Genomic DNA, 135,475 nt, shown 5'->3' on the forward strand with positions numbered 1-135,475 from the left:
TTAACTATCGTTCCCAAAACAGTGTTTATTGAGCCGATGTGGTGTGGTCAGGTATAGACATGATGATTGCCAACCGGGCAAATTTGAGTAACACCCATGTAATGCAGCGGCTCCCTTGAACAATTTTAACTGGGTGTAAAATGGTGTAGATAGATGACACCCAGCAAGCGAAAGGATGTCCGTACAGTCCGGTGAACCGTTGGGTGGCGCTAGACTGGGTAATGTCGTAGCCCGAGATTCGTACGGACATAATTGTGAGAAACACACAGGATTTTTTTCTCACATCACACACACAAAAATAATGTAGTACCATGCAGTCCGCGAGTCGTTAAGCCTCGACATTGTTTTATGCATGTTTATTAAAACACTTCAAAAACGTTTCATAAAAATGAATGCCCTAAGAGAGTTAGTTTAAAGTGTTACATATATGAGTCTAGATAGACCCAATTAATGCAACAACAAAAAAGAGCAGAAAATGACAGAGTTCTCACTAATCTGTCGAGGGGGGGGGGGGGGGGGGGTTCGGGGCCATGCATAAATTTAATCTAGCCATTTTTTGAAAAACAACTCTGTGATGCGCATGTATAAATAATCCTAAATCAAAGTTCATGAGCCGATAATTGTTTTCTTTATCTCTCTCGTAAAGATCTTTCTTACGATTTGAGAATGAAAGAAACGTACAATGGAACACACAGAACCATTATCCCTGTTTAATTTTGGGGTATACCGGTAGAAATAGTTGTTTCAGATGGAGCTTACGTTTTAAGTTTTATAAAAATTCAAGGAGGATCTAAAGTAACAGATCAGGGAAAGGAGAGAAAACAACATCTCTGTTTATTGGACTGAAGGAGCTTTTCAAGATGTATAGCGGCGCGGCGGCATTCCTCGCCCCGTGCTCAACCAGGATTCCCCGGCCAAGTACCCTGCCAAAGATCCGGTCCCTTGTCAGATAAGTGCTACTCCACTTTATACCTCCTGCTGCTAACTTAATTGATAGACAAACAAGGAACCTCTTCCGAACTGTTGTTTTTCTATTATTAACTTCCACTGTTCAAAACCAATTTCTCAATTGCGGCGTTTTGGGTATTGTTTGGAAATGGCATAGCGGAAACATCAGGGGGTGCTTCGATTCGACGGGTTATACTGGATTGGTCAGATGTCTCGCAAGATTGTGTTATGCTTCGACCATGGAGTTACACTTTAGGCGGTGTATTGCGTCCTACCTATGATAATTGAAGCCTGCTGGTATTTCAAGGGCGCCCTCGTTTAGAAAATAGAGAAACCCCTCCCACACAAACTTAAAGGAGTGCTTAATAAGAACAAAATCTCCCGGTTGAGGTTGAGAGATTATGTCAGTAGGACACACTCTTCTCCACCCCCGTCCAGCCTCAGCAATGATCGTCATCCCCCAACCCCTACCTTCCGCGCGCACACATCCTCATATAATAATGATACCTCCCTGTCAATCGTTATGGGGGAAAATATGACAAGGTGAAAATGAAGACAATCCGATGAGGTGCTACAAAAACAACAGATGAACCGAGCGGACGCGAGAGGCATAGCCGATGGGGAAATGTGTTCGATTTGACGGATACCCAACACTCGTGGAGACGCGGTCATTGTCAAGTCTTGACGTAACAATTGTGTAGGCGAGAGAGTGCGCTGGAAACAGAGAATGCGAGCGGGCTTCTGAGAAGTTGGCGACCGGTCAGGGAGAGGAAGGGACGGGGGAACTATAATCCGGCCATCGTGGTCTCGTAGGAATGTCGTTGAAAACGTGGTTAATTTGGTGTATAATTGAAAAGGGGAAGGGGAAGGAGAAAGTGTCTTGACATTCAATACGTACCAGACAGACTTCACCACACTGTGGTTGAAAAAGGTAACTTAATCGCTTTCCTTTCCCTTTTCAGTATTTTCCCGAATTTCTTTATTCCATTGGGCGGGGGACGCCCCTTCGGCCCCCTCCTTCGTTTTATGGCCACACCTCTGATTCTTCTACCAACCCGCGATAATCATGATACACTTTCTCAACATGCGCGATGAGATGAGACTAAGATAAATAGTTTTTATACATCATTAATTAATTATTTTCTATAATAACAAATGATCTGGCTGATCATTCTGTGGTGGCCAGTCTTAACTAGTTTTTAATTCATGGATTCGGGAGTTTCTTTTTCTGCTTCCTTTCTGTCTTTGGTTTCATAATTACACCGGATTTTAAAGTTATCATACCTGAGCTGCCCACGTGGTGGCGCGCGATCAATTTACGACCGAGGTACAAAATGTGCCACGCAAAACCCCAATATACGAAAAACTTCATAAATATTATTTCATTTGCAGGACAATGATGCTTAACTTTCCTGTTTATATTATAATAACATTTTGGTCTCATGTGGAATTCCCAAGTTCTAGATTATTTATGTCTTATACAGTCATATTCAATTAATTCGAAGTATCGAACATTTTGGACAGTCCCTAACAAGGCATGACATATTGGCAACGGAACACGACGACTGCTCCATGACACGAGGATTAACAGAAATGAAATAGTTACTGACTGCGATTCAAGCTGTCGGTCAAAGTTAAGGGCTAAATGATCAAAATGATACAATAATATCGCTAGGTTCTCTGTGCCACGAGAGAGATGTAGGGGGGGGGGGGGCCTTCAAGATGTTATTAAGCTTGTTCTTTAGGGATTACAATTTAAAGGGGGATATATGAGAAATTGATATAAACAGACTATTTAATTTGATTTACTTCCAGACATCACAATTACATTAATGAACAATTAAAATTACAGAATACAGATATCAGGTGATGAATGCTATAGGCTGGCAGAAAGCCAAACTTGTGCCGTACGTGGCCAGCCACCCGTGAATAAACAATGAAGTTTAAATCTAACAAAAGTGAAACTTAAATAAATAGTTACAAAACTTAAATAGTTGGGAATGATTAATACAGACCAGTAGTAACAATATAAGGCGTCTGCAATGCACTGTTAATGTTGTTCAGGCAACGGTTTTTTTTTTAGGAATAAGGGTAGGGTCATCTTTAAAACTAATGCCTCCCGACAGAAGACATATATTAAAAAATGATACCCCTTTATTATTTTATGTATCAATTACAAAACCAATTAATTTTCGTTGCTTTTTTTCTTCACAAATGGACAGCTCCGTTTCTTTTTGTGAGGGGAAGAGATACGGAGGTACACTTGGACTGATTATGAGGTACGTACACTTTATACGCAGGTACACTTTGATTGACTATGAGGTACGGAGGTACACTTGGACTGATTATGAGGTACGTAGGTACACTTTGACTGACTATGGGGTACGGAGGTACACTTTGACTGACTATTTACAATACAATTTTGTCCACAGGCACCAGGAAAAGACAAACTTTCCTCCCACAGAATAGTCACCGATCGCACCCTTCAGAAAAAAAGTGCAGCCGACACAAGGGCAGACCACACAGCGAGTGGTAGGGAAGCGATGAAGGGTACGATATTGTACCTGCTGTAATCTTGACAAATGGAGGGATGGACCTCAGTCGCTAACCCCCAGGCATATGGTTGTCTGCACCACACGGGCAACATGGAGTTGGGGGGGGGGGGGGGGGGGGGGGGCTAGGCTAACACCAGACGCGGGGAAGACGGGAATTTATGGAGCAAAGGGGTTGAATTTATTGGCCAGTTGTTTAGAAGGGGGAATGTCACACCTGAGGTGATGACGGTCGAGGGGGCCAACAGTCTACCCCCGGGCAGGTGTGAGTGAGGAAGTGGACATTTAAAGCAGTGTTCTCACTGCTTTAAAAAAAAAAGCACAACTTATGCTTTATTGTACAACTTTATTGCTTTAAATATATTTTAACAACCAGATTCATTTCTGAGAATTCTTGAATAAAAACGGAACAGGGGAAAAAATATGTCAACCAACCCGTTAAAATTGGAAAAGCCATGAGAAAATGCATAAGCCATTCAGGAACTCCAACTTGCAACTTGAAGTGAAGTGGTTTTTCTGAAATGCTCACTAGGAACTACAGGGGGCGCACTTCAAGAATTTGGGCTGGGTGCACTGTGGATGCATGAGCAAAGCTTGCGGTTTTAAACCTGAAAGACCCACAAGGAAAGAATGGAGCGGTTTGGAATGGATTGGGGGGGGGGGGGGGGAGTATTGAAAGTAAAGGAGCGCTTGTGCAAAAACAAAATGGGTGGATGATAATCATAAAAATCTGTATTCGCAGGCCAAAGTTTATTTGAATGTAAGTATGGTGAGCTCAGTCAGAGATAAGAGTAGTGAATCCGTCTGCATCGTCACTCATTTCAGTACCTACTGTATTCACAAGCGTGAATCCTTTGCAGTGGCAGAACCAGGTTTGGATCAAGAGGGGAGCTGAGACACCAAGAGGGGGTTCAGCTATATTATGCGGTCATGGGGGGGGGGGGGGGAAATCAGATTCCCGGTGGATCCGCCCCTGCTAACGTAAATCCATCTCACCGTATTCTCGATTTCGTTCTTTTCTAATGACTTTTTCATATAGGGGAGGGGGGGGGAGCTGACAGCTCTCTTCCATCTTACCAATGTTAATAAACTATTACAACTTTCTATCCAAAACAAACAGTATAGTACGGCAGGAGCAGGGCTTGAGGCCTTTGGTCTCTGTAGCTGTCGACCCCCCCCCCCCCGACATCAAAACTCTTGGATTTATACTTGACAAACCCCTATGAAAATTCCTGGATCCGCTGCTGAGTTTCCCTCTAAAATCGGACAGGTAATTGATTAAAGAAAACAAAATGAAAGTGTAGAACGAAATCCAAACAGACCGAGTCAAGTGTATGCTACAAAAGAAAAAACGGAAGAAAAACTAAATAATTTATTCACTTCGATTGCACTGATATCTATCTTTTACACTAGTTACGAATCAGGAATCATGTTTCTGTTTTCAACGAACAATTCATGTCTATCAAAACAAAAGATCTTCAACATCCTGAAATATGAGGAAACTGCTTTTAGTTCAAAATGTTTTCTGTCCCTCATTTTTCTCCCGAAATGACTACCAGCTTCAAATGAAATTTAAAAAAATCGTTGAAAACTAAAACTGATGCTCATAAAGTGAAAAACAGCTATGATTGCCCCAAATACTTGACAAATAGGCTGTATTAATATAACGAAAAACCTCAACCATTTAATTACAACCTATAGAATAATGTTTAATTTATTTACTCAGTATTTTTAATTTTTTTATTTAGGAAGGTACTGTGCACAAGAAGTAGCATATGCTCCCCAATCAATGCAGCCATACATGTAGTTATTCCAATTTGTTTAATTAATAAATCATATTCCACTGACAAAAGCTGATTTTAATCATTCCACTGGATAGAATTGAACCAAAACTATAAAAGGCCTAATATACATACTATTTTCAGTAAAAAAATATACATTCACTGACACTGTTAACATGAACACAAGAAAAATAGGTTTTCATCTACATACATTATGTATCAGTTACTAACAACAGAAAGTATTTGTGACCCTAACCTACAAATACTGGTATTTTCAAAACTTTTCAAAATAGAAAAAAAGGAGTAAATAATAGAAATGGAAAATATATGTATCTATGGTAAATTTGTATTAAGCACTAAACGAATGGTTGATAATAATAATAAAAATTATAATAATAAGAATACAACAGAAAATATAGTCACTTTTGGCTAAATTTGAATACAAACAATTCTACAGCCACACTGTCCGTAGTACACATTCGCTTACTCTCTAAATCGTTTTAAATAGGACACTCAAACAGCATCTCAGTTTAAGTCTTGAGTTGTTCATTATGAAGAGGTGTTGAACCAAATCGCTGCCATTGAGACAAAAACAAAGTGCTGACCATTACAACCACTATTAAAATACTCCTGCTGTATTTAAATAGAGTTCTTTTTCTTCATTTGCAAGCAAACAAATTGTACGATACAAATGTTATAATTATTTTCATTAAAAATAATGTAATGATAGGTTAAAAACAAATTCTATAAGATTTTTTTTAGTATGAAATGGGAATTCAAAAGAAATAAAAGAGACACAAATTGCATTTTCTTTTATTTCACAATGAAAGTGAAACAATAGCACCTATTTTTTCACATACAAATTTTGTTGTCAATTGAGTCGGCACAATCACAAAGAATGATTTCTTGCTTGTCTCTTGAAACCGGATAAGTTTGGTGTACAAATACAACTGGGTGGAATTTTAACCAGGTACTGCAGGCTGAAGTACATGTATGAATTATGTCAGTTGGTTTATTATGCGTTGAAAACTTCTACCTGATTGCCAGAAAAAAAAAAAACTGAAGGAATGCACAAAATGGAAGACTTGCATTAGTACATTTATGTTTTGCTCAAATACCCTGCAACCAAGTGATAAAAGGATTATTTTTCCAAAAATCATGAATGAATTGGGTAAAATACCCATATGAAACGTCATGCAACAAAATGAAACAAACTGAAAAGAAAATCAAAACGTATCTTGGGCCAAGGGCTCATTGGAATGTTTGATTTGAACTTAAGAATAGAACTTAATTACGATTAAAAAAAAATCAATCAATAAAACTATTCATTGGTGGAACCGATACAAAATAGATACAAAACCGAAACGTCAAATTGAAGAACATCTTCAGGTTTGAAATTTGTGTGTGTGCGTGCTTAAGCAATGTAGATAAATGCCAGTAATTTACCGGTAATATCATGAATAAATTAAGGCCACAGTTTTCTACACCAAACCCCCCCCCAATAAAACACATACGAAGATGAAAGCATGTCCGACTTCCAGAGTCTGTTTCTGTCGCAGTCAACATGGCTCATGGGACCATTTGATGGGACACAAGGTATAAGGTGTGTTTTCCATCTCTCAACTTTCAACTAATCAAACTTTGTTGGGTTACTTTATTTGCAAGGCACTCCTGGTTGTTCAGAACACTCACTCACACACTGTTTGGTTTGGTCTGTTTGATGGTTTGATACATCCTAAGGACTAGGCTGTGGGGTTCTTCTTCATCAATTCAATGTCTGATGTTACCATCTCAACCACTAGATCCTGCAGATTGAAGGGGGGGGGGTGGTTTCAGAGAAAGAACGGGAAACAGAATGAACAAAACTTTTCCTTTCAAACTTTATTCTCCCAATGTACATGTATAGATGAAATTTTGGTAACGTATTTTCTAAATCACTGGAGAAAGGTTTGAAAAGTGATTTACTGCGCTGGTTGTTTGAATTGATGTTGTAAATGTGAACGAGTCAAAATCCCCCCTCAGAAGTGAGGTTGGGGTCTACGAACGAATACTTACCTGTAGAGCATTGGTAAATGGCTCTACAGGTAAGTCAAGTGACATACCGGTAAGACTATACAGTTTTAAAAAAAATCAGAAAATCAGAAATTATAAAAACTTTGACAACATTGAAGATGCATTCAATGTCCCTATATATGCTCAATTCAAAATTTTCGCTATTTCAAATTTGGCTGCCAGTTTCTTTACATCCATTTGTCCATCTTCAACCAATATTAATGAGCAATGTTACAATGTATGCCAGCAATAACACCAGAGATACGTGTATAATGACATCTGTTTGTCTACAATGGTGCTTTCTTATGGGAGCCATATGTACATTTTGGTGGGGAAGTGTCATCCACACATTGTTCCAATTCAAAAAACACACACGTGATTAAAGGCAGAGTACATCATTTGCAGCTATCCAAAAAAAAAATCTGACTAAATTTGTGTTTAAAAGCATACCCGGTACTTGGTTTAAAGATACATTGTAGTAATGGGACTAAATTCCCTGTGCCATGAAATTATTCTTTCTGGCATGCTTCCATTTTAACGAAAACAATAAACTAAGGTTATTTCCAAAGATACGTCTCAAGACATACTTTTGGAAATTTCCGTTAGTAGTTCATTTTTAATTCGGTGAAGCAGTGAATGAGTGGGCGCAAGCGTTGACACGACGCTAAATAATTTGTCAGTTCAAAGCGTGACATCGCATAGCTGCAATCAACTGAATGAGAACGTGTCCCGGACACTGATTTCGGGCGCAATTCAAATCATGACTTGGCAACGTTTGAATTGAAATCGAGATCCTAGAATATTGTTTTCTCTGAATTTACAGCATTCACTGAGCTGAAACTTCATCAGGTTAGTTGTTACGTACCCTTCTTGATTTTGAGCGTGTTTGTTCCTTTAAACGAAAACATTGACAAATGATGTATTCTACCTTTAAACACATCCCTGTTTGCCTTACTAGTGTGGACATTCCTTTGTATTCGTGTAGTTATAAAGAAAAACTGGGGAAAAATATTTTTACCCGCACTGTGAGCACTCATTCAACCCAAATTTTGTAGCATGATTTCCTTGAGTGTTCCATTCATTTTGCAACTGATAACCATAAACCAAAACTGCCTCTTAAAAGTTTTTTTTTTCACAGAGGGGAAAACCCTGTGTGGACGTGGGCAAGTTCACACAACGTCTTCACTACCTGCACTATGTTGATATATTTTGTTCACAGTTCCACACAGTGACTGCACTGCCTGTCCAGCATAATGCCATTACGTCAGGTTGCATCACTCACATGTCTTGTGAATAATTCATTTTTCCAAAGCTGAACATTTCCCTTTGAATGAAAAATTGTTCAACACCATGCCCTCACAGTGTCTTCATGCACTTCTCCTGAGTTAGTCAAAAAATGCCCTCAGAATATAAAGTTCTCACTGATAATCCCACCTTGAAAAGGATCTTGGGTTCCCATCCCATCATCGTCTTGGCCTTACTCGGATCACCTTGTAGATAATCCTACCAAAACAAATTAAACATAAAAACATAAAAATAGGAAATTAACAGATTTGATTGAATTGATATTTGGGACTGACAGCTTGCATATAAAGATGAAATGCACAAAATGAATCCATACAGGTACTGAACACGATGTATGCTTTGTTTGCAATAATGACACGAGGGAGAGAGGAAAAAACAAAAACAGTTTGTCATTTTTTAAAGTTACGGGCCAGCTGCAAGTTTTCAACCTGCGCCCAGGGCTTTATGCTCCCCTGATGTTCTACACTAATTTCACTTTGTTCCCAGCCTCCAGCTAAACAAAAACCCTCCTTGCTGTCCAAAAAACTTGGGGCTTTGACCTCCGAAGAACGGGGTCCCGGACGGTATCCCGCTAGGCAGAATACCAGCCCCTAGCTTGGACCCTACGTCAGAGTCTCCCCGATTATCCATCTTCAATTCCGTCCGGCCCGCGAAAAAATCACTCTCGTTTAAGTTCTCGGGGTCACTGACGCGGCAAACAAGTGCTCCAATCTGTCTTCTTCAGCTTCTGTCAATTTTATTTTTCTGTTTTACTTCTTCCCTTTGTGTTTTCTCCTCTTATCTGCTATGTCTCAAATCGGTCTCTCACGGCAGGGTAGCGGGACCAACCGTGGATCCAATACCTGCCCTGATTTCTCTTCCTCTTGAAGGTAGTTTCAGTGTCTCTCGTCAGGACAGCGGCACCGACACCGAGTAGGGGGAGGGAAGGAGGAAGGCTGATGACGACAGCTCCAAGCACGCCAAGTGTATCAAGGAATTGAGGTAATTGGTGGCTTATATGACCAATCACTTAGGCAATTTGGAGGGAGTGGGCACCCTGTTGCCATAGGGGAAACTCAAGCTGGGGGGTGGCTTGCTAGAGCTTGCTGGGCTGGGAATTGCAAAGCGTGACATTATGCATTAACAGAGGAATTTGCAACTCAACTGGAAAGGACTGTGACACACGGAGCACCATACAGTCACACCGTATCGTTTTTACATGTAACCTCCTTTCACTTTGAAGACAATTTACTACCGGTAGTTAAATTTCTTTGATCAGGCAAAATGGGCTTAACTCTGACATGAATATCAGTAGACTTCAAAACATACGAGTGATGCGACAAATGAATCGCCCACAAGATAGTTCAACAAAAAAGTCATTCGTCATGAGTAAACGTAATGTCATGCACAACATGCAGGTTAAAAAGACAAATTAAAGTATGACACCTAAGAATATCTAATAGAAAAAAAGATGAAACATTTTATTTTCCTGAACTAACAAATCTATAACAAATTAACAGAATAATCGGATGTTGGCTGCCAAACACGTACATAGACATGGGCATTATTTATTAGCCGTACATGTAATGCAAGACAATCTGCTGAAATGGCAGAATCGAACGTATTCAACATATAAAATAATTATTCCAAAACCATAATTTGGAAATGTCTAAATTGGCAGAAACCTCTGCAACTCCGCTCTGTTGCAAGTCCCCCTGTACTGCTCGAGAAGTACCGGTCACACACTGCACGGAAAAAAATTCACTGATCTAACTTTAACCAACCAAATCTTATTACATGTACATGTATTAAGTCTATCTCAAAACATCAGATCTGATTTTTTGTGTGTGTTCCGTCAGTTTCAGCAACCGTAACAGATAAACCCAATCTGACATGCAGAATGGACTGCTATTAGTGCGAAATGGCCAGGCCCAGCATGGGAGAAATAGGTAGTGTAGGGAAAGCTGATTGGTTCTGACAATTCTTGATGGGTGGCCCCCGCATCCCATGGAATGGTGCTCTCCGATAGCGAGTCTGGCACCCCGCCACTCCGGGCCTTATGATCATGGGAGATGTTCATGGGCAAATGTGAATGGCAGAACAGAGAGTGTACATGTACATGTGGAAATCAGAAATAAGCTGTTTTAAGGACATTATTTATATTGAAAGGTGAAGCCATTTTTGGAAGTTGAACATGATTTTCTAGACGTAAATTGATTAACAAGGCCATAACAGGTTTTTAGTTCTGATTGTTTCTGATCAAAAAAAAAGAAAAAAGAGAAAAAAAAAAGACTTGCAATAATTTTTTGTTACAAAAATCTGGGTTCCTGTGGCTGATATAAGTATTTCGATCACACAAACACTGTACATGTATTTAAACCTGCAATGAGCGAATGGAGAAAATAAATGGCAAGAACACAACAGTTCTGACAAAACACGGCATTATAACATCAATGCAAAACACTTGGCCAATGACCTGGGCCAATCATATCACGATACAAAACGAGATACCCATATCTACTCTAAGGTCAACGTACTCTTGACCCTCAGGGGGCCAAAAAATCCCACAAAAACCGTGGTCCCTCCTGGCTAAATTAGTCACCTTATATCGGCCTCCCAAATGAAGGAAGACTGACAAGTGAGCGGCGCCGTGTTTTACATGTGGACGCTACGCTAATTAGTCCCTGACACAGCTGAAAAAGAAATATAAATGTCAAATGGCCCACTCCTTGCTACCATTCAATCTAAACTGACACTAATACAAAAACGACAACACAAAAACCAAAAAAGGAAAAAAAGTACCCCCCCCCCTTTTCTTTACTCTTTTTGAGAAACCATTGAGCTGGAAAATGGCAATTTTCATTTCCGTTCAGCCCTGGAGGTTTGAAGGCGGGCTGAACAGAACAGAACTCACGACAGGGGATGCAACAAAAGATGCTGGAATCAATGCGGGTAGAGGCAGGCAAACAAGGCGTAATTAAAAATCAGGCGCTACACAAGTCCAATTAGGCTTGACGTGTGATTGGTCGATTTGTGAAGTCATGTATATGTTCCATATTGTTCCACAGCATGGTGTCTTTTAAATAAAGACAGGTTGGCAAGGAGATATGAAAAGGGGCTTATTTTTGCAGGGAGAACGATAACTTTTGTAAAGCTTAAAAAAAAATGTGAGCACTTTGCTACATGTACAATATTAGTCTCAGAGATGCCACAAATCTATCAATAAAAAGCCTGAAACACTACTAAAAAAACCTGAAACTACCCTTACCCCCTTTCAAAAATGTGTTTTTTGGATGTTTCAGACCAAATCTAGCTCTTTTAATTTGTCACATTTTTGAAAGAAAAACCTGAATTCAGGTTAAAACCTGAAAAGTGGCATCTCTGTAGTCTAGAACGTTCTCGACTAATACCAGTACTAAGTAAAAAAACTACATGAACATATGACATATTGCTGTACATTGTGTATTAAAAGAAGTACATGTACCGTATATATGCTGTGAGCAACCAAGTAAATATGTAGAAGTACATGTACATGTTTTAACTGCAACTGGGCAATTTCAGAAGAATTGAAAAGTGCTATTGCAGAAGAACAAAAACATTTGACCAAGCTTTTGGCACACAAACGTACATGTTAAATTGCACACTTCTAGTATCCACAGACACTATGTACAGGCACATGTACTATCTGTAATAAATTGCAATAGACAAGTACATTGTACAAGTATGTAATCATAAAAGGTACATGTAGACGACAAATTAGCATTGGGCCAGCATCAACCATAGCGCTAGCCACACACAAAAGGAAAGGGGGGGGGGGGGGCCCTCAAAATACCAGCAATATCACAATGAAGTGATTTCCTAATGACACAGGCCAACACAATCAACCAATAAATTCAGCCATCATTTGCCTTTTGTCCGTGTTTCTCCCGTCATAATTTGAAGTAATTTGATTGCTGGGATGGGTAAAGAGAGAGAGAGAGAGAAAAAATAAAGGAAAAAGTGTGTGCCATGCTATAAACTAAACCCCACGGTTATACACGATCACCCAGGTTGGCTCAATTAAGTTGTTTCTGCTTGTCTGCTAAATTGCAAGACATGGTCTTGAGTCGACTGGAATCAATAGCTTTGCATGAAAGGCATCAAAATCACAAAAATAAGTCTTTGATTGGTCTAATAATCACATGACCAGTCAGTTACCATGATGACAATGATGGGACTGCCCCCCCCCCCAACCTCCTCATTCAATCTTGGACCGGTTTAGTCAAAACTACAATCTTTTAAGATGTGTGGCAATGTTTGGTTTTATCAAGTCTATCAATAACCGACAACTTGCTGTCAATATCCACTCAAATAATGCCAAACCTTTTCACCTCCCCCCTTCCTGCCTCCAAAGCACAGCTTTTCAATACCACAATATTTAGATACAATTACCAACAAAAACCAACTGTGTTGTAGGACCATTTCTGATACCCAATACAATCTTGCCTGGCAGGACTGGGGGGGGGGGGGGGGGGGGGGGGGGGGTTGGACTCCAAAAATCTCAAAGTCAATGTCAATTAAGTTGTACATCCTGGGTTATAACCAACTCAATACTGTTATTGTTTACGTTAAAAATTAATGGGTAAAAAAATGGAAAAGAGGGGAAATTAGATTTATATAATAAAAATAAAAGATGTGTGTATTAATGACACAGATTGCTCCCCTAAGTATGGTTATTGACATAACAATCACAAGATCAGTGGAGGGTTTGTTGTTTTACGGCCTGGTAGCCACTTATGGATGGTCTGGTCACCAACGCTAATCGCACTGTGATTTGTTCAGGCGTTCAGGCCCCCCCACAGGTGAAAGGTGACACAAAAGAAGTGGAACTGGTAACCCGTCTAAAATCAACAGCCGCAACAGCAGGGCTTTGATAGCTCTGTGTTTTGTTTAAAAACAAAACCAAATACCTGAAAAAAGAAGAAGTGGTGGCATCATGGGAAGAGGGGGCAGGTAGGTTGGTTGGTGAAAACATCATCAGTCACACATGCAGGCTTGGAAACCTGACCATGATTCTTTGATACATCACAATGGACCAATCATGAGTTGGGCTGATTAATTTGTGGGCAGGAATGTTGGGAACCAGACCTGGTATGCATCTGATACAACAAAGCCAAACGCAATCTCTTTTGGGATGTTCAACTTCAATTCCTCAACACAAAAAAGCTTCTCTGAATACAAAAGATTTATAAAGACATGGCCCCTTTTAATTAATATGTACAATATGTAATTTCCTCAAGTGAAAAATATTACACTACTTTCCCTTCAGGTACTGTACATGTACATGTACTCTAAATGGCACATAATACATAGCTTGTTTTAAACACAACGAGTAATTGCAGTGCACCTTTATCAAAAACTGATATCAAATTTTTCAAAACCTCTAAACATCCATGACTTGTTAGTACCATAAAATAGAGGCTGCTTGTTAGTTTTTTTCTTCAGACTACTGTTTCCATCAAGGACAAACAGCAACCCAATGTCAACATTTTCATCAAGTGATTACTCACAGAAAAGGTGTCAGCAGCCATGTAGGCTACATGTAGACTTAACTGAATTACATGTTAAAAATTCAAGAAGTTGGAAAACAAGAAAAGGAAAAGATGTGATTACAATCCTGTCTCGAAGATAATGGCTTTTCCGAACAAGTTGAACCTCACAAAAATGTTCAATCCATGTACGTCTCTCAAAAAGCCAATTTCTAAAAAGACCTGTTAATTAACCCCATTGTTAACGCAGACGTCATTCACATCACCAGAGCAGGAAGTGGTTAGACCGTCTAAAGGCATCCTACACCCCACTTGAGAATCGGGGTAATTCATTGTTCTTCAGAATCTTCCCTCCCTCCCCTTGAAAACAAACTCTTTTTCTTCACAGAAAGTATTGAATTAACTCAATAAAGTCAATTCTGCTCCGACATCCACTTCGTTTTATTTCCCCTTTTTTTTGGTGGCAAAGTGAAATCCTCACTCCAGGATCAAAATACCCTCGTGCATTCAGTCCGAGATGAGGGGGTTATAAACTGATATCCTCCTTCATCCACAATGGGTTAGGAGAGCTATATCCACCCAAAGAGAAAGCCCTCAGCCCACGGCAGGAATAATATTATATTAAGATCCTTTTGCCTCTTTTTTTGGCTCATCAATAGGAATGTAAAAGTCAGTCACAAAGTTTACTTAACCAGCAGAGAGAAGCCTTGATTGCAAGTGTAGATCTATAAAAGACATAAAATGAAAGCAAAAAATTCAGAAAGAATCAAGAATAGCGATTGGGATGTAAGCCACATCTATCTAGTGTGCGGATCAATCAATTACGGCAGGCTAGGTCATCGCACCCTCAAGAGTTTGTATCTCTATTCGCCTTCTGGAGAGCCTCACAGGACAGGTATATCCACTAACAACCCCCAAGGCAGTAATGGAGAAAGCTGAGACAGTCATCGCTAGAGTGGCCGGCATTCCTTTCACCAGGACTATAAGACTGTCTTCTTCCTTTCATTTTCTCTTCTTTTTTCAATTTTCTACCCGATGGGAAAGCATGTTACTACTGCTAAGGCACACTTTGAGGGCAAAATGAAATTGTTTTGCTTTTGCTTACATTTTTTTTTGGGGGGGGGGGTATGCACAGGAAGAATCTAGGAAATTTGAAATACATTGATGAATTAAAGGGACACTGCTTCCTAGAATGCGCCCAATTGGGCTACAAAACGCGCTTTGGACGAAATGCTGTTAAAGAACATTTAAAAGTAGGAGATAAACATCCACACAACTATCCTTTAAAAACTGGGCGTTTTTGTGTTATTCTTGTGTTATGCGTGTGAGAACGACTTTCAGGGTCCACTTTTGCGACCTCAAAAAGTCGGGCTTTTCGTGCTAGTTGTGATTCCAGCCATAAAGCGTTCACCCTATGCAGACGTGTAAGAAACCACATTTGTGCATTGGTACTGTGTGTAATTTATGTGACATACACAACGTGTATCCTACATTGACTGAAAACGACACAAAAAAACGTATGCGTACTCCATCGTGTCCGATGTAAACAACCGTTTTTTTTTGCTTTTCTCGGGAACAGTAAGACATTAGGTTGGTTTCCTTTCAACCAGATGTTTGAAATAGGATTTAAGTAAACAATCCAAAACATGAACATTCAGGGATTTTAGGACGCAGTTGCCCTTTAATGAACTGATAGCAAAAGGCAAACTGAGACTGACATTTGATGGCCCAATACAATTTCCGAAACTTTTTTTTTCATGATTTCACATGTACTGTTACAATGTACATTAATGTTCAGTCGAAAAAAAATATATGCCTATTGGGCAGATGCAAATGTTTTAAAAATAAGAGGTGTTTCCTTCTGATTCTTTGGAGTCAGCTTTTCTTGCTGTGAACCATCCTTCAACCTTGGGACATGACAACTAAAATTCCCCGAAAACTCAGATCAACATTTACAATTACACTGACGGGGCCAGTCAATAAGCACTTGCCAAGAACACCAATGTCATCAACATCATTAAACCGCAATTTCAAGATTAAATGTCTAATCTTATCAATACAATTTTCATTAGACTAGGATTAGTGTCAATTAAGGGGAACGCACAAGTGGTTCATTAATCAAAAATACGTTAAGCCACTCCTTGCCCCCGCTTTGAACTCTCTCACTATTTTGTAACCGCTGCCAAACCTTGTACATGTACTGCAGCCCTTTAAAATGTCAGGCTTCACCGGCTGGGCCTCTGTCTTGTGTCTGTTCCTCTTGTTTTTGAAATCTCTGATCATTTCCGCCTCACCCAGGGGCAGTTTGAAAGTCTTTTCTACTGCTCACAAAACTGCCAAGGATAGATAAACACCCCAGCCATATTTCCTAAACCACCCCATTAAATTAAAAAGAGGAGAAACACTTTTAGAAATGCATTCTGTACGTGTAACATTCACTTGTTTACTTGGTCATTCCTCAGAGATTAATTGTGTGCCCACCTTTGCAAGTTTATTTTTGGTCTATATACGCATTCTTTACAGTATAGTGCTTTCTTATTATTTTTTTAAAATCAAGGTGTATGACATCACTGAACTTTTCCTTGGGGAAACAAAAAGAAATCTTAAAAATGGACCAAAAACAGAAAAAAAGTTCCTGCTTTGTTTGGTCAGGAAGAATAAAGTGCTACATGTAACTACATGCATGTTTACATGTACATGTAATTTAACATTAATAAAGTGGATGATAAAGTGGAAACCATGATGATAGTGTGATACTGATTATAATAGGCAATGCTTCCATTTTGAGATTGTCAAAAAAAAGGAAAAAAAAAGACCAATATTGAAGGCAATTGTAAACATTATGGAAACCAGAAGTTTGGTAGTTCATTACCGGTATTTCAACACAGAGAAATGACAAATATTCCTCTGCAGAGTAAAATCTTCATTAAATATTGATTGTACATGCACATGGAATATATTTGAACAAGTAAATTGTAGAGATTTTTTTAAAAATAAGTATTGCACTCTTTTCTCCACTTTGGATACAGCACCAGAACACCCTAAAACTCAACACTTCTGTTTAATTTTGTATAACACGCCAACAACAGAAGAAAACAACAAACAAACACAGCATGGACAATTATCAATGTGCCACAAAAAACAACTCCGCTATAAAGCTTCCTTTTGTCATCAAATTCCTTTTGTCGCCAGGGATAAAAACAGTCTTCCAAACTGACCCGGGCATGAACTGACAGTGCCCATGACTAAACCCCTGCCAGTTGACCCCCTATAATCCCCTCAAAATATACCCACCCCAAATTGACATGGATACAGTCATTTGGAGCTTACTTGTTAAGCCCCAGCCCTTTGTAGGGTGAATATCAAGCAGCAATCTGGGCAAAACTGTGAACAACAACAGATTAAGCCAAACAATTGAAAATTGTCACTGCTGGGCTTGTACATGGAGAATAAGCTTGCGGTCTCCAACTGAATGATTGAATCAACCTCCAACAACCCCTTCAATCCCCGTTTACAACCTCACAAAGAGGACGGCAGACAAGAGCAACTCAAAACTTGTCATCTTGTTGCTCCTTAACTTTTATTCCAATGAAGACCGCACAATGTGTCTATACAGTCGAAGGACCTTTCATTATGTGGCCGTATGTGGCAGTGTACCGCCGTGAGGTCCAACACAGCCGGAACAAATCCCTTAAGTTCCAGAAACAAAAAGGCGGCGTCCAATTTGAGATTCTTTGGGATTGGGGGCCAGTGTAGTCTGTAATTGGCCCCTTTGTCCCCAGGCAATAGCGCGACAGATAATTACCCTGCGTCACTTGTCTCTTTCTGTCCTATTCGCTGTTGTCCTGACAAATCTCTCCAAGGATATCCAATTTTTTTTTATTCCCTCCTTTTCTCAGAAGATTTCTTGTAACATCCCCCCCCTTTTTTCCTTCAATTCAATGACAAGTTTTACTGTAAGTATTTGAACAAGAAATGGGGGGTGTGACTAAAATCTTAAGTAGGAGCTCAGTGACTTGTATTGGCTTGAGGTCAGAAGCTGACTGGGACACAGGGCTCACATCCCACAATTATTTGACCATGAATACGGTTACAAAACTAACAATATCACTTGTATGTTAAAACTGTCACAGCTTTCCTCCACATGTAGGTCCCAACCTTTAACATTTTACATGATTGAAAACAAACAAAAACAAATGCAGGTAGGCCTACAGAAATAGAAAAGACTGCATAAACATGAATGACTTAATAGAAATTTCACTTGATATTAATTTGTTTGTCGATTTAAAAATTGAGTAAATTCGATTTGATTGGACTTGAATATATTTCGTATTACCTCTTTTAATAATATTAAGAGACAAGAAATTCAGACAAATAACAAATACAGACATACATGTACACGTGTATATATACATGTATATTAAAAATGGGATAGCAAATGATAGTTCTTCAACTTAAGTTGCAGTTTATTTACTTTACATGTACATGTATATGTATATGTACATGTTTGTACATGTACTTCTTCAATAAAGCCACACTCAACTCTCGACTTTTTGATATCAGAACAAAAAAGAAAATAATATGAAAGTTGATGGGGAAAAAAGAAACAAAACCACTTATTGAACGTGAGTAAAGGATGTGACAAAATATAGCACATGCTGCCTACATGTACATGTACACGTGTACATGAAATCTACATGCAATTGTAATGTAAGCTTGTAGCCATATTATTTTTTTTACATAAAAGAGTTTTTAGAAGAGATATAAAAAAACCCAATACTTCACGTAAATTCCAACAAAATGCACATGGTAAAGTTTTGCACAACAATACATTTCTAAAGGTCAGTAAAAGGAATGGCTAGCTGTGAACTGAGTGAAACTGTATGGCCACTAGAGGGCGCCAGCTTTGTTCAATGGATGGCACTTCCTCAGTTAAGTGGCAAGGTTTTCCATGACATCTGTAGCAAACTACACACAACCGTCTAGATCGTATTATGAACTCGATTCCCAAACCCCATTCTGCTGTGCCAGTCACGCTGAGCAACAGCAAAAGCAGCAGCAGAGACGGCGCCCACGAGAGAGAAAGAAAAACCCAGCCCAATTGAAAATGAATCACAACACAATGGCCGCTCCGTCCAGGGATATTATCCCAGTGAGCTGACCTCCTGCGGGACTTTGATTGACAGGGGCTAATTTTGCAACTCAGCCTTTTCCCATTGTGCCCTTTTTTTGGGGGGGGGGGGGGGGAGCTATGTTCACGACGATGGGGGAAATTCTCCCAAGATTGAAACCTGCACTATATATATCGGGAGAACATGACTGCTGAACGAGGGCCCGAATTTCCTTCAGTCGATTGGGCAGAATACTATACAGACACCTGGCCATAACAGGCCCCCATATTCACCCGCTTAGATATCAAAACACATCACTGCAAGTACATGTACTCCTTCATTCCCCCCCCCCCCAACGTTCCCCTTGTGCATGTGCGTGTTATGATAGACAGCCCTCTTCCGGCCACGTATGCTAACCATCAGGGCCAAAACCGACTTTGCTCTGATTATAACCCAAAGCTGAGCTGTCTTCCTCTCAATTTGTTCCAACGTCAATGTCATGGCAATTTTTTTTTTTTTTGTGCAATTTCCTCCCCATTGTGTTGGGTTGGCAGTTGCACCCCGTTGCGGAGTGAGGCTATCAGAACCGAAAGTGACCCAAGGTCGCCAGGGAGACAGGATTCTGACATTTTCCCTCCTTTTTCTCCCCACACACAAAACCCGCAATAATTACAACTAGAATGTGTATAGGTACATGCATACATTGGAGTATTAGTCTTTTTTGTACAGCGAAATTGTCACATGACTTTTCTAATGTTACGTTGACTGCCTGACTGATTGATGCACAATATAGCGTCTGTGACAGATTCCAATTACGACCACAATTTCTTAATTGAAACTGCTGTCATTTGAAACGACTGAGGAACATCTGACAATCAAAAGAGATGAACAACAAGTCTGCATGAGACAAGATGAATTTATCAGAAAATGATAGTTCGCTCCCTTTTGATTATCGAAAACAAAATATTCCACTTTTGATTTTTGCAGGCAGTTCTTTTGCTTTGGGGAAATGAAAAAATAATGGATTCCCACACTTATAGCTTTTATAACAAACAACATACATTTGTACACTGTACATGTTGATAAAATGAAGCCTGCAGAGCCACATTTGTAAACTTGATTCCAGTGTGATCTCCATTTATCATTGTAAGACAATCCACCCTAAACCCCTCCCCAGGATTTTTTCCAACCTGTGGGGGATGTTTTTTTGTCGTGATTCAACAACTTGCGAAGCCACGGCCCTCTTAAGGGCCCCGAAAAAGGTTTTAACTTTAGAAGTTCTCTGGTGTATTTTATAGCAAATCTGAGGGTCTTTAAGGAAGATTTTTTTCATAAAATTCAAAGGAGATTTATAATATTTTTAAATAAAAATAGAATCAACATTTTACAAACATTACAACTTCCTCAACTGGAAAAGTATGGATTAAAAGTAACTTTCAAATTAAGAAATAGGGCGAAGAAAAAAAAAAACTCTTGCTTCCGATCACATTCCTTGCAAAAATAGGTTTGGTAGGTCAGAATAGTTTTTTATTGTTCAAAATTTTTTTTTTTTCGCTGACTGAATGGAACTTGGAGCAAGGAATCATGCGCATCAGGGCCTGGATTATTTCATTCTCGCCACGAAAGTTTTCGAGACTGGTCATCAAAAGTGATAGAAACTTGCCAAGTTTAATACCTAATATAAAAATACATGTATATGGGGAAAAATAATGTAGAATTTAAGTCGTCCACACCACTTTGCTCAATGTTACTCACGAAGGCTGCTGGCCAGGACTGGCCGTATATCACATCACGCACACGGTGCACTGTGTATTGTAGCGGGGAACCACCCACATGCTGTGGCCTAAAATCTTGCAGTAAACATGCTACGCTCTGTCCCTTCAAGTATGAGTGGTACAACATCATTATAAATATTTCAAACGGAAAATACCGTACATGGGCCTTCCCAGAAGACAGAGATTAGGTTCTGGGACTTAATTCGCAGAAATTCTCTTTCTTCATCGATGGTTGTTTGGTATTTTTACGATCCAAATTCCACCTGTTTATAGACACGGACACGTGCACAAATTTACAGGGAGCCAGACACCCCTTCTATTCATCGGTCAGCAATCGTATAGATCGGCACAATAAACAACACTTTTCCTGGATACACTTTTCTGCTGTAAACGATGAGTTTATCAAGTGACAACAGTTTAATTTTCACTCACTTTTTCTAAAAAAAATTCTCAACTTACCACCTGCCTCCCCCCTTTAATCCAAATTACACTGAACTCGGAGACCACATATTTTGAATCGAAAAATCTGGAATTCCGGAACAATCCGGAAAATTCTCATGCCTGACTTAAGACATTTCATGGCACAGCAGAGTCTGTGTATGTGTTACCAAATGCAGCAGGACAAGATTATGACACCAGGCCAGGATCCAGAATCAACTAAAGCAGAGGCCGATTGGAAAAGTGAGACTGATCAGATAGGTTCGCACAGACTATCCATGAGTTCAACTTGATTGGAGATTCTACACTTAATACGGTACTTAAGTCAGCTTAAAAAGAAAGGAAAATTTAAACCCAAAATCTGACAACACTCAAATCTTAATTCATTAGGCATCACATGGACAAGCATATTTGTGCCCCTCTCTCGGCCAAAATGGATAAGTGGCAGGTAAATATACAGCATTCCAATTGCAGACCTTAATTCTTTAATGTCTTCAGTGATGTTTTGTGGAAACAGTTCTTCAGTGATTGACAACTGCAGAGTGGTTCCGATTCAAACATTGGCGGAGAGAAACAAAGTTGTTCCCTAAAAACAAACAAGTTTGGCAATTTTAGAGGGAGAGGGACCAGATGTCATATGCTGTTAAACGAAAAAGGAATATTAATTGGGAATACAGTAATCATATATACTCGGAAAGTGATTTGTGAAGTTAGACTAGGACACATAATATCCTACATACAGTACATGGAAAATTGAATGCTATGAAGTTTTTGTGAAAGCTATGTACAGTACTTCAGAATGTGCACTGAAGAGGAAACATAGAGGTTGTTTAATACTCTTTTAGCCTCTGGGTGCCATGTCTGGGCGGGATGCAGCACTGGATGACTCTTTCAATTAAGACAAATCCAAGACAATCCTCAGCCTGAAACCATCCCCTAACCAGGACCAGAGAAAACACAACCTAACTCCTTTCCTTTCTCCCCAGCTTTGGACTAGAGTCAGTTTTTCTCTCTTTTTCGAGGCCAAAGACCTCGGACAGGGTCATCTGCACTGTGCTGCCAGACAAACTGGGTCATGTGACCTCTGTTCTCTCCTGTGATATCATCCATGCCTCTTCTTTTGCGTATCATCTCTGTGTTTAACCTCCCTCTACCTCTCCCCCCCCCCCCCAACTAAAAAACTCCATCGATGAGTACTGGCCGATTGGGTACCCAAGGGCCGACAGATGTTGACAGTCAAAATAAAAAGCGCTTTACTCCTGCCTGTGACACTACTTGGGAGGCACTGGGCACCTGACATGTGTTGAGCTGAGGGAAGGCTCCGATGGAGGCACGAAAAAAACCCAGGGATGGGAATAGAGACGATAGACTGACGAACAGGGGAGGGGAGGAGGACAAGAACAAGGGGCTAGAGAAACGGGGAAATGATGGACAACAAATACCGCCCCGAAATGGGTCTTGGATTGAGATGGTGGAAAAATATTTGAGCTGCGCGGTGTAAACAGAGGGGTGGCTTTGCTGATGGGGCGAGTGGCAGAAACAGATTGAAAGATGGAGAGAGGAAGGCGGAATAGTAAAAGGGGCAACATTAAGCTCCAGTATATAAGTTACAAAATTGTTACCAGATGAGGTGTTTTGTGGGAGTTGAAATTGGCTAATTTTTCCAACACAAAACATAATTTACACAATTCCAAGTCCTGGAAAAGAAAAGAATATTGTTGTAAAGTGGTGCTTGGTGGAAAATGTGTACACACATACAGTTTTGAAACAATTTTGCATTAATTTCAAGGATTTAAAGACCATCAGATCATTTGCAATGGGAACATTTGTTTGTGCTGAGGTCTAATGCATATCAACGAAACCCTTTCCAGAAACACAAAGACGATTGGGGACCACAATTCCAGAGATAGTTTTCCTTCTCATTCTACGCATTTGTTGCACAGAGTGAGTCCCAAAGTACAAACTATATAATGTTTGTGTATTTTATACAAATCTGGTACGGTTCAGGGAAGGCAAGAATTGGGCTGCATACGTTTGTTAACACTTGACTGCTCCTTAAATTAATCAAACCCGACAAATTCCCCTTCTTTGTCCGTGAAATACCTCCGAGCACACTGCAGGGTCAGGGACAAGACCTATGCACACCTTTTTGTGAAGCGTTGGTCGCCAATATAGAAGCTGGATAGAAAAAAAATAATAAAAAACTTGGTATGTTTGCAATGCTGGATATGAAGAGCCAGTCAGCCAGATAACATGCCATTGTGTGGTATCATTGGCCGTGCCAATTTGCGGAACCATATTGTCGCCCCAAGTCCTATCGTCAAAGTCAGCAGGAGGCATGGCATTGTTGGCATGACGTGATCCTTTGGTGACAGTTTGGTGCACTTTTTGGAACCACAAAACATCAAAGTTATCAGGAAATAAACAAACAATGAACAAATAAATACAAAATATTGAATATAATTTCGAAATGGAGTGTCACGGTTCATGTGTGCATGTCTATTATTTACAAAATAAATGGCTGGATTTTAATCAAAAGTAAAACTGCTTTATGTCCCATGTCTGAAACATTTTCAAGGAGTATCATCAGTAATTTTTTTTTTTTAAACGCCGACTGTAAAAAAACCCCAGGCACCAACAAAAACAAATTCCTCTGGAAAAGAATGGGAAAACAAACCCAGCTTCTGAAAGCAAACATCAGAATGAAAACAACGCAGGAAAAACAAAAACATATTTGTTTTAACCCATTTTCAAGTTGACCAAAATTTGATGCCAAGTGAAAATACACTTTTCATGGAGAATTGACATACCGTATGTTTTCCAGGGTAACAGTATGTACAAATGTATGCATAACACCTTCTCCCAGGAAAGTAAATCCATCAACAGAATTAATCAAGCGCCTAGAGGGTATCTTTCCTGTACAAATGTTTATTTCAAACAGACACCCTGATGGACAGCATCGGTGAAGATTTCCTCCAGTTTACAAGCTGGATTGAGGCATGTACACAGACAATTAAATTAATGGGCAGCAGCATTCACAAGTGTCGCAATAAAACATGATACCCTACTTGAACGAAAATTAAGACACATCTGCCAAAATACTGCAATTACATTAATACATTGCACACTCCAAAGCAGGCTGGCAGCACAGCTGTCTGTTACCAAGTCTCCCGCCCAAACACCCCTGAACGTGTAGCCATGAACATTTTGCCATAATGTGCATGTACATGTATGCATCCCATAAAACTAAAGGACTCAGACCTAAGATTGCATAAACAGTGTTGGGCGCAATGCATTTTGTGGAATGGGGGGGGGGGGGGTTCACAAGTCTCAACACTCCATGACAAACAGAACTGCAAAGAGAAAGAGAGAAAAAAGATGGAAACAAATCCTGAACATGAAGTGTCACATGAGGGCGCCACACTATCCTCATGGTCTCACTGCCAATGCACAGTACACACAGTCTACAAATTTCCCCCACTGACTTTGTGTAGTTTTAGCTGCAATACAGTGTACATTATGCAATGGAGTCGAGTGATCACATAGACATTTCCTCTTTAAGCAGCATATATATATGTGTGTGTACTGAGTGGAATAAAAACGTGACTGAAAAAAGGAAACTCTAGATATATGTTAAGAAGGATATTGTCATGATTATGCATGAGGGCCAGTTTTTCCATCCGACTGACATGTAATCTGACATTTCCGCTCCATTGGAAACATTGTCCTTGCCCCTATTATCAGAACATTGGGTTGCAAGATCAAGAGAATGAAGGGGGAAAAGAGAGAAGAAATATTAAAATATAACGTAAAGCAATCCTGCGTGCATAATGCGTGAGGCTCGCCTAATGGCTGCCTAGCTGGTCACGTCTGAAAGAGAAAAGGCGTGGTGCCAGTGCAGACTTCCGCCGTACATGGATTTAATGGACAGGATTTTCTGCACAAATGGGCACCAACAAAAAATGGGTGCAGACGTTCCGCTGGGAGAGAGAGAGAGAAAAAAAAAATGAAAGAAAGGCATGGGAACAATTCTGAGCATGCACCGCACTGTAATACCCGAAGAAACATCACTCTGGAAATGAATACATATCTATGTTCGTGTATGTCATGCATGAATTTAACTATAGAAAGTTTGCTCAGTAACTGTCCAGCAACTTTTTCAGAGCTTTCTGAGAGCTAGTTAGAGAAGAACGTTATAAAAATACTTTGGTGGAACTCAAAGCCACTGCTTTACAACTTTACATTGAGTTTGTCTGAGTCGGCTGGCCAGTTACAATGTATGAATGATGCTGTTGCACATGCTGTAGTACATGCAGGTCACATACCGGTACATGTGACATGGAATTGAATTTGGGGGAAGGAGGGGGGTGGAGGTGGGAGGGGGGTTTGGTGCCCAGGGCTCCAACCATTTCCACCTGCCCGTTCTCAGGGCAAATGGCCAGGGGCGCTGCCCTACCGGTAGATTGGACAATCGGGGAGCAAGGCAAGCCAGCCACCGGTAGTTGTAGCTAGAGAATGAGTACAAAGGATGAAAGTCAGCATCTTGGAGTTCAATGGCCTCTCCTCTTTGTCTTTACAAAGCAGGTCCTGTTCTGAAGATTCTTTTCATGTTGGTAATTAATTAAAAACAAAAAAGATCACATGGGGAATTGAACAAAAACAGCATCGAATATAATGTTGACAAGATCAAATAAGAGAAACAAAGCAAAGTAAATTAACGGAGGAACCGGTAGCTAATGGGCACAACATATATCTGAAATTGTTAACTGCTTCATGTTAAATCATCTACATAATTTATATCACTCACTAATGTACATGCACACTAACTACATGTACATGTATTCCGATTCCGAGCAATGTACATGTACATGTACATGAACATGTACGTACATGTACGGTAAGTATACCAAGTTTTTACATGGATTTGGTGTTGTTGCATGTTTTACAATGTACATTGTACATCACAAACAAAATAATGTACATGTACAGCAATTGCTGGACAAAGAATAGGCCTAATAGTGCCAAATGATGACTCAATGATTACAGAGCTGTTATCTTAGTATCCTTACAATGTACGTACTTTTACCTCAAAACCCCTCGGTAAACCCTCTCACAGGGTATCCTGAAGGCTTTTAATTAAAGACTCAAGAGTTGCTCAATCCAAACTTCCATTAAACCCCATCCCCATGTCTGGGTCAGGAAATCGACATACTGGTATATAGAACTACAGGCTAGTCCCTAGTGAGTGAAGGATTACCGTACGGGGCTTGGTTCCCAATTAACATTCATTAACGTTGTCTGTAATATTACAAAAGGGGCGGAGGAAAGTAGAGGTTGCAACATAACCCCAATTTACATGGCTCAAGTCAGGGCATCAGACGGCATGATGCGATAGGGGAAAATCTGGGCCATGAAATTAATTGTAGCACTGGGGTTAATCCCCGCTAGCTCTCTCAGGGAGAAAAATAGCCTGGAGGCCTGGCATTGCCATTCCCTCCTGCTGGAGCATCAAGCCAACAAATCTCCCGCATCAAGCGGTCTGCTTACTGTCTTCTCTTAAGACTCCAAAAAGCCACACATCTGCTCCCTTGTGTTGCAACCACCGCTGTGCTCTCCCCTACCGTCCTCCAATGTCCCAGGGAGGCAGAGAGAAGGTTGGCCAGATACTTGGCCCTCTAAAGATCTGGTTACATGATTATTGGCCAGATCGGGTGTAATGGAGAGGCCGTAATTTTTTTCATTTTTTTTTTACAGGACAGTGGACATTCCGATGGGCAAGATCACTCCCCTTTGTTTCTTCTGGCCACCATCTGTTGTCCAAAAGAGCTTTTGTCAACCTTGTTCCATCAATCAAAATTTGATGTCATTTTTAAGGGAGACCTAAAGTAATTTTGGACAAATTGGAGGCCGATCTGTCTTTATAAAAAAAATATTGGCAAGACATACATTCTTTGGTGCTATCGATTGCGGGGCCCCTGCTGGTTCAATTGTGGTATTCATTGAACTTCTCAATGTCACAGCTGATGATCATTGAATCAGCTGAAATTTAAACCAAAACTCCTGAATTCCATTAAAGGGCTTTGCTGTGATGCAACTCTTAAATGAGGTACATGTACATGTATCATCCCTTTTGAACACAAAGAACAATCTAAGACTTTCACTATCAAATTTCTAATTGCATTCCTTTAATTTCTAGTACACTGTATACCAAAAGATAGGAATCTACATACATGATCAGCCTTCCAAATCTGAAACAAAAGTTGTGCTATTGGGGAACAGAAATGACAGATACTCGGAAGCCTACATGTAAATCAATATCCATTGGTCTTTGCAAACAATAAGAGGAAGCAATGATATAAATGTAGACAGGTGGCTAACCAACTCATGCCTCCCTCCTATCCAGGTGAAAAAAGGTTGAAGATTGCACACTAGTTGTGTGCTGTATTGTTAATTCAAATCACAACATGTTAGCGTGCCCAATGGTAGCTACCGGTACATGTACATGACATGTACACTGTACATGATTGTATACGTCATTATGCAAGGCAGGCAAATGTATCCAGTTCTTTTCATCAGAGCCACTGAGGGCCAGCCCTGAATAATTATACCATCTAGAGAATGGCAGTCATTACAAAAACACTGAAAACAATGCCAGAATCAATACTGGGCTTATGAGATGATGGGGGGGGGGGGGGGGGGAACAATTGAAGGTCTTTATTGAATGGACAGGAAAACAGCTGGTTAAGCAGATGAGGGTGGTAGGTTGCGACCATGGCTTTGGAAGACAAAAGAGAAGAGATAGTAGTGGAAAAAATCATCCCAACTTTAAATTTTCCTCTTAAAATGGTGTCTATATGGTAATGTGCCTAGATGTGGTTGCCATGACGATTTGGCCCTGAACATGGGCAGGAAATTAAAAGCAAGAGAGGGTGGGTGTGGATTTTTTTTTTGAGTGACATCTGATTTGGTGACAAGCCAAGCGAGAGAATTGTTTGAAGATTTACAAAATGTACAGGGGCCTTATGGAGATGAGAGCCCTTCAAACACTGGGATTTAAGGATTGCTAGCAGGGTGGCCCTTTCCTACTCTTGTTGCCTTCCAAATCCAAAAATGTCATTCCAACCCAAGTTAGGCCCAGTAAAATAAAAATCCAGTTTCTCGTCCCCGCCCGCTTCCTTTCTTATGCCTGCCTCCTTTTTTTTTAATACATACATGTACATTCGTAAAATATTTTGCAAACATACTGTCAACACATGTTCCATGTACCAGTTTAATTGTCTTATTTTTTTCCAACAAAACTGCTTTATGTAAAATGGCCTACCGCTTCTGCGAACAGAATTTTGTATCAGCAAAAGAATCGAAAAAAATGGAAGAATCTGCCTTACACATCAACTGAAAATGCGGTTTTGACATTTTTTTAACTGCTGCTAGAGGGCGCTCTAACATTTTATGACGTCACCTGTAATATTTTTGTAAAGTTCAACATAGGCAGAGACGAACATCGTTGAAAGCAAGTTCACAACTTTTTCCAATTTCAAATTATTAGGCACTTCCGGTTTTGAACGGAAGGAAGGGTCATGTGATTTGACGCACACAAGATAAAATGAACATCATGTATTATCATATCAATTCCCGTAAAATTCAAGTTCCAGTCTCTCACGGTGATTTATGATTTTCGAAGATTAAATTCAGTGATCTTTCAAGTGACGTCACGTGACCCATGATGACGTCATCATGACGTAATACATGTAACAACAAAGAACATCTTCAGTGTGTTGTGCGTTCATGCATTGACAACTGAAGTTCATATATGTTTTCATTTTGACAAACTGTTCTGGAAACGAGTTTTATGTGTAATTTTTTTTTCATTTCTTTCTTTCCTCAAACCCGCTTTACTCCACTCATTTTTTTCTCCCAGCCCTACTCTCCAGGAACTGTCAATCATTACAAAGAAAACATGTCGGGCTGAATAGAGTAAGTGGTGTGCACTGAGACACGATGGGGACTCAGAGCGAGAGAGAAAAGGACAGGGGGGAAGAAATGAAATTGCAGAACAGAGGCAAAACTAATCCCATTCCATAGGTTACGTACAATAACCACAGTCAGTTAGAAACCTTCCAAAACCTGCCAACAAGGCTTGATAGAGAAAAAAATAAAATACACAAACAAGTAACAAGCAGCTAGACAAAAGTCTACTACTCGTTTCTGATCAAGCATGATATCCCCAAACACAAGAAAAATATAGTATCAATGGATTTTGTTTTTATCACAAGTTTTGCTGATAATTTTTTTTAACATTGCAACTGAAAAGGCTGGACTGATCGGAGGCATTATGTTGTTTAATTTTCCCTCTGGTAATAAAAACAGAATTTTTTCCAGCTGACTTTTCACTCTTTTATGCTTTTTGTTTGCATCCTGGCAAACTTGGTGCAAGTTTTAAGACCCTTGTTTCCATGTTTTTCTTGTGTCAAAATCGGTTCAGAATTTTGATGTTTGGCAGCGACCTGTTGCCCCTGCTGATGTTTACTTCAAAGCATGTTTCTCAGGATTTGTAGAGTTTAGCACGAAAACAGGGAGCCAGAGGGGCAGAATGAACCCTTGAAAACAAACAAATAAACAAAGAGCTAAGTGTCGACAAATCTGGCATAATATTTGAAATTCAACAGCCAAATATACCAAAGGGATCATAAAGGCAACCATGCCTGTGTGACTCAGTGTGTTCAGAAAGAAATGTCAGAGATTAAGAGTTAACAGTTGTATAATGATTTGGAGGGAAAAAAGTCATCAGAGTCATAAAAAGGAAAGGGAAAAAATATGTGACAAACAAAGTGGGTCCGGGGTAGTCTCTGAGGAATTTGAATTGGCAGGGTATAAGCTGAACACTAGAACAACTGTGCATTGCAACAAGTCCCCCCTCAGAATACCAAATGACTCAGCACTGGGCTTCAACGGAACAAACTGGGCATGAAAGCCCAGTTATTAACAGCGCCAAGCGACAAGATCTCTGCAAACAAAATTTGGCCGTCATTTTTAACGCCGGGCCCTTCTCCCTATGACATTGGAGTCCTCGGCCCAAACCAATCGGGAATAACCCGGAGTAGATTTTCGGATGAGACGCTGAAGTTTGGCCCAAAATGCACTTTACGAACGAAAAAAAAAAAAGCCAATTATAAAAGGAAGACAGGGGTGAGAAATGAACGGGTACAGGGGCGCGGAAGGGTAATCGAAATGGACAGTCATATACCAATAAGTAATCTTATGCTAGACAAACACTTGAATGTTTGCTCTGTTTGCTTTGGCAATTCTGTGAATGGTTCCTGTGAAGTGATTGTTGCCGTTAAAAAACGGCAAACTCCGGGTCTCATGAAATCACTGTTATTTCCGTGCAAACGAATAAAGGGTAGCTATATCTTACACATCCAAACCAATGATTTGCCCGTGAACTTCGCTTAAAAAAAATGTCTCTGAGATGAGTGAATGCACGCAGTCAAAATGTTGACAATAGGAGTTTTTTATTAGAAACGTGCAGGGAATTTCAGCCGCAGCAAACAAATTGAATTAATAAAACTGTTTTATCCTCCAAAAAAATTAAAGCTTAAACATGCATGTGTTAATGTTGTAAGCTTGAATCTCTGCACACAGTGGCTGAAATTATGTGAAAGATATAGCCAATAAATATGATGCAGTTACTAATGCAACATTCTAACATTCTTGTGAAATTTATTTCCCAACACATACAATGTAAAAAAAAATGAAAAGAAAACAATGTAAACACAAAATGTGTATTTGCAATCTCATATTACATTCTCTAAATGCAAAGCAGGCTTGCTGTGAAATTGTAGGAGAATATTTAAACAAAGACCATTACATGTAAATACACCTCAAAGAAACACTTGTCTGTTGCAATCTTTATAACACCACAGAAAACCCATTACCGACGAACAGATCAACTCTACTCATGCTGGCCCCCCAAAAAATCCCTTTATGCTACTGGCTACCCTGGGGAGAAAGGCTTAATTGTCTATTACTTCCCCTCTCACTTTGCGCATCTTCCAATTAATCCCCACCTCTAACCAAAAAAGAGCGTAACGCTAACTGAACGAGCACCCAGAATATGTGTCAGGTTGCCCTGGGGCGAGTCTAAGATGATTTTCAGTACTACCCCAAGGCAGATGAGATCTGCCACAGGACCTCAACAACTTGTCCTACTGATTATTTTTGGTTGTCTTTTTGGTTTCTCTTACAGTGTCCTGTAGTAAGTTATGAAGTGTCGTCAAATATGGTGTATAAAGGGCGAGTAAAAAAATAGGAAACCCAAATGGCAGGACCATTTCTTAATGACGTTCTGCAAGTAGCACACTATAAAAGGATATGAAAGCCCAATTAATAAGCTTTCTTTTTGTACAAGAATCATTCAAATCAATCATGTACTTTTCAAGTTACGGGATTTTAAATACAACCACCGTTTAAAGTTCTGTCCACGGATCATAAAAAAAGTAAGTGTTCTTTCAGCAAAACGAAACAATTCACATAGGGATGTGATTGAATTGTTTTCGTTTTGCTGAAAGAACGCTTACTTTTTTTATGATATGTGGACATAACTTTAAAACAGTGTTTGTGTTTTAAATCAACAATTCACATAGGGATGTGCATGAATGTTTTCGTTTTGCTGAAAGAACAATTGCTTTTTTTATGATCCGTGGACATCCCATAACTTGAAAAGTACATAAGTGATTTGAATTCTTACACTAAAAGAAAGCTTATTAATTGGGCTTTCATATCCTCGATTTTGGAAGTGCTAGATGCAGAACTTCAGTACAAAAATGGTCCTGCTATGTGGGTTTCCTTTTTTTGACTCACCCTGTAAATGTACAAGCCAATTCTTTTCTTACAGTTGACAGGTAATTTTGAAAAAAAAAAATTGACATACATTTAATGTAAAGGAAGGGACAGTGATCAAACGTGGATTCGAAGATACAACCACTATTTTTCTGGAACAACTTCGGTGGAGAAGGCATCCCCATCTGGTCACATGATCTTAACTTGTAACAGTAAATAGGGGGTTCTTTGGGCCACTTATTCAAGTCTGCCAAGGAACTCTACAAATTGCCTACTGGACCAACTGAATTGCCTTTGGCCATGTCTCAGACCAAACGTCCGAATTGTAAACATAACTATCAAATTGTTATTTCAAAAGAAACTGGTACTCACCACTTCTGTTGGACGGTAGAACTTTTCATCCACCTTTACGCGTACAATCCCTGAGGCTTTGTCTTTACCCACCTCCTTGGTTCCTTTGCCTTCCCAACTGTCAAAATGAAAGAAATCAAAGAAAAACAAGCTTGGCTTAATTATTACATTTACTTCATTTGAAAAATAAAACCTATGAGTAACTTCAGTTTTCAGGGATTCAAAAAACAAACAAACAAAAAACAAAAAAAACAAAACAACATAAGGGGAAAAGTCAGTGTGGGTTGGACAGATCCAGGTTGTGGACTTGCAATGCATCATGGGAAAACGTTTGTGTAACTTAGTAAAGTTTGAAAACGGCTAAAAATCTGTCACACTGCACTATGAAACAAGAGTATGTATGTTGTGTGGCATTGGAAGAAAAACGTTGTTTTAAAAACATTATTCTTGCTTCCAAATGCATGGTTTCCCATACTAAATACTTCATTGAAACATTCACAGAATAACCCAAGCCACGTTTCGTATGAGTTGAGAAACAAACCAACAATACTATGGAAAAGAATGAAGATGAAAAGCTTTAACTGAAAAAAATTCCACCGCTTGACAGTGGTTGTCACTTGGGACTTAATCTCAGCTTGGTCAGGTTCTGTGTTCCCTTCAATACTCAGAGGACAACCTGCTTCATGTTTACATTTCAATGTACGTCAGCTCACAGGGAACAACTGTCACAGTATGCATATTTCCCCCTCCCCCTAAAAAAAAAAATATGGCTTCACTGACTCAGAAAAGAGAGTTTAATTAAAAGAAACCAACCTCTCCAACAGCCAACCGTTTCCCAAAAGGCCCTTGTGTTAATTTTGGGTCCAGACTTTCTCTTCCCCCCCCCCCACTTTTCTTTTTGAAGAGGGGTAAAAATGGTAAAATCAATTTGTGGTCCCAGTAGTTTGGGTTCAGCCTCGCTAATGGACAGGAAGCAAATAAAGGCATGACAGGGGGGTAAACACTGCCTGGCAAAATGTTGTCGGATAGACTGTGCGAGCGGGGCGCGTTAGTTAAACAAGGGGGTAAGTAATGCGGGAAGGGTGAGGGGGGGCATATGGGACTGCCTGTCCAACCACACGTGCACCGCAGACAGGATGAGGTCACAGGAACTATTTCCCCACCATGACGGCACTTGATATTGCAGGCGCAAGGGATCATGTACCTTTCTGGACTGCAGATCTTCAACAATTTGTTGGGCAGTATTTTATTTTATCTCTTGAAAGTGTTCAACACAGCCAGTGAACACTATAGAATATTAATGATAAAGGTAGAAGCATGGGGAGGTAAAAATGAATGATTATAAAATGCATTTGCTTTGGAGTTTTAATTGCATGATTAAAATTAAAATCAAACATTGCATGTTAATACATTTTATTAAAGGTTGAAAAAGATAATGTACTGGAGCTGGATTTGAATCTATGACTGAGCCACACTATGCTGACAGTCTTTCAATTTGTCAATTTCTTGAAATAAACAAAAGTAAATAAGGGGGGGGGGAAGAATTGACAAAATACAATGTAGAAAAATCATTTAGTGACAAATCGATATATTTATTTTTGGGAAATGGAAAAAAAAAAAAAAAATCTGAAGACAGGCTGATAAGACCATTTGCATTGTCACTTTTTTCCCCCTAAAAATTCTTATCTTTAAAAACAAGTGATCCGAGGATCGCATGTGTCGTCTTTTTTAAAATTCATGAAAGCATGTACATTGTAAAGTTTCCCCAAAAACCATGAATTGCATCATTATTAAACTCAGTTGACGTCTGACCTACATGTATAACCTTTCACCTAAAAAATATCCCACATTATCTTTGCTACTCAATGACCATTGTGTCCAAGTTTTATGGAATTCGGGCGAATAGTTACATATAGGAAATGAGAGCAATTCCAAAAACTTAAACACATATGGTTCCGGGGTAGCAGCATTGTTGTCCCTTTATCCCTATTTCTAAAGATTTCACTTGACGGGTACCCTCTCTTCTTAAGATTTCAATTGTGGGGTACCTTTCCCTTTGTTTGAGTACCCCACATGTACCTCTGATGTGTACGGGCATACAGAATGTAGGACTGGTTAGTGTCTCCCAAAACTTTGTTTAAAAGGCGACACAAAAATTACTTGTTAAGATTTCTAAAATACTTCTGAGATACCACATAAAAATGGTCGATTATTCCATGGGCAGACTTTTATGCCTCATGACTTAGTCCCATGACAAATGACAAATGACTCGGACTCGACCCTGCGGACTTGAACTCGACCTGCGTGACTCGGGACTCGACCAAAATGCACTTACTTTCTTTAATCAATATCATTAGAAATTATTTTGAAGATGATCCTCTCCTGAGCAAGGGATACAGTCAAAGCTGTGCAGAAGAAATGCATATATAAACATGTGCAGCTGGTTTGTTTCCCATAATTATATTGATTTGGGAAATTAATGTATCGAAACATGTACCCCTGCGTCCTTACTTGATATTGCGTAAATGCAACCTTGATAGTGTTCGGTACCAGATTATCCTTTCCAGACACTAGTGCCTTGTCAAATTTGACATATTGTGTAGTTCCAGTTATTAGAGAAAAGCTTGTGACTCGGACTTGGTCTCAATCTGCATGACTCAGGACTTGGACTCAGACTAGGGAGAGGTGACTCAGACTCGGACTTGATGTTTGGTGACTTGATAACATGTCTGCCAATGAGGCACTAGAAAGATGGCAAACTTACACAATGTCCACCCCGATGCATTTGAAAGACTCAACGACAAATTCCCGTACACTGTGGACCTGGTTAGTGGCTATGACAAAGTCTTCTGGCTTGTCTTGTTGTAGCATCATCCACATAGCCTTAAGTATGCAAAAGAGAGAGAAATACAGAGAAACAATTTAAACCATTTCAGAGTTGGGTTCCAGAGTTGTGCTGAACTGAGTCATTTCAAAGATTTGATTAGTACATGAAAACTTTGACGTTTGAGACAATTGGGAGCCAGTGCATGAAAGATTGCCTGTTTTAGTCATTCAGGATGACTTTAAGGTCTAGTTAATGAAGAATTAATACCCCAAAAATGCCAGTTTGAAACCAAAACCTATCAAATATGTTTTGGCTCAAAGTCATTCCAGAAAGTAAGTCTTGCCCTTCTGTACCCACCAAAATACTTCAATATTCACTTGAAGAAAATACACCATGTTTCCCATATAGACATTACTACACAGGTGTTCAGCCACACACTTCAAGGAATCACAGTACATGTACATTGGATTGTTCGACATCATGGACACAGAAGTTTGGGGAAAACTCGTCTATGAAGGAGACTTATATACGGCTGGAGATACGTATAACTATGCCGCAAAATCTCTGCTGCGTAATAAGTAACCATTAGGTGTTTTTTTCATCTTTTCTCATGAACAGTGGCACATCAGGTTAATAGTTTCCTTTCAACCAGACCTTTGAAATACAGGGCGAGTCAAAAACTGCAATGATGCAAAGGAGACATTTTATTTTCAAATTGTTGAAAAATGAACTTTTGAAATGTTGTGAGAATGACATATTCATTAGTAACCTTGTGTGATAAACACATTTATTCGCATTTACTGTTTGTCCTTTTAATATGATCATTTTTACTGCGGATTACGTTTCTGTACACATTGTAAAGACATTATAGACAACACAGATTTAAAAATGACTTAACTTTAGCTCACGGTTTATTTTTCTGTTTCACTTCTTTATGTTTATGCAAGCTTCTCCCGGAACTTGTCTGAGACAAAGCGAATGATTCTACCTCCAACTTTTAAGTCAATTCCCATCACACAACTATAGCTAGAGATTCTGAATAATAAGTTTATCGGCAGACTAGTCTAGTCTTCTGTATTCACCTCCACGTAATCCTTGGCATGCCCCCAGTCTCTCTCAGAGTCCAGGTTACCCAAGCTGATATTCTCCTGTTGACCCAGGTGGATCTTGGCAACTGCCCGAGTAATTTTCCTTGTCACAAAGGTTTCACCTAAAAAAAAAAGGAAGAAAATTATCAAAATTACACATCAACATTTGTCATACGTAAGGTAACCCAATTATGCCAAATGGTACATATTCAGAGCATTTCCTCAGTTGGAATGTCATACAAAACAAAATAACCTAAGTGTTTAATTTCATAAAAAATCTATACCAAAACAATGTGAAATTCATTGTGGGTAGCACAAACATTAGGCAAAATTAACCTTAGGTCACCAGTTGAATAATATCTATCCAATAAATGCTCTACCTGTGCTCTCAAATACATATTTAATCATTTTTTCTTCTCTGCTAACGATTTCTCAATTTGTATGTTTAACTTAACCAGAAAAAAACCCCAAAAGATATGCCTATTAAAAAATGAAAATGTATTGTCAGGCCGCAAATATTTCAAAATTTGTAAAGTAATTATTCCATGACTAAAACGTGGGTGGATTGTTTCTGTTTGATGTCTCATTCAAAAGTGAATAAGTTTTGAATTGCTAGAAAAGTAATAATTTAAAAACAACATTTATTTTCGGGGTGAAAATCGAAAAAATAGCACAGAGGGAGCAACTTTAAAGAGAGTCGCTGCCATAAACGCCTTTGGAAACATGATTGATACAAACAGAACAATCATTTTGTCAAGCGCATGCCGTCAGTGAAAATGCTTGGTGCTGAGCCACAAAGCGCCCTCTATAATTTGCATTCAGGCCAATTACCTCTCCTTGGGCTCTCGTGGTTGAAGAGTATGCCATTACAAGCAAACATGTTGTAGGCCTCTCGGAAGTTGACTGTGATCCAGTAAGCATACAGCTTGGCAGCACCTGAGTTAAGATCAAATGTTTCACATGATTCCAACAAATAATTCATATGCTTGTCTTCCGAGAAAACAATCTATACAAGAGATTCATGTGCAACAAAGATAATAGAGACCATACGGGATACATGTACACAAGATGGTTATATCACCATTTTGTGAAGTTATTTCACCAAGGCACATGTACAAATGTATACATCTCAACATTTTGATGTGAAATGCACGTTGCCCGTAGTGTGCCAGATGAAATAACCACGCAAATTTTTAACAAGCAACTTTTATTGAGACACATACCCTAAGTATCCCATATGTGCACCATTTCTAATGGCCTGTAATGCATCTTAACCATGCACAGTACCGGTACTATAGCCAAGCCAGAGGTACCGGTACATGTACATGCGCATTCTATCAGCATTCTCAAAATTACATATTCACATTTTTTCTTTGATATGGTATTTTTCTGTACACTCCCAAATCTACAAATGTTACATGCAGAGATAAAATGCCTACAACATGCATATATCTTCTACTAACAATATGTTGTACTTATTTACAGTGCGCTTGTTAACACTCATGTACATAAATATACATTTTCAAGGACTGCAATAAATTGCCTAACTCTTCAAGGCAATGATTATGGAGGGCAACATATATTGCCTAACTTTTAAGTCAGAGGCAATGCTCTGTTGAAGGGATCACTTTTTTGCCTAACTTCGTAGCCGTTTTCAGTGCAGCATTTTGTAATCCTTTCATTGAGTTAAAATTAAACAGAATGGCCCTATAGCCTCAAAAGCGGAAATGTAAATTAGCTCAATTATATTTTTAATAGAAATATGCAGAAATTAATGACAAAAAAAAGTACATGTAAGGCCAAAAAAAAAAATATTCGGTCTCTGGTCAGACCAAAGTTCCGGAATTGACGCGGCGACGCGGCTTTTTTTTTTTTTTTTGCTTTTTTTTCTTCTTCAAGCTTGGATTGTACAGACAAGGTGGGGTACTATTTTGCTTTTTTGGTGTCCTCATGTACATTGGTGTCCTCCATAATTTGCCTTGGTGCTTTCGATCATTTTCCTTGGTGCAATTTCCCTTTCCTTGGTGCTCTTTGGTAAAACAAATTGAGGAGGTGCGGAAATAGAGGGCGCTGTTGGAGCTACCGCGGAACATTTTGGAAAAAAAAAAGATCGACGCGCATGATTAAAATCGACGTGCGCGCTGACCAGAGACCGACTTATTTTTTTTTTGGCCTAACAATGAAATGTGATTTTTTTTGTCAAATCTTAACGGAGAAAATAGCAATTCATTTTAAGGGGATGACGTGGGGTAATTTTCCAGAATAAAAGAAGACTGCTGTTCCAAGTAGCTTCATATATCACACACAAAAAAGCGAATAAAGAGCCAAAGTTCCCCAATTTTTTCTTAAAAAAGCAGTCAACAGAAAAAGACAACCTTTTACAGTATTTTTCAAATACTGGTCCCATTTCATGGCTATTGTTAGCCACTCCTTTTTGTGCACATTTGAAGAAATGTTGTGCTTACCCTGTAGAGTAAGCAGAGAATCTACATGTATGTTACAGGATGTCCGCGTGGGCACAAGTCAAAGTCTCTGCTAGTAACATGCCAACAGTTCCAGCAGCAGTTTTTGCTAAAGTTACTAGGGATCCTTGGAATACAGTAAGGAGAACGTTGTAGTTGAGCCCATTTATTTGTCTGCTTAGTGCTTACCGTAGGGTGACCGGGGATAGAACGGCGTCTTTTCCGTTTGAGGGATTTCCTGTACCTTCCCAAACATCTCGCTGGTGGAGGCCTGGTAGAAACGGACTGTGTCCCCGAGACCACATGTCCTAATGGCATCCAGCAGACGCAGGGTACCAACACCGTCCACATCTGCTGTATACTCGCCAAGCTCAAACGAGACCTGTATCCAAAATGAAGTTGATTTTTTTGAATTCAAAACTCTTCAAATTCAGTGCCTTGATTGGTTGAAACTGTTTCTTGAGTGCCAGATTTGAGTTATCACAGTAACAATGCCATAATGTGGGAAGGAAAAGTGCACAGAGCCTTTGATGAGTAAGGCATATAAAAAAAAAATGATTTCTATTTTTTGTACACTTCAGAAACATACATACTGTACATGTACATAATTGCACAAAAATCTGTCCATTTGAAATTTACTTCAGGAGGAATTTAATGTTAACACACTACTTGTACAATAGTCATCCGAAAATGTTGCTTGAGCACTCCTCATACTAAAATGTGACTTGAGAAATGCCTTAAAAGTAAAAAGGGGGTGGGGTAGAACCCTTTTTCTATTAGAAATGTCTTTTCAAGAGGCTCAACATGTATGTACATGTAGCTGTTAATGGACATTATATGCATGCACTGGAACCAGCAAACAACCTCCATTTGCAAAGTACAGTGATTGCACTGTTAGACTAAAACAGCGCCCTCACTCCTTTTTTTTTCCTTCTAAAACTGTCAGTAATGGGTCAAGAGAGGGCGCTTTATCAACTTGTTAAAGCTGTTTTTTTTTCAATCAAATGTTATTTTAAAACAAGTGGTACTTTGAGGAGGGCTATGTTTTCTGATTCTTAAATTCCTGTTCCCTCTGTTTAAAAATTTCAATGAATCAAAAAAAAATCAGGAAAAACAAAATACTTCACTCATGTGAATTTCATGTGACCCAGATTTAAATAAAAGAAGAAAACTTAATGTAAGCATCGTTGTCATATCGATATTTCTCAATTATTCGATATCATCTCAATATTGATAGCCGATAGCAATTTTTTAATCATATCGAAATATTGAAATGTTGGATATTGAGGAATAATCTAAAAAAAAAAAATCGAAACTGCGTCAGATTATGGTCAATTTTTAAATTTTTAATTAAGGTGTCATCTGAATTGAATTGAAGGTTTTTTTTGAAGGTTTTTTTATTGTTCGTACCATTCTCACAGTCTGAAGACTGAACTGCGATGGTTTACAATTTACAATTAACAGAAATCATTAAAAAAAAACATTTATACATAGGCCTATGTTCGACATTAAAGTATTCTAAAAAGACCATTATTTTTTTATGCATAATGTTAAAACATAGAAATATTCTAAAAATATTCATCTTCATGGTATTTACATTTTACATGGGGTAATCGATATATTGAACATTCTTGGTATTGAAGTTCCGATATAACGATTATTGAAATTCTGATATTGACGGCGCTTATACCGGTACATGTAGTTAATGATCTTAGGAATGAAATGTTGGCAAAATATGGTTGAATGTACACAGATTGCAGACTACCGGTATCACATTCCATTCCTGTCTATGTAAGTAAAATCAAGCACCAATACCAAAGCAGATTTTGCATCCAAGGAAATGACCGAAATGTGTGTTTCAAATATTCAGCCTGGAGATTTTGATCGATTGTTAAACTGGACATGACAATCTCTAAATAGGCACCATCTGTCTAAAGAACGTCTGAAGATATTTAATTAATTTTTTTTATTATTCTATGCATGCCTGATCATTGAGAACATCATCTGTACATACATGTACATGTACAGTGTAACCTACATGTACATGTACTGGCAAAACAGTTACTGCCGGTACACGTAGGCTCAATTGTTTACATACAATACTGTCTGTATATCACACAGTAGGCTATACTGGTATACCGGTATGAGCTTACAGTTGTACACAAATTGTGGTGAAAGAAATCAGAGATTTCAAAATCTGGTTATGTTAATTTTTTTTCAAACCAAATAACGGTAACATTCACCTCACAGTCATGCCAACGAAAAGTTACAAGTGAGGTGCCGCACGGAATGCCGTACACGATGATTTGGTACGCATACATGTACATGTACATGTAATGTAGTTTGCGGAATTGAACGACCACTGGGCCTTTAAAAAACACTTGATAGCTGTAATGTTGAAAAAATGGGTGGGAACTCTCTGATCAGACGAATGGGCAGGCTCTTCATATGTATACCAAGAAGACTGTTAGCAAGTGAATGCGGTTACAGAGACCATGGAGCAAATTGGGGGATGTTCTGGTTGTTTTCTCTAGCTTGTGCAACAAAAAATGGAACGCCAAATATTTTTAAGGTTTGTTTTGAATATCCGGTTTCCAAAATCCAAACCGAATAATGGAATTCGATCCGAATTTTAAAAAATTCGGATTTTAATCCTACCACTATACAAAAAAAGAGAGAAGTTTTTGTGAGCGGTTGTCAGCCAAAGTGTCACATGTGTGCATAGCCTCTGAGTGATTACACATACATGTACCAGCAAAGTTGCCTGTAACTGATGCTTTTTGGTGATTTGCAACTGAACAAACATTTCTGCTTTGGCAGGTACAAAATTAGCTCCTGGCACATGTGTATGTGCTTTGTCTAATCATGCCAATAAGCCAACAAAATAAAGGGATGCAACTTACTATGCAAGAAATATATGAAATCACTGCGGTGTAACCTTTCATAACTGCCAATTTGATCTTAGACATAAGACTGAGTGGCTGCAGTTTCAGTCACGAGTCATGCCGGCTGGCCCTACATGCGTGCATAACACAGCTAGGTAATTTATATGCAATGAAGTACATGTATACAAGTTTAATTATATGGAATGCAGTATATATGAGGTAATTTATATGCAACGCAGTGTAAATGAAGTAAACAGTTATTTTTTAGAGACTGGACACGTGGCCATTTTAGACCAATGAAATTTCAACTGCCAAATTTAGACACGATATAACAACACCTTTTATCATTCTCCAAGACTTTCGGAATAGACCCTGGGCACAAGGTAAATGATGTGACCTGGGGTGTGCTGGTATCAAAGATGACCAGGGCGTGCACATGTCAATGCAAGCCCAGATGCGCATGTCACTGCAGATGCACGTTTCATCAATGACCGAAGCTTTCAAATGTTCACTTAAAATGTATAGAGGTGTAAACACAAAAAAATTCCTGCCTTTATGAAATGACATTTTAATGATCACATTGGTACTTCATAGAGACTAAAAAACAGTTACAATGTACCGGTACATGTACATGTATGTACCGTACGTACCATGTGGGGTATCTCTGTGAATTAGAGTTCCAAAATGTGATGTATCTTTGCATGTAAAGCTGCCCTATGGTTGAGCTTGCAACGACACAGAACAGTCAGCGACTGACTTTTCAGGATCACGCTGCGCCTGAGCTACAATGATATTAAGACAATCTACATCAGTTGGCGCTCAAAAAAATTGTAAAAAAACAGTTGCAAGAGAATAAAAATGTCAACTTTTGCACCTCGTCGGAACGTGTGCCTGATGACAGGCGGGGAATCAATCACAGTCGACCTGTGTGAAGTTACCACGTAGTGCTCGCAACCAAATTATCTTTCTTCAGCTTACAGCAAAAATGGTTGAATGAACAGAAGTGGCCGTGGACGATTGTTTGATTGTTAACAACATGTGCACTGCCATTTTGAAGACATCACATGATCACGTCTATGCCGAGGAATCGTCGCCGCATCGTGGGTGACACAAGCATGTTTGTAATTATTTTGTGTGACGCCAGTTGTTCCTTGAGAATCACACGATTCTTGTGGAGCAAAATGGCATTTTATTTATTGCATTTTGGAAATATACTTATCATACGATGTAATATAGATTGTCATACATGTACATGAACTTCTGAAATATATCATGTGAAGATCTCAGCCAATGACATTTCAAAACCTACATTGTACATGTACTTATAGAAATTGCCCATTGTGGAATCTCTAAGATGGTCCTATGCAAACTTCTAAAACACTACACCTGAACAGTTCTAAACCAATTAATGTTCATAATCTTAATACCTTGGTGCGACAAATGGATTGAACTCTCACCTTCACATGGCTCTGGGCACCCAGGTTGTAGATTTCTGTTGGCCGTACTTGACTGATAATCTTCACGAGGCAGGTACTGTCAGTAAGGTCGCCATAGTGTAGTACCATATCTGTGGATATAAATCAAATGGCCAAGAAATGATTCGTCACAGTTAAAACAAAGAAAAGATACAAATAGCAGACTCTACTAAAAATAAACTACACTGTGCATTTGATTAGCTCCCCTACGATGTATGTATTCAAGTTAGGCCTGGCCACTGTAAATGCATTCACTTGCTAGTTGTGTTCTTGGTACAATGTATATGAAGAGCCTGCCCATTCGACTTATCAGAGAGTTCCCATCCATTTTATTCAACACTACAGCTCCGGAGTGTTCTTGTAAAAAGTAGTTATTGAATCCTGCAAACTACCGGTATACCCAGTCATTGGGAGGGCATTGCATGCGGGACCTCACTTGTCACTTTTCTTGGGATGACTGTGAGCTGGATGGGAACTTCCAGTATAAAAGATAACCGTTATTCAGTTTGCAACAAATTAGGATAACCGAATTTTGAAATCTCCAATTTCTCCCACCAGAAGTAGTATCCCCAGCCGAGTCAAAAGCTTGGTTAAGATGTCAGCATTAGTTAAGCAGGGGACTGTAGGCTTGACTGGCATACCAGGGTACCGCCAAACCAAAACGTATTATAAGCCACTACAGTCCATTCAAAGACATCTTGGTTTCAGACAGGCACATTTTATATCTAATGTTTCTTTTGACTAGACTATGGGCTCCATGCGCGAACAAGAGGGGGCGCGCTTATTTACCAAATTCGAGAGCCCCGTGGATGCGCGTATGGTTCACACGCGTATGGCGTGAAGTACGTCAGCTAATTTCATTCTGAATGTGCCATAGCATCTTCGAGTGAGCCTCAGGCGTCGTCGGCAATGCGTAAAAATGTCAATCCAGGTGGCCTCACCCAACTCTCCCTTCTTAACCGTTGAGGGGGACTTGTGCACGGAGCCCATAAGTCTGAACTACTGGAAATATTTCATTGGCTTGAGCTCCTAGTTGCTCCTAACCATTCCAAACTTTGAACTCAAATCTATTCAAATCTTTGGCATAATTTAGTTTCGGGCGACTCTTGAAAAATATTTTGAAAGTGTACAAATAACGACTTTAAAAGGGATATTTCCATTATCACCATTTCGCACACCCATTTTTTACGAATAGAAGAGGCACACAGACCATCTTTCGCGCTCTTCTTAGGCCCCCTCCCCTCCATCCCCCCTGGGACAGACACAGTGATTGCATAGTCTCTTTCCTGAACAAAGTTCAGATGAGGCAAAAATGAATCGAGTCCATTCTTGTCACATGGTACAACGGAAATGAAGACATCAAGTTTGCAAGTCTAAAACTAGGGCCAAGTTCGGGCAAGGACCATTAGTCAACTAGTGGTTGATTTGTGACGTACCTTACGCCTGCGCACTAATAGCAAAGTGCGAACGTCTCTAGGCGAACGCTGGTCAAAATGTCATTGCAAAACGTCTAGATCCTGGCTCCCTGCTGTACGTTATGAATGCGCGCGGCTATGGTTACCAGCGAAGCAACCAAGTAGGTTGGTTCCAAATAGTCGACTAGCGTAGTTAACCATCATCGACTAGACAGAGTTCGGGCAAGCGTTAGTCGACCAATGGTTAACTATAGTCCTTGCGCGAACTTGCCCTGAAACCTACATTTGTATTTGTGTTCACCTGAGCCATTTCTGATAAAAGTTGGTTGCACTCAACTCTGGGACACCAGTCTGAAGCATGTAAGGCTCCAAGCCTTCAGGGTCCATTGACTTATACATGTAAATGTTACCTTTCATTTGATGTGTCTTGGTGTCTGCGTACAGGTGAGCTATGCGGCCAGTGTTGAATGAACTTGATCTGCGCATGATGCCATGAACCTTGTAAGAGAAAGTAAAGAAAAAAGAAATAATTTCACATAAACAAATCACCAAGGTTATCATCAAGGAAGTAATTTTTTTTACTGCCAGTGTTCATCAGAAACAATGTTCGAAGGATTTTTTCCTGTTCAGCCGGCCATCGCAAAATTAAAATGTGTGGGGGCTGGGGATTGGCTGGACACTGTCTGACTATTGGAAATGCTTGTCAAAGCAGACGATCTCGGACTACATTGTATATTGGACAATAAGTGGCGCTCTTTGCTGCAACATATTTTCCAATGTACACACGATTTGCCGACACTAGGTGGGTGTGGTGCTCTTTGCTGTGACCAGGGTTCATACACTTGCAACAGCTCAAATTCAAGGACTTTTCAAGGTCTTTCAAGGTCCAGAAATCCCATTTTCAAGGACCAAAATCCAGCAAACATTGATGGTTTATCGGAGACATTTGATCTGCACCAATTACAAGTAACTAACTAGTGATGATGATGATGATGAACTAGTGAGTGCCGATTCACCCATGCCGGTCAAGTCTATTGTTGTATGACAGAGATGACATTTGGCATGATGTTTGTCAGCTTTAGCAATCCAATCTTGATAATTTGGATCATGGATCCATCTAGTGTTAAACATACAACTTCCTGGCATTAGTGTTTACTGAAATCTGTGATTGACCTAGAGAACTGTTATAAATTAATCTTGGCTGTCATGTTTCATGATCATTTCCCACTCCGAGTCGTCTCTGATCAGAAAAACTTCGTAGGTATCCGGCATCTTCCCAGCTGTGCTTGAAAAAGAGAGAGGGGACCGACTACATTCACACGTACAAGGCTAAACTTATACAAAGACCACTTGGGTCCTTCGTCAAGTAATCATCATTGCAACGCAGTCCAAAAAGTCTGGTCCGTGCGTCTCATGCAAGATCAGTGGCATGCACGAAGAGTCTGGGGAGCAACTCAAGAGCACTCCATGCAGGGAACACACTGAGTGTGCACATACCGGTTTACACAAATCTGAAGCTTTTGCACAAATGTATGTAGTAACCACCCCTCGCAGCTGCCAGGCAAACAGTGTTGTATTCAATTCCTTTCGCAAGTTTCTTTTCATAAAGCCAGTCACAAACTGGATGAACAATGACAAAGGAACACTTTTGTAAAAGTTCATTTGAATAGCTAGTGACTTGACTTGAGATTGGAGGACTTGTGATGGACTTGCAGGGCCTTACATGTACAGGGACTCAAAAATACAACACTGCAGGCAAATGACTAAATAACTCCGCCCTCATTGAAGGAGTAATTGTGCACGGAGTCCATACTTGTCAGATTGAGCAAAGGACTGGACTTCTATGCTAGGTCGGATCTGATTACCTTGTAACCCTTGGAAAGTAGCAGTTCTGCAAGATAGGAGCCATCCTGCACAAAACAAAACAAAAAACATAAACAAACTTAGGTAAAAATGCTGACAAATTAAGAAACAGAGACCAGGGCAAATTCATTCCAAATTTAAGATAAAGATGAAAAGATTGAGGCAAAACAATTCTGACAATTGGGCATTATTTGCATGGCACTAACAGTTGCTGCACTGACAGCAAGTTTTATTCTACAGTGAGGACATTTGGCATTATTTCATTGGATTATTTGCCACTTAATCTGATGGTTGTTGTTTTTGTCATTTCGCTGCCTTTAACACAGCCATTGACGGACACAGGTTCAAAAAGTTAAAAACTTCCAGATCACGTGGACTGCAATGGACAAGCAAGAAGGTGCTCCATAGTTTGGAAGACCTTCCCTCAATCACACATTACATGTACATGTATCTGCGTCGCAGCCCAACTTCTCCTGCATCTGGTGCATCCAATTACATGTGCAGGTTCTTGGGCAAGAGACACTTTGTCACAAATTGCTCCTCCCCATCATTTATTTGTTTGAGGATTGTATTTGGTTTGTGTCAGAAAATTTGCTACATCTACATGTAGCTGTTTACTGCGCAGGGAGCTGAGATAGTCTAAGGAGTTTTCTTAGCCCATGAGCAGGGGCAACAATATAAATCACTTTCACTTTGCTGAAAATATTAAAACACACCAATTATTGATAATCATGACAATTTAGCCATCTACAGTGAATTTGCCCCTCAATACTTTCACTTCAAGTCTGATGCCTCTATCCGGCCCGGAACCCTTTGAAGATTTTCTACCCCTTCTCAAAGTATCAGACCCTTTGTGTCAAGTACAATGATTCTAACAAGCACTACTGCCTTCCTCCTCAGCACCAAGTGATCCAGCTGTATCCCAGGTCCTCAGCTTATCTAAGTTCCCGGTATTATCTCAACTGGAGTCTCACTCATCACCTGTCTATTAGCTGACGAGTGGAGAGGGAGACAGAAAGAGGAGGGCAAAGTCAGAGCATCTCCTCCCTTGGTGTGTTATCTGTTTGCACTTTTGAGCTCGCTCTGACAAATCGGAGTCAGACCCAGTCAACCGTAACTAGTGAAGGGGAGAGAACATATGTGGAACACTTTGACAAATCTGGATGCAAGGAGGTGGATTTTAGAGAGATGGGCTATAATGTAACTTTGTAAGACACTAGCAAGATGGAATCGTCACTATTATGGATGACTCAAGTGAGTTCATTCTGAACATGAAACAGATGTCTTGAGAGCAAACAACCAACAAAGCACTGTCAAAGTAACACTTCAACAAACAAAAACAAGAAAAATACCGACTCTTTTTTTCTTTTTAAAACCTTTAAACTGATTCAGCCTTAATTTATATCAATGACTGCACCCAGGGAACTTGACTATTCTCATGTATCATCATTCTATCTCCCAAGAATCTCACAGTAATAAATCACAAACGGACGTACGAGGTCTCCTAGAATGACATCCAAATCACAAACACACGTGTTCTCAATTCTACAACACAGCCCAAATCGCAAACAGGGAAGTTGGACCAAGCCAACCAACAGCTCGGCTCCTGGTTCCCTCCTCAGTGACTGGTCCCCAGTGACCTAATATTGACAGAGTGGGTCATTCCGACTATGTGACGTGAGTTCCCGCAGGACGCATCAAACTGTCAGTTCAGTGCAACGTGTGAACTCCGGTAGAAAGTGCCCAGTCTAAATTTTGCATGTGTAACTGAAGTAAAAATGAAGAAGACAAAATTACCAGTCCCAATGTGTGATGTCAGGTTGTTAACATGCATGCCTATCCCACCGTCAATGAAACATTTGTGTGCAGTATTTCAAACTCCTGATTTGATACATGTACATTCATACATAACGCAACTGAAAGGTTTGCCAGGGACATTACACTCATATCTCTCATTGACTTCAAAGATTTGCAGCTGGATCCAAAAAAAAAGGCATTGCAAAGAAGAAAAGAGGGGTAAAAGGAGTTTAAAAATCATAATAGTTGTGAACTGTTTTGAGACATTTGTATCATGTAAATAAACATGAACCAACAGTGCGGTACATGTACATGTATTGTACACAACAGGTATAATGTACATGTACACGTGCATCTACATGTACATATGGAATTGTTTAAAATTCTGTAAGCACACAAACGTTAGTTTGTTCACGATGCATTTTCTAATCCAAAAAAAAGGGAAACACAAAGTAACACATAAACCAACTCATGATGAGTTTGTTTCTGCATTCAATATGGGATGTTGAACAAAAGAGGACAGTAGGGTCCCCAATTCCCAAGGGTCCCCAATTCCCAAAGGTCCTCGATTTGGCGATGTGACAATAGGGGTTCCCTGATTGCAGGCAAATACACACTTGTATGATCCGTCTCAAAAAAAAGGAGAAACTGGGCAATCTCTGTCAAACGATGGCGCTATACGCAACAATACTGGAGATGAATAAGACATAGTATGTTCAATTTATAGAGGTCATGGCTCTCGTTTTTGGACTCCCCACTACAGCTCTCAAGTGTACTCTTCCTCCTTCTTCCCTCCTACGGTACCAGCAAGGAATGGAACTCCCTAAAAGAAGGATCCTAGTGACTTCGCAACACTCAATGCCTTCAGGGTGGCATTGAGGGAAGCCACAGACATGCAGACATCCAACTTTTTCACCGCACTCCACTGAACATGTACATATCATGCACAAGAGATTTTTTCTCTGCGTACATATTACAACTGCGCGTGCACCAACCTACAGTGCATTTATCTTCATTCCATGACGCCTGCACTATACCATGTATACCTGAAAGAAGAAGTGGTGTGCAACGTGACATGTGAATTGGTACAACATGTATGTACGGGTACCTTCAGTCACAAAACACTACAAATGCATATCCCCAAGATGTACACGCAATCATGATATTGACAAGTTACAGCTGTTTAAAGTTTGCATTCATCAACATGACAAAAGTAAAATACTGAGAAAAAGCCTTTAAAGTTTCAAAGTGGTGAAATGAAAGATGCCATTGTTTTTCCTTAAAATACACCACAGTAATTTTATTCCACTATTTTTATACAGTATTTCTTTAAAATATGTGAAGAAGACAGATCAAAGATTACCAATCAATTAATCTGAAAATTAACAACAAAAAATCAATCCCATTCATTTTTCCCCTTCTTTTTTCTCCACTACGTCCTGTGCCCAGTTATTCCCCCCCCCCCAAAAAAAAGTCTCTAAAACGTTTATAAACATGTAAATTTGTTGATTAACTCAAATGGAAAACATAACTTTGGCATCAGTAGTTCTGAAATGTACACATGTACATGTACATACATGTACAAACACATTTTGCTCAAATCATGTAGCAATCTCATATTAGAGATTTAATCAGCTGAATTTCAAGCAGGAAAACTTTTAGTACATGTTTGCAGTAAATGTACACACACGTCCGATGCAAGTGCAGATACCCAGTACTGTACCTGTAGTATACTGTATGTAACCCGTAAGTCTGATTTGGCCTCAAAATGAAGATGTATTACATGTACATGTACATACACTATGATACTGTACATGTATCCTCAATGTGTTTTTTCTGGTCTTAACAAAACATTTCAAAATCCAAAATATCACTGTTTAACTTTTGTCTGTGAAAAAAATTATGTTTATCAATCTGTTTTTGTTTTGTTTATTGTTTTTTTTTGGGTATGTTTGTGTTTTTGTTTGTTTTGTTACTTTGATCCTGGTATCTACCTGGGATTTTAGATTTTCACATTTTCAAATACATGTAATTTTCTACGTATGTGTACCATGTGTGTCACATATTTCGAGATTACAGTTTGAGAATAAATACCTGTACCTGCATTTCTTTTGGCGCAGCCCAAAGAGGGCAGACAGATCATATCCCATTATATCTGGCTGAGAAAATTCTTGTGTGGGTGTTGGCAAACATTCTTTCTACCCCAACAACAGACACTCCTGAAAATTGTTCATCATGAATGGCAATGCAAGAGGGATTTACCCGGTAGTTGACCAATATGTTTTTCCAACAAACGCACATACCGGTATTGCCGATCAATTGGAAAGTGGGGATGAGTGATCATAAGATACAAGAATTGATTTCTTTGTTTTGTTTTATTTTGTATTGTTTTTTTTATTAGAGGGGAAGAGGGTGGCGGGACGGGAGTGATGGAGAGAGGGTGGCAGGACGGGAGTTATGTGGAGGTGGTGGCGGGGAGGTGGTGGCGGGAGGGGTCGAGAAGGAGTGGGTTCATTGGGGTGGAAGAGACGCATCATCCCACATACTGTATAAAGGGAGAACTGTCCATTGTACCAGAAGATGGAAATAGACACCATTAGTGGTGTTTTACATGATGGCATGGTGAACAAGTGCGAGCATCAATTATGGTTATAGTCCAACTACCGGTACATGTAACTTCACTCAAACCCACACAAGTTGGAGTATTCTAGTGATGGGACCCGCCTGGCAAGGTTGGTACCACTGCTGGCTACCAATAGCCAGGTGCAGCACGGATTATGTACAACCATGGTTAGACTGATGACTTTGGTATTTTGTTCCCAATGTCAAACAGTAAAAATGACTAATAATAAAGACTTCTTTTAACCAGGCATCGAGAGGAATTTTTAAGTTTCACAAGACTTTCTTGGTGTTTTTCAAATTGAATGGCATACAAGAGAAGTACAAAAAAAGAAGAAACAATCCCTTGATCGGAGGGAAAGTTGCACACGTTTAAACCACTATCTGGATCCACTTCATTGCCCGTCTAGTACCCTGTTCGCTCTGACATGTTCATCATCATAGTTTGTCTCAAAAGCCTATTCAAAAATAAGAATAAACAAAAAAAATTTGCACGTTCCAGACAGTCTTTGGAAAATGCACTCTGTGTTGTCTGGTTGCCCTAGAAACCAGCACAGCCTTGCGACTGTCTTTTGGGATGCCGCAAGATCAAAGGCGAGGAATTTTCCAAAGAAATTAATTTCTGCTGTCCCTTTGAAGCTAGCCAGGGCGGCAAAACAGCATTAGAAGAATACAAACATACGCAGGCCTATCGGAACAATGCCCTCTATCAGTAGCATTGCAAAAAAAAAAAATCTAATTTTAAACTCTGTACAGACACCTGGACAAGAAAAACAAACACCTTGTTGCAGTCAACTATCCCAATGTGATGACATCAAAACAAAGATTGAATTCCTACAATAGTACATGCACTTGTAACAATTTTGTTTACACAACATGTAAAACGCATAAAATGTATCCATGTCATTAGGTTCCTGCACAGTGACAGAGTTTAGGACATTCAGGAAAGTCTCTTGCAAAAAATGCCTCGAGTGGAAAATGGATTTATTCCCAAGAGATTGTATTAAAAAAATAAAAACAAATTAAGAAATTAAAAAATAAAAGTGTTCTGACCAGACATGAAACCACACTTAATTTCCTTTTATTTAATTCAAACATTGCACGCACACATTGAACAAGTGTGTCTGTCCACCCTGTGACTTGTGCAGAGTATTTTTTGTTATCATTCTTGATGGTGGCATTATGAAACAGTGCATAGAAACCAGCAATAGATTATGAAAACTCATTTCCTCAAACCACAAACAACCACAAGATAGACATGGCAATATAAAATATGCATATGGTTTCACCCTACAGGGCTTGTACATGTACATGTAGATCCCAATGTGTCTATGCATAGTACTTGTATGTGTGTACATGTATGTATTTCTCTTCTGTATTTTAAATCGAATAAAATACTGCATGTACAGAGGTTGTACGTCCCATTTAAACAAAGGTCCCATCATATCTCAAAACAAAACAAGCATATAAACTAGCTCAGCAGAATTGTCCTTATTTATGACTGAAATGAAATCAAAGTAATCACTGCAAATTTGTTTTAAGACTTCAGCAGCAGACAACTAGAATGTGTAAAAGATAAAATATGTACACCGGTACAGTATATGTTGTGCTGTGATGAATCGTTTTACATGTAAATCATTGATGAAACATGGTTTTGGTCCAAATGCAAGATATTTATGAAAAGGAGGCTAACACTACAATCTTTTCAAAAATGTGTGTTTGAATAAAAGGGATTTTTGGAACATAATAGAAAAAAACACCTCATGAAGGCTCCTGGTGGAAGGTTGAACTCTACATACATGTAACATCCATACATTTGTGATTTTCATTCTACTGCACCCAGAATACATTCAATATTTTATATCTGTTGACTAAAACTGTTTTAACATCCAATCACCTTGACTGCAGTTTTCATTGATGAGTCGATACATTTCCAAAGATTTCCAGGTCAATTGTTCAATTTTGTGAATTGCAGAAGTGTAAATTAAAAGAAAAACAACCAAATCTGTTCAAATTTCTGGTACATGTATATATGTGCCCAAATTATATCTTACATATGTACATGTAGATCAGACTTGGAGAAAACTAAGGAAACCCTACCGATTCTTATAAAAAGTTTCCCTTTTTTTAAAGCAAAAAAACCCTCAAATCCCTTCAATACTTAAATGTACGTTACGTACATGTATACATGTATGTGTACAGTCTGTTCAGACCCAAGCTATCAGCACATGCATCAAATCGTGTTGATTAAGAGGGTGAGGCAGGCTGCAGACACTGACAAGGCCAGGGCAAACCATGGAAATGTCAAGGTGATGTCTCGCCGCTATGGGCCACATCACTTCTCCAACAGCAAATTAGAAAAAAAATTGAAAAAAATTGAAAAATATTATATTACAATATTTAACTTAACATGTTCATGGCGCTTTGACAAACATAGCTTGCTTTTATGGAAGTCCTGTGATTCATGTTTGTGACTTCTGTATTTTCGAAATGGATTTGATTTTAACAACAGGCTTCCGAAATCACATTGCAAGACTGCAGAATCAATTTTTTAGTCACACTGTATTTGCTTGTCCAACTCGCTGATAGGTGCCATGTACATGTACATGTACAATGTAGCTGCACTTAATGAAACGATGACATGAGGGAGAAGGAACGTGAACTTTAAATATTGGTGTCTGCACTTCACCACCATTTGTTATACTCATTGCTGTCTGAGAGCATGTGAGAAAACATTCACATACAATGTAACAAGCTTGCTTGGGCGGGATTCGAACCCATGACCTCCTGCTTCTTAGTACAGATGTCTTAACCACTTGACCACAGAGCTTGCCAGAATCAGCTGGCTGGTTTAATTCTGATACGTACTTGTAGCAGCAGGTTCATTTGTAAGTAAAAACGAAGTATTTCATCTTGCGCAAACTACTTGTACACATTCATGTAAATGAACATGCATACAATGTACATGAACTGTACATTCTCAACACAAATTTAACGTTTAAGCACCAAAATGTGATTTTCTCATTTTCCTTTCAAGGGAAATGAGAACACATGACATTTTCTTTCAATTTTAGAAGCCTACATGTAAATTGTATGTGTACATACAACATTGGCTGTGGCAAAGGAGTTCTCGCAACGGGAGAATGGACGTTTTTTTATCCAGTGGGGTGCTGTGGTCCAATGGTTACAGTGTTTGACTTGTGTGCTGTGGTACATGGGCTCAAATCCTGATGCAGAACATGGTGCTTGTGCTCTTGAACAAGGCACTTTACCATCATTGCTTCGTCCTTCAGATGGGACGTAAAGCCGTAGGTCCCGTGTGTTGTGTAATGCACGTTAAAGAACCCAGTAACACTTAAAGAGATGCAGCACCTTGTATACCCTTTATAAAGGTGCTACATACATTGTAATGGGTCTCACATTTTTCATAAACTTTATTTACCTGTCTTTAAAAATAGACATAATTACCTGCGCTTTGACTGAGTACCTTATTGTACCTAATCCAATTGTGGACCTGAATGGGATTCGAAATCAGGTCACAGAGGTGGAAGGACCTTCCACCTCTGTGACCTGATACGGGATTCGAAATCAGGTCACAGAGGTGGAAAGACCTTCCACCTCTGTGACCTGATACGGGATTCGAAATCAGGTCACAGAGGTGGAAAGACCTTCCACCTCTGTGACCGGATATGGGATTCGAAATCAGGTCACAGAGGTGGAAAGACCTTCCACCTCTGTGACCTGATATGGGATTCGAAATCAGGTCACAGAGGTGGAAAGACCTTCCACCTCTGTGACCTGATTGGGATTCGAAATCAGGTCACAGAGGTGGAAAGACCTTCCATCTCTGTGACCTGATTTCGAATCCCATTTAGGTCCACAAAAATGTTGGATTAATATTTTTCAGGTTTTCACCTTCAAGGTGAGAAATCTAATTTTCAGCCAACAGACTTCCCCTAAATATGTTTTCACATCTAAATCACAACAATTCTTTTCTTACTGATCATCTGTTTCCAAGATTTGAAGTTAAAGTGGTTTACACATATTTTATAGACCAAATCATACTAAACCAGAATTCCAACCAAAAAACATCTTGCAAATGCCACTCCCAGCATAAACCTCAGCATTTTTTTTTTCAATGAATGGAAAACTACCAAGTATTACATACTCCCTGCTGCATTATTCATGCCTTGTTTCATCTGTTTGGTATTTGCGGCATATGGCGCAAAACCGCAACCCGCTTATTCAAAATGACATTCGTCTCTAATCCTTATTAGGAATCGCATAGCGTCGCCATCACAGCATACTCCCATAACCAACTCCTAGCGACCAGTCATCATCGACGCTATCATCCTCGTCAGAAAGAAAAAAGAGAGAGGAAAAAAAACCAAAACCACAAAACAACGACACCACCCAATCGGAAAGACCGGACTTAACCACAGAATTCTTGCATGGGGTACGTCATCCCAGGTGCCCATGGCAAACAGCAGGTTTTTGTTGCTCTTTCAGCAGATGTAACGGCTAGGGTTGGGGCTAGGGCTACTTACTCCTCCCCCTCCCCTCCCCCCCCCCCCCCCCCCCCAAAAAAAAAGGAACCAACCAGCAATGTTTCAAGAATTAATTTTGCTTAATCAAATTTATTGCTGTGATTCAATGACACTCGGGACGTTTAGAATCAGTGAACAAACAACTCTCCTAAACCTGTTAAAGATGAACTTCAGTTCTGGATAATGTGTGCATTCTTTTGTAAGTGTCTAGTAATTCTGGGGTATGAGGTCTTTAACCCTCCTACTATTTAAGAGGTCACCAATGGTCAAAATGTTTGTATTTCACCTCCTGGCATACTGTGTACAAACCAATATTGACCCAAGTAATAACCAGGCTGACAATGCATGTCTCCATAGGAGGGTTAATGTGTACAAAGAAGTTCCAAAATTTGAATGCAGTGGATGTCAAATACTTTGAAAATTGACAATGTATACACCCACCCGATACATTGTAAAGAGTCAAACTTTTTAAAATACGCAATAAATTAACTAATCCTGCTAAGATTGAGGCATGCAAAGTCACATGGCCCATTCAGCAATGAGAGATTCTTACATCATCAGCCAAATTATACAAAAAATGCATCGATGGGCAGGTCGGTATGGAGATCCCGGCGTGTGTGTGACACAACCAGTACGAGTCACATGAGAGAGAAATGGGTCATCAATACACGCACACACGTCATGCATGAGTCAGAGTAACACTCAAGCAGACTCGCTCGGCCATTTCCAAGAAAATCTTCCAACAAAAGCCAATAGGACGAGTCATCTCAATTTCAGATGTCAATTACTGTGGGGCGTGACCGGCTGATGACACTTTACATGTAAGACAGGCTGTGGCTGTCTCAAAGTTGGTTCTTAATATTTGAGTGAGGTTGAGATAACATTAGAACATGCCTGGAAAGCATTCTATACGTATAGACTCACTGTAGAAGTACAATGTATGCATTGTACATGCACATGAACTGCAAGTTTATTTCATGTTTTACGTAGTACTGTATTGCACTTCATACATTAACAGATGTCCACGTGCATACATGTACGTACAATGTACGTACGTACGTGTACATGTACATGTACATGTATAAGTACATGTACATGTACACGTATGCATATACTGTAGAGGAGATTTCTATAATTTACAAAGGTACGTGGACTCTTACATGTATGTGTACCCGAACTCAAGCAAGCAGTCATTTTTAAAACAAGGATACTGATGATGGGCAGAGTACACTGTATGAACGTTGTCGGAAACGTCCGAAACGTTGAGTCCCCCCCCCCCCCCCCCCCCCGGTTCTTCTCAGAACCCCTAAAAGTCACAAAAGAGATTTGTAAAATGGTGCAACCGTAAACTTTTACCTTCATGCTATCTTCACCATGCAAACAATATGACAAGGTGTGTCCTTAATCGATGTAAATGTACATTGTGCTGTGAGTTAATTTCAGAATGCATTCTACAATTGTAAACTTTACATGCAAATACATGTATTGTACATAAAATGTGGCAATTTGTATGGAAATAAATTATGGTTCGATAAGATGTTTGTGTGCACCAATTGTACCATATGGCATATTTTCAGCACAAGTACAGATAGTTATGTTCATGAAATCTGTGAAAACTAATATCAAAGTTAAGAAAATACAAAAGGTCTTGGTGAACAAGACAATTTGAGTCTATTGTTCATAGAAATTTACTTGTTTATGTTGTTTATGCACAATTACATAACATGTTGATGAATGCTAAGCTAACATTTTTCTACAGTTCAAGTAAGAACGTTACTGCACGGGGAGGTCAATTCACGGGAATATACTCCATCTTTACATATCATTAAAAAAATCAATAGGTTAAATGAAGATCAAATCTGGGAGGGCATGGGTACATGTGGAATATCCACCTGGCCGGGCATATTTTAAACCGTGGCCTTTCCAATCATAATGTTGCCACCCACTCATATTGTACAGCTTGCAGCACTAATGCAAAAAAGAACGACATATGTGTAAGAGTGTGTGTGCGATGTACACGTCCGTTTCTCTACCGAACATACCGGGTACATGTATGCATCGGGCATCGTGCCTACTGCAATCCGTGACGTATGAGCGAATAATGACGTCACATGCAGCGGAGCGCACATTGCAGCGGTAAACAAGGACGATGAACTCTAATTGAACTCGCTGGATCGCATTGCCACAGCGGATTTATGTCTGCTTTTTTTTATCTCTCTCTCTTTTTTGTTTTTGTTTTTTAAGGCGGGATATTCTTCCATGTGTGACACTGGCAACTAGGGGACAGTGACTGGTGCATCATGGGATGGTCCAGAGGGCAGGGCAGAGAACTTCAAGAACCACAAAATTACTGGAGCCGGTTTTATCCCAGAGGTGAATCATAGACAATTTGCATAACCACAACACGATGGCGTCAATTTGGCTTCCAGGCTGAATGATTAATTTCTTTCAATGATTTTGAGGGCACAAGATGCTTTGTCCTTTTTCTTTTCTTCATGAGTACTACTAATTATTTGAAATCTCTCATTTCTAAAAACATCAACAAGAATAATTTAGGGCCTACATGTATGTAATTTTTAATTTAAGCCTATTTCAACCCTTTAATTCGGACAGTGTTGAACTTATTTTCAGTCACTGTGCCAAAAAGACTATTTTGCCACCAAAAAAAGCCCCAAATTCCAGGAAGCATGCACTACCCATCTGTCACTTTTACTGTCTCTAATTGGGGTACTGTACGTCCAGAGACATTTTAGTCACATGCGTGACATGAGTCACTGACCGACCCAACATCAACACAAGATATACCCAGAGTAAACACACAGGCAATCAGCGGGCCGCGTCACTCAAATAACAGGTTCCAACTTCCAGGAAAACCTACATGTCCAGGGAAAAAAATTAATATCTTATGCCACAAACATCTCAACTTATGTTTACAACTGAAGTAGGCGAAGAAAAAAAATACTGAGTGATGAACAATACACGAGATGACCAGCTCGTGTATATTGTGATGACGTTACATGTATGTTAATGATGTAGCACAATATGTCACAATATAAATGTAGCGGTAACTTCTGTACAACAGTTCCACTTTTTTCTGCAAGAAAATAAAGATGTTTGTCCAAATGACTTGATCCAACATTGAATGTTTTTAAGACAAACAGCAATGATTATGTACATGTACCCTACTTTTCTATTATTTTCATTAGAAAGTGGGACTTTTCCCCTAAATTTCAATTAGTAAAAAAACACAACTGTTCTGAAGAGTTTTTTTGTCAATTAATTTACAATTTTAAGCATAAATTTCCATGAGTACCACTTAATAAATTTTTTTACATTAAATATAAACATAATGCCACTTTTTAGGCAGATAAAATATTGTTTTTCTTTTTCCAGTATAACAAATTCTTGGTATTTTTCCTATTCAAGCTCAACAAGTACAGTTTTCTGTTTACAATTTGTACATGTGTAATGTAATGTGTATTGTTTGCCTCATGAAGCATCAAATCTACACAATTTTGAACGTCTTTTTTTTACAATGTACACGTAATCATTTACCAAATTTGTTGGCGTCATTCTGGTCGGACGAAGTCATAAATAATTACCTGATATCATCACTTATGTAAGAAGAAATAAATACAAATTATGCACAGAACATATCCAAAAGTAGATTTATCGCCCTTATATCAATGTTTAGTCATACACATACGTGTATGTATACATTGTACTGTGAGAAATTTGATATTATTATTATTATTGTTCTGTTTCCTGGAAATTGCTGCATAATTATGACAAGATAACAATGAGTTTAGACTTACGACAGCATTGCGTGCAGTCTTGTTAGTTTTTATCACTAAATAGGTTTTTAAATGTATATATTTACATTGATTTTTTTTAAACTATGCCTATTATATTTTTAAACATTCTATGTGTATCGTCAAACATTCCTGAACATGTGACTCAGCAAGCCAGCAACACGATCTGTAAACTGAAACAAACATACATGTGTAGTCCATTTAAAAGCAAATAATTTAACTTCACAAAGTTGTTTGTGTTTTCCCAGTTTTTTTATGCCACCTTTTATTATTTTTATGTACGAACATATTGAATTTTTAAAAAAATCATTAAACTTTTTTAAAGGAAGGTTAATCAACAAATGCATTCAATAGCTTTAGTTTTTGGGTTTTTTTATATAATTTTTCCAATATATTTTCTTTTCTTTTTCCCCTTGATTCATTCTCATGCTGGTCACTCGAGGTAGTTTCTTGTTATTTTTATGTTATTTAAGAATTGTTTTTATATTTTTGAATGGTGAATTCAAAGACCAAAGAAATGTGCACTCAAAGCAAGAACGTATTTTATTGCTCACTGAATAAGTTGCGACTTTTTCTCTACACACGTCTTCACCCAAATGATGTATACATGTACTGCAATGGAACACGGGGGTACATGTCGTATGATGCAATATGTCACTTTAGACTATGCATCATGTACATTTGTACATGTAAGTTTGTATATATGACGATTAAAGGTAATTCACCTCAGGCAACAGTTTCACAGAAAAAACAAATTATAAATAAAAAACAATATTAATTAATACAAAACAATATTAAAGCATGTCATCCCACATCTCATTAATGATGCCTACCCACATCTTGGTCTACTGGGGAAAAAGGAACAAAGTTGAAGGGAGTTGTGTGTGAAAAACGATACAAATATTGTGCTGTATGCTCTCTGTACACTGCACATGTACATGTACACATGCATGTACATGTATACTACATGTATGTACATGTCTGAAATGTGACATTGTCCACACCTGAGAAAAGTACATGTGTACATGTACATTACACATCATCCACTCACCCCATGGCAAATAGTCCATAATTAAACTTCTTAATTTCCTTAATAAATGCTAGCATTGCACTGTGGAATTTACAAATATGCAAGCAATGCGCAATTAATGAAGGATGCCGACTCTCTCAGATTGATTACAGCCGTCATTTCTACAAAGGTGAGAATGAAATGATTCAAGAGTGAATCATCTAGACTGCTACGAAAGAAACAGAAGGGAAAAAAAGAGGAAAAAGAGCAATGAACCCTTTCACTGACATTCTCATGCCAGAGGGAGAAACTGTATAATAACACACCAAATCAGTGATGCACTGGAAAGCGATCAGCATCCTCTTGTCAAGGTGTCTTACAATACATGACTGGTACACATGTATGTGCCCTTCCTGTAATGAACATGTACGTGTAACAACTGACCGCAGCAGTTACATGTAACAGGTATATTGTTCTGTTTAAATTTGGCTTTTTCGCAAATTTGCGGAAAAACCTTCCTTTTTGTTCTGATTTTTAGCTTTTTCGCCATCAGCCAAAAAGCATTGTTTTTGTTCTGATTTATTTTTTCCTTCTTCTTGGTCTTCTACCCTGTATCCCAAATCCCAAATTTAGATTGTGTACATGCTTCATTTTCGGGGTCACTTTTCACAATAAACAACCTTCAATCTTAAATTGAGGTGGTGTCATATTGGCGTCATCATGTGATGTTTTATTAATTTTTCAATTTTGTCCTCTCATGCTGTCGACATTTTGGTTTAATGGATTCACAGCATAATTATAGAAATTAAGGTGAAAATCTCTTTTTTTTGTGAGGATTTCTATGGACTCAATCGGCTGCTATACCGAAGTAACCTGAAAGTCCTATGTGTAAAGAGTAGGCTGTCGTCGAGCATTTCAGCATCGTGGCCAGTGAAAACTGGTCTCTTTTTAATACCTTAAATGGACTCAAACCCTCGCACGTGACCTGTCAGTATCCTCATTATCTTCACTAAGGCATGCACAATACAATCAATACCTTATTTCACACACCAATTTTGTCTACATCCACAGCTGTACAGTCAACTATTACACAGACCAGTGGGAATTATAAATGTCTAAACATGGGCTGAATATTTCTAATTACAAGGAACACAAAAGAACCCCATTTGCCACATGTTCTGTAAGCCTAATTTTGATAAAGGCAGTGAGGCAAAATGAAAATGAAATCACGACAAACAGCCAAAAAATGAAAAAAGTTAAACGGTTCAACAGTGTTTCAAAATTATGTGTTTATACATTGCAGTTTATTTAAGTGAGTAATTCTTATTAGCAATACACATGTACCGAGGTTTACATAAATCAGCAATTTATGTTTACAAATTTTCCCTACGCCTGCCAACCTTCATCCAAATCTTTTTTTCAAATGTAGACTCGGGGAAAAAAAACATGCCACAGCCTGCATTAAAAAATATGGCAGGGTACACGGAGTTGCAGCATACATGTATGCTGTTCATTGCAGTGGATGAGAATAAAACAGATTTTAAGAACCAAAACGGAAATTACTGAAAATGTCAAGACAGGTCAAGTTGTGCAGTTCAACTCCCCAAGCACAGCCAGTGCAGCATTACAGCTCCCAGCTCAGACAAGAATTGTTGGATGCAGGCAAGAGGAGAATCAAGAAAGGATGACCCCTAAAAAAAGAGAGAGAGACTTGAAGATGTTGAAGGAGACAGCGACCCCGTCACCTTTTGCCAGACAAGTCAAACCCTTTGAGATGCATTTATGCGAGCATTGACCTAATGCACTGGCCTTGATTTGAGCTCATCAGCATTAAACTGGGGAATATTGAAGTCAGCATTAAACTGGGAAATATTGCGCACAGACTGGTATGTCAATGGAAACAGAACAAGATATAAAAAAAAAAAAAAGTTAATTTTATTAGAGCAAAGCGGGCAGTGTATAATTTACAGTCAGAATAATTACATGTAGGTGTTTTCATTAGACACAATGGCGCAAAACGAGTGTACATGTACATGTATGGATGATTTTAAGGGGATAATGGTGTGATGTAGTTTTAATAGTGGGGGCCTGGCCATGGATAATGGGCCAAGCCGAAGGCAAGGGCTACTTTAGGCAACCAGGCTCCTAATCAGTTTTTAAACATCACGTTTTATGTATGTACATGTAACTGCTCCATCGCACAACTATCCCTAGATCTAATTAGTGAAACCTTTTCAATCAAAAACCATAAGAATGCTACGGATGCATTTCTTCAAAAGACATATGTTTGTGTGAATAAAATATCTCAATTACATAATTTCATGCATTGCTGTTGGTGGAATCATGAAGCCTGAAAACAAATTTTTGATTCTACAAGTTTTCATGAACATTTCCTGGTATTTGTTTTTATTGACTTATATGTAGTTTCTTTGCTACATGTGTACGCCACAAATAAATGAAAGACAATGTATGCATTACATTGAACGAAAATATATAGATGTGCGATGTACTTAGCATTATCATGCCATGCAAAGGTTGTGGGATAGATTTTTTTTTTATTAAACATAAACAGATACGATGTACATGTATATGTACCCGTAATTTTTTCCAAAGGTCAATTTGGTTTGGATTGCACACATTCAATTTCCAAGAACTACATGTAGGGGCATAAATTTGGTTGAGTGTGTTTGATAAAAAACAGTTGGCAGTGTGTAACTGATTTTGATCTTTATTTCAATAGGTATGTGTAAACAATGTGTACGAATGGTCTCCTTCTTCTTACTCTTAAATTATTTTTAGTTTTTTTCTCCCTCATTCCGAAGGGGTTTTGTTGTTTCGCTGAGCATGCATATAAACATGTATGTATAGTACAAGGCATCTAGATCACCTGCAGGTCTGAACGCTTTGACATAGACCATTTTCAAGAACCTCAAACAGACGTCTAACCTCAATTCTTCTATTGACAGACTAATTACATACAATACGAGTTCCTATCTTACTGGTGAATTATTAACTTAACTGCAGCTACATGTATGTACAACTTGACAGGCCTTTTGAATATTTAAAGTATAAATGCCAGCCACAGTGTATACATGTACCGGTATATGGACTTGTGCATGTACCATGCACACAAAAGCCCTATTTTTTTTATTGAATAAACCATGAGATATTGCTATGTGGAATGGAGGGGGACTTGTAATTTGTTTGTAAACAACATACACTATTATTCAGGGCCAACACTCAAAAAAGGCACCACCTCCACATGATTAATAAACACTTAAATGTACATGTATGCAGTAGATGTAAATGTATAACAGTGTACAAGTACGTAGCACAATTAAAATAGTAAAGTTGTGTTCTCCGAGCTCTTCCACAAATTCAATTTGTTTCTATTAATACATTTTCAACTTGTATGTTTTACTCCAACCTAAAATAACCTCTTTTTTGACATTTGCAAAGCTCTGAAAAAAGGGTACAGGACCAAACACAACCTTGACATGTACGTTATGTGTCTGTTTTTAATTTGTTGTACTGTTTTTTTATTGTATTTTTGTTCTGATTTTTATACCCCAAATTGTTCTGCTTTTAGTGACTTGCTTACTATACTTTGCTTGGTTTATATTTTTCCTCCGACTCCCATGATTTTCTCTTAATTTTCTCTTTACTAGTATCTGTTATTATTCTTTTAGTTATTGTATAATATCTGTAAAGCACCTGGGAGCATTTTATTTAAATGGATTTGGCGCCACATACAAATGTATACTGTATTTTATTATTATTATTATTATTATTATAATTAAACGTGTAATGGTACCATTAATGCGACAAGTTATTGTAATTTCTTCGCTCGAGACATTTTCATGTCTCCCTTATGTCACAGCCCCCCTTTAGAGGCCAAATTTACTGTCACAATTGGGTTTTATTTGTTGCTCGTGGTCTAATTAGTAAACATACCGAAATTCGTGGAAAAAAGGACAAGGGAATATTGGGTGAGGGCACATTTAAGTTTGAAACATATTGTGCACAAGTCTATGGGGATGTCTCCCAAATGTCCAATCCAGGGTAATAATAATAATATTTATTATTATTATCATGTGTATGGGTTTTATGTACATTTATACTACCAAATAAATCCCTTGTGGTACAACAAGCATTTAAAGGGAATATACAACATTTGCAAACATCGAAAAATAAAACTACCAAGTTTTTGCGAAATTCCTTAATAGGATGTTGGTAAATGACAGTCTAAAGCATCCTGTAAAATTATGGCACCTGGTATACTGTCATTTTCAAGAAAAGTGGTATTTTTGTATCAATTTCCAACGCTGATCGGCCGATCAGCGTTGGAAACAACTGGCTTTTTTTCAAATACTGGCCCCAATTGACCATTGCACTTGTTTGCAATCGATTACAAACCTATGAACGGGTACGAGCCAGCTAGACTGGTTCCCTGACCTTACAATTCCCCAATGTATGTAAACTGCTCTGTTTCTTCTTATATGGAGTCAGGGAACCAGACTACAGGAAAATGATCGTTTTTCTTGGTTTTTATAGCATTTTCGATCCCAAAACCTCCAAAAAGTCAGTGTAACTATATTTGCTTTATATTTCCAACCCCCCAATTCCATCCATTTCTGAAAATTACAGCAAAAGCAAATGATGTATATTCCCTTTAATATTAATAATAATATATATATAACATTTATATAGCGCTTTATAAATACCAAAGGTCTCAAAGCGCTTCACAATTATTACCCCTGTTCATGAGACCAGCTTCTGCAGCAGCTCAAGATCAGCGCAATCTGGTCTCTACCTTCACAGGTACCCATTTATACTCCTGGGTGGAGAGAGGCAATTGTAGTAAAGTGTCTTGCCCAAGACCACAAGCACCATGTTCCCCGTCTGGGTTCGAACCCACGTACCACGGCAAGTAACCATTGGACCACAGCGCTCCATTTTACAACGATCACAAACTTTAACGCTATCCCTCCTACATGTAGATTGTCAATATCCATTGGGAGGTTTAGAAGGCTTTTGCAGGATTGAGGGAGACACAGCCCTGCCGTTACCTGAAAAACTTTGTTCAAGTTTAAATTAAAATATCTAAATTAGGAGATCTTTAAGAGAGTAGGTCAATTCTGATACAAGTTTTTTCCTTTTGTTGAGTTATGTTGACTTTCTAGTGATATCCAAATGCAAAGCGCACATGTATGCAGTGTTGCTGGAATGCCTGAAGATAATAGAATGATGATAATGATGATGATGAAGAAGAAAGGTTTACATTTAGAGGCGGGAGGAAATATATACAGAAATGATATTCTTGGGAAAACCCACAGAATCAGGTAGAATGGAAAACCCAATCCATTTGCCAAGCTTGCCAACATAAGAGGGATTTAATCTTTGGTCACAGAGCTGGATAGAAGTGGTGGGATTAAAATCCGGATTTTTTAAAATTCGGTCTGAATTCCACTATTCGGTTTGGATTTTGGAAACTGGACATTCGAAACCAACCTTAAAAAAAATTAAGCCAAGCCATTTTTAGTGACACAAACCGAAGAAAATATCTGGAACATCCCACAAGTTGCTCCATGGTCTCTGATTGTGACCACACATTCACTCCCTCGGGATCTTCTTGGTTCATGAATAGCCTGCTCATTCCACTGATGAGAGAGTTCCCATCCATTTTATCACCATTACAACTCTGGAGTGTTTTTGTAAAGGCCAAGTGGTCAATGAATCTTGCAAACTTTACCCAATTATCTTGGACGGCATTTCATGCGGCACCTCACTCATCACTTTTTGTTGGCATGACTGTTAACTGAATGGGAACTTCTGGTGATATCAAATTGGTTTGAATAAAGAAAGAAGGATAACAGGACTTTGAAATCGCTGATTTCTCCAACCATTACTGGATAGCCACAAAATACTTAACCACTGCACAACCTAACTGCCATTTTACATGGACCATAACTACCGGTAAACTTGTGATTTCCAGACAACGTAAGTTTTTGTACAGTAAATGCTCATCAGAAACTGTATCAAAAGGAGCAATGATCATGAGACCAACTGTTCAAAGACTTACAGTTTCAACAAAAGGAGGCAAAGGGTCACGCAGCCTGCCTGCTTCTAATCATAGCAAGACAAATTTTATACACTTTGAGTAAACTCAATTCCATGCCGACATCACTTGTTGTTTCATTATTTCGGCTTCAGTGAAGTGCCTACATTGCTAAGTTGTGGCAGTTCTTTGTGTAATTCATATATATGTAGATTAGTTCTTGCATCAAGTACCGCATGCAAGCAAAGTTTGCGTCAAGCTACAATTTTAAATTGGCCTCCTGCCAACAGGCAGACAACAGAGTATGCTGTACTTTTAACCGATTATGTATGTTGTGAGCATCGGTCAGTTGACTCGACACATGTATACGAAGGCCCCAGTACTGATAGCTGGTTGTTTCGTCTTCCAACCCTCCAAATGTAAACTTGCAGTAACCTACTGTACATACAGGTAGGTTGGTTCTTTACAAGTACTTGTACAACCTTCAATGACGAAATTCAATGTACCATGAGCACCTATAAGGTAAAGCACTATGAAGTTCAACTGTCAATATCTGACTAATTGACATTCATGATGGTGTTGTGTGGCTAATTACCTTGTGCAGTGTGCTACGGTTATATTATGATGAACACTGATGGCGGGGCTAGGGAAAAAGGGGTAGGATGTTAGCTCTGACACTTTTTTTAAAGTAAAATAAAGGGATAAGACTGAAGAAATGTAACTACTGTAAGGTCAGCCCAATAAATGTGGCTCAAGTATTGGACTTCCTCCGTGTTGTATGTAAGCCACACACTAATGCATGCAATATTCCCTGAAAAAGCTTTGTTTCCTGAATTTTAAATCTAGATAAAAGCCAAAAAAAATTAAAAATTATAACAATTTATACAGTAATAAAAATAACCCATGTCTGCCAAGAATGGTATTGACAAACTTGTTGATGTACCGTACGTACATGTAGGTGCAGTACATGTACATGTACATGCACAGATGTGCACTGTAGAGTGGATACCGTACATCCTTAATGACAACCCGTAACCTGTCCACGGTTTAAAAAGTCACCTAATCACTGGTCATCAATGTCATGCATAGCAGCTGACCCAGCGGGCACTGTCTGCGGGGAACCGGTTAATAAATGCAGGACAAGATAACATGAAACAGAAGGGCGTAGCATCACTTCTGTTTAAAATCATCCAAATGTAATTAGAGAGGTTTGGATATGGAGAGTAGACTTCACTGGAAGTTGAAGGAGATGGGGAGCTGGGGGGGGGGGGGAGACAGGATTGGAGAAATGCCAAGTGCAGAACATGCAAATGCACTGCACATAGCCTGTATGTACATGTATGGACTTTGATGTATGGTAGCCTGTGCACCGCATTGGGAAAAACACAGCTGGCCCAATGTGCCAAAAGTAATCATCATTTGGGTTGCGTGACAACTTTCAAGTACAACCAAACTTGGGAGGCCTTGTGGGGAAAGAGTAGTCCTGCTGCATACAAGTCGGCAGGGTTTGACAACTCAAAAGCATTGGTAAAATGTCAAGGGGTGTCATTAGACACGGTTTTAATTGATGGGTCAGACTAGAGACTGGCCTTGTCATTTACTCCTTCACCTAGTTTACTTTCAGTCTTGCTTAATTTAAAAATTATATGAGATGATTGTTGAGCAATAAGAAGGGTAAAGTGCAATAAAGGAGGCAAGCAAAGATATGTACATCCAAGAGCCTCATGGTGGCCCTGCTGCAATTATGGTTTTTAGTACACTGCTCTGATGCACACAATTCAAAAGAAAATGGCTGTTTAGGGAATTTAAGTTTTATTCAGCAGAATTCTACAGAACCCAACAGAGTCCAACAAAATCTAACAGTTTTAATAGAAAAAGACTTTTGGTCACATCTAAGATCCACACCATAAAATAGAAGTTTGCACTGTTTTGATTGATGTTTTAGTCAGCTAGGTTTGGTTAATTAAGGAAGAATAAGACAATACAAATAATCTCACATTCAAAAATAGCCCAATGAAACTTAAAAACATTTTTTTCTTTCTTTCATGAATGACCAAGGTGCTCCATTCATTTTAAAATTAATTTATAAGAACAAATTCTAGGACCATCATCACTTTAAAATAAATCTCAACCCCTCCCCCATTGGGTGATGATTAAACCATTCCTGGAGAGTTAAAGCTCCTGTTGTTAGCTTCGTAAATGATCACTTCACTTGATCAGAATCTTGTGTCTGATCGCCTTCACAATGGCACCATAAACATACGCAAGGAAATTGAGCGTTCTTTTGATGTTTGTGTTCTTGGGAAGGGACTTGACTACAACAACTACTCTCCACCCAGGAGTATAGATGGGCAATTGGGGCAGTGATGATCTGGAGCTGCTGCAGAAAATATGAGTACAGCATTGTGAGATAATTCTTTCATATCGAGATATCATATCGTTTGTTCCCCCCCCCCCCACTTTTTTCGTCCCCCTCCAAAAAATGTAACCCACATATTTTACAACTCGGAATAGCTGATTCAATTACTCCTAACTTAAAAATGATGTTAAAAGTGTGATCTTTTGCTTAAAAAAATGCGTTAAAGTGGTCAGAAATTGCCTCAGAACAAGTCCCCCCACTTTTTAAAGTGGGGGGGGGGGGGGGAAATATCATATCGTTTGTCCCCCCCCCACACTTTTTTCGCCCCCTCTCCAAAAAAAATGTAGCCCACATATTATTTTATAGAGCTCTCAGAATAGCTGATTCAATTACTCCAAACTTAAAAATGATGTTAAAAGTTTGATCTTTTGCTTAAAAAAATGCGTTAAAGTGGTCAGAAATTGCCTCAGATCGCACCACAGAGCGTCTACAATCCAAAATTCTTCAAGGCCCTTAGGTGGGCACAAACCCCACGCCGTAAGGGCTTCGCGCTCGCATTAGTTCCGTTCAACAATAGTCCCCCCCCCCCCCACTTTTGAAAAATGATTGACGCCCTTGTGCAACCCTGTTATAAGGGGAAATGAACCAGTGGTATTTTTTATAAGATAGCCATTGTGACAATGTATACTCTTGACTTGGGTGTGTAATGACTAAGCCAAACATGAGATTATAACTGGACATTGTAAATGGACATGCACAGGTACATTTGCACAGGAAATCCTCTGTTCAAGTGTGCCTACATACCAGACCTTAAGCCCTTTATGTACACAAAAGGGCACGTTTGAGGGACCCACCCTCTATTATGTGGCAAGGCAGTGTTGCTTTTTAACATGGTTCAACAATAAGTTGTGCGTGTTTATCAAATTACAAATTCCTTCAAATATGCAACGTCAACTTGTCTTGATATCTTTTCTAGCAGCTAGATTCTGAAAGAACTGGAGCAGATCAGTACATTTTAGCTAGACCTACGACAGAGAAAGGGGGGAATGAAAGGAAATTTATGTTCAATTTCTTTAACAATTTACTCCTTCCTAAGGAATACAAACATCGTACAATCAAGACAATAGCTGCTCAGAACTTCATCAGAAGAGGTAGACAAAATACAAAAGCTTCTGGGTTATTTCAGTGGTCGTTATTTTATTTCATTTGCAAAGTAAAAACAGACAACTCAATGTGGGTGTACATGTGCCAGTCTCAAAAACTGCATGAAATGGCCTGTACTCTGAATGCACTGTACGGAAAATTGATTACAATAAAACAACCATTGGTTCCTATTGGGTAAGTACATGGTGAACAAAAATACTTAAAGGGCCTTAATCTTGGCTCCAATTATCATTTTTTTTAAATGACTGGGGTGAGTCAAATATGCGAACATCTCAGGCCCAGTGATTTTGCGAATGGATGTCTCCAGTCTCAGTTTAGTTTTGACTAAAACCCTGGAGACAATCCTTTTGAACCTTGGGTTATGATTTGTATCACAACACATCACTTGCTTTTAAACATGGCCTAATTATTGAGTCGTTTTCCTAGTTCCGGATAGCAAACGTCATTCAGGCTGCTTTCGGCTCAACTGATCACAAATTCAAGTGACATTGGTTAAAAAGTTTACCTTGAGTGATGGAGATACTACAAAATAATTTTCCAAATTTAAGCTCTTTTAATTTTGACTTAGCGACGTCAAAAGTACGGATGCCACTTTTCCTAGTTCCGGATCGGATTTAGTTCCAAATCGATCAAAAACTGCTTCGCGTGAAATATAAAATAACGCGAGAAAATCAATTTTTCTGCCAGAACCACCCTGAATAAAGCACATTTTCTGATAAAGTATAATTTAATTTTTTTTAAAAACAGTTCATTCAAGAGAATTCCAGCAAATTTTAAAAAGAGAATTAGGGTTAATGATTTTGAAACTTTTGTCTGCAGCGCGACGACACGAACACGCACGGACCAAAAACATTTGACCCATCACAGATTATGTCAGTTAAAATTGATTAATGCGCGTGTAGTTGGGTCCTATGTGCACACTAGGCAAAAACATATGGTCATTCGTTGGCGAATTTTCAAATATTAGAGACTCTACAATGTATTTTGATTCAACAAACATTCGATACAAGAGTTTATGCGACTGTAGAGTACGAACAAAATATTAGAAATCACATGATCGGAGTGATGTACCGAGGAGAAAAACAGGAGAAAATCTATCGTCGATTCGCAGCTCCCGTGATTTTCTACAAACGATAAAACATGTCAAAGTGCAAGTCGCAAATCTGGCCAAAAATCCTTTTCTAGACTTATCGAAAAGATCTTTGTGTTTCAAGAAGCTTACATTTTCCTTTTCAAAATGCACTTCGTCAGAAAAAATAGTATTGGAGACCAATTCAAAAGAGGTAGGTTTTTATTTGAAGCAATCCGGAACTAGGAAAAATCCAGAACTAGGAAAACGACACTACAGTGTACCTGATTTATGTACAGAGTTGATACTAAAATATGATGTCGACGTTACAATACTTAAAACTAATTCACTGAGAATTATACAATCTGACATTGAGAAAATTATGACTCTTGTTTTGCATGAATATTAATCACTCTCACAATGACTGACATGTCATGACTGATTGATTATAACCGCTATATATCCCCTAGCATTGCATTGATAATGATAGTGCATGAATTTTGAGCTTGCAGATTTGCCTGTTCATGCACGCAACGTCAAGTTTGAACATGTACAGTGTACATGTACACGTATTCCCGGTGACTGCATGCATCAAGCTAGCTAGGTCAATGTACACTGTTTACAACTGCCCAACACCTTATGACCCCTCGACCTGAACTTGACAACAGAACAACACGAATACGGAATAGGCAACGGTACTGTACACAAGTGTTGCATCGTGTGCCTTGCCTGATTATTACTTAGCTAACAACTGAGTAGTATTTAACATGGTAAGAGTAGGTCTAGATTGACCAAGGGAACACCTAAATAATACTAGATCTCCATCGCTGACGTTATTATAACCCATAATGATTAACCAAAGCCTGCACTTGCAATGTAACGTTCAACCTGTCGAGACAGAAGGGGAAAGGTGTGTAGTTTTAGCATAGGTTTTAACACAATTTTACTCTAGAACAACACATCTTTACACTTCGTGTTTTGGCATGACAGTAGCCATGCAGATTAGCTACCAACCTGACCGGTTATACCGGTAATCAGAGCCACACGTTGCGTAGATTCCGCTCCGTTAATGCACTGAGCCTGAGGAACGGCCAAGTTGCTTTGCGCCATGTTTTCAGAGAGGACCATTTACACATGTAGGCCTATTGCGTATGGCATGTGCACAAATACACGCAGCATATCGCGGATCGGAGCGAACATGTATGTACTACGTGGCTGGTGCTTTCATTCACAAGCCCACCGTAGACGGGGTCAAATGGCCATCACGTGCTCCGTCTGCGGGCCGTGATTGGTTAAAGTGCGTGCATATATAAATAGTTTATCATTTGTTTACCATAATATCAAACATGGACGTGTCGGGGCAAGCCGCGTTCACATGCAGACCTGGGCATTACGTCATGGGGACGGTTGCCGGTTAAAAGGACCTGATACAGTCCCCCGGCCAATGGGGTCGCAAAGAAGACATACCAAGGGGTGGAGCGACAATACCACCTCCATTCAATCTGCCAAAAAATTGTAGTAAACATCAGCTGACGGCCAAAGATTCACTCCAGAGTCGGCATCAATCGCGGAAAAAAAACACAACAAGCCATCATTTCATTTTCAGCCGGCACCGTGTGGTAACCATGAACGACATCGGTATTAACAAATTTCTAGGACCCCTCGGGTTACACCAATATGCTGATATATTCCAAATTAAAGGATATGATGTGGAGAGTGATTTCTGTACACTGGATAAAGACGATCTAGACGCGATGAACATCACAGACAAGGAGCATCGAGGGACAATTCTCCAGGCAGGTTAGTCAGAAAATGTCCACCCCATCTCACACGCATGTTCGTTTTTCTCCGGGTAAGCCATGGTGCTCGCTTGGTCAGCACATGTCTGCATCCCTCACAAATTTACGCGCGCCATTTCCCTTTTTTGGGGGAAAAATTTCGCCAATTGACCCCAGCCTAAACACACTGATGCGATTCACTATTTTGCTTTGAAGCTGGTCTATTTTTCAGAGTATAAATTTCTCCGGCACGCGTCTCAAATCTCTATCTGCAACGTCTACCTTTTTTACGCGCTTGTCAGCATGAAATTTAATGGCAGCCATATTGAAAAAATGAAAAAGGGAGATGCATGTTGCCAGTTGATGGATAAAAATTTACAAATTCCTTCCTTGTACATTTATTACGGAATCAAAAATGTAGGCATATACACTGTGAGCTTTGTCATGTGTTGAGGGGAGGTGAATTTTCTGGCTGCGGAATAGGGAAATACATCGAATTTTGTCCCATGCATGCGCTTCACAGACGTATAAACTAATGTGTAATGTTGAACCGTTGACCCCAAGCTGACTCGGCTACTATCGAGCGAACAGAGCGTTCTTTATGGGCTGGCGTTGCCATCCAACATTCGCTCCGAAACCACAACCCAGAACAAGGGGTTTTCTGGCAAAAGAGGGTGTAAAAGTTTGATGTTATGTGCCACAGTGTCATAATTTGGGCAAGGGAGTCGTGTGGTAAGTGTTCTCTGTGAAGCTCGAAAGTTTATCGAAGTTTGGACGCTGCGCGCCGAGTTTCGGCCAGTTCGCGTCAACGCCTCCCAACTCAGAAGTTGATGGCCAAGTCTAAGGATAGCAGACGTAACTCTGAATGTTTATCCAACGAATTTTTTAAAATGAAAACGAATTTAATTGGTAATATAGCTTGAATGGAGACAACCATCCATGTCAATTTTGTCAGCAGGACTTGGCGGTCTGGGCCGGTCTCTTTCTGTCGAAGGAGGGGCAACTTGTTTGGGGTCTACAATGCTTGTCACTGCTTGTACTACGCACAATATTCACCGCCAGTTTTTTGAGGTCGCTTTGGATTTTCTGCCTTCGAAAACGTATTTTTTTCGGGAGTAAAAAGTCAACCAAAAGGTACCCACACCTTGGTGGCATACAAAGAAGGATCCTTGTGAAATTCTCGGCCAACATTTATTTCATTTGGTTGAAGTTTTGTCAAGCAATCGATGTCATTTTATTTCACGAAAATCGAGGCACCGTGCGCATTTTTCCCAAAACGATCAAGCATTAGGCGGGCACGCGCACGGCTTGAAAAATACGAGGCAGCGCGCCACTGCATTCAGCCGGCAGTGAGCGGCGAGCGCTGTACGGCTCACGACCATTCCCCCTTTCTTTCGCTCAGAAAGGCCTTAAATATGAGAACGGGGATTTTCGCAGAATAAAGTAGATTTTTCAAAGGTTATATCGAAAGAAAAAAAGTAAGAAATAGTTTAAAATTCACAACAATAATTTAATGAAAATCTACTTGTAATCGGGACCACTTGCCTTCAAATGCGATGTGTTTTTTTTTCCACGAGTCGTGACCGGTCAGTGACCAGATATTGCACGTAGGACATGATCAGGATTAATTTATTCTGACGTGTACTGGAGTGGTAAATGATGGCTCTGGAATTCTTGGAAATAATTACTTCAAGGCTTTGTTAGTTCCTTTCTTTTCTTTTCGTATCTTTTTTTTCTATCTTTCTTTCCCATATCTGGATTCTCTGAAACAAGTTTCGTGGGGAAAATGGCTAAACAGTACCGATTTAATTCAGAAGTAAATTCAGTGGCATTTTCGCCATCAATTCTTGTTTACTTTGAGTTTGTACCCTGATATTTACGCTCTGAAAAGATTTATATTCATGTTGTTGGAAAGTCCCCAGATCTGATAAGTTGGGGAAAAAACAACAGACAGTTTGTTCTTTGGGTCGATTTTCTGTGAACTTGCAGAGAGAAAACGCGCTTACAGTGGCTGCTATACACAGTTGGGTTGAATTAATGAGTGTATATTGGCACGTAAGGCTAGACAGTGAGGACAGGGATGCCATGTGCTTTCGCCAGTTGAGAATTGACCCGAGTCATGGCCAATGAGAAGAGACTTGCCGCGTCATCATCTCCTCCCCAGGACGAGTTGAAAAGTTCACCGTTTACCGCTTTGTAATTCCCTGTCTGGCTGATGCGATCCGAGGGAAGAGGACTGCGGGTAGAGGATGCGACGGGATAAAAATTATTGGCGGACGCGCACACGGACAGTGGAGGCGCGATGCTAAGGAATGGGCCAAAAAGAAGAACGGGGCGGGGTCTAAACGACGACGGTCCGTGAATTTAGCCATGATCATCGTGGACTACACGGGTGAAATGTTCTTCGGGGTTTGATGGTGGACGCGCGGCGTTATGTTAGTGATGAGCTCAGCTGGCCTCCTCACAATAGCACAAACAGTGAGTTGTTGGGGAGCCAGTCAGTAAGGGCAATACAGCACCCATAGTATGACTCATCCAATGTGCGTTCATACGTTGTTGGTTGCGGCATGGCATCAGCGTAGCGGGCTTGGAGTCACGGCTGACGACAAGCGCGTGCCGTACAGCTGCGGGCAATCTCTTCCTGTCCTGGCCAGGCAAAAACAATCCAACGAAAGAAAGAACAATAATAAAACTACAACCAATCTTGCTTACCCAATCACCCGTTGTTTTTGAGCCGCCAAAAAAAACCCCCTCGTGATTATGGTCCCACTCCGCTGACTTTATTTGGTATTATTTACACATAGGCCTATGCAGAAGATGTTCGCACCGTACATTGTACATGTTTTTTTTTGGTTTCAGAATGAAGTTGTAAACATGTCTAGTGGCGGTTTGCAAAAATACCACAAATAAAGAAAAAATGTCTTTGTAGGCATGTGCTTACTACATTATCAACTGCAGGCCATGTGGAGAAGATCGGTTGGTCGGTTTGTTAGTTGCTTGGTTGCTTGGTTGGTTTGTTAGTTGAACATTTGGTTAATTGCTAAATTGATCAATAAGCCAAGACTTCAAAGATGGCTGCGGAATACAGAGTCGGGTGAACGAATTTCGTATCGAATCCATGAATTTGCTGAGCCTGATACGCATTATGTTCCAAATGTACTCCAAATTATTGCAAGTGTTATTTCTGCCTGTATCAGCCGGTAGAGAAGTAGTGTTTCCATATTGTCCCCACATGTGTGTTGAGTATTTGGTTACTTCACCCTTTCCTTCCTTTTTGTGCCACATTTCCTCGTTCCTTTCCTCTGCTCAATGTATATGTAAACTGTATAAACCGGTTGAATTGTTTTTGCCTAATGTCTGCATAGTAATCAGTGCTCGGAAGGGTCGCCATAGGCCTACATAATGTCACGCTTTATATTTACACTGGGTCAGTGTGCGTGACTATACGTAACGTGTAGTTCGTGGGTAATTCGGATACATTATGCGCAATACGTCGGTTCCATTGCACAGACTTGATTTTTTGATTGAATATTCAAAAACAAATCTAGGGACGGTTCTGATGGGAGTTCTTAAAGGAGAAGTACACCCTCTTCCAAACAGAAAAAGTGTAGCCCCCAAAGATCTTTATATGTAAAGGACAAGTCACAAAAACTTGTGAAAACTGAGCAAAACAATGAACAATTTTCCAAAATTAAACACATATTGCATGACAATTTCCCAGCATCGGATACTTTTTTTCACTAAGTCTGTCTATAGGCCTATTGTTGTCCTTGACTAAAACATTAAACAGTCATCTCTTGGTATCATTTTGTGGTGAACAGAAGTGATATTCTTCGGCATTTTCGAGACATAAAGAAAAGCACATAACAGCTTTGTAAACACGGGCATAATATAATAACCTTGATGAAGAGAATCCCCTCGCCCTTGGCTAAAAAAAAAATCTCGAAAGTCTCAAAGGCCGCAAGTTTGAACATTGCAATGGACCTAACTTAAATTCTCTAAGTGGATGCAAAAGACATGTGTTTAGAACACACACAGAAAAAATCAGAATAAAATGTGGAAAAAAGTACCCATGGGGATTCGTACCAAGATCGCTGGATCAATAGTCAGATACACTCTCCTCTAAGCTATAGTTCCTCGTCGAAGTTCGCTCTTTAACTAGTTATACATGTATAGTTGGCCAAACTCTAAAAGGTAGTGACGTCTGTACCTTATGCCATCAATTGTAATTGCACATATAGTTATGGGAAAGAGAAAGAAATAGCTTCTGTGGTGCTCTGTTCGAGACAAGGGATTCGCAGACCTCCATCATCTCGTTTAAAACAAAAACAATCAATTTTGAAATCACTTAGAGCAAATGGGAAACCAGTGCGTATATGAATGTTCTTGTTAGATCGGCAATAGTTTTAGGGGAGGGGGAATAGTGGGATTACAGAAGGGGCAATTTGGGGGTATTTTGACATGAAGATAGGCCTATATATACTGCAACTTGGTGGCGCTGTTATCATTCGTCCTATACTCGGCGAATATGGACATGGGACACAAAATGTAATGGAAAAAGTATAAACATAACAATGGGAAGGTGTGCATTGTTACAATCATTTTTTATTCCCAACCCTGCAAGTAAAGTCAAAAAGCAACTTACAACACAGGGAGTCGGCGACCAATTTTTGCTATCCCCAAATAAGTGCAATGGAATAGTTTTTTTATGACCTATTCAGCAACAACTCCATCACTTCGATTGTGCATACACGTTCAATGAGTCTGGGTCTCATATCATGCTTTAAATGGACGATGCTTTACGTGCCACACTATACCCCTCGTAATGTACGTACACTGTTGTCTTATCTTTACGAGTCTACTGTTCTCTCTTGTTTCACATCAGCCACCCACTACCAACCCTCGGAGGAGTTTGAGGTATTCCAATGGCTCCGAGACAACGGCATCGACCACTACTTCGGCAACTTTATCCGGAGCAACTACACCAACCTTCACCAGGTCTCCGTCATGGAGTTAACGGCAGACGTGCTACACGAGCTCGAAGTGCTGCTGCCGGGGCACCGCAAACGACTCAAAAACGCGTGTGAGTTCATCTTTCATTTCCACATCTTTCATTTCCAGTTTATATAGCAAATCCTTCCATTGTGATCTTGACACTTTTGAACATGTATTTTACGTTCTCTCTGAAGAAGCCCATCAGATAATGCGCCATTAGATAACATAAATGTTAGGATTCCATTCAAGTCTTTACATTCGTATATACGTATACATTTATCCTACGCGAATTCCAGACAAGTTTTAACAGGTATAGTAGTTTAATAATAATAATAATAATAATAATATAATGCGTATTTATAAAGCGCACGTCTCCACCAATATTGGTGCTCAAGGAGTCACGGTGCATATTTCCTCATATAGGCCTGTTCTATATTTCCTCATACTGTTCTAGGTGCCATAGACCCTTTCCATCTGAGGACAGGTCTTTGGTCCTCTGTGATATGCATGAGTAGAGTTTTTACTTCCATTGTCACTGAATTTAAGAAACAAGAACTGCCCTCAGTGCGGACGCACCGTGTAAAGGGTCTATTGAAATAACAATACCCATGGCAATACCATAAGTTTCTATGATCCGATTGGCTTCATTCGCTGCCTCTATCATTACGCGACTTCACTTGGCTTTTCTTTACAGTCCTGCTTCCCCAAAATCATTCCAATCAGTTGTTACTTCCAGACGATATACAATGTATACATAAAATACAGGAGGTGCAGTCAAGATAAGGATCATTAATGTATTGACGTGTCGCCCTGAATGTGATATGATAATGTTTTGCCAGACGTGGGGAGGGGGGGGGGGATTTTACCCCGTTTACTTCGATTCTATACGGTACCGGTTTATCATAGAGCTAGGACCCACATGGAGCTGCTTAGTATTGCTTTTATTTGCAAATTTTGGCAAAATTCCTTGAGAGTCGGTCTCAAGAGCTTCTCACAGATACACAGCTCATCCCAAAATTTGACAGTTGACTGTTACTTTACGTGCAAACATTCACACTGACTTCTGACCTAATTCAGTCTTCTCGATATCACTTTCCCCAATTAGTGTCCCAACATTTCCTCCCCGTATTAAAGTTTTAGATTTTTTTTTTGAAAATGTACCTTCCAACACCGATGAAAACATCACTACGAGAGAGTACCTTTTTGTGTTCTAGTTTTCTTTCGTACTTTATCTCAGTGTGGAACTCCTTACCGAAACTCTCCTTCGCAGTTTAAGCGTATAATGTTTCCAGAATACTCCTTTTCCTTTAATTGCATATTTTTTAGGCCTTGTGGTTGACGAATGTCACGGGAACAAAATAGGTTCATGACATCATTGATGCAAGGGTTAACTTGCTGATGATGCAGTCTACTATCAGTGCTCATAAAGACTTATAAAGTATCTGGAATGAGTTCCTTCCGTGCTAGTTGTTGCTGTCTTTGTTTCCTTTTCATTATTATAGAAACCCTCCTTCTCATCGCCCCCAAAACACAAAGAAAGTGCTTCAGAAATTACATTATACAAATTCTCGAGATGATTTATTATACAAAACAAATGACCCGAATTTCATGGGGTGTCACGAGATTGTTTTCAGCATATAGGCTTACTGAAGACTACACATTTTGATTTTGCATTTGAATCGCACCATAATACCCGTTCTTAACTGCGTAAACATTTTAGTCAAAATATCGGTCAATAATTCACATATTTTAAGTGGCTTTTTGTCTTTGTTAGCCTATACCAAAAATAAACCCCGAATGACATATTCTCGGAATTTATATTACTTTATGCAATAAGTATACCAAATCATCTGATGGAAAATTCCCCCAAAAATATTGTACAGCGGCAATGTTTATTTTACTTGGTACGCCAGTTTGGTTTCAATACGAGAATAAGGCATACAATTTCACATGGACGTTTATTTTGTAAATTGTTTCGCGTTTGAAAATGGTTTGTATTCCCGTCAAGATGATTGGGTGTGGTGCTAGTCAAACATCTTCACAGTAAACATACCGTAAAAATACCACGCGAGCCCCTTTGTCCATCTCTGCGAATGGAACATGCAAAGCTTCGACTTCGCGTAAAGCGTCTTGGTACTTAATACTCGCTAATTTTGTAGTCAAGCAACAGACTCATTCGTATACCAATTTTAGTATGTACACACGTAACTTAGATCGTTCAGGTCAATTTTGCTGTCATCATGTTGTCATGATTCTTCCAATTCTTTGAAATGAGTAGTGCTTTCACAAAACACAAACTTTACACAACAAATATCCAACGCCGCATACGTTTTAGTTTAGAGGACTAGGAGATACCGTAATATCTCGCTGTTTGTTAGTTGTTTGAAATCAACTTGCATGTACATGTGGAATCATGAAAAACAAGACCGAATGCACACAGATGGGCAAACTAAGATGTGATATAACGGTTGTTCCCCATAAACGCTAAACAACATTGTCATTTTGAGCGAAACATGGATGCATTTTTAAACGAAAAGCCATTGACCACGTGGACGAACTGATAGTCTGGCGCGTTCGTGCATGAGGTATGCCTTGACGTCGTTTTGAAAAGAAGCTTATTCTTTTACGTGATTAGTTATGGTTTAACATGCGCAGGTATACAGGCCCATACTGCGCGGGATAGGGGGGAACAGTGTACAAGCATCATCCGGCAACAGTAAATGCACAATCAAGTTTGACATTCACCAATATTTCTCTAGTATTCTGTAAATAATCGATTTAGTATGGATGCCTTTTTTATGGGGAACCATTCCTGAAAAAAATCTAGCTAGAAGGCTTCAGTAGTTGGCTGCATGGTCAACTACATGTAGGCCTATAAACCACAAACATGAAAGGTGACTATGGTGGAAATCAGATATGTTACATACACGTCAATCTAACCAAAGACCAATACTTAGGGCCATATCTGTACGTTTTATTTTCAAAACTGATGACATTTCGCCTTATAGTAATGTTTTGTTTGGTCTGTCTGTTTTTTTTTTTTTTTTTTAAATTTTTTTCGCGAAGGGTATGGGGGTAAACACCTTGCTTTATTTTGTTGCTATGTCGACCGCATGCACTCGGCGTGTATGTCAATTATTCTGTACCCCTGCATCTTGTAGTGTCAGTGGTACTGTATACGCGTGAACTAAAAGTAGGGCCCTTGCACCAATGACGAAACGCTAAATTAAATAAGTAATGGCTGCTTATACACATTGGAGAGTCATTTAAAAGTAATTACGCAGTGAAATGCACACGGTGTACAGGGTATTGGCAGTTTAACACTAATGTATTTCATTTTCATGTATTTCAGTTGCCAAGGAATCTCCACTAATTTTGTGTGAATAGAAAGTTCACAGCTTTCTAATGAGCGACATCAAGCAATATGCAAGGAGAACCGTAGTCAGATGAATGTATTTAAAAATCATTTATGTTCTGTTGTGCTTTCATCGTATATACTGAGCACTATATAGAGATACATAACCCAAATAATACTGGCTGCACTTTGTACGCAAATACATGGAGTTTCATGTACACAATTTAAAATAAAATACTATAAAAATGAATGATATGTTCATTGTCAATTATCGTCAATTAAGTAATTATAATTTTGTCTGTAGGCCCACACTAGTAGGGCATGAACGTTTTGAGTTTGTACGAAAATACACCATTTTAGCCGATTCCTGTTGTTTTTAGTGCTGAAAGTGTGCGAAACAGTTTTGCCAAAGTCACGGAGTGTAAAGCTTACAGATCATCTGATTTAGATTTTGAATCTGTTGGAAAAGAACTCTCTGTTGATAAAAAATAACCCACTGAAACGAAATTGTTTATATAGGGACATGGGATTATATCATGTGTATCGATCAGCTATAGCCACATGACGAAAATAAAAGTGATTTCAGTTGTGATATTACTTACCTCTATTGTTTGTCAAAAGACAAACTGGACTTTTCATTGCCATCCAGAAAAAAACCGAGATCCCCCATCAACAAAAAGTTGACCATTACCGCGGAAATATCCGCGTCCAAGACACATATGCTGATGCTTGCAGAACTAGTCAACATCGCATTGATTTTTGTAAGTGAAGAAAAAAACGGGGGGGGGGGGAGCAATACGAAAACCCATGCGGAGTTGTGATCGTTCATCCCACCAATGTCAGGCAACCCCTTGTCCAAGACAATGGAGATTGTTGAAACGAATGTCCATGATGAATCACACCTGCCATGTTGAAAAAATAAAATGAACAATATCTGACAGACCATATATCACAACCTTTGGCACCATACATCGATCACACACAAATACATTGCCCCGAGCAAGTAGCGTCCATGGAGTTTGAATAACCCGGTATTATTCACTGTGTATAATACTCACCCGTCGGCTTAGCCAAAGTGAAAACCCTCCTATAAATTAAGCACGGTTGACCCGCCCTTTCGTGCATGCTCAACAAAGGCTACGTGGTAAGATGTCTATAGAGAAATTGGTAAATATCCCGACTTCAAAGTTCAAAAGAAACCACTCTATCTGTCTCTCCTCCTGCCCCCCCCCCCAAAAAAAAAACCCCAAATGCACCACTTCTACCACCAAAGCTAAACTAAGACCTAATTATTATGTAGTTAAATGGTCATCACTGCGATGAATACAATTAATTCACTCTATGGACTTTATAAAGGGCCCCATATTTCACAAACGTACATGTATATTGTACATGTTAATTATAATAAAAAGAGATATTCTATCGGAAGTTTGTGTTTATTAGTCAGGCATAGTAACTAAATGTACGATAAAAACAAGTACATGAATTCTGATGTTCATATTTCGCAAATGACTGAACATGTACTATGGATTTTACTAGGCTGTGTCTCTTTGTGTTTCGCACACAACTAAGAAAACTTCATGATCAAGACTAATGGTTGAGTTAGATTTTTGCCAAAATTGAATGAAGAATCAAATTAACAGAAAGTCTTATTTGCAATCAGTGAAATGTCTGTAACCCTTAACTGTAGATATATGTACAGGTATTAATAATTTGTGCAAAACCATTAACAACACGTTATGCCTTTTTTAACGAGCCTGGCGGACGAATGTCTGAATGAGTATTCCGCATAGCAGTCTCAAAATATTGCACGAAAACGCTAAACTGTCGTGCAACCTTTGACCAATACAAATAGTGTATGTGTGTATGGCATGTGCAAAATAGAAGATTATCGTTCATTCGCCGAATGTCAACTTAACAGTTTCGTTTCCAAAGGAAACGTCCCTTTCAACAGACTACACGAGACAACAAAAGGCGTCAGCCTGAAGTTCATTGAATCAAGGGTGTTACATACGAACACTCTGAAATGAATATAACTCAACCAATGTCAATTTGAGACTTCTAAATGGAATGTATCGCAGCTGCGTAAGTACAAGTGTGCACATTGAGCCATTGACTATAGACGCTAGTCATGCATCTTCGCGTCTTATTGAAAGTGTTCTTATAATACATGAATTCAACAGATGATTATTTGCGAAATTTATTAAGACACAACTTTGTCGCACAGGCGCGCACGACAAGAAATACGGAGACAAATTATACACCATTTGTTGCATATTATAATAATTTATCGCTTCTCTTTAGAAGACGGATAACACGTAATGACTACCAAAGCTTAAAGTATTTTCAACCACTATGATATTTATCAGGCAGAAATTGTCAGTTTGAAGCAAGTTAAATTTAACATAATACACAGATCTATTTTAGCCTGTATGCATGCAGAAAAGGAAATCTCTACCGTGTGGATAAAACTGTTAAATAATCGCCCATCTATCGTCGGTCGATTGAAGATTAAAAACAAACCAAGGAGTTGATTTCACATCATTATGCGGCAAAACAAAACAATGCCATACACTCCAGACAAACCAAAATCCAAGAAGCACTGAGAGAAATGAATAAATTATGCATAATATGGCTGTGGGCCAACTCTGTATAGGTAATCTGTCTTAAGTTCGTAATTCTTACCCACAAAGGGAACAGCCATAAATTGCACTAATTGGTCAACTTTTTTGGTTCTTGCGGTGGTGGACTTGGAGACCGCAAAGTCCTCGACATCCGCCACACCAAGAAGACCAAGCTGACGGGGCGAACGCGAGCCCTGGCCCGATGGAGCCAGGCAGGTGGCTCCGCTCGCTAGCAAGCTTCTCCGTTGTTACATTTTAATACCGCAAGTGACAGGGGCAAACCATAAAACTGACTGTTAAACTTTTAAAACCCCAGCACAAAGACGCTAACGATGCGGTTTTCATTTTTCTTTTTGTGTCTACGCGTGTGCTCGCTGATTAATTCCAGGGCAACCGCGAAAAGCACCCGATCTGGAAATTCGACGGAGGTTATGGAGCGCCTGTACTGACAAAATGTCACCAAGTTCCAAAGAGTTCATGGTCACCGGAGCCCACATGTCTACTGATGCCCTCATAATGTCCTGTTAATTGCTTTTTTACAAAATGCGGTGCGAGCTTCGCCCTACGTTGCAAGCACTGTGTGCACCCGTATTTATACCGTGCAGTATGAATACTAACACAGCAAATATACTGGATATCGGGCTGTGCATATTTTATCTAATTACCTCAATGAACATACAGTTCATAAGGGTTCTGTTTAACCCTTGAATGTACCGTCATGCAGCTATTATTTGAATGAGTTCCCTTTAAAATTTACATAAAATGGTTCACTCGCTATACATGTACCCAATTAATAGTGATTTGTTTCATACGGGCATTGTACGAACTACCAACTGGTTTGGCCAATTCATCCAAAGTCCATCAACACCTTTCTTTCTTTTCTTTTTCATTGGATGTCTGCTATACAGGTTGGATAAAAAAACAACCGAAACCGAGATATTATTGCTAATTGGAACAGAAGTAAGGCACATGTGAATCAAAGGGAGATATCCTCTGTAAGGGTTAAATCTCCTCAGTCTTTAAAGTGATACCCTGATCATGTCATTACATTCACGGTTGACTGAGCAGTGACCAATTTTATGAAAGGGTCTATTTAGAGAATTGCGCCACTTTTCAATTATGGTTTTTGGGGTGTCATTTATGTCACAGAGTGAAAGGCTATGGTTGCCAATCAAGGCAGGTGGAAAAAAAGAGAGATTTCACAATGAAAAGTGGCGAAATTCTCTGTAGAATGGACCCTTTCATAAAATTGGTCACTGCTCAGTCAACCGTGAATGTAAGGACATGATCAGGATGTCATTTTTTTTAAAGAGGAGATTCAACCCTAATAGAGGATATCTCCCTTTGATTCACATGTGCCCTACTTCTGTCTAATTAGCAATAATATCTCGGTTTTGTTTTTTATGATCCACCCTGTACATATCCTCGTATTTCCTTTGCTGAATCATGATGTGTTTCGCTGTGCTTGGTATGGCAATACCTCAAGATTATTGTATCCAGTTGTGCATAACTTTTGATCCAAGTGGGAAATACACTATATATTTATTTAGAGAGTAATTCAGCAAATTATTTGAGTACAGAAGAAATTGTGAAAATATATTGAGGAACTCAATTCGTAACAATAACGGATTATATTAGTACTGATTTACTTTTTTTATGTACTGTACTATTAAGTACGGACGAATGGCTGTTTATACTCCCACAATCGGCTTATTCCCTTCGAATTTGCCTGCCTCTTAAAGCAATGGACTTTGGAAAATTATCTTCGTGCTTCGCCAAAGTTAGGCCTAATACAATCTCTGACAATAGTTTGTTATTTGTAGTTTGGAAATTTATGACTCCACTGGAAAATTAGGATGCACATTGGACCCCATCATTAAAGACATGGGCATTGTTTTATGGTAGTGTGTTAAACTTTGATTTAAAAAAAAATCACCAATACTATCAGGCGTTCATGCAAATAAAATCACCACGGTTACAAGACAGTAAGCAACAAAACTGGGAAGGATGTGATGAATTCGGCTATCCCCCAAAAGAAAACAATAAACAGTCCCAGCCAAGTTTGCTTAAATCAACTACACGTTGTTACAACTCGCATACATGTCGCGAACACAAATAGTTTTGAAGTTTCAATTTACAAACAGGCCCCTGGGACGTCATCTCAACGAGATTGGAGCTCAGAATGTTGCGATTTAGGACTTGCAAGGCTGTGAGCACCAAATGTGAGCACCCTGCAAAAATTATGTGTCATTCCCGGTTTTCATATAGTGACAAATTTGTAAACCTTTTTTTTGTGGTAATGTGGGAAAAGTATACCATCTCTGTGCATGTCATTTCAGGGGAAGAAGAGGAGTTTTGATCTCACCATGTGTGCAACACAATGAACTCAACATTTAATGATAGCCCCATAAACAAAGATAAACATTAATGTGATTGTATGGACGGGTGGAAATTCACTTTAATCATGCGTGACGTCACGATCCCAGCTCAAACAGTACATGCGCACACCACAGGCGCGAGCCACGCCGCGCGTGCCAGATGTCGTCCACCAAATTGGGAAGCCATTTCCATTGGGTAACGTCCCACCAGTGTCAACTCAAGCAGAGGGTGTGGGGTCAGACCATTCTTCTATGGGCTCCCGTGCACATGTACCCCTTCACCGGGCAGAAAAGGAGAGTTGGGGGAGACCTAAACTGGTTCCCGGTCCGTCCACTGCGTATTCCGAATGATCCAAAGTTATTGGGGCGGGGATTAGTCTGGGAGATTGCTTTGGCACAGTTCAGGAAGTCGTGCGTATTTCGCGCACGTACATCGCGCGTGCCCGTCCACGGGGCTTTCAAAAGTGGTAAAAATTAACGCACCCTCTTTTGTTGGCGTAGCCCATAGCCTGACATTGAACTCTTATTATTCATCCACCATGGCTTCCGACTTTCCAGGAATGAATCTCAATCTTGGAGCCGGAGATTCAATCATATTAATTCTGAGCCAGGCGGTGTGTCACAGTTATATCCTACGGTATCGCGTGCGCAAGGTGTTCGTGCGAGCGAGGCTCTGCCAACCTTGAGACGGAATGCACTCATCCTCGAATCATGAGCAATTCTCGCCGTTTAACTCACTCCCCGTCCGATTTCGAGGAAATCCTCGAAATCGTTCGGAGAAACAAAACACAAATCTAAAGTCCCGGGTTTATTTCCAGCGCGCGCTCGGCGGCTGATGAAGAGAGGCACCCGGAGGGCATAGTGGGGGCATCTGCGGGTCAGCCTATAGCCGGCCAACCAAGCTAGCTCGATGAAGCCCACGGACTACACACACGCGCGTCTCCAGTTTTCGTACTTGATTTGTTGTGCATTTCTCTGCGGTGTAGTGGCCCATCCATCCAGCGTGAACCTTGTGTTTGTGTGTGCACAGCACGGTGTTCAATCGGGCGCGTGGCTGGCACGTGTGCTGTGCCAGCCTACAGTCGCCGGGGGCAACTGCACTAAAGTGAACTCGCGTGGGACTCAGTGACGTCAGGATGCGATGACCTTATTCATTCCCAAAGGGTGCCTTGCCTTCATTCAAGCGCTCAGTTTGAATGAGATAGTCGCAACAACATACATAGGCCTATACATGTACAGTACAAACATTACTCTACACTATTACATAATTATGCACTACGTTGGCCTGAAATTGTCCATCATCGGCCAATGGACATTAAATGTTTCCTTGTTTCCAATTAACATTTAATTATTATGCTGATAGAATCATTGAAGCCCATCGACTTGAGTAAACGACAAACTCGTTAAGATGTTTTACATATGCCTGTTAATTCCCTAGGAGCTTCATGGTGTGACGTACGTGTAATGTACGGCATTGTGATTAGACAAATCATCCATAATGCAATCATTCGAAATGTCATTGTTTCGCTTATAGGTCGGCATAGCCGGTCACTCTGGTTAATTCTGAAAATATTCAAGGCTCCCTGTGGCTGGATGGTGTTCTTGTAATGTGATAAATGTAATTAATGATGAAAATTAAACCGGGAACGGGTAATTCAAAGCATGATAGTTCGATGGCAGAGTTCTGACGGTTTCTTAAAAGTAATGTGTGTTCCCAAATAGTTTCCTTTATATCGACGCACTGTTTGTTTATACTCCATGGTTAGCAAGATCGGTTTACTGTCTCATGCCTATATTCACGGTTCCACTTACGTAGGCCTTTGGTGGACCATTTTGGAGGAATATTGATATCCTTGTGTAGTCACAGTATTGAAATTGAAGATTTAAATCTTGATAATTTAATTTCAAAATTTGATGAAGTTTGCAGATTCGGATTTGTTTCAATTTGCTCCACTGTTTTGTAATCCAAATTCAAAGTATGATGTGTATTTAAATAACTTTCTCTTTTTTCCAAAGGGAAAACTTCTACTTCTAGATTAGATCTTATTCATCCTGCATACATCACAGAAGTTTCCTATAAAACATCCAGAGTATTATATGGCTAATTCCCGCATACGAGACGACGACCGAGGCAACAAACTGATATACTGCAAGGGTGTCGTAGGTTGTGCGTGGGCGTATAGCAGGCACGTGCCAGTGTGGAAAGAGACATAATTAACTGTTAAGTTTAGGCCATCGTATTATTCTTTTCAGCCTGAGAGCGGTTACATTATAACTTGTAAGCGATATTCGAAGACCGAATCAGAGTGGCCGTTAACAGAGTGAAATGTAAGAAGAAGAAGAAGAAGAGAGAGAGAGAGAGAGGGGGGGGATTGATGTTAGTTTGAAGTTATAGTCTTGCAGTTCACACACAGCGAACTACCGTGGAAGCCAAAAATGTTTACTTGACTCAGTATTGGTTAGTTTTTACGTTTAAAAAACAAGATCTGAAAACATAGTGGTAGAGACCCAGACGAAATTAATTAATGGCGATGCAGAGCATCAGTTAGCATGGAAGAAGTCATATAGTAAGATGGATGAAGTGCGAAGACCTTTAATATTCTGAGACCAGGACAGACTTGTTGCATGAATCTGAATTCGTTAATCCACAGAGCATGTATTTCAGACATTGGTGAGACATATACAGTACAGACATTGGTGAGACATATACAGTACAACTATTTTTGTGTGGAGTCAATCTTGGCCTTTTGTCTCGCGAAAACGAATCCATATCGCCTACTGTAAGTGAAACTGTTGCTTATAAACAGCTGTTGCAAAATCCCACCTCGTCGAGTTCACAGCATCGATTTCGACCACCAGGGAAAAAAGACACGAAACAAAAATTGAAAGTTCCGGCTGGGGCTGACGTATGAGATCGAGAGACCTGTATAATATCACAGGAGGAGTTGCAAAAAGTATTATCTGACGCAACTGCACTCCAGGCTAGATCTAGTAGGCGGACGAGGAGGCATGATAGTCCGCCCTATACACTCCTTTACAAGCGTGTCTATTCTTTCCGATCTCTATCCCTTTATTTCACGGAATACCTCTCTCAGCGGAGCCTGTATCAGGCCGCAGAGTGCACGGGCATTGTCGTTCGTATTACGGTCCAGATACGTCCCCGGCCCCCACGGCCCATTGAAACGCGTAAAGAGAGGGGAAATTTTCCAGCAACGCCAGGGGCAAGTCAAGATAAAGTTTTTTATCCACAGATCTTGACAGTCGATCGCCATTATACACAATGCGCGTCACTATACCTGTGGGTTTTACCCCGGCGATTTCGTGGGATGGAATTGGCGGTTTATCGGAGAGGAATATCGCGGGAGCGGGCCGGTTTAGTTCCACCATGGCCCAGTGTGGCTCCGCTCCAGTCCCCTCTCTAGCTCACGGTAAACCGTTGGGCCTGTTACGACAATAATATTGAGACATGCAACCACCTCCTGCAAATTTCAGAAATCAAGTCTTCCAAAATGCAAGCCCAACAGTAGATCGAAATTTGTCAGAGCATTCTCGTAATGCACAAAATATGGAGGAAAGACATGCAAGGAAAATGGAAAGGGCGTATACGGGGATTTTTTTTTTGGGGGGGGGTTCCAAAACCCCTTTAAAACGCTGCCTTTATAATAACTACCGACTATGGAATAAAACATGTGCGGGTGTGAAGCCATCAAACGCCTGCTGCTCACCATTCTTAAAGCAGGTCGGCGCGTTCTTCTCAACTAAAATCGACCTGGGTACAGCACAAAATCTGTGCTCGTCACTTTGAGAATTTTAAGAAGTTGCTTGAACACATGCGAACTCTCAGACTCTGTTACTCTAGGTAGGTCTAGGCTTGGACCACAGTCATTGTGACGCGATTTTTAACCCATGTTTTTTGATAGTGAAAAATTGGAGAAAGGTTGTTCAATGTTTTATAAGGACCTTAAGACAAGCTTGGTGACTTTTCCTACTGCTAAAATAGAAAGGCGTTTCCGAGTTTGGGGCCATAGATTCCCTACCTCCATCTTCATATATAGAAACTCCTCGTAACCATAATTTATTACCTGAATGTTCTCCTTGCTACACCAAGTTTCTATATTATTTTTATATAAGAAATTATCTACTCGTGCGTCAAATGTTATGGCTGAAAGTGTTCAGTGTTTCCGCAGTATAACACCAATGTTCTTAAATTGGTACGGCTGTTTTCGTCTGCTGATGATAACTTATTCCATAATACCAGTAAGGAAAAAATAAAGACTGGCACAAATCTGGGATATTACGCGCGCTTGTATTGGCTCTGTGTCTGGAGACAAGACCAACAAGATGGCCGCCACATGATTGTTGACAAATTGTGTTTGCATTACCAATAGCATTACTCATTCACCAAACCCACATACATGTAGGCCTACTTCCACCAGCAGCTTCATCCGCGTGTCAAACAACCACAGGCCAGCATTTTTTCCCCATTTTTTTTCAGTAGGCTATGTAAGACACAAAAAAAGGAATTGTAATAAAGGAGTCGAGTTGTTTACCTTGCATCTTGTCTTCTTAAAGAGGCCATCTTGTTTGGCATTTCCATAAGGAGGATAGTTATTATGCACGGTCAGGCTATGGCGTCACAGCTGTCATCGCCTCTAAGTCTAATTCCCTTGTCAAGCCGAACAAAATGACCACTGGTAAACTGGCTCTATGTATAGCCTACACACTCCCAGTTACGGATGTCTTCGCATCTATAACAAGCGTATACCGGATCTATTTCATCCTGTTCTATAATTTCGGCACACCAGTTTCCAACTCGTTGACCACTGTACATTCCAATACACACCAAATCCTTATTTCTGAGCTATTACGGTATTATGCAAGGTTTTGCTCGTGTTTATTGCCCATGTTTACTGCGAGAACTAGACCCAAGACAAATCACACTGCCCACTTTTCCCCGTTGGGAGTATTTTCTTCCACTGTGTATTGTATGTTCTTCAACCGACATAATTTATCAACTCATCAGAAAACTGACCCGCGGAGGACTTGTAATCCAGGCGATTAATATTAATATCAATTCATTTTCTCTAAATAGAAAAATATATAGGCCTAATTATAACACCTCCACGTTTTGTTTGCAACTCTTCGGGCACCAGTCTATTAGTTATGCTATTGGTGGTCTGGAATTACATAAGCCATAAAGGTTAGTTGGTTCCCAGACTCTGCTGCAACTGTACATTCCCGCACTGCATAACGATTTACATAGTCAAATAGATCCTTGGGGCCAATACAAGTCCAATTGCGCATTTCCATTTGGGCTGCTCTACTTTGTCAATTTTACTTTTTTTCAGTTTTAAGTTTCTAGTTTTAGTCAAGCTCTTTTTTAATTGACAGTTCATATTGTGTAGACTAATGTGTGGAATAGAATTACAGCCTCACTTTGGATTCGATAATGTCATATTCAGGATTGTTTTCGGTTCATGCATAGTTGAGTATCCATTTATAGCCACTCCCATAATTATTTCAACCCTTATTTAACCCTTGTGTAAAAAATTGTTTGATCAGTGTGGGCCTAATCACTGAACCACGTGCAACAAAAATTTGAGGAAAAAAAGCGTTGACGTAAAAATCATGAATAATAACCAAAAAAAGGGCAAGATGAATAATTTAATAATAAGGTTATTGGCTGGTAGCTATAAAATTCACAAAACACAGGCCTACACAAATGAAATCTTGATATGATTTTTTTCCAGCTCTGTTGATCAGTGATTTTTTTTTGAATGACAAGCCCAGTGTTGATTCCGATGGTATACACGTGTAGAATGGCATACTAAGCTAGTTCTAGACGTGGTATATGTTGGTTTTGGTACAAGGAACCGTTGAACTCCATATAGCACTAAATAATATGAGGCCAAGAGGCTTCGATACATACACCGCTACTGCGAGGGCACCATATTATTTGTGTGCCCCGCCGCGTGTTGTCGAAGTTTGTATAAAACAAAATTGGTGCAAAACAGTGTCTATCGAAAACCAAAACTGCATTTTTGAAATGTCAGAATAACGTTATGGTACTATTTACCCCCTTCATTCGTTTGTGTTGAAACGTATGGTTCAGATGAGCCCATATAGAGCAGTTGGAAGGCGAAAGATGCCGGTCACTCACCCCACAAACTGTGAACGGATCATGCTCCACCATCAGTTTTGATGCAGATGTTCGACGGAATACTGACTTGTGATAGCCCCTTCACGTAATGCCAACTTAATCCAACAGTTTTTGTTGTTCAAATGTGGCAAATTGCACGGTCTTTGTCAGCCACTTGACACTTGTAGTGTATAGAGCGGCTACGGTACAACCCCTGCATGACTGGCTCACAATGGGGCGCGTACCCACTCTTTTCATGCGATAGCTTCATCCACTGCAGCTGGTCGGTAACATTTTAAAATCGCGCCATTTTTTGGTCGCCTGTTCCTTTTGTTTGTCCTCGGCGGGAATTAGCTATTGCAACGCCCCTTCCAACACCGGAACTCAAATCCAATTTTTATCAATTATTATCACAAATACAAAAAGGGAGAAAATGAAAGAAATTGAATGCGTATGCCAAAAGCCCCTAAGGGCTTCTGGGTGGTCGATGATAATTGTAGTTTGATTGCTGCAGATGTCTTTGTCACTGTCGCAGTCAGTTATGAAATGCATTTCCGGAGTGAACTCGACATTTCAAAGGGGATATCGGCATTTTGGAAGCTTTTAGCCTTAAACACGCCAGTGGCACGGTAAGCTATAGACAGTCCTGTATGCACAATTTGGGATTGGTTTGGGGCACAAGCACATGAACAGCCTACATGTATATAGACCTTTATCATGCTGCCACCATTTCAGTCATGTTCCCTGTATCCAATAACAGTACTGAATGATAATTTGTTTGCGCAAAAAAGAACCAGACTATTTGTCCTTCCAGCTTCGCTTTGGTTACATTGATTTGGATGGGGAAAAAAGTCAAATGGCTGCAACATGATAATGGTGTGTTGAGCGAGTTGAAGATCGATTTACAGCAAACTGACCTTTACAGTCCCAAAGTAAACAACCAAATCGGTAAAATATCAATCGATCATTATTTATTCAATAGATATTTATTGAATGATCCGTCGGTCGGTCAGTTGGTTGGCCTGGTTTGGGTTATTCGGTTATTTTTTTTTGATTTGTTGATTTTTGAAATGAAAACACTTCTATACAATCAACTTCTCAAACGCTATTGATATATATCCATATGCATATACCTTATAACCATGTACACTCTAAACTTGCAGATACTAGTCCAGAAAGGTGTTAACAATTTTGTTACGGTTCTATAAGCCAATAATTGTTGTAAGTGAGAACCGAAGGCTACAAGGAATTCCTCACAAGAATGTCCGAATTATTCCTCTGCAAAATAAACACCTTCATGAGCGCAACCAAAACCGTTCTCTGCAAAGCATCCAACCAACTGCAGTGTATATAAGAATCGCTTTCATTACCGTGAGTTTCCTTATCCTGTGCGTGTGCTTCTCCAACTAAATATTGCATAATTACATTCTTTGTCTATAGCCGATGAAAGCAAAAATAGTATGCCCGCCCACGTAATAAATAACACGAACGTAGTTTCTGAAGTTTGTGAGTTAACAATAACAATTTACAGCTTTCCTGTATAAGATGTTTTTGTTGGCTTTTAGAAATTCTTGTTTAAGATTTTCTCAGGTAGTTCAGGTGTGTGTGGAGCATAGTTTCTGACAGTATCAAGATAGCTGATCCTCTGCCTATCCAAGCAATCCAAAAACTCAAGCCCCCTTCTATTTTCTAACACTCTTGAGGATTCATGCCCTGTGCAAGGAGTGCAAACTTCTAGGTCGTAGCCCCCCCCCCTTCCCCCACACGCCCAACTGTGCGTATAAATCGTAACCGCCCAGATAAATTCAAAACTAACCCAATTTGTACCTCCTCCAAACCATGCACCCACCACCTTTCCCACAAAATAATCAGCCCATCGAGAGACAGGCGCGGTTCTATGCGGGGGCTGGGGGGGGGGGGGCTAAAGCCCCCCCCCCCAAAAAAATGTTGTCTAGCCCCCCAAAAATAAATTCCTTAAAAAAAAAATTGCATTAGCAAAAAGAAGGATTGTGATGTACATGCAAACGGTCTCCCCCTAAAGAAACAGTCGTGACAAGGGTGCATTAGTTAATATAGTGTGCATGATTTTAGGATTTTATTGGCGCTCCCCATTGAAAATATGGCATGAGCCCCCCCCCCCCCCCCCTTCCCCCCCCCCTTCCCCCCCCCCCCCTTCCCCCCCCCCCCCCCCCCCCAACACCTATTGATTTTCGGAGGCCTAAGTGTCTGGAGAAAATAACCGGTCTACATTTCAGCACACCTCCCTGAAAAAAAATCTGGATCCACCCTGCTAGCCCCCCCAAAATATTGGTTCTAGAACCGCGCCTGTCGAGAGACCCGTTTCGGTGTCAAGAGATGTATTCCTTAAGAATAAGCCACGACAGAATGACGTCATCAGCCGCCAATAATCTGCGACGTTCTATAGTCTGCGCTGATTGTGCCCTTACCCAGCCGCGCCAGCAAGCGTCGCCCCGATGACGTCTTCCCAAACTCCAACCACTTGGGTTGTTACACTGATCTCATCAGGCATTTTTTTTTTATATACGACGCACAAGAGGGCTGTGCGATGTGTTGCCTGGCAACATGAAAACCTAGCCTCCCTCGTCACTTTAGATACGGTGTCCGGATGCAGGGCCAATGTATATCAGCTGTTACTGTGAGACCTGATACATAATCCTTACTAAATTCATTGGTCATTAGCGAATTTCTATAACACGCGAATTGAATCCTAAGAAATATCGAAGGCCATTTGAATTATGAAGTGATCTATAGAGGGCTAGGGGTGCCCTATGATTTACTCAGACGCAATCTTGAAGTAAATAGATATAAAATAAAATGAAGAGTTTATTTCCAAAACGCGATATAGGCCTACGCCATTTTGTTCGCTTTTAGAATCCTGCTCTCTTCTGGCTGCCCAAATGCATTTTCTATAGGTAGTTGTACACTAGTCTTAAACACAATTTAAGAATTCAAAAATGAAGTTAAGAAATTGCTGTTATACTGCGTTTATTCTTACAAGCTTCATAACCGTGCAAAACTTTTACCCTTTTCAAATAGATATTTTGCATTTTGGAAACAAACTCTTCAAATAATAAATGAGATCATGCAAATGCTCTAATACTCGGAAAATCCACCGTATTTAGAAAGTTAGTGAAAATGTTAATAATTAATTTCTTTCAGTTTGTTGATTTTGCCTTGAGCTACGATTCTTTTATTTGTATTTGTCCTTTCGTTTCCAGCTTGAGGTTTTCACAAACTTCACCGATAATGCTGTGCGATAGATGCCTTATATATTTCGAACAGGAAAACAGTAGTATATTGCTCTTCGAGCACCATTTGTAAAACACAAATCAAAAGATTTACGACAACGCTCCGACACTTGATGTATACTTATAGTTGCTTTTCAACCAGCACATTTGGACTTTTCTTTCAGATAAAGTTGCTTATCTCTTTATTTGTTCCATGCATGCATGGTGTAGCAAAGGTTGATCTGCTGATATGTTAGCTCTGCATAATTGTACCATTACGTGAGCTACTTTCGGTAATGCGAGATTTACACCTTAACTTGGCTTGTGTTCTAATTGTAAGCCATAAAAGATTCCTTTTTTTTAAATTCCTTTTTTTTTACTATCATACTTCTACTTTCGGCTTGAATTCAAGTGTCTGAAATACCGTTTGTGACTGAGACCGACATGGTTCATTAAAACATACATTTTAATTGAAAATTGTGTATCACACTGAAGTAAGCTCGTCGAGTAAATCTAAAATTAACACCTAAGAAATAAAAGGGAATTTAGCTTTTTTTTCTATTTTCTAATCACAATAACTTTTGTTCAATTTTAGGACACAGTGCATCCACAGTACATCACCAAAAGTTGTTTCGGTGATGAACGATGGTTAATTTTTATTAACAAATGTTCAATTCTTTATAGAAATCAGAAATTTGTCGGTGTTTATGCGCCAGTCTGGGTGTCCGTCTGTCTGTCTTTCAGTCTACCTCTTATAGGCTGTAATTTTAACGTATCTTTAGTTTCTAGAATGTAGTCGCGTGCAAGGAAAAAGAGCCTCAGAAACACAATGCTGACTGTCAGTTGTATGCTTGTTGTGTCATAGTCCAATTGAACTCGAAAAAAACCCAAAAAACAAAAATGAAAACGAAAACAAAACGAAAGAAACGACCATCACTCGTAATCCCTGCGCGAAAGTCAGCGGTGGAAAACCGTCCATTTACACAGCGCTGTTCTGATGGCATCGCATTGCTATAACAACCGTGACGTCACCCGTTTCGAGGTGACCTTTTTTCCCTTAGCCGTTGATTCTTTGTAGATAGCCCCTTTTTACCAAGTGATAAAATTAGTATAATTTGACTATAAGGTTTCGGGCTAAATTCTCATAAGATTTAGGTTTTAAGTCTACCAATATGCACGGTTCTCTCTTTATTAACCCAGGTTATGAAAGCATACATTTGCCCCATTTTCCCCCCAAGAGCTCGGGGGGGGGGGGGACCTGGTGCAACGAGACTTCTATAATCATTATGTAAAAGCAGGGAACTAGATCCAGGGCACAAGGTGTTAAGAGATATTCTATGGTGAGTATAGTTTGCTAGGGGAGGGGTGGGAATTTTGTTGTTGAATGATTATAAAGACAGCATTTTGGCTGCTGATGAAGAGCTAACAATTCCCGTCAATTCTTTTGAGAATAGGCCAACCCTACGATAGAACCCGGAGGAAAGGAATTAATATACGCCAGCATGACGTCATCGTAATACATGATATACCGCACGTGGGCGCCCTTCCTTCGCTATGGCGAAGCTATGCAAAGCTCCCTGTTCATCAGCTTGAGTGGTGTACAATGTGGTTGAAACTGGCAGTCGGAGTGTGCCCAGATTTTGGATATCCATTTCTCCATGGTTCAATAATTCATGATTCGTTGAAATGTGTTCATCTTAGTCAACTCTTCTATTTATATCAGTGGCGGATCCAGGGCAGCAGCAGTCCTTAGATTGGCCTCAGAGTACGCAAGCGCGCCCCCTATCCAGTAGCTAACCATGCACGCGGCAGGAAGTAAACGTCGGTGGAGACCGTTGCACTCTTGTCTTTATTCCAAGAACTACTTCGCTCTTGCCTTGGCGGTAAAACAGAGATTACAAACACTATGTCAGTCCTCCATGTTTATGAGGCAAAATGATGAAAACTATCATTAAGTACTCGAACTTCTTGTCAATAAATTGAAAAGGCCCTGAACATTAAACATTCTCATCCTTAGAGATTATAAACACACATGTGAAAATGACTCATTCATGAAAACCCAATGTAATACATGTACATTTCAAGCAGAAAAATGAAGGGTATGTCACACCAAATCCCAATATATGTATAGTCCCAAACCTTCATAAAATAAAGTGATTACATGTACGTTTACCATGTCCAGTCATCTAAATCGAGACTTGTGCGCTTCCAGACTTCCTGTCATAATCAGAGCATCATCTACAAAGATCTGTCACATGTGTTCTTAAAGTGTGAAAAAAATCCATACATGTAGGCCCATAATGAAGAATGTGAAGGTAAATACAAGATGGAGTAGTAAACAATCTTTTACTCAAAGGCTGTATACATAAATAAGAGCCACAATGAGTCTTTTCCAGCAAACATAAACTTCAAAGTTAACACTTACAAGGCTTAAGAAACATAGCACCCATCCCGCAAGATGTCTCTCGACACAGCAAATGTGCAACTTCCTGCAACACAATGAACGGGACGTCTTTCAATTACAAAACGTCCGACTCTTCATAATTATTATACACGAAAACTAATTAGCTTGCCCTGACATAATTTATACACAACAAAACTGAGACGGATCCAAAAAGGAAACCCAAAATCACAAGCAAATGTCACGCTTTCTATCTAGCTAACAGCAAAGTAATGAACCTCAACTTACATAAAAACATGTGGATGTCGAACCCAAAGGTTAGAGCCTCTAAAAACACTTATTTTAGAGCTTTCTGACACATAATTTTGTGGACACCGCGAACCCAAACAACGGGTCTAGTCACAAGAAGAAAAAAATACGGGAGGCGCATGCGTGGAGTCCTTCTAAGCCAAGACCACAGAGAAAGACGCTTACCATACTCAGCTCAGAGAGTTCTACAAAGGACTGCACAGGGTTGGGTCAGCCCATCAGTGACGACTTCACTAAGTTTATAAAGCCCGAGAACCCTCGGATGTCTGATGATCTTTTTACTGGTGTAAAGAACTACAAGGAGGAGGTCCTAAAGTCTGTGTCTGACTTAGCTGACTAGCACATGGAGGAAGTGAAGAAGCTGACCAACCTAATGCTGCCACACCTGCAGACTCTTCTAGCCAGGCAGAGAAGGGACTATGGGATTGATGAGGAGGCCTTTCCAAATGGACTAGCCAGGCAGAGAAAAGACTATGGGATTGATAAGGAGGCCTTCCCAGTGGACTGTCCCATGAGCGACCAGCAGTAGCGGCGCCAGACTCTAAAAAAAAATAGGGAGGAGGGAACAATTGGGGGGGGGGGGCAAGGACATAGTTTTGGGGGCATTTAAATTTGTTTTTATTTCCTGTGTATACGCGCGTGCGTGCCCACTGTCAATGGTCGGCAAATAAACCACTAGAATAACTTAGAAATATATTCATTTTTATGAATGAATAATGCATCAAACCGCAGAATGGTGTGTAACAAATTAATTTTAACAAATGTACAAAGACGTCGGCTACACTATCTACGGCTGTAAGGGTGGCGTGTTTTGTCTAAAGTAGCGATGTTTATAATGCTTTCATTGGCCCAAATTGTGTCCATATTTTATGAATCTTAACAAGCGAAGAAAATAAACATAATTAATCAGTTTGTTGACAAAGTGTTGGGAGAAAGGGGGAGGGGGAGAAATTGGAGGCAAGGATAAAAAGGGGGGGGGGGAGAAATGCCCCCCCCCCCCACACCCAGCGCCGCCACTGGCGACCAGGCGAGTCACCGTTGATGAAACCTTAGTGCAAAACATTGGCATGGAGAGACATTAATGTGGCAAGGTGGACTACAGACTGAGAAGTTAGGCACATTGAATGCAGTCAGCAGGTCAGTTGTCTTGCAGAAGAGCAAGGAGCTGAGGGCTGGACAGATTCCCTCTTTCAGGGGATCCAAGGCAGCAGCCAAAGCTAAGCATCTTTCTGAATTCTTTCCATGCCACTGTGACTGAATGTTTCTTATTTGAAATAATGAATCTTAATTCACCATTACTCGTAGACAACAAGACTAGTCAGGGTATAAACGGCAGAATAGTCAAAAAAGGCCATTTTGGGGTTAATTTTGAATTTCAAGGGGTGGGGGTTATTATTTTAAGAGACACAGCGTTAGTTAAATTTGGTGTCAAAATTCTTGTATTGATAGTGTTAACCATTTCCCAGATGGACGTCTTCAAATTTTGACGGTGGACTTTACCACCCCTACTTTTTAATCTTAAATGTAAGGCACACAGCATGCATTGTGCACTCTAATTCAGAGACAATCCGTAACCCAGTTTTTCGTTCGGGGTCACGGATTCTTTGATATTAATATTCCACTGGACGGTCGACGATTCTTTGCGTGTAGGTCAGTCTTCCTCTGTGATTATCACCAAGTGCACCAAGTGGCGGGCCGATGTACCAACTGCCCAATTGGCGTCAAGGTCGCCGCAAACCGTCGTCTTGTGACCTTAGTAAGCCCTTCAATTCCGGGTTCTTTGTCTAGCGCCAAACCCGTCAACGTCTTTTCAATTCTTCAATTTCGGATGCTTTCTTCATAGCACATCCCACTTCTCATTATAATGTGCACACCGTCATTCTAAGATAACAAAGGTAAATGAAAGGGATGAGGGTTCGACGACCGGTCAGGTCCACAGTGGATGTGTTGATAGCCTAGCTTGCTGGTTTGATCCGTCGGGAAAACGCTTGCTGCTGACCGGGCGCTGTCATAGTGTCTTCTTCTGAGCCGCCGGTGTGCGTTGAACGATAGCTTGGACTCCACACGTATAGCGCCGACCTGTCGTCTGGGGTTGCAAGCAGTGGACATGAGGGAAGCCGCGAGGGAATCTGGCCGCCATGTTACCTCTGCATCGTCTTGCAGGCAGGGCAATTTGCAGCAACTGGCCGAAATAATAAGCTATGGTTTATTGCTACCCAGAGATCATTAAGAAATTAATATAGGCTAGGCCAAGCTGTGGCCAGCGACATCTAAAGTACAAGCATGCGCAGTGTGCTACGGCAGTGAGTGGTTTATTTTTCCCCTTATAAATTAATAAATGACAAATCTAATCGTTTCATGATATGAAATTAAAATAAGCCCCTGCCCTTACAACGCACTTAATTCGTTCATCGTCAACCATTTGGTAGCACTCGACGAACGTAAATAGGCTACAGAGCGCCCTCAATCGTTCATTGCCAGTTTGTCCCTAGCCAGTTTGTCCTTTTTATTGTCATAATGACGTCACCCATTGTACGGAAGTTTGGCTAAAGTTTACCTGTTAATTAAAAGCTTATACAAAATAAAGACAGCATGGTCGCTTTATGAGTGTGTGGATGAAGGAATTTATTTCACTGACCACCCGAAGCATAAAAGAGCTGTTTTTGATAAGTTTGTGTTCACTCTGTGTACATATTCGCCAACTTTCAAGACCAAAACGACACGAATGTACCCACGATAGAGCAGTTGAGGTTTCCCTTAATACATAATCATCAGCTTTTTGCAGATTCATAGACCACCGCATAATGTTGCCCCTAGCTGCAGACCTCGAGATCTATTGATCACCGGGCACGAAGACGAAGAGACGCTGCCAGGATCTGCGGGCGCAAATTCTCGAGACTGACCGCTCCGCCCGTCCGCCAGCCGCGGGTTCATCTGGAGTTCACCAGCCACCGCCGCCGTTCCACACGGCTCCGTGTAATATATTCATTCGCTATAAATACATCCTTAATGCTTGGCCGGACTTCAGGTATAATATGATTTATATAGGCTTCCTCCTCTTCTTGTCTGTTGTGCGTAAGGACTCTTTGGCGGGTGGTACTGCTGTACACTTAATACGATAACGCCGCACTTTCCAGGCCACAATGCATCATCGGGGTCGAATGGAGTGTTTATTGTCATGTTTTATTCAATTATTAAATCAATGAGTGTTCGAGGAAAAGTGAAGATGTAAAAAGCACGAAGACAGCCATTGGTACTTTTATGCAAGATTATATTTTATGATTAGGTATCTATGACATTGGCAGATATTTATCGCTATTTTGAAACAATGTGACATAATGTGAGAAAGTCCAGTACTTTTCCGTAAAGATCGACATTATTTTTCATCGTCATGACAACCACTTCCAAGATCTCTATTATACAACATAATCCTTGTCATCATTTTAAATGCAGTTATCACATTCGATACCTTTTTTATTGTTCCACTACATTACACAACTCTGCTACTGATTTCATCACCACAGAAAATAAATCAACAAAATGATTTCAAACGTGAGCTCCTCTTATATAAACGTAAATCGCATTCTTTCAAACTGTCCTTTAAAAAAAATGATGTATTATAGTACATGTATAAATCAAATAAGAACTTTTGCAATTTCATATAATTATCGGTGTCGTCGTGATTATCATCGTTATACTGAGTCATTATCGTTATCCTATTGTTGTCGCCATTAATCGTCGTTACAATCTTGTCATACTTGTCATGGATGTCATCATCATCACCATCTTCATTTTCATCCTCGCCATAATCGTTCCCCGACCATTTATCTTTCCCCGTTACCATTCATAAAACAATATGCAATTCTGTCACATTCACTCTTGTCTTCAATTATCTCTATCCTCGTGATCACTTAATAGCCTGTCTTCGATTCGTGAGCTGAGAAACCATTATAGAGTTTTGATCTGAAACCAAGACGGGGAAAAACAACACCCCACCTCTCTTCTTTCCTTCTAGTGCCAGACACCTAAGCGTTTCATCAACAGCTCCAGGCGCAATTTCATCACACTTGGCTATATAACCAGCCATTTGCATATTTCCAGTGCTCCGGTTAGCGATGACCTGCCGAGGTGTCCTCTATCCGACCCGGTCAACCCGAACCCTCCAGGCAAGAAGAAGCTTCGTCTTGACCCCCTTTCTTCTCCTTTTCCGTTTTGTCATGTGTTCAATAAGCCGCGCATATCGGTTTGACCGTGGCCACATATCTTGGCAGTATGACACTTTATAATAAGACCGCATCCCAACAGATTTGTTGTTATTAGCTGTTTCGGTTACACACCGAAACAGCCTTTGTTTTCGTTAAGATTTTTTTTTTCTTTTTAGCTGTTTCGGTGACACACCGAAACAGCTCTTGTTTTCGTTAAGATTTTTTCTTTTTAGCTGTTTCGGTGTACACACCGAAACAGCTCTTGTTTCTGTTATTTTTTTTTTCTCTTTTATTTTTCAGACTTTTTTCTCATAGGATAACACGTGTTTTCGTTCTACAAGTCACTTTTGGCTTTTTTTCAAATCCGATCGACTTCAAACCTGGCACACGCTTAGACCACCATCTGAAGATGTGCGCCGAAACTTTTCGTCATGCTGACGTTATCACGTGATTTATTATAGAATTTTGAATATTTAATTTTTCCCATAGACTTTGTACACAGAAATTTTAAAAAAAATGTCAATTTTCAGAGGGCATTTTCGACACTTTGCCAGTAAGTCATTTACACCAATCTTTGTCCAAGCAATGACCCTAATTCAAACATCATTGTGTAATGATGACGTCATGATGACGTCATCCGGTGTTTATTTATAGGCAATTAAATTGTGACAATTTTAATATTTAAAAATGCATAAGAAATCAACCGTACGCGTCCGCAGCATTCTGTTGCCGGCAAGTGGTAGAGTAGGTTGAGGTCTTTATATCATTCAGTGTGCGTAAAATCACATGGCCCTTGCTTCCGGTCGAAAGAGACCAAAACCGGAAGTGGCTTATTATTTAAAAGTGGTAATAGATATGAACTTGCTTTTAACTGTGTTAGTCTCTTGGCTGATAGTATTCTTCAAATCATCTACCGATGACGTCATGCAATCTTCGAGCGCCCTCTAGCGACAGGTTGAAAATTTTCAAAAATGTATTTTGAATAGATGTCTGTGGCGAAGTTTGTCGGAATCGCCTAAATATTGGTGTATATGATGACCTTGACCCACTTAAGACGTGTGCGAAGTTTAAGGTGTATGACGTCATCAGACCGGAAGTTATAATGAAAAGACCCTTTTTCCTTAGAAAAATCCTGAAAAATCAACCATGGCAGTTTTTATATTAGTTTTTACTTAAATTGTCTATTTTAGGGTAGGTCTAAAATTTTTCAAAGCTTCGAGGCAATAAGCAAACTCGGACATGCCCTGCGCACGCTTAAAACTTCAGGTTGACAATAACTCTGCTTTAAAACATGCACAGTCCACAATGTACATGTACATGCACGTACGTTATACATATCGTATGTCAGTCAGCCCGCGCGCAGCGCACGTGTTGCTGAGGTCAAATCCTGTCCACAGTGACCGTTTTAGCCGATTTCCGGCTGACTGTGACAGATTTTATGCTCATGCATAGTCAGGGCCGTAAGATAGACACTTTTTGTATAGAATACGCATGTACATGTTCATTCGACCTGGATGAAACTCCTTTACGGCAGTCATTAATAAAACGGTCGAAACAGCTCAGTGTTTGTCCACAAACACATTTCTAGTCTTTTTTTTTCTTCTCCTTTTTCAGACTTTTTCTCCATAGGTTTTGTACACGTTTCTTCTACCAGTCCACTTTGGCACTTTTTGAAATCCGATTGATTTCAGACTTGGTACATACTTAGAACACCACCCACAGATGGACCTAGAAGAAATTTGTGATCGTGACGTCATCAGGTGTCAGGTTACGTCACATTAAAGATGCATTTTTCCCCATATGTTTTGTACACGTTTAAAAACACTCAAGTTTGGCATCTTCGTAAATCCGATCGTCTTTAGACTTAATACATACTTAGACTACCACCCACAAATGGTCCTAGACAAAATTTGTTATCGTGACGTCATCGGGGGTGAGGTTACGTCACATTAAAGATCCTTTTTTTCCCATAGGGTTTGTACACGTTTTAAAACATATCATTTCGGCAATTTCGTAAATCCGATCGACGTTAGACTTGGTACACACTTAGACCATTACCCACAGATAGTCCTAGAAGAAATTCGTGATCGTGTCGTCATCAAGTGTAATGTTACGTCACGTTAAAGATGTATTTTTTCCCCATAGGGTTTGTACACGTTTGAAAACACTCCACTTTGGCACTTTCGTAGATCCGATCGACGTCAGACTTGGTACATCCTTTGACTACCACCCACGGATGGTCGTGGAAGAAATTTGTGATCGTGCCGTCATCAGGTGTCACGTTACGTCACATTAAAGATGTACATTTCCCCCATAAGTTTTGTACACGTTTTTCTTCAAACCATACACTTTGGCACTTTCATATGTCTGATTGACTTTAGACTTGGCACACTAAAAGACCAGCAGCCGAAGATGGTCCCCGATGATGTGTTACAGATGGAAATCGAAGTAACATCATCATCACGTCATCACATTTCATGTGACGTCACATTAAAAGGGCATTTTCTTCGGCCTATATCTACAGAACCATAGGTCTGATTGGATTGTTACTTGACATGTACACATACCAGGATGTGTTACAGACGAAAATTCAAGTGATGGCATCATCAAATGTCATGTGACGTCCATTAAAGGGGCACTTTTCTATTAAAGGCCTATATCTACAGAACTGTATGCTCGATTTGGTTGTAACTTGATATGTACCAATGTGCTGTTATATATGACATTTGTAGTGACGTCACTAATTGCTCATCACGTGCACAGTGTATTTCAAATATCCGAAACAGCTTGTGTTTGTCCACAAACACATTTCTAGTTAGCTGTTTCGGTGACACACCGAAACAGCTCTTGTTTTCGTTAAGATTTTTTTTAGCTGTTTCGGTGACACACCGAAACAGCTCTTGTTTTCGTTAAGATTTTTTTTAGCTGTTTCGGTGACACACCGAAACAGCTCTTGTTTTCGTTAAGATTTTTTTTTTTCTTTTTTTTTCCTTTTTTTTTTTTTTTTTTTTTTTCCTTTTTCAGACTTTTTCTCCATAGGTTTAACACACGTTTCTTCCACCAGTCCACTTTGCCACTTTTTCAAATCCGATTGATTCGAGACTTGATACATACTTAGACCACCACCCACAGATGGTCCTAGAAGAAATTTGTGACGGTGACGTCATCAGGTGTCGGGTTACGTCACATTAAAGATGCATTTTTCCCCATATGTTTTGTACACGTTTTAAAACACTCCAGTTTGGCATCTTCGTAAATCCGATCGACTTTAAACTTAATTCATACTTAGAACACCACCCACAGATCGTTCTAGACGAAATTCGTGATCGTGACGTCATCAAGTGTCAGGTTACGTCACATTAAAGATGCATTTTTCCCCATAGGGTTTGTACATGTGTTAAAACGCTTCATTTCGGCACTATTGTAAATCCGATCGACGTTACACTTGGTAAACACTTAGACCATTACCCACAAATGGTCCTTGAAGAAATTCGTGATCGTGACGTCATCAGGTGTCACGTTACTTCACATTAAAGATGTACATTTTCCCCATATGTTTTGTTCACGTTTTAAAACACTCCACCTTGGCACCTTCATAAATGCGATCGACCTCAGACTTAATACATACTTAGACCACCACCCACAGATGGTCCTAGAAGAAATGTGTGATCGTGGCGTCATCAGGTGTTGGGTTACGTCACATTAAAGATGCATTTTTCCCCATATGTTTTGTACACGTTTTAAAACACTTTACATTGGCACTTTTGTAATTATGCGACCGACGTTAGACCTGGTACACACTTAGACTACCACCCACAGATGGTCCTAGAAGAAATTAGTGATCGTACCAATGCCGAGATGGGTTATAGATGAAAATTCATGTGATGTCATCATCAAATGTCATGTGACGTCCCTTAAAGGGGCATTTTGTTCTTTATATGCCTATATTTACAGACCTATATGTTCGATTTGGTTATACCTTGACATGTACGTATAATATGCTGTTATAGATGACATTTTTAGTGACTTCAATGATTGTTCATCACGTGCATAGAGTATATCGAATATCCGAAACAGCTTGTGTTTGTCCACAAACACATTTCTAGTTTTTCTTTTTAGCTGTTTCGGTGTACACACCGAAACAGCTCTTGTTTTCGTTAAGATTTTTTTTTTTCTTTTTTTTTTCTTTTTCTTCTCCTTTTTCAGACTCTTTCTCCATATGGTTTGTACACGTTTTTCTTCCACCAGTACACTTTGGCACTTTCTTATATCCGATCAACTTAAGACTTGGTACATACTTAGACCATCACCCACAGATGGTCCTAGCAGAAATTCGTGATCGTGACGTCATCAGGTGTCGGGTTACGTCACATTAAAGATGCATTTTTCCCCATATGTTTTGTACACACTTTAAAACACTCCACTTTGGCACCTTCGTAAATCCGATCGACTTTAGACTTCATACATAGTTGGACAACCAGCCACAGATGGTCCTAAAAGAATTTCGTGATCGTGACGTCATCAGGTGTCAGGTTACGTCACATTAAAGATGCATTTTTCCCCATAGGTTTTGTACACGTTTAAAAACACTCCACTTTGGTCACTTTCGTAAATCTGATCGACTTCAGACGTGGTAAATACTTAGACTACCACCAACAGATGGTCCTAGAAGAAATTTGTGACAGTGACGTCATCAGGTGTCAGGTTACGTCACGTTAAAGATACATATTTTCCCATAGGGTTTGTACATGTTTTAAAACACTGTACTTTGGCACTTTCGTAAATCCGATCGACGTGAGACTTGGTACACATTTAGACTACCACCCACAGTTGGTCCTAGAAGAGGTTTGGGATCGTGACATCATCAGGTGTAAGGTTACTTTACATTAAAGATGCATTTTTCCCAATAGGTTTTGTATACGTTTTTCTTCAAATAATACTTTGGCACTATACACCTGTATGTCCGATTGACTTTTCACTTGGCAGATGACATTCGAAGTGACTTCATCAAGTGTTCATCACGTGCACAGAGTATTTTAAATATCCGAAACAGCTTGTGTTTGTCCACAAACACATTTCTAGTTTTTTCTTTTTTTTCTTCTCCTTTTTCAGACTTTTTCTCCATAGGTTTAACACACGTTTCTTCCACCAGTCCACTTTGCCACTTTTTCAAATCCGATTGATTTCAGACTTGATACATACTTAGATCACCACCCACAGATGGTCCTAGAAGAAATTCGTGACCGTGACGTCATCAGGTGTCGGGTTACGTCACATTAAAGATGCATTTTTCCCCATATGTTTTGTACACGTTTTAAAACACTCCACTTTGGCCTCTTCGTAAATCCGATCGACCTCAGACTTGATACATACTTACACCACCACCCACAGATGGTTCTAGAAGAAATTTGTGATCGTGACGTCATCGGGTGTTGGGTTACGTCACATTAAAGATGCATTTTTCCCCATAGGGTTTGTACACGTTTTAAAACACTCCACTTTGGCCTCTTCGTAAATCCGATCGACCTCAGACTTGATACATACTTAGACCACCACCGACAGATGGTCCTAGAAGAAATTTGTGATCATGACGTCATCAGGTGTTGGGTTACGTCACATTAAAGATGCATTTTCCCCATAGAGTTTGTACACGTTTTAAAACACTCCACTTTGGCACTTTTGTAAATCCGATCCACGTTAGACTTGGTACACACTTAGACTACCACCCACAGATGGTCCTAGAAGAAATTCGTGATCGTGACATCATCAGGTGTAAGGTTACTTCACATTAAAGATGCATTTTTCCCCGTAGGTTTTGTACACGTTTTTCTTCAAATCATATTTTGGCACTACATGTCTGATTGACTTTTCACTTGGCAGATGACATTCGAAGTGACTTTATCAAGTGTTCATCATGTGCACAGAGTATTTTAAATATCCGAAACAGCTTGTGTTTGTCCACAAACACATTTCTAGTTTTTCTTTTTTTTCTTCTCCTTTTTCAGACTTTTTCTCCATAGGTTTAACACACGTTTCTTCCACCAGTCCACTTTGCCACTTTTTCAAATCTGATTGATTTCAGACTCGATACATACTTAGACCAACACCCACAGATTGTCCTAGAAGAAATTTGTGACCGTGACCTCATCAGGTGTCGGGTTACGTCACATTAAAGATGCATTTTTCCCCATATGTTTTGTACACGTTTTAAAACACTCCACTTTGGCCTCTTCGTAAATCCGATCAACCTCAGACTTGATACATACTTAGACCACCACCCACAAATGGTCCTAGAAGAAATTTGTAATCGTGACGTTATCTGGTGTTGGGTTACGTCACATTAAAAAATGCATTTTTCCCCAAAGGGTTTGTACACGTTATAAAACACTCCACTTTGGCACTTTTGTAAATCCGATCGACGTCAGACTTGGTACACACTTAGACTACCACCCACAGATGGTCTTAGAAGAAATTTGTGATCGTGACGTCATCAGGTGTTGGGTTACGTCACATTAAAGATGCATTTTTCCCCATAGGGTTTGTACACGTTTTAAAACATTCTACTTTGGCACTTTCGTAAATCAGATCGACGTTAGACTTGGTACACACTTAGACTACCACCTACAGATGGTCCTAGAAGAAATTCGTGATCTTGACATTATCAGGTGTAAGGTTACTTCACTTTAAAGATGCATTTTTCCCCATAAGGTGTGTACACGTTTTTCTTCAAATCATACTTTGGCACTATATGTCTGATTGACTTTTCACTTGGCAGATGACATTCGAAGTGACTTCATCAAGTGTTCATAACATGCACAGAGTATTTCAAATATCCGAAACAGCTTGTGTTTGTCCACAAACACATTTCTAGTTTTTTTTTTCTCCTTTTTCAGACTTTTTCTCCATAGGTTTAACACACGTTTCTTCCACCAGTCCACTTTGCCACTTTTTTAAATCCGATTGATTTCAGACTTGGTACATACTTAGACCACCACCCACAGATGGTCCTAGAAGAAATTTGTGATCGTGACGTCATCAGGTGTCAGGTTACGTCACATTAAAGATGCATTTTCCCCCATATGTTTTGTACACGTTTTAAAACACTCCAGTTTGGCATCTTCGTAAATCCGATCGACTTTAAACCTAATTCATACTTAGACCACCATCCACAGATGGTCCTAGACGAAATTCGTGATCGTGACGTCATCAAGTGTCGGGTTACGTCACATTAAAGATGCATTTTTCCCCCATAGGATTTGTACATGTTTTAAAACGCTCCATTTCGGCACTTTCATAAATCCGATCGACGTTACACTTGGTACACACTTAGTCCATCACCCACAGATGGTCCTTGAAGAAATTCGTGATCGTGACGTCATCAGGTGTCACGTTACTTTACATTAAAGATGCACATTTTCCCCATAGGTTTTGTACACGTTTTAAAACGCTCCAGTTTGGCATCTTCGTAAATCCAATCGACTTTATACTTGGTACACACCTAGACCACTACCCATAAAGGGTCCTACAAAAAATTCGTCATCGTGGCGTCATGAGGTGTCAGGTTACATCACATTAAAGATGCATTGTTTCCCTATTGGTTTTGTACACGTTTTTCTTCAAACTGAACTTCGGAAGTACTAGTCTGATTGGGTTAAAACTTGGTACATGTATGCATATTCACATGGATGTGTTATAGATGGAAATTGAAGTGACATCATCATCAAATGTCATGTGAAGTCCCTTAAAGAGGCATTCTATTCTCTTATAGGTCGATATCAACAGAACTAAAATGTTCAATTTGGTTGTAACTTGACATGTACATATTATAATGTGCTGTTATAGATGACATTTATAGTGACGTCACTGATTGTACATCCCGTGCTAAGAGTATTTCAGATTTTTTTCTCCATAGGTTTAACACACGTTTCTTCCACCAGTCTACTTTGCCACTTTTTAAAATCCGATTGATTTCAGACTTGGTACACACTTAGACCACCACCCACAGATGGTCCTAGAAGAAATTTGTGATCGTGACGTCATCAGGTGTCAGGTTACGTCACATTAAAGATGCATTTTCCCCCATATGTTTTGTACACGTTTTAAAACACTCCAGTTTGGCATCTTCGTAAATCCGATCGACTTTAAACTTAATTCATACTTAGACCACCACCCACAGATGGTCTTAGACGAAATTCGTGATCGTGACATCATCAAGTGTCAGGTTACGTCACATTAAAGATGCATTTTTCCCCATAGAGTTTGTACACGTTTTAAAACACTCCACTTTGGCACTTTCGTAAATTTGATGTACTTTAGACTTGGCACACACTTAGACCATCCCCTACAGATGGTCCTAGAAGAAATTTGTGATCGTGACGTCATCAGGTGTTGGGTTACGTCACATTAAAGATGCATTTTTCCCCGTAGGGTTTGTACACGTTTTAAAACATTCTACTTTGGCACTTTCGTAAATCCGATCGACGTTAGACTTGGTACACACTTAGACTACCACCCACAGATGGTCCTAGAAGAAATTCATGATCGTGACATCATCAGGTGTAAGGTTACTTCACATTAAAGATTCATTTTTCTCCATAGGGTTTGTACACGTTCTTTTCTCCATAGGGTTTGTACACGTTCTTTTCTCCATAGGTTTTGTACACGTTCTTTTCTCCATAGGGTTTGTACACGTTCTTTTCTCCATAGGGTTTGTACACGTTCTTTTCTCCATAGGGTTTGTACACGTTCTTTTCTCCATAGGGTTTGTGCACGTTCTTTTCTCCATAGGCTTTGTACCCATGGGGTCGGACAACTCGACCGTTATCCAACTTGACATTTTGACAGCGTGCGCGTGCATGCCTTGCCGCCCTACAGCTGGCCAGGTCCCCGCGCACTCTACGCGGTACAGTCATGATGCCACAGATTTATGCGGCTTACGTAAATGTGACAAACTTGTAGTTGGGTATGTGAGTTGGGATAATCATGATTTATCAGAAGTTAACAACTTTAAAGAATTTCTTAAATGTTAATGTCGGATTTTCGGGGATTTGTTCAAGTGCGCCACGTTAGGAACACTGGAAAGAATTCCATATAAGCCTCCACCTCTATGGGCCATGACAGGAAACGTCAAAGTATTTTTAAAGAAATCTTGATTTTTTTCCCCCTCCTACATTTCCATTTCATCGTCAGATTTACAACTTTTGGTACTTTTCAAGTCATATCTAGGAAAATAACTGGAGTCCGTATATGGAATTCTTTCCAAGACGTTTTGTATTCTTGTCAGACCTCGCACACAACTGTGGCACTGTTAAAGTTGTTTGCTGCCCTCTAGTGTTTTAAATGATCTACCTATAATGAAACGTTCGCGATTGTCAGGATTATATTTCGAGGGGCAAAATTACATACAATCTGAGGAATCAATGTGTGCAGTTAAAAGGAGACAGTCATGTGACGAATGCAGGGGGCGGGGATAAAAGGATATCATCAGAGCATGTTTGGCGGGGCCCTGGCTTAGCCTGGGCGGGCGCTGACGGCATGTTGTTGGCCATGATGATGTTGATTTGGTGATGTCTCGTTAAAACGTTGATGAAGAAAAACATGGTTGGATGGAAAGAGACTACTGGAGTCATGGCCGGGTCAGCTGCCTGTCTTCTATGAAACTAAGGGATGATTTCTAATTCTCTTTGACCCTGCAAACACTTAAGTGTTTTCCTTTGGACTTGTTTTTCCGTTTTGATTAATGAAATCCAGTTCGTTAAAACGAAAAGTATTTCTTTGTTTCGAGAGAATGAATGAAAATGTTTGATAAAATTTCGTTAGGCAAGATATTAAGGCCGATGATACGGACAGAATGATAGCGCCCTCTATAGAGAATGATTTCTTTATATGTTTATTTATTTGCTTTATTTTATTTTATCTTTATTTTATTTGCAATTGCCATTCACGTACACCAAACGAATTGTCTTTGGTCGAACATTTGTAAATTTGATTACAAATAATAACATTTTATTTTCCTGATAGAGTAACAAGCTCGATCGGATCTCGGAAGCTGCGGAGCCTGCGGGCCACGTTTTTTTCCCCAGGGGGTTAGGGGCAATAATATGAATAATTCAGTTTTTCCTTTGAATCATGGCAAGACATAGGTTCTCGTTCTCCTTTTCCCTTTTCCCTTAAAATTGAAATTATCTCAGTGATAAAATTGGAGAAGAAAAATAGTCGATGAAAATGAGCAGCGACGACGTGGATTCGAAACAGGGATCTTTGTATCCATAGCTCCTCTCGCCATCAACTAGGCTACTGTTACGTTCATTAAAATGCTTTAACGTAACTGAAATAACAACAATGCTGTTGCTGTCATTGTTCTGTTCTCATGAAAAAAAAAATAACTTTCCCATCGAAACTACTGAATTATTAATGAATTGGCCCTAACCGTCCTAGAAATAAAAATTACGCCTGCGGGCCAACCTTTGACCCCATAGCTGTAGGCCAGGTGAAGAGGTCACCATTGACATTTTTTAATGTTTGACCAAGGCCAACATGTTGACAGCGCTACTTTTGTCATTTTAGCTTCTTTGAAATGTAACCTATTTTGACCTTTAACCCCGTAACTGTAGGTGAGACGAAGAAGTCACCATGGACATGTTAAAATGTTTGACCAAGGCCAACATGTTGACAGTGCTACTTTTGAATTTGAGCTTATTTCAAATTTGGCCTATTTTGACCTTTTACCTCATAACTGTAGGTCAGACGAAGAGGTCACCATGGACTTTTTAATGTTCGACCAAGCTAGGCTAGCATGTTGACCGCTACTATTGTCACTTGAGCTTATTTCAAATTTAACGTTATTTTGACCTTGACCCCTGATGATCTTTGACCCCAGTTGGGTCATGTGGTATGTTGGGGCTGGGCTACTGATACTTTTGACAAAGTTTGGTTAAAATCGGTCAAAGTATGTAGGAGCAATAGACAATGTCAACGTTTGTTACTAACTAACTAACTTACTAACAAACTAACTAACTAACTAACTTACTCCCCTACTAACTAACATACTGACTAACGGTGAGACATAGTACATGTAGAGCTTACTGATCTCAATTTAAAGACTAGGTAGCGGATAAAGAGCGGCACAATGAACGAATTTGACGCCATATTGGTGAGACCGGTGAGACCGGCTGGTGATCTACAAAGGGCAAGTTGCCGTCTTTATAGACAGCATGATTTCTTTTGTAACATCGCGGTACACTTAACTTATATTTTGACCACCATCACTGACCAAGGTTTACAATTTTTCTAACGTCGTGGTTTACTTTTTTTTAATGCCGCAGTTCACTTTGTCGGCGTTTTGGAAATTATAATCACAACGGAAACGTGTCCTTTTTAAAACATCATAATTTGTGTACGTGACCAAAATGCGCGTCAGCTGTTGATACAACGCGCGCTGTATATACGCGAAATCAAAAAAGTGCATGTTGATTTGTTTTTTTTTAAACTACCGCTTTGTCTACGACATGACTGATTTGGCTCCGTGTTGTCTGGCCTCGGCTTGATCTCTGGCCACAGAATCATCTTAGAATCCTTTCATGTCCCAAACTGAATGGAAAAAGATGTTCATGTTTTTGAAACACTGAGGACATGGACCTGTACTGAGCCAGAGTCCCCAAGTTAACAGCCAAACAAAATCCGCTGAGCTGAAGCCAGATAAGAAGATGAAGGAAAACGCCAAATTGGGAAGAATGAAGAAATGTTTGGTTTTATGGTACGAGATCTAGTCCCTAATCTCCTTTTCTCCTATCCATCCATCGCTCAGTACCCAAGCTACGGAAACGGCGTCGGATAGAAGAGCTGGAAGCCGAGGTGCCAGTGGCCATCGGATACTGGGGCAAGCCCACGGCACTAGAGGGTGCCAAATATGATTTCCTCTGCATCCAAGCAACACTCAAATCCAACAAGCCTGATAGTCTTTCGTTCACTGAAGGTAGGGCTGTTTTCATTCGTCTCTGGTCCCACAAAATGAGTCCGAAGGATTTTTTTCTGTTTTTTCACCTCACGGTTTTTTTGTTTTTTTTTTAATTAGCAACAGAAAGATCAAACTCTACCTTTCAGTTACAAATCACGTTGACATCTTTATTATTATATTACGTTGGTAAAACTGTTAAATATTTTTTAATGCTTTTTCTATTTAGGAAATCTGTTGAAAAAGCCTCTTTGTCCAAAAATTATCTTGTACATCATTAAAGACTTATTTGTTGGGTTGGACAACATTTATTGTCATGCTTGCAAACGAGGACTTGTGAATCAATAGAACATGGCTATGTAACAAAGTGTGCCAACTTGATACGAAACACCATTGCCATTGATTTGCGTACTTAACGTTGCATTCCCCGTGCTTTTTACGAGTTTCATCCCAGAAAATAGATTCTTTTTTCTAATTTGTGTTGCTATTTTTCTAGCAATACAAAACTAAACCAGTAGTGAATGAGACAATGACCGATAATAATTGGCTCACGTTTAGTTATGAAAATTTACTTTACAATTTATTGGCTGCCAGACAATATAATTCCGTTGGCTGGTTCCCGCCCTACGATCAGTATCGATAATGTCCGGTCTGCTCGCTAAGCGGATCTGTTTGTTCCCAAAACAAAAACCTGTTTTTCAGAGTGTTTTAATAAGACGTTCCAAAAAGAAAAAAAATGAGGGGTTTTTGGTTGGAATAACAACATTAGCTAAAAGTTGGAAAATTATTTATAGAAAAAAAATCATCGAATTTCTTGAGGAGCACGGGACACGCAAATTTAATTCGCAATTATAGTAGGCAACATGAAATGTTATCCCATACGTAGTAGTAGGCCTATTTCAGTTTCCAATTCTCTGCAAGATCAATGCAAATGGAGATCTAGCATAGTTCACATGGTGTGCCAGGTGGTTTTCACACCGGTACCACAGTGACTGTGTCAACCTGCATGATCATTTACATTTGAAAATGACAAAAGGTGGAACGATATTGTTTTCATCACATCAGTAGTTGAATCTTTTGGGGCGTTTTAATGATTGCCTGAGGGGAGCAAAAATTAAAGCCCGAGTTGTCTGGTACCTTCATGCACTTGACTGAAAGTATCAGTTCCCTCAGAATTTATGGTAGATTCCGGAAGTGACGTGGTAACGGCCCGGCAAGAGATCTTGGACCAGCTGGACCTGCAGTTGATTGGTACAATTCAGAGCCGGGGCGTCCACACAACGGTGGAGAAACAGCTGTACAAGGCGATACTGCGCATCGGCAAACAAGAAGCAGAGATAGAGGTAAGCCGGAGGGCGCTGTACAATGAGCGCTGTAACCACTCCAACTAGCGCAATAGCTGGCACTCAAAGTTAGTTTAATGCACTTGCATTTAACTGTGTAGTTTTTATTATTTAAAACTGGTCAGCACTTTAAAAACGAAATCGAAATCTCCTCACCTTCATTTTGTTCCAGTTGGAAAATGGAAACAATGAAGGAAGCAAAAGAATTCCGCCATCCCGTTAGGACGTTTATTAAACTAAAAAGCAAGACTACAAATTGTGATTTTTTTTAACGTGCTCGTGAGTAAAACGAGTGAGTCTTTCTGAACGTCTTGCCTTTGTAAAAGCAAAAAGTAAAAATTGTATTGGTAACTGTATCGGTATTGCTAATACTTCAGGTCATGCCCGAACCGTACGAGTCCATAGGCAACCGCGTCATGAGACATTTCCGTCACGTGATCGACAGCACGGTGCACTATTGGCTGCAGGGCAACCGACTGGAGCCAGGCGAGTCATCAGGTCAAGGGTCCGGGTCGGCTCTAGGTAGCACGAGCGGGGAGCACACGTCACATAGCACGCCCGAGCTGACGGGCGAGTCTGCATCTGGAGCGGAGTCTAAAGATGGATCGTCACCGGAGGAGTTGATGAAACAAGAGAAGACGGAACGAGAGAGGGGAGAAAAGGTGGGGGAGGAGGAAAAAGAAGCCGAGGGAGAAGATTCCTCATCGACCTCATCCTCAGAGAAATCACCATGACGTCACAGGTCAGGTTCAAACGTGAATCTATGAAGGTTCAACATGCATGCCAACAGGAAGACATCACACTGATGTGGTAATGCATTGGTGGTCACTAGTTTGCATGGTAGGCTGTTCTTCACAGCCACTTTACAAATTCTATCATCAGTGTATGACTTTTGCTTTTTGTATGAGTTTATTTTCGACTTCTGCCGCTATATTGTTCGATGAATTTTATTTTTCTATGATTTAAATTCTCACAAGTAGATCAAATGAAGCCATCTCAAAAAAATACCTCAGCATTTTTAAACTCTTTGAAAATTGAAAGGGGGGCTGAGTATTCCTTTGTACATTAAATGTCCCATGTAATAAACATTGTGAATCATTTATTTCTTTGATAGTCTGTGTTAGGAAAACACTAGCTCCCAACTTAAATCCATAGTTCAAAATGTCATCGTACCTGTCATTGATAAATGATGTTAATAACCGTCTCACCAACAAAACATGCCATTTACAAGTACGGTTTCCAGAAGGAAATTCTCCCTTAATGGCTCAATTTAATGGAGCCGCTTCGCCCAAAAAATCCCTAAAATTACCTTTGCACGTCCACATGCCGAGCAAAACAAGAATCAGTTACACAAGAAATAAACATGACACAATGAAGAAAAAATATAAAAAATGAAATATTTCGTTGGTAACCCATTTGACTTTGCGCAATTGGGTTAGCAGCTTCACGAAAAACACGCACAATGTTTGCGGAGTGTACGAACCGTGTTTTTTTCCCTACGAAAACGTATGTTCGATTTCTTGTATACTGGTGATAAATCTACGTTTGCCTCACAGATGAAGGGCTATCCCACCTTATTTGGTGCCAGACTTTAGCACATCCCGTGTGTACCTTTCTCTTTGGTAAACGGTGTGCCAGTCGATTATACGTCTGTTGCCAAACTTGGTTGCCTCCAAAAAGCTCCGCAGAAAAGATACCCATGTGATGTAACCGACAATAAGCTCACAGTTTTCCAAATCAAACCAAACTATATATTTACAGAAGATCCAGAAAAACTCAGTGAGGAGACTCAAGTGGTAATAATAATGATGTAGGTCACTGTGTAATTAGCCATGCATACAAAGCGGTTTCCTAGGTGACTGCTAAGCAGTAACCTTCTAATAATATAGTTTCAATTTAGCAGTGAAAAAAAAACACCTTTCTAGCCCATTGTGGTTCGCTGACCATTTCCTCTCATTGTTTTGTTTTAGAGCAAAATTGTCAAGCCGCTTTACTTGGTTTGAACACGTCCATTGCTGATGGAAACACCAGAGGTCGGCTTTTCACACACAGTGTTTTATTTTCGTCACTCCGGAATTTTTTTAAAACACTGTTTGCAAAATCACCATTCCCATCGTATACGAACTGGCGTCCCAAAAAAAGACTCTGTATTAGGCTGCATTAACTGGATGTTAACGACTGATCCCTGTTAATGGTTTAGAATGTAATGACATTTGAAATGAATGCCTTATATTTGTGTGTCGTGTAATCTTCGTATACTTTTTTTTTTAAGGCAGAGAACAAAAGAAACTTTGGTTGGTGACATGTGTCTTTACAGCCAATGAAATATTGCAGAAATGTTGTGGAGATTGTCTTGCCGGAGATTTGTGTTAAATTATTGTCAGGAAAAAAAAAATGCCTTTTCGATCGTTTTAGACGAGTGACTTCAAAAGAGCACGTTCGTTGTGGTTGGTTTGAAAAAAGGCATTATAAGAGAAAAAGACCAAAGATTTTATGAATACAATGCAGTGTATGATATTCGTGCGTGGCAAGTTCTGCTTCACGCGTTGTACATGATATTTATTTCTACTTATATTGTGTGTGTATCTTCCATTACTTTTTCATCATGATTTTTTGTAACACTTGTATTTTTTCCCCATGGGTAGGCTCAGGGGCGTCGCAAGGCAAATTTGGGGTTGTAATGTAAAAATATGCTGACACTCCGTGCTGGAAGGTAGTCCAGGATTTGTACGGTCACCGTCAGCCTGCAGTACCAAAATCCAAAAAAAGTGGCGTGGGGGAGGGGGACGGAGCCAGTGGAGTCGCGGTTAAAATGCAGACGATAATGGACAGTATCGGTGGCGCTCTTCGTTGTAGCACATTGCTAACAGAAATACGATTTTGCCGACAAGACGACGATTTTTTTTTTATTAATGGAGGGGAGGGTTGCTGGGTGTGACCACCCCCTCCCCCACACCCTCTAGCGACGCCCGTAGTTAGGCCAACGGTTGATTATCTGTACTACTCTCATCACTTATTTCAGTTCTTTGTCGCACATTAACTTTATCCGAATTAGTCATAATTATTTTCATGTTTTTCTATCGTGCGACCTAAAATAGGGCTGCTGTTCTCCAAACGGGAAAATGAAGCGGAAAGCGATTCTATATACAAAGGGCATTTCAAGTATAAGCGACAGAGAGAGAGAGAGAGAGTCAAATCCTTCTGGTTAGAACGCCCCCAACGTATACCGATCTTATGGCTTTAGTTGAAAGGTTTACAGAAACGAAATTGGAAAAGAAATACACTAAACGGTTCCAACCAATGATTACATATTAATATGTAAAATAAAAGTGTTATTTTTGCGAAAGATATCAGTCAGGAAGGGGTGCTGTTTTGTGGGCGGGGCATACGGAAACAATATTTATTTTGTTTCAAGTCTCGATAAATTACTGATTGAAATCCAAAAGTACTCTAGAGTCTGTATTTGTGATGTCTATTATCGTTTGAGAACCATTTGTAGATTTGTTCCTATGTATATTTCGGTAAACCTTTTAAAGTTCCGGTGAACAGGTTAAATGCCGCGTTCGTTGCTAGCGTGTTAGGCCTAATGCTAAAGGCACGACGGAAATTTATCCATATGAATTATTACAGATTTTTTTTCTGTTTTATATCCTCCAAATAAACAGAGCACATCGTGAAACTCCGAACCATAATCACTATAATCATAAAGCCAAAGGTTAATAAAAAAAAATGCATAAACTTTGACCACAAATCAGTGTTGGCGCCCTCAAGTGGTGGATTTTATCACACTCTAATGTAGAGGGTCTCAATCGTTTTGGTCCCTTTGCTACCCTCATAAAATTTACAAAAACACGTTTTTGTTGGTCTTGTATTCTAATTGTACTTTGTTTCAATATCCAATCAGATTATTGAGTAGTCGAGAGTCCGCTGGCATTTTACCTGGTGCCCTATCATTATTAATTGCAGTATCGCTGCTCTTCAGACGTAAGACTAATTCCCACGCATATGACGTCATTTGTCGGTCAAGCAGCCTGCAGAACACTATACTATACTGTTGGCACTGAATTCAATTTTGCCAACTTAAAAAAAGTATTTTACCGTCACGTTGCTGGAAAATGTGGCTATTCAAATTTTTCAAGTTGTCATGAACTTTGCGGAAGGGATGAACGCGATGCTATTAATTTTTATTTTCATCTGTTCATTCACGTAGCTACATTTTTCCCATTGTTTTTAAATAATTATATTGCACTGTTATCTTTTTATCGAAAGGTAAGAAACAGATTGAATTTTTTAATTTATAAAGATAGCCAAAAAGAATGTTGGCATTGCTCTACCAATTTTAAGGATAGAATTCCTTGAACATTTTATTTTCAGCTTTGTAGTATAATATGGCGTTCAGCATTAAGTATTTACACCATGGACCAAGTATTTATAATATAGACTGCAAAAAGCTAAACGTTTTTAACATTATTTTAGTTGCTTTACGTTTTATCAGTAATACATTAAGTCTCAAGGCACTGGCAAAATTTGCAAAACAAGTGTATACGTTTACCCATTCACTTTTATTTGCTAGCTTATTCTTACACAAGACTGTTATTCGTCTCCTATTTTGAGGAAAGAAATTTCTGTGGGGTCTATGCTTTTTTTATTCAAACATTGCATCATAGTGGTCGCTTAAGTTTCCGTACTTTTAAGTTGGTACCGGGGCGCCATGTAAAAGAATCCGCGACATCAAATTCCGTGTCAATTTTTGGGATTAGCGTTTCGAAATTGGCTGTAAATTTATGCACCACGATCTTCGGTCAATGTCTTGAGGTCGGGCGTTTAAATTTTTCTGTTCCTTGATACTTAACATTCGTCTGAAACCCACTGTCTCGATAACTGTCTCACAAATATTAATTACATCGTCGTGTTGTACTTGTAATCTATTGCAACTTTATCATTAGTGCCAATATTGCCAAATAAAAAAACCCAAGATAATTAGTATAAAAAAAACTTAAATTGATATTCCACCATGTTTAAATAAAAAGAAAATCACAGAGTATTTTTCAACTTCCGACTTCGACGGAGGTAACTGATCAGAAAAAAGTGAACGGACAAAATGTTACGAACCGAACCCTGACAATAACCCAAATTAAATGAGCTAACAATTCCTGTACAATTATGTATAAATAATTGATACGAAATTTCACGGGGACTATTGATAAAGTTCTATTAAGAACACCTGTTAATACACTGCCATTCCGAAGCTTAATGTTTTCAGTAATTGTACTCCGATAATAATTGTTAGAAAAGTACAGCATTTGTCAAAGTATCCAGTGCGAAAGTTGTACATTTGGGGTGTGGTTGATTGGCTGTTTCTATCAATCTATACAAGCTCTTTTTAAGCAACTTATGCAAGCCAGTGTGTAGTATTAGTTTACATATAAAAAAACCCCGTTAATTGCACTACGATGTATTTGAAATAAAAATTTTGAGAAAGATCAACTTGACCGGTACTGTTTTGCCGTGCATTGCGTACAATATCCACGTCTCCAATGCGCACGTGAACGATGTTAAAGCCAGGTAGAGTATGGAGGGTAGAATAGTCTGGTTTGGGTAACATGGTGAATTGGCGGACTGTTTCCATTGATGCAATGTAGCGTGTAGAGTTTCGTGGCCTCAACTCAGGATTGTAACATAAACAATCGTGGGTTTACATCCCACCTTGGGGCAGCGGCGGCGGAACGATTTGCAAACTGGGAGGGGGTGGCGGCATCACTAAAAAGGGAACACTTGCTCAGTAAAAGGCATCTTCCGTCGGTGCGGCAGCGTATCCAGCATTTTTATTTTATTTTATTTTTGTTGGGGGGGGGGGGGGCTCATCTGTGCTGAAATGTTGACATGTTTTTTTCACCGGACACTTGGCCTCCGTAAAATCAAATAGTGTGTGTGTTTGGGGGGGGGGGGGCTGGTACCGTGCCACCAAACTACGCATTCTGTGGCCATTTTCAGGGCGCGTTTTCAGGGTTTTGGGGCTTGGTTTTCAGATTCCTCGTTCATATCAGAACTCTCTATACATTTTGGGAAATGGTTACTGAAATCAAATTATCAGAAATTTTAGAGCAAGTTTTGTTTTCATCTCGAGGGGGCACATTTATGCTTGGGGCACATTTATGTCAGCAAGAGGGGCACTTGGGTAAAACTGGGCCCGCCCCCGGTTCCGCCGCTCCTGCCTTGGGGCCATATTAACGGTGGCGCACAGAAACAGGGCACTTTACCAGCATTATTGCTTTTCAAAAACAAGACTACACTTGGAAAAGTCCCGGGTCAGATTTGACCCGGAATCCGGGTTCTATTTGACCTGATACTATTCAGAATGTACACACTCGTCGGCAACTAGTGTTACGTTGTGTAGTCGTCTGAACCCGCCAGTATAGACAAGTTGAATAATAAGCACGTTGTATTTTGTTTACAAGCATCCATTGTAATAACCAACTCTGCTTATAGAACCGAATGATTATGCGTTTCCATGGAAATTGATCCCAGATGAGCCATTACCCAGTCGCTATTAAAGGTGATCTGAGCATGTTATCGAATCCTTTAATTATTTTCGATGAACTGAAAAATAGCAATTGATTCCACTTTCCAGATGAAGTATTCAGTAAAACCAATTAGCAATATTGACAACGCAATTGCATGCAATGCATATTTCTATAGCATTATATGTCCGTTGTTAAAAATCAGTGGCGACCATCTTTGTCGTGTTCCCAGACGGCATATAGTAAAGATCATTTATTGGTTCATGCAGTCGCTTGATTGGAGGCACCAGACTATTTGTCGTTAATAACATGGTCGCCCCCTGATAACCCAGATAATTCTTGAAAGGTTATCAACTTACAGAACTCTGTAAAATAATTGTGTTTGTAACCACCCATTTATTTTAGATTATGTTCAAGGCCAATGGCAATAGTATGTACCCGTAATCTCACACGCGCTAAAGACGTACAGTATAGCATAAAGAAAGCTTTGTATTTTTAAGTAAAAAATAAGTCCGTAAAATGTGTCAAAAATGCATCATATAAATCAGCGAACGCTCCGAGCCCATTTAATAATGTAAGGCAGTACTGAATGGCTTGGTGATTATAGTAATTGTCCGCTTCGTGTTAAACGTTCACAGTGTGTAGTAATTATATTTTAATCGTCCAAAGTAGTGCCATGTGTAGTTTTTAATGCTAACAATAATACAGAGTGTGTTGGATGAAAACTATTTGATGTTATATCGAGCGCGCCCCTATCGGTGGGTCTTGGGTGTTTTAAGGGGTCAAAAAAGTGATAGTACATATTGAAGCATTCTATTTGCATTATATTGTGAAGTCCTGTGATGCATATATCGATTATTGTATTAAGTCCAGCAGTATGAAAAAGCTATATAATTGTGTAGCTTATAGTCAAAATGAATTTTACCGTGGATGATGAATTTGTTTTTCTTTCATTTTGGATGAAAATAGGATTTTTCAAAAGGATATATCCATGAAAAACGAATAAATACCGACAGTAAATCCAATATTAGGGGAGGTATTAGCTTGCCATGACCTGAATTGGAGTGGATAAGGTTGAGAGATATCCATGTTGTTTTGTTGTACGTAGATGTAAGATATCGTTGAAGTAATTAATGAGTGACAATCCTACCACACTCTATAAAAACATCCGGTGATTTATGAAATCAACCTCATGTTGATTTTAAGAAAATTCACCACAATGTACAAGATTATAAATTAAATCATTTGAAATTTCACACAACAAGCTTAAAATAAGTAAAAGCCTATATCTATTGAACTGCAACTGTACATCTCTGAAATAACGATTTAGGCAAGAACTACTATAGCTAACAACTGCAACTTGAAGACACCAAAATAAAAAGCAAAGTATTATTCAAATAATAAGACAGCTACAACAGAATCAACACTAACAGGTCTTATCATACATTCACTGCAGAAGCGTAAATCCCGGGGGTGGGGTATATATTCCCACCACCTTTTTGTCCGGGGGATCATGGGCGTCGCGATGATTTTTTTCCAAGGGGGGGGGGGGGAAGCACATTTCCCCCAAAAATTTCTGAACTTTTTTCAACATATTGAAAAGCCCCCTTGCCCCCACCCCCCTCGCGACGTCCGGGGGGGGGGGGGGCTACTGAATGAGTTTTTCGTGTTGAGCCAAAAATTGCGGATTTGCAACATCCCAACAACCAAAATGTATTCAATAGCACTGAAAAGTGGAGAAACAAAGTACGAAAGCTTTTAAAATGCACCGTTTGGATATAAGCGTGAGTATGCATACTGATATACATCTGTATCCTGAAAAGCGCCCCCTAGTGTAATGTGGTGCCCCCCCCCCCCCCCCCGCTTTTAGAATTTCCAAGGCGGACAATTTTTGGATTTTGGTCATCCCCCATCCCTCCCCCCCCCCCCCCCCCCCACCCGCCGGCACAGGTTTACGCCACTGATTCACTGGGTCCCAATATTTCAACAGTTCACAAATCAAAGATTATATCAAAATAACTGAAACTTTATTCATTACAAAACTTGATGCAGTGTCTTAAGAATTAGGAAATGATTTTGAAGGTGATCCATATAGGCTGCGGAAACATGATGGTCTAGCATTGAATTATTCTTGTGTGAACACAGAGCTAAGAGAGAAAAGGAATGGTCTTCACAATCCCAACAATAAGTGAAGGGAAAGTGGAGAATATATAAGTTCGTAAGTGCCAGCTGTGTTCTTTTTATTTTAATCAGCAGAGTGCTTGAAGAAAGTAGCACATTTTAAAAGGGCGTACATTTGAAAAATTATACACTTATAATTCCTGAATTTCCGTCAATGTTAACGACATTCGTTCCAGGTCCACCATAATGATGTACACGTCCGTCGTCATCTTGAAAACAATCAGGGATTTCGCATATGTTTTACCCCAGTAAATGTATTGTGTAACTCAAGTTATCGATTATGTTATTCAATGGCTGTTTTGGGGGAAAGCATGTGTGATATGCAACCTCAAAGTGTATGTAAAACTCGTGGGGGCGCCCTACATTTTCAAGCCTCAAAACAACTCAAAACCTTTTTCACAGTAAAACTAGCGGCAGCAGGGCTGACGTCACACGTAAACCCTCTTTTTATAATTTTAAATGCTACAACTTTGCAATGATTCTGCCCCCTAAAAAGCATGGCTGTCTAAGCCAGCTCAACACGTGGGCATGACTGTGTTACTTCTGTTTTCTCGATTTTGCAATCACAACGGCGCCCTTACGAGCTTTATGCGTTTGAAGATGTCAGAGTAGTATATGAGTTCTTATTTGCTTGTGTTTCAAAATGTAACTTGACCTTTTCTATTATCTAAAAACAGTAACCCGGCTTTAAGTTGTGAACATTTTTTTATTCCATTGCTTGTTTCAACGTTCAAATCCAATACCTGCAGGTCGACGGAGGACAGTGAAGTTATTAATCTGAATAAGTCGAGATTGTAGAGCAGCATCTTCCCATTTGTTTCTTTTTAAATGTTAGTTCCCATACCCAAGCAAATTTACTTTTGTAATTGCCTCATCTGTTTCATTTTAAAGTGTAAACATCGGAAATTCATCACAGGTTATTCTTTTTAATGCAATAGTTTCTTCTCAGCTTTATTCAGATTAATTCCTCATGTAAAGTGTTGGTAACATGTACCGTTAGTTTTGTTCATTTAAGATATCTTGAGAAGTTGGTGCAGAACTGAATATATGCCTTCCACGGATGCGTTGAAATCTCGTCACAACTCCCCCCAAAGAAAAACCCGGGACAGTTGGGCATGCGTCAGATGACGTCACGGTGTTTTATCAAATAACCGAGCGTTCTGTAGGGTGAATCCGAAATTGCCAGCAATACAACTTTATTAATGAAATTACACTAGAGAGAACTGTTGTAACGTAATTTCAAAACCTGCAATTTTGGGTACATCTTGCCCTCAAGCTTGACGCACGTACAACACATACGGGATCGACCACTGAATAATGTCTGGAATGTTCGCCAAAATTGTTGCAAAAATATGAAATTATGATACTGTGTTACTCACATTTTTTTTAACACCCAATGAAACATTCCTGAAACGTCTTTCGCGTTCTCTAATTTGTGATATTTTGTTTAAATCATAAAGAAAGGCACATCGGAACATGTACTTTCTTTGAATTGTACATGTTGCGCGAACAATAGGCGTTTATGTGTTCGAATCCCGTATGTATAAACGATACCTTTAACGGAAAGTCGCCAGACTGGAAACGTGCAGTGAAGCTATATGTTTCGATGCATTTTAGGAAAATGGCGCCACACAGACTACCCATACGTATGGGCAAACTGTCCCAGAATGCAAAGCAGCATATACCTTTACTGCACATGTCCGATTTGTCCGTAAAATGGCGTTGTTCTTGTCAGGGTTGGAAATGGTGTGGAAAAAGACGACGCATTGCAGCTTGATCTCAACGCATTTTGCCTTGTAAGTGTGTCGAGATGAATTGGATTGAGATGTTTGCTTTTCAATTTCGATCTTTGGTATCTGTTTTCATGAACACTTTTTCCATAGGGGTGCCGGTGTACGTGTGCGATAACTTGCAATTTTTGTACACTCAGTTTTTAATTTTTTTAAGATCTTGGAACAAAACTGTCTGCTTGATATATTATTTTGTTTCCGTCTCTTTAAATGTGGACTGTTTCCAGACTGTAAGTCACTCTGGGTGTAAGACTGTGGAAAAAGTAAACCTAAAAAGACAAATACCTCAAATCGACGTTGAAGTTTTATCAGTATTGAGTGGCATTTTTACGTTCAAAATTGCCGCGAACCGTGTAAGATACAAAAGTACTAAAAAGAAAAATTGCACAAGAACTATTTTGCTATACAATAATAATACAATGCGGAACTACTAAAGTATGATGACATGATGACTATAAGACTCAGGGTTCTTATTGCAGGATGTATTTTGACGGTGAAATCAGAGACGTGTTTTGAAGATGACTGATTTTATTGGACGGTGAATAATACACTTGAAAATCACATACCTTGTACTGACATCATTCGCTGGTTCCCGCCGTACTTGAGAATTCCAAATATTTTGGTGAGTCCACGTGGATTAAAAAATTCTCGGGAGCCAGCGAAAACTGACAGGAAACGGACTACTTTATTGAAATCGAGAATAATCTACATCGGTATATGGAAGGTGTATTTATGCATATATGCAAATACAATGTATATGCATATATATATGCATCCATATAATCGGTTGTATGGTTGTTTGTCATTGGATGCTGCAGCAATGTAACGTTCGACGTACACGTGCTTGTTTGGCTTTGTACTCTATACTTAGTACTTTCATACAATAATATAAAAATATAACAATAATTTATCATTGTTACGGAAATTTGAAATTGTGAAAAGGAATAAATATTGGTAATTGTTGACTATTGGTGTACAATATGGTACATGTTGGAATAACGTGTATGTAAACCGAAGAAACAAATAAAATGAAAACAATCACGCTTTGTCCACGCTTTGTCATATATGAATCATTGACATTCACTGCTAATTCGCTTTGTACTTTTTGTGACTATCAAAATTAAGTTCTTAACAAAAGGTTGCCCCCCCCCCTTAACCAATAATACGAAACTTTATTCCTTCGTCTTTTCCCCGATCTAGTATCGATCCCGAAATTTAGGCTTCCGGCCCCTATATATCTGCATCAGGCATACGTGGCTGGCACGTGGCCAAGGAACAATCAGCATTATTTATTTCTGGTAATTACAACAAAGATTCCTCGAAGGTGCCCATGGAAATGTTGCTCACAAGCTAGTCTAGAGGTTAGACGTTGCATGGTTTGATACGCGATAATCCACCGCCGCGAGAGGGCGCTATCACGACAGACCAACATCGCCCACGGACTTGTCAGTAGCAACGTGTAGGGTTGCAGACCGGTAAATAAACTGCTATAGACCCCAATGATAAATGCCTCCACTTCAAAAATTAAGGAAAAATACTCACAACTCTCCAAGGTATTCCACACATCATCAAATTAAAGCTAATTTCATCATCTTTCATTTTCTTTTCAATTTTTTGGGGGTTAACTGATGAAATAGAGAAATTTCTATCCGAAAATGATCACCCCTTAAAATGGTCCTGAAGCCCATCGCCTTTTTGAAAAACGACGCCTACACTCCAATTTCATCCAAATTGCACAGAGCTACAAGCTCACGGTCCTGTGCATGGCTTCCACCCATATTTTTTTTTCAAACCCTCAAGTTCACGGCCCACAATATACTCAAATAGCGAAGAATTTGAGGGCATGCAGATCGTAATTTGGCCGGCGTAGGCAATTTCGGACCGTTTTACTGGTCTGCAACCCTAGGGTTGCCGCGCAAAGCCCGGCATCCCGCTAGTACTATCACGTTATTTGCCGGTTGCCTATGTGGCATACATTATACCGGTATCGACAGATCTGAGCCGCTTGACATTCAAGGAGGCCCTACTCAATGGCAAAAGCATCGCGCAAAGCTATTGATCAAAGCAATTGCTCAAATGGCGAATTATCTAACTAGCTGGCACGTTGCTTCCGACATTGAAGGAAGCCTCCTTGAGTGTACAATGATAGCGTGGTCGGATTCATGACGCCGATTTCTTGTAGTCCACCAATTAAATCAATCGTCATCTGGACACAACTTTTATTATTGTTTTGTTTGCATCTTAAATAACCGACAATCTGTTTTCCGAACCAAGTTTTTTTTCTCACTGTCATCATAGCCCTCCCAAAATATGCGGACTCGCCACTAGGTCAAAGTGGTTCGACCGAGATTCGAACCAAAAAAATATAGATGGAAAGAACAAACTCAAGTTTGGTTTGTCTACTTACAACTTTCAAACTCGGTCTTTTTATGTTAAGGGTATAATGTTGACAGATCACCATTTTGTGCAAAAGTTCAATTTAAACCGCGAGTACCGAATGACGAAAACGAGGCCTACATGAAAATACATTGGCAGAGCGCTGAACCTTTTGACACACCAATATCTCACTTTCCTCTACCGATTGACGGACGTTTCCGTAGTTTGAGTAGCCTTGGTCAAGGCTCTCGTCGTTATTCGTCCGTACGCGGTAACCAGCAATCTGCGGCATATCCTCGCGCGCTATGCAGTGCATTTAAAAATACAGCGCGAACAGCGACCTCATGCGGCCACTATGTTATGCGAAAACTGATTTGCATAAAATAGCGAGGATATGCCACCGAGTGATTACCGCCATTGATCTCCATTAGGAGATCAATGATTACCGCGTACGGACGAATAACGACGAGAGCCTCGACCAAGGCTATAGTTTGAGGAACTCTCAATCTGTATGTGGCTTTGTCGTTCTTTTATTGAGGCAATATTATTGACACGAAACTCTCGTGAACCAAATCATATAACTTCCAACATCAACTCCAACGCTAGCAATCGTCAAATTAGTCCGGTGGGGAGAGAAAAGTTGAAGTTTTGTTTCCACAGTTGAATTCTTTTTCTAAACGTAACTTATCTTCACTTAACGTGTTTTTTTTGCATACAAGTCGTTACTGTATGGGCTCCGTGCGCCAAAAAAGAGGGCGCGTTTTTACCACTTTTGAGAGCCCTGTGGACGCCGACACAAAGCGAGTGCGCACTGGTTCGCGCGCGAAGTACGCACGACTTACTGGATGTGTCAAAGCTATTGACCTATCGCGGTGGAATCGCGTTAGAATAGCGTCAACGCAGCTTGTGAAATATTGTCCAGTTACATATTATACAAATGGACGCGAAACGCGCAACATCTGAGACAAACAAAAGTTATGGAGATCAATGGCAAGCCTCGACCTCATGGGCGCGTGCGCGTTCCTTCACTAACCCCTGGCCGTGATGTACACGTAAACGATGCTGACTGGCTTTTCAGAGCGTACTGCGTGGGCATTTCGAAGATTGCACGCCGGGCGCGCCCATAATGCGCTCGCGTGCTTTGCACGTCACGTCACGTACGAATATTCAAAACTGCGCGATGCCTGTACGATATGGATTATGGCAGCCTCGTTTTTCGCTAAAAAAAACCACCCCTGTATCTGCGGTTGTAAAGGGACGAAAGGTGTACGTACCTTTAATACAAATCTTTGCTAAATAACGCAACTCCAAACCTTATGTTTGAAAGCATTGATTCTTCAAAAACACAACTTTCAACATTTTAAAGATGGCGTCGGCGCGTAAAACGGATAAACTGCAGCCTAATTATAATTTGCCAATTTTGACACATAAGAAACAACATGGCGCATCAAGATCTCGTACCCATGGGAACGAGGTTTATCAATGGCGTACACAAATTCAATCGGGTTGTCTAAGAGGCGTGGCTAACTCGCAAACGGCGATCAGAGGATTCTGATATCTATGATTAGCCACAGCGTCTTCACGTGAGCGTCTGGCGTTTCGGCGCGCGAATACGCTAGAATCACTTGCGATGGTCTCCCAGACTAATCCCCGCCTCCAACAACTTTGGATCATTCGAAACACGCAGTGGATGGACTGGGAACCACTCTAGGTTTCCCCCAACTCTCCTTTTTGGACGTTGAAGGGGTACTTGTGCACGGATCCCATAGCGTGTTTGATTAAATATATTCACAACGACCTTGGGGAGCACCGAACTTCAGTACAGGCAATGACGGAGCGGACTACTGTCCCTAAGACAAGGTAAAGGCAACTTACCCCACGGAATCCCAAGTGCCTTACGAAGAAGCCAAGTGGAGTTCGTATGTCCATGTAGAGGTTCTTACTGCATTCCGACAGAACACCCTTCTTACAAATCTTCCAGCCAAGAACACTACCGGAACATCAGATGAATTTCCCTTCCGATAGGAGGAAGCGAAAAGCAAGACGTCTGTCAGTTGCGCCGCGTGGTGAACTCGGTCAGTGGCGTGGTCAGTGAATAACTCTGTTATTTACCACGCACCAACGCACTTTAACAGTACCTGCAATGTACTGTTATGCAAAATCGGTTAGCTGCTACTTTTTGAAAATAAATTAATTCCCTAATTCGTACCTCAACCGTGAATAACGTATTTTAAATTCCGGCTATCCCCCTCTTGCAGACCTGGAAGAGAAAACATAAATATATACACAACGACCTGGGAGAGCACTGAGCTTCAGTGCTGTATATGTATATAAAAGTGCGCGCTGTCTGTAGTTTTACTTTAGCTAATAAAGATGTTCACGTGGGAGGCTAAAATCTGAGGTCACATCTGCGAATGAAGACTTCGTCATGACGAACGAAGGAAACCTGCATAACCTAATAAAATCATAGCACACAACCTTAACTCCACAAAAAAGGGTTTTAAGTCGCGCTGAGTATTATTGTGTAAAGGCCCGCTCAACATTAAGAGAGTGAAAATTTTGTCAAAATGTGATTTTCATTTTTTTTTTTTTATCATGAATGACATCTTTAATACGTACAGTTTCAGGTTTTATTCACAGAAATGTTGATTTTGATGAACAAAGTAGGAAAAAACAACCGTTTTGTGTGCATCGTTCTGTTGTTCTACAACAAAGCCAGCTATTTCAAAGCCTGTTTTCTCAGTTGTGTAATTTGAACTCCGAGGAAGTAATTCATATTCAAATACATCATATCTCCAGCACTGGAGAGACTATGAGGCTCTATTATATACCAAATGAAAGCTTACATTGTAGGCTTTCCAACCATGTATATAACTTAATTTCAATTGTTTGCGACATAATACCTTTTTTTGTGGAGCCGGTCACTTATATCAATCAGATTATCAGAAGCAGCATACTTGGCGCGATAATGGCTCTCATTATTTCAGGGGTTACTGGTTCCTTTTTAACTACAGGTTTGAGCAGCAGTTTGTTCAATCCTTGAAGAACAATATGCAGAAATCTAGAGTCACAACGATTGTAACACACAGCATGGTTGCAATCATAAGGCCACTTAGTAGCATAAAAATCAAAATTGATTGATCAAAATTTATTCAATGAAAATCAAAATTGATTCAGTTCCAGAGTATGGAGCTTTATCTTGATAGAAATACAAAGTTATCGACCGATATCCTCAGCCCTGGGTGGGACTTGTGTTACCATGTTACGCTGACACCAATTCTCCCAACTTGCAGCAGCTCAATCGTAATTATACAGGGTGAAAAAAGGCGAAACTCAAATGTCGGGACCATTGTTTAGGCCAAAAAAAAAAAAATAAGTCGGTCTCTGGTCAGCGCGCGTCGATTTTAATCATGCGCGTCGATCTTTTTTTTCCCCAAAATGTTCCGCGGTAGCTCCAACAGCGCCCTCTATTTCCGCACCTCCTCAATTTGTTTTACCAAAGAGCACCAAGGAATGGGAAATTGCACCAAGGCAAATGATCGAAAGCACCAAGGCAAATTATGGAGGACACCAATGTACATGAGGACACCAAAAAACCAAAAAGTACCCACCTTGTCTGTACAACCCAAGCTTGAAGAAAAAGAAAAAAAGGCCGCGTGGCCGCGTCAATTCCGGAACTTTTGTCTGACCAGAGACCGAATATTTTTGTTTTTGGCCTTAAGTGACGTTTTTTTGCATGTAGCACTGTAAGATATGAAAGCCCGAATCATAAGCTTTCTTTTAGTACAAGAATCATTCAAATCACTCATGTACTTTTAAAGTTAAGGAATTTTAAACAATACCACCTTTTTAACGTTCTGTCCACGGATCGCAAGAAGGTAAGTGTTCTTTCAGCAAAACGAAAACAAATCACTTTGGGATGTATGTCAATTGTGTTCGTTTGCTGAAAGAACGCACACCTTTTTTGTGATCCGTGGACAGAACTTTAAAACGGTGGTTATGTTTAAAATTCCGTAACTTTAAAAGTACATGAGTGATTTGAATGATTCTTGTACTAAAAGAAAGCTTATGAATTGGGCTTTTATATCCTAGATTAAGAAAGTGCTACATGCAGAACTTCACTAAAACAATAGTCCCGACATTTGGGTTTCGCTTTTTTCAACTCACCCTGTAGACAGTGTTTTTAGCCTTTGAGGAGAGGGCGCAATCCGATTACAATGGTTGCACCCAGCACGAGGGGCTGCAATGGCAGGGGTGATACCAGGCCAGGAAATAGATGCATCAGCTCTTACGGTCTCTAGAGGTGACCCCTTGATGGGCAGCATGTAGGTTGGCTAACACCTCCTGGTCCCTTACAGATGGGGGTATAACGACACGGTCCTTGTAAAGTACCGCGACATCAACTGTACGTAGACTATCCCGATTTTTTTTATGTATTTTTTTTTAAATCCCAAGACCTTGGTGATATGTCTGTGGCCTTTTTTCGAGTAGTTTAATAGGGGTGTAAGTGGCGCCACCAACGTCCAACGCCAAAAAAAACCCCATTTTTTTCTGCGGCCAAAAAATGTGGGCAAGATTTTCGAAAAAATTGTAACTTCTAAAAAAATTGAAATAAATAAATTGTGAGCCCCCCTCAGCCAAATCCTGGGTGCGCCACTGTATTCCGAAACTATTGTCGCCGCTGGCTGTATAGCAGTACAAACCCTGTCCCACGTCACAGATCTGAGGCGAAGTGAGTCTAGAGAGGACACAGCAGATGAAATTTGTCATGCCTCGTGTACATCATCCGAAATTTTGGTTTAATTCCATTGGAAAACAAAACAGTTGTTAAAGATCAACATTAGGACACGTTTTTTGACATGTAGTACAAACACTTTTTACCACCGTATAGACCGCTGTCAAAGCAGATCACGGTATGCCAAAATTTTAATTAATAAAACTAAATCACCTTTTCTGGTCAGTCAATTACTGTAGAAGGTTGGCGATAATTACTGCAGAAAAACACATTTCATTGAATTAAAATTTCGTCCGATTGTTGGCCGTGATATCTGATATCAGAAGTGTGAAAATTTACGGAAAGAAAATATAGTGTAATAACCGCGAAAATTTCAATCTGAATTAATTAGTCACTTTTAATTGAAAGAAAGAAAAACACGTTTTGGAGACGATAACTTAAGAAAACACATTCTAATAATTGATCGTATTATAACCTAAAGTGATTGTAAAAAAAAAATGACGGGAAACGTGGAAATCAAAACAAATATTGCGACTATAAAAGCTTGAGTGTGTGAGGACTTTCCGTAATTTTTGCTGCCATTAATTTCTTCCAAACAATGGTCACCACCATAAAGTCTAATCTGTCAATGCGGACCCTGACATGCCCAATTAAGGTCATAACCATTGAGCTATAAATAGAAGAAAACAATTTCCAGTCATAATCACAAAATGTTAACGTTTATTTTTATGTCACTGAGTTAAGACAAACAAAAGAGTCCCAAATTACATGAAGGAACTTACGGTCCTACAACAGGTTCGCCCTTTAGCAAAGGAAGTCGTAGTCAACACGACGAGGGTGACACTGCAATAGCTGTGAACTGAAGGCATCCGACGCTGCTGTTGCTGTTGTCAAGCGGATGACTGTTTCGAAAAATGGAGCGTATTTCAATGGATCCTAAACACAAAGCACCCACTAGAGCATCACAATGCAAATCCCTACCATTCACTGACCATGGCTATAACTGACCTTAGACGTTTTGAAGTCTGGAATGGTCTATTTTATCGACTGTGAGCGTTGAGAAATTTGGTTTGTTTGGTAAGAGTGCACAAAAATAATATCTAGGGTATTTAATTGTGTGTTGTTCTATTAATTTTTTTGGCGGAACTGCTCCAAGAAAGTCCCCACCTTGCAATACTTTTGTAACTCAACAACTACTGAGCACCTCTACCTCAACTAACCACTAATTAGTACAGAAATTCCTTAGCATTCCAGCCATACTCTTTCTTATGCCCAAAACAGTGATAATGTGTACGAATTTATACAATTTAGGACAAATGATACCGAGAACAGTTGCACTTTTGTATACGTGCAAGTTGTGGTTCACACTAACCTCGCACGTATACAAAAGTGCAAGTTTTTCTCGGTACCATTTGTCATGAATTGCATGATTTGGTACACGTTAACACTTTTTGGGTCAAACAAAGAGAATGGCTGGATGATACTCTGCTTATGTAATGTATACGCAAATGCTCATTATTGTGCTTGGAAATGGAAAGTACATGTTTGGTTAATTTGTTAAAGAGTTATAAGAGGAAAATGTTTATCAGTTGATGAAGAATACTCAGTCTGTTTTTAAAGCAACAATTGATGTTATTGTGACGAAAGTTGACAAGCTAGTGTACATTTCAAAATGTTGTTCAATAAATTGTGCATTATAGCGCAGTATTAGAAAAACGGATGTTGTCGAGTTATAACCCTAAAAAGGGTAAGAATAGTTAGGGACTTGTTGATGAAAGTGGGAGTTGAAATTGAAATAGGTAATGAATATTTACAATGTCACCGAGCATGCGCAGTTGTACAATCAAAGCAGGTGTTGGTGAAAAGAAAGTGGCAAATAGTGTTTTGGGAACATGGGAAAAAGGGGCATATATATATGAACTGGACCTGGGGTGGGTGGGTGGGGCGAACGAGAAGGGGTCCGGTTAGGGTCCGGGGTTAGGGTCCGGGGTTAGGGTCCGGGGTTAGGGTCCGGGGTTAGGGTCCGGGGTTAGGGT

General features: G+C 39.7%; 3 protein-coding genes across 4 annotated transcripts; 2 read left to right on the top strand and 1 right to left on the bottom strand.

Annotated features, from left to right (window-relative positions):
* Positions 1 to 4,833: 4,833 nt before the first annotated feature.
* On the bottom strand, positions 4,834 to 72,319 carry LOC119739033 (GDP-mannose 4,6 dehydratase-like). 2 transcript variants are annotated; one of them, XM_038213870.1, is made up of 11 exons: positions 72,123 to 72,318; positions 46,677 to 46,721; positions 45,222 to 45,309; positions 43,379 to 43,488; positions 39,226 to 39,418; positions 37,406 to 37,510; positions 36,569 to 36,696; positions 35,424 to 35,542; positions 32,681 to 32,777; positions 8,768 to 8,836; positions 4,834 to 7,086 (listed from the first exon to the last, which is right to left on the bottom strand). In XM_038213870.1, exons 1-11 carry the CDS (start codon positions 72,234 to 72,236, stop codon positions 7,024 to 7,026), a joined length of 1,131 nt encoding a protein of 376 aa, XP_038069798.1. In that variant the 5' UTR covers positions 72,237 to 72,318; the 3' UTR covers positions 4,834 to 7,023. The 2 variants fall into 2 exon arrangements, with proteins under 2 accessions (XP_038069798.1, XP_038069799.1); XM_038213871.1 differs by lacking the exons at positions 4,834 to 7,086; positions 8,768 to 8,836 and adding an exon at positions 14,814 to 14,870 and having other exon boundaries at positions 72,123 to 72,319.
* Positions 72,320 to 72,455: 136 nt separating this feature from the next.
* Positions 72,456 to 84,592, top strand: LOC119739034. Its single transcript, XM_038213872.1, has 3 exons — positions 72,456 to 72,908; positions 77,772 to 77,969; positions 84,249 to 84,592. The coding sequence occupies exons 1-3, from the start codon at positions 72,734 to 72,736 to the stop codon at positions 84,386 to 84,388; spliced, it is 513 nt and encodes a 170-aa protein (XP_038069800.1). The 5' UTR covers positions 72,456 to 72,733; the 3' UTR covers positions 84,389 to 84,592.
* A 14,086-nt stretch (positions 84,593 to 98,678) lies between these two features.
* On the top strand, positions 98,679 to 120,685 carry LOC119739127. The gene is made up of 4 exons (XM_038213955.1): positions 98,679 to 98,841; positions 114,347 to 114,514; positions 115,667 to 115,836; positions 116,214 to 120,685. The coding sequence occupies exons 1-4, from the start codon at positions 98,679 to 98,681 to the stop codon at positions 116,568 to 116,570; spliced, it is 858 nt and encodes a 285-aa protein (XP_038069883.1). The 3' UTR covers positions 116,571 to 120,685.
* Positions 120,686 to 135,475: the final 14,790 nt, after the last annotated feature.

Source organism: Patiria miniata, unplaced genomic scaffold (genome assembly GCF_015706575.1).
Source record: "Patiria miniata isolate m_02_andy unplaced genomic scaffold, ASM1570657v1 HiC_scaffold_30, whole genome shotgun sequence".
Classification (NCBI taxonomy): Eukaryota; Metazoa; Echinodermata; class Asteroidea; order Valvatida; family Asterinidae; genus Patiria; species Patiria miniata.

What these genes read in the sequence shown, in the direction of transcription:
- LOC119739033 (XM_038213870.1), bottom strand. Translation starts at nt 72,236, where the DNA reads ATGGTCCTCTCTGAAAACATGGCGCAAAGCAACTTGGCCGTTCCTCAG. An exon ending in TACTTTCCAAGGGTTACAAG is followed by an intron (nt 45,310 to 46,676) that starts GTAATCAGATCC and finishes TTCTCTTACAAG; the next exon opens with GTTCATGGCATCATGCGCAG. An exon ending in GTGCCCAGAGCCATGTGAAG is followed by an intron (nt 39,419 to 43,378) that starts GTGAGAGTTCAA and finishes TTTTGGATACAG; the next exon opens with GTCTCGTTTGAGCTTGGCGA.
- LOC119739034 (XM_038213872.1), top strand. Translation starts at nt 72,734, where the DNA reads ATGAACGACATCGGTATTAACAAATTTCTAGGACCCCTCGGGTTACAC. An exon ending in AGGGACAATTCTCCAGGCAG is followed by an intron (nt 72,909 to 77,771) that starts GTTAGTCAGAAA and finishes GTTTCACATCAG; the next exon opens with CCACCCACTACCAACCCTCG. An exon ending in CAAACGACTCAAAAACGCGT is followed by an intron (nt 77,970 to 84,248) that starts GTGAGTTCATCT and finishes GATTAATTCCAG; the next exon opens with GGCAACCGCGAAAAGCACCC.
- LOC119739127 (XM_038213955.1), top strand. Translation starts at nt 98,679, where the DNA reads ATGGAGGAAGTGAAGAAGCTGACCAACCTAATGCTGCCACACCTGCAG. An exon ending in GGAGGCCTTCCCAGTGGACT is followed by an intron (nt 98,842 to 114,346) that starts GTCCCATGAGCG and finishes TCCATCGCTCAG; the next exon opens with TACCCAAGCTACGGAAACGG. An exon ending in TAGTCTTTCGTTCACTGAAG is followed by an intron (nt 114,515 to 115,666) that starts GTAGGGCTGTTT and finishes CAGTTCCCTCAG; the next exon opens with AATTTATGGTAGATTCCGGA.